The 137,028-nt window shown below is 44.2% G+C and overlaps 2 protein-coding genes across 2 annotated transcripts; one reads left to right on the top strand and one right to left on the bottom strand.

Annotated features, from left to right (window-relative positions):
- Positions 1-38,454: 38,454 nt before the first annotated feature.
- CYB5A (cytochrome b5 type A) lies at positions 38,455-72,202 on the bottom strand. Its single transcript, XM_065932299.1, has 5 exons — positions 71,952-72,202; positions 47,663-47,791; positions 45,548-45,577; positions 41,932-41,966; positions 38,455-40,105 (listed from the first exon to the last, which is right to left on the bottom strand). The coding sequence occupies exons 1-5, from the start codon at positions 72,078-72,080 to the stop codon at positions 40,024-40,026; spliced, it is 405 nt and encodes a 134-aa protein (XP_065788371.1). The 5' UTR covers positions 72,081-72,202; the 3' UTR covers positions 38,455-40,023.
- Positions 72,203-84,848: 12,646 nt separating this feature from the next.
- On the top strand, positions 84,849-121,804 carry C4H18orf63 (chromosome 4 C18orf63 homolog). The gene is made up of 15 exons (XM_065932902.1): positions 84,849-84,982; positions 86,885-86,963; positions 91,212-91,268; positions 93,209-93,320; positions 94,030-94,071; positions 95,712-95,788; positions 98,307-98,416; positions 99,343-99,439; positions 99,553-99,638; positions 100,530-100,713; positions 106,562-107,575; positions 113,449-113,500; positions 117,018-117,093; positions 121,176-121,212; positions 121,712-121,804. Exons 1-15 carry the CDS (start codon positions 84,849-84,851, stop codon positions 121,802-121,804), a joined length of 2,250 nt encoding a protein of 749 aa, XP_065788974.1.
- Positions 121,805-137,028: the final 15,224 nt, after the last annotated feature.

The following is a 137,028-nucleotide window of genomic DNA, read 5'->3' as shown; positions in this document are numbered from 1 at the left end:
AGGGCCTGGGGACAGTCACCTAGATAAACATGCAGCTTTAGTGCTCAGTGGCTTCCCAGGTGCCTAAGACAGTAAAGAACCCTCCTGCCAATGCAGGAGACGCGGGTCCCATCCTTGGATGGGGAAGATCCCCCGGAGGCGGGCAGCGCAGCCCACTCCAGTGTTCTTGCCTGGAGAATCCCATGAACAGAGGAGCCTGGAGGGTTACAGTCCGCGGGGTCGCAAAGAGTCAGACATGACTGAGCACACACACAGCAGTGCTCAGATGACAGCGGTGACACAAAGAGCCACCGCCCCCAGCCCGCAGGGACCCCAGGACCCCAGTGCAGCCAGAGGCACACAGGTGGCCCAGGGGATCAGACAGAATGACTCAGTCTGGCAGGAAGCGGTTCCTCGGGGCCAGTGGACACCACGGGGGCTGGGAAAGGGCTGGGAAGGGACCCCTCCCACCCCCTCCCACCCCCGCCACGAGGTACCCCGGCCTGCCAGAGAGACCACTCACACCCTCTGGAGAGAGCTGGAGGGCCGAGGTGAGTGGGGGGTCGAGGGGGGCGGTGGGCAGAGGGGGCCAGGGAGGCCCAGGTGACCTATGTCCGGGGCATCTCTCTGGACACAATGCAGAAGATACGCTCCTTAAACTCGGACCCACGTGTTGTCCCTTTTCTGTCCCTTTGTCCCGTTATGCAATTGTGTGGAGGAGACAGGAAAGGAGGCTGCTTCTCGCGCGGGCGGGGTCTGGAGAGTCGGTGGGCGGGGCAGGAGGGGCGATGGACGGGTCGGGAGGGTCGGTGGGTGGGGCCACAGTGGAGACCCGCCCCCAAAGAGGAGGCGTTCAGCAGCTAAAGGAGCAGGATTTGGTTTCTGAGAGACCAAGAGAGTTGAAGGTTGATTTTAAAATGTCAGCAAGTTTTTTAATTTGGACAAGAAGGACAAGATTGTGAAAGAGGAGTCCGGTTTGGGAAACACAGAAGGCAAAGGAGTGGAGAAAAGGTGATATGAAGTAGTAAAAAGTCGGAGAATGATAGTGACATATGTCAAGCTCACATCCAGGGTGATCACTATCATTTATGTCTATCTGCTCAGTCACTTCAGTCGTGTCCACCTCTGTGACCCCGTGGACCTTAGCCCATCAGGCTCCTCTGTCCATGGGATTATCCAGGCAAGAATACTGGAGTGGGTTGCCATGTCCTCCTCCAGGGAATCTTCCCGACCCAGGGATGGAAACCAGGTCTCTTGAATCTCCTGCATTGCAGGCAGATTCTTTACCTGCCGAGTTGTTGGGAAGCCCCAACAATTATCTGTAATAACTAAAATCAAGGTATGCCTACCAGTAGAGCTGCAGGAGACTGGAGCTGATGAATACACAAGGACTGGCAAGTGGCACCCCATGATAAACTATGCTCTGACACCCTTGCAAACATTCTGTTAATCTCTTCAGTGTTAGAAACACCTTTGAAATTGTATTTACACCATTAGTCTATTCCGTTGATGCTGACACTCTCCTAAAGGAAGCTCAGCTTAGCTCATCCCATGAACAAGTTCATGATGGTTGAGTGTGACTGTCTAATATTCGACAGGCATCTTGATAAGGAAGGTTCCAGGACCGCCAGAGGTAAACTTTGGTGATGGAGCTAGATGCCGAAGAGAGAAAATGGAGATTGCTAGAAGCTACATTCCAAGGTTTAAAATAGCATCCTTATCCCTCTAAAGATGGGCTCTTTGTTCCTGGGATTAGTTTTTAATATTTCATCTATTTCTACTCCACTTTGGGGCAATCAAGTTCTAAAAAGAGAGACTTCCCTCGCAGCCCAGTGGTTAAGACTCTGAGTTTCCAATGCAGGGGGGCATCAGTTTGATTCCTGGTCAGGGAACTAAGATCCCACATGCCTCGCAGTGCAGCTAAAAAAAAAAAAAAAAAAATGTTCGAAGAAGGGAACCTCCTAATATTTGAATTAGAAAGTGCAGAGCAGAGCTGGAAAAGCCTCATGCCCACCTGGGGCACCCTTCAGAAGCGTTTCCAGTCCATTGCTGTGTGGCTTCCCAGGTGACATTAGTGGTAAAGAACCTGTCTACCAATGCAGGTGACATAAGAGATGCGGATTCAATCGCTGGATGGGGAAGATCTCCTGGAGGAGGAAATGGCAACCCACTGCAGTATTCTTGCCTGGAGAATCCCATGGACAGAGGAGCCTGGTGGGCCACAGTCCCCGGGGTCACAAAGAGTCAGACACGGCTGAAGGATAGGAGCAAGCCCTGAGGTGAAGGTTACAGAGCAGCTAAGGGGACCAGAGCCCTCACTTTTAAGTGTCTGTCTTGCCCGCTTCCCACAAAGCTGACATGCATGCCGCTGATTTGAGAGCTCTGGACCCACTGACCACTGTCTTCTCTCAAATCCAAATGTCCTGGGTGGGGGGGTGGAGGCGGGAAATGTCGGCTCTTCCTCTAGATTGCTCCCTTCAGAGCTCTGAGCAGGGATTTTTATTGTCTGGATGGAGAACCAGAAGGCAGAAATGAGTGCAGGAAAAGGCAAGCTCGACTGGCGTGCCATTCTGGAAAACTCCAGACAACGAACTCTACACATCCCCTCATAATTATTTTACTGGAGTGAGGAGGAGAACGAAGTAGATATCACCTCAGAGGCTGGGAAGATGTCACCTTCCTGCACAAGGAGACTTGTACTGATAAAAGCATGGAGCCTGGAGGTCTTATGACCCTAGAAGCTTGGAACAAGCTCCTCAGTCTCTGTTTCTTCATCTCTGAGCCAGGATATTCGCAATCCCTTCAAATCTTTCAGGGAGGAGGACCAGGAGGGAGCAGGTATGCCATAGTCAGAGGACGCCCAGCTCAGCAAGTGCCAGCAATCACTGTTATTGTTACTTTCTCCTTGGAGAGAGAAGTAAAAGTCATCTCAGTCATGTGTGCTGAGTGACAGTCAGCAGAAGGAGACAGGAAAAACGTGTCTTGGTGTAATAATCTTATTTCACAACAACCAGATTCTGTGCCAGTACTGCTCAGGCATCTCAGACAGGTTGTAAAGGAGATAAGACCCTGAAACTGGGGAGAAGTGCTGAGAAAGAATGTCCTACCCCGTGGCCCAGGAGCGGGGGTTGGGGGGGGTGCCCCATAAAACAGCAGAGGCTGGGTGGATGGGATGGAGTCCCACCTTCTGCTCTGGGTCAGAGGGAAGCAGGATGCTAGCAGGTCTTCCCTGGGGCCGGGGGTCTGGGGGGAGGCAGTAGGTACCACTTCTATCTTTGTTCACGAAACTCAAATGCATAGATCTTCTGATTTTCTTCCTAAGTATCTAATGTAAGTGAAGTGAAAGTGTTAGTCATTCAGTCGTGTCTGACTCTTTGTGACCCCGTGGACTGTAGCCCGCCAGGCTCATCTGCCCTTGAAATTCTCCAGGCAAGGATACTGGAGTGAGTAGCCATTCCCTTCTCCAGGGGATCTTCCCAACCCAGTGGCTGAACGTGGATTTCCTGCATTGCAGGTGGATTCTTTACCACTGAGTGAGCAGGGGAGCCCTCAGAGGCTTACTCACCTGTAAAATGATGGTAATTGTGGAGGTTAATTGTGTCTCCCAAAAGGATATATGAATGTAGCTTTATATAGAAATAGAGTCTCTGCAGATGTAATTAACATGTAATGTAAGATAGATCAGGCTGGATCAGGGAGGGCCCTGAATCCAACGACTGGTGTCTTTATGACAAGAGAAGACAGAGAGACACGGGGAGGAGGAGGCAGAGACCAGAGTGATGAGTCTACAAGCCTAGGATCACCCAGGATTTGCCACCAGAAGTGGAGGAGGCAGAAAGCATCCTCCCCAGAGCCTTTGGGGGAGCCCGGCCCCAAGACACCCTGATTCAGGACTTTAGCCTCCAGAGCTGTGAAAGAGTGAGCCTCCCTGAGACACTTTGTTAGGGCAGCCGTGAGAAACTCATGTAGTGACCTCGTTCACAGGCTGGGTGTGAGGATTAACAGCGACTGCGTAATTAAATGTTTACTGAGTGTCAACTTCCCTTTTCTTGCCTGTTTCCCCAGGAACTGAGGCTCTAAATGCTTTCAGGGAGGACTTTGATAGCCTTGCTGTCACCTGAGAACTCAAAGGCGAGAGCTCTGGGCTTGGAGCAGTCTCATCCAAAATGCACAAGTTACATATAGCTGCCAGCTGCTTCTCCCATGCCACTTTCCCTACAGGAGAGAGTCCAGGTTGGAGCTGGTGGCCTGGTGCTTCTACGGGCCCAAGTCCTGGCCAGCTTGACGGGGAGTTTGGAGAGGAGCTGAAGAAAGCTGCTGAGCTGACTATCCTCTCCTGTGATGGCAGAGGGACTTGGGGCCTGTCCCCTCTGAGCTTCCAGTGACAGGTAAGACGAGGGATGCTGGCCCAATGATCTCCAAGTCCTCTTCAAGTGCTGGCTTCCACGGCAGCAGGAGTCTGAGACTTGGGGCTTCCCTGGTGGTTCACATGGTAAAGAATCTGCCTGCAATGCAGGAGACCCGGGTTCAATCCCTGGGTCAGGAAGATCCCCTGGAGAATGGAATGGCAACTCACTCCTATATTCATGTCTGGAGAATCCCATGGACAGAGGAGCCCGTCAGGCTACAGTCTACCGGGCTGCAAAGAGACAGACACAACTGAGAGATTAACATTTTCACACAGGAGCCCCAAAACACTACGGCTTCCACAAGTTGGTGGCAGTTAAATAGTTTGTAATTATGAAAGTTTTCCCCAAAGAAAGTTCTTTTATGAACAAAAGTCTTGAGACAAAAAGTCACAACTGTGAAGTTACTGAAATTCAGGCCACAGACAAATCTCTAAATGTGGCAGCTTAGCTTTGTGGATCTGGTGCACTGATGAGGGCAGAGTTCTTATATTGAGTTTCTATTAAAGAATACATCCAGATAAGTTGGAGTTTTAGATTCCTTTGAGTTTGGAAATGGTTTAACCACGAATCAGTCTGAGAAGAAAGTTAGCATGTAGCTACATTTCAGGAAAAAGTTCAAGTACCTTCTGAGAATATTTCTGAAAGCAAACTATCCAAGAAAGATAAGTTTAACATCTCCTTATATATCTTTAGGAAGCAATCATTTCACTTAAAATGCAATTTAAATAGTTGGATATAAAAATATATATTTTCACAAATTGCAGGATTTCCTTCTTTCTCATGCTTGAATAATATTACATTATATATGTATATAATATATATTATATATGTACTATATTTATTATATATCATGTATATGTTGCTGCTGCTGCTGCTAAGTCACTTCAGTCGTGTCCGACTCTGTGCGACCCCAAAGACGGCAGCCCATCAGGCTCCCCCATCCCTGGGATTCTCCAGGCAAGAACACTGGAGTGGGTTGCCATTTCCTTCTCCAGTGCATGAAAGTGAAAAGGGAAAGTGAAGTCGCTGAGTCGTGTCCGACTCTTCGCGACCCCATGGACTGCAGCCCACCAGGCTCCTTCCTTCGTCCATGGGATTTTCCAGGCGAGAGTACTGGAGTGGGGTGCCATTGCCTTCTCCATGTATATGTTATGTATACGTTATATATATAATATGTGTTATTATACCCCTTATGACTCAGATGGTAAAGAATCTGTCTGCAGTGCATGAGACCTGGGTTTGATCCCTGGGCCAAGAAGATCCCCTAGAGAAGGGAATGGCAACCCATTCCAGTATTCTTGCCTGGAGAATCCCATGGACAGAGGAGCCTTGTGGGTTACAGTCTATGTGGACACAAAGAGTCGGACAAGACTGAGCAACTAACACTTTCACTTCACTTTTCATGTTATATATTATATATGTTATACAATGTGTTTTATGTTATGTATATAGTCTACATTATGTATATGCTTATCGTGTCTACATACATGTGCTGTGTGCTTAGTTACTGAGTTGTGTCCGACCCATTGCAACTCCATGGATCGTAATGGAATATTGTATGTATATACGTGCCACATTTTCTTTATCCATTCATCCCCTGGAAAATAGGTTTCCATTTCTTGCCTGTTGTGCGTCACACAGCATGAACGTGGGGTGTGTTCTTCCATACCCTGTTTTCATTTCCTGTAGGTATATACCCGGAATTGGAATGGCAGCTCTATCCTTACGTTTTTGAGGAACCTCCACACTGTTTCCATAGTCGCTGCACCAATCCATTCTCACCCGCATTGCAGCAGAATTCCCTGTTCCCTACATTCACACTGTCACTTGTTACCTCTTTTCTCTCTGATAGCATTCATCCATACAGGTGTAAGGTGATATCTCCCTGGGGTTTGGATTGCATTTCCCTGATGGTTGGTGATGCTGAGCGCCTTTTCCTGTTGGTGACAACATGGATGGATTTTGAGGGCATTATGTTAAGTAAAGTCTAAGCCTAAATACCGCATGGTATCATGTATATGTGGAATCAAAAATAAAAAAGTCAAACTTACAGAAACAGTGCAGAAAAGTGGTTATCAGGGGCTGGAAGTTGGGGGAAATAAGAAGAGGTTGGTTTTTAAAGGGTACAAATTTTCAGCTAATAAGATGAATGAGATCTGAGGAGCAAGTGTACAACATGCTGACCACACTAAACAACACTGTTGTATAATTGAAATGTACTGAAAGAGTAGGGCTGGAATGGTCTCACACACACAAAAGATAAATACATGAGGTGGTGGTGAACTAACTAGATGAGGGACTCCTTTCACAGTATATATGGATATCAAGTCACTACTGTGTACACTTTAAATATCTAACAATTCTCTTCATCAACTACACTGCTATAAAGCTGAAAAAAATTTAAAATATGTTTTAAAAATATGTCTAAATTAAGAAGGCTGTTGTTACACTAGGAAATGTGTTTAGGAGGGTGGTGAGCAGCACAGATTCTAGAGAAAGGCATGCTGGAAGGTGGCAAGCGATGCAGGCCTGGGAACCAGGGTTCTCAGAGGCCTTGCGACTGGGGTGCCACACAGCTCAGAGCCCCCCACCCACCCCCCAATATCGGCTCAGACCTCCTGCCAGCCCCCCAATATCGGCTCACCTCCCAAGTACTAACTCGTTTCTTGAGTGTCTGGATGCATGCATGGGTGCTATTCAGGAATAAACTGACACTGTGTGTAACTAATCTTGTGCAAGTTAGGCTTTAGCTTCGAATGTCCGGAACCAGATCAGCAAGCTTAGGCACAAAAGAAACAGAAAAAGGCCTGGAATTCAGGCTTGAACAGCCAAATGTGAGGCAGGTCACGACCCCGCCCACAGGTGACCGGCTTCTCCTCAGCAGAACGTCCTAGGAGATGGCCTAGGCTTAGCTCGACATTCAAAAAACCAAGATCATGACATCTGGTTCCATCAGGGGAAAAAGTGGAGGCAGTGACAGATTTTCCCTTTTTGGTCTCCAAAATCACTGTGGATGGTGACTGCAGCCATGAAGTTAAAAGACGCTTGCTCCTTGGAAAGAAAGCTATGACAAACCTAGTCAGCGTATCAAAAACCAGAGACTTCACTTTGCCAACAAAGGTCCATGTAGTCAGAGCTATGCTTTTTCCAGTACTCACATACGGATGTGAGAGTTCGACCATAAAGAAGGCTGAGCAGTGCAGAATTGATGCTTTCAAAGTGTGGTGCTGGAGAAGACTTTTGAGAATCCCTTGGACTGCAAGGATATCAAACCAGTCAATACTAAAGGAAATCGGTCCTGAATATTCATTGGAAGGACTGATGCTGAAGCTGAAGCTCTAATACTATGGCCACCTGATATGAAGAGCTGACTCCTTGGAAAAGACCGTGATGTTGGGAAAGACTGAAGGCAGGAGGATAAGGGGATGACAGAGGACGAGATGGTCAGATAGCATCTTCAGCTCAATGGACATGAACTGAAGCAAACTCCGGGAGGTGGAGGGCAGGGGAGCCTGGTGTGCTGAAGTCCATGGGGTCGCAAAGAGTCAGATGTGACTTAGTGACTGAACAGCAGTAATAACAACAACAACAGCCACGTGTGGCCCTAATGGGAGCCCAACAATTCTGCCAGAGACATTTGGTTGGAATGGGAATGGCAGGGGGAGGGGACCACCCCCAAGTAAATGGCAAGTTGTTGGGTGAAGGTGGGAATGGTTCTCACCTGCAAGGCACAGACATCCATCATATGGGTAGCCAAGTGACAAGTAAGTAAGCTGATTTGGGGGCTTATTTTTTTAAGACAACTTCCGGGGGTCAGATCATACATAACTCTTTTTTTTTTTTTTTTTTTTTTGACCTTTTATTTGAGACTGTTCTATGTTGAAAGCAGCGATTCAAAAACATCTTTCCTTCAACAGTCATTCAAGGCATGCCTAGCTTATTTAAGGGCTTATGATTAGTGCTGGGGATCCATCGCTCAGATGACCTGGTCCTTTCTGGGAACCTTCTTATACTGCCATCAGGGGACTTTGCCTCCCAGAACTTCAGTTGCTTCATCAGCTTCTCCTTTTTAGCAAGGAGGCACATGGCATAGTACCCATACTCTGAAACATCCAAGATCAGTTATGTTCTATTAACTGGTGATATTAAACATGTATTGTGAAAGAGTGTTTTAGTTGCTCACCTATGTCCGGCTCTTTGTGATCCTGCCAGGCTCCTCTCTCTCTGCCCGTGGAATTCTCCAGACAAGAATACTGCAGTGGGTTAGCCATTCCCTTCTCCAGGGATCTTCCTGATTGTGGGATCAAACCCGGGTCTCCTGCATCTCTTGCATTGCAGGCAGATTCTTCTTCCCATCAGGGAAGGTCTAAGTCTTTGTAGGTGAAGTTAAAGAGAGTTTTTAAATCATATTTTAAGTATTTTCCAGTTTTTTAATGTGAGTAATGTCACTCAAGAAACTCTAGATGAGGTGCAGTGAGGTAGAGTTTGACCTTATTGATATGTTATTTTTCAGACGAAACTTATTAAGCAATAGTTGGTCACGGTTCTAAGCTTTAAGAGCACTTTTAAGTTTCCTATAGATTAAAAGCTCATATGCTTAAGTGAGTGAGCAACTCACTTTCCTGGGAGTGAGCAACTCACTTTTTCTCAGAGTTGTGAGACTAGTAAAAAATTTATCTTTCACTGGCTATGACTGAGTAGCTGGGAATCCATTCTATAAAATGCTTCCATGCAAAGGGCAGGAGGGTTGGGGGAATGGGAGAAGGAGGCAGAGGACAGTAGCAGATTCATTGACACCAGAGTGTTATCAGCAGGAGTTGACTTGTGGGACATTTAGTTTTGCTTTTCCAAAGAGCAATTATCTTAAGATCTTGAGTACTGTCAACCAAAAATAAATTGGTATGGAAGAGTGAGAAATGGCATCTATCAGAAAAACTATACCATTTGTGTGAAATGGGAATATTACTTCTAAGTTCATGACATATAATCAAAAGAGGGCACCATGTCATTGGAATGATAGAAATTAAAAAGCGTGGAAAAGATAAGACCCATTAGTTTGGTTCACTGAACTGTGAAATCGTTCCTATTCATGTCTGCTCAATTCCACTCAGTGCTAAAAGCAAAAGTAACTTAAGAAAATGAATACCCACATTTGATAATAAAAATGCTGAATATTTAATAATGATTTTACTTAGTTTCTTATAAACGTTCATCAGTAAGGTGATATAATTGTATTATGCTGTGTGTGTGCCAAGTTGCTTCAGTCGTGTCTAACTTGTATACGACCCCATGGACTGTAGCCCCCCAGGCTCCTCTCTCCATGGAATTTTCCAGGCAAGAATCCTGGAGTGGGTTGCCATTTCCTTCTCCAAGGGATCTTCCCAACCCAGGAATCGACCTAGCATCTCTTATGTCTCCTGTATTGGCAGGCAGGCTATTTATCACTCGCATCACCTGGGAAGCCCGATTATGCTGCAAGCACTCAGAAATAAAAGATCTTCATAGGAGAGATATAAAGGTGAATTATTACAAAATGTTTAATTCAACTAGTGCTTGCAGTGCAATTCATGTTACCTTTGAAAATGAAATTATATATCAAAATAACCAGCCATAGCTCTAACTGTGGGAAGTGATATAGAAAAGAAATTCTATTTTTAGATGTGCATGTCCAATAATGGTATTATTATTGCAATCTTAGCCAGGACTCCAGATTTAGAATATTTTCCACTCTCAAAATAGAGCATCCATTGGCCTATGAACTGTATCTCGATAAAGCTGTTAAAATAGGGTAGGTACCACGTTCAAAACACACATGAACAAAAATTGCAGGTAAATCATGTATACTTTCAAGGACTATTTTCTAAACTATGGTTCATTATTTAGATTTCATCAATCTGAACATGTGACAATTCTAGCCCACAATCTGTGCCTATATGAACATCAACTTACCACCAAAACATTTATTGAATACCCACTAAATGATGCTCCAAACACATTACATGAACTCCCTCATTGACTGCTCACAGCGACGTGAGGAAGTGGGAGCTGTTACCACCCTCTGTTCTATGAGAGAGGAAACTCAGACAGAGTCTGTACGAATCACCTGATGTCGCCTGCTGGCAAGGGACAGGGCCAACTTTGAAGCTCAGGCAGCCTGGCTCCAAGTTGTTAGTTAGTCGGTAAGTTGTGTCTGACTCTTTGCAACCCCATGGACTGTACCCTGCCAGGCTCCTCTGTCCATGGGATTTCCCAGGCAAGGATACTGCAGTGGGTTGCCATTCCCTTCTCCAGGGGTTCTTCCGGACCCAGGGATCAAACTCAGGTCTCCCACACTACAGGACGATTCAGTTCAGTTCAGTTCAGTCACTCAGTCATGTCTGACTCTTTGCGACCCCATGAATCACAGCACGCCAGGCCTCCCTGTCCGTTACCACCTCCTGGAGTCTATTCCAACCCCTGTCCATTGAGTCGGTGATGCCATCCAGCCATCTCATCCTCTGTCGTCCTCTTCTCCTCCTGCCCCCAATCCCTCCCAGCATCAGGGTCTTTTCCAATGAGTCAACTCTTCGCATGAGGTGCCCAAAGGATTGGAGTTTCAGCTTTAGCATCAGTCCTTCCAATGAACACCCAGGACTGATCTCCTTTAGGATAGACTGTTGGATCTCCTTGCAGTCCAAACGACTCTCAAGAGTCTTCTCCAACACCACAGTTCGAAAGCATCAGTTTTTCAGTGCTCAGCTTTCTTCACAGTCCAACTCTCACATCCATACATGACCACTGGAAAAACCATAGCCTTGACTAGGCAGACCTTTGTTGGCAAAGCAACGTCTCTACTTTTTAGTATGCTATCTAGGTTGATCATAACTTTCCTTCCAAGGAGTAAGCATCTTTTAATTTCATGGGTGTAATCACCATCTGCAGTGATTTTGGAGCCCCCCAAAATAAAGTCAGCCACTGTTTCCACCTTTTCCCCATCTATTGCCATGAAGTGATGGGACCAGATGCCATGATCTTAGTTTTCTGAATGTTGAGCTTTAAGCCAACTTTTTCACTCTCCTCTTTCACTTTCTTCAGGAGGCTTTTTATTTCCTCTTCACTCTCTGCCATAAAGGTGGTATTGTCTGCATATCTGAGGTTATTGATATTTCTCTTGGCAATCTTGATTCCAGCTTGTGCTTCCTCCAGTCCAGTATTTCTCATGATGTACTCTGCGTATAAGTTTGCCTCCCTCCAATCCCTAATGTACAAACATAAACCAATAGAAGTGCCCGCCTTCTCCCCATTTCTACTCTAAACACCTGCTGCTGCTAATTACTAGTTAACCTGCTTTCTCTTTTGCATTCAAGTATTTTCATGCTAAGACTTATTAATAGTTTTCCTAATTTCAACCCTCTTCCCCAGGTGATCAAAACATAGTATTAGTCCACTTTCAAACCCTCTACTGGTGAACGAGTAAATCAAGAAAGTTTATCTAGAATCTCTCCTGTAAGGCCAGATGCATGGGAGATGTGGCCTGAAGCTCTGAGTGGCACAGGGAATTCAAGACAGTCAGTGATTGAAGTAATGTCCAGTTTTATGCAGCCCCCCTTCCTTTAAAAAAAAAAATTGTACTGAAGTATAGTTGATAAGAATGTTATGCTAAACCCACAGTAAACATTATCCTCAATGGTAAAAAATTGAAAGCATTTCCCCTAAAGTCAGGAACAAGACAAGGGTGCCCACTCTCACCACTACTATTTAACATAGTTTTGGAAGTTTTAGCCACAGCAATCAGAGCAGAAAAAGAAAAAAGAAATTCAGATTGGAAAAGAAGAAGTAAAACTCTCACTGTTTGCAGATGACATGATCTTCTACATAGAAAACCCTAAAGACTCCACCAGAAAATTACTAGAGCTAATCAATGAATATAGTAAAGTTGTAGGATGTAAAATTAACACACAGAAATCCCTTGCATTCCTATACACTAACAATGAGAAAACAGAAAAAGAAATTAAGGAAACAATTCCATTCACCATTACAATGAAAAGAATAAAATACTTAGGAACAAATCTACCTAAAGAAACTAAGGAGCTATATATAAAAAACTATAAAACACTGATGAAAGGAATCAAAGATGACACAAATAGATGGAGAAATATACCATATTCATGGATTGGAAGAATCAATATAGTGAACATTAGTATATTACCCAAAGCAATCTATAGATTCAATGCAAACCCTAGCAAGCTACCAATGGTATTTTTCACTAAACTAGAACAAATAATTTCACAATTTGTATGGAAATACAAAAAACCTCGAATAGCCAAAGCAATTTTGAGAAAGAAGAATGGAACTGAAGGAATCAACCTGCCTGACTTCAGGCTATACTACAAATCTACAGTCATCAAGACAGTATGGTGGCATAAAGACGGAAATATAGATCAATGGAACAAAATAGAAAGCCCAGAAATAAATCTATGCACCTATGGACACCTTATCTTTGACAAAGGAGGCAAGAATATACAATGGAGAGAAGACAATCTCTTTAACAAGTGGTGCGGAGAAGGCAATGGCAACCCACTCCAGTACTCTTGCCTGGAGACTCCCATGGACGGAGGAGCCTGGTGGGCTGCAGTCCAAGGGGTCGTGAAGAGTCAGACACAACTGAGTAACTTCACTTTCACTTTTCACTTTCATACACTGGAGAAGGAAATGGCAACCCTTTCCAGTGTTCTTGCCTGGAGAATCCCAGGGACAGCGGAGCCTGGTGGGCTGCCATCTATAGGGTCACGCAGAATCAGACACAACTGAAGTGAGTTAGCAGCAGCAGCAGCAGCTGGGAAAATTGGTCAGCCTCTTGTAAAAGAATGAAACTAGAACACTTTCTAACACCATACACAAAAATAAACTCAAAATGGATTAAAAATCTAAATATAAGACCAGAAACTATAAAACTCTTAGAGGAAAACATAGGCAAAACACTCTCTGACATAAATCCCAGCAGGATCCTCTATGACCCACCTCTCAGAGTAATAGAAATAAAAGCAAAAATAAACAAATGGGACCTAATTAAATTTAAAAGCTTTTGCACAATGAAGGAAACTCTAAGCAAGGTGAAAAGGCAGCCTTCAGAATGGGAGAAAATAATAGCAAACAAAGCAACTGACAAAGAATTAATCTCAAAAATATGCAAGCAGCTCCTGCAGCTCAATTCCAGAAAAATAACTGACCCAATCAAAAAATGGGCCAAAGCATTGAAACATATATATTATCATATATGAAACAGATTGCCAGTCCAGGTTTGATGCATGAGACAGGGTGCTCAGGGCTGGTGCACTGTGATGACCCTGAGTGATGGGATGGGGAAGGAGGTGAGAGGGAGGTTCAGGATAGGGAACACATGTACACCCAAGGCTAATTCATGTCAATGCATGGCCAAAACCACTATAATATTGTAAAAGTAATTAACATCCAATTAAAATAAAAACAAACAAACAAAGAATGTTGTGCCAATTTCTACTGTACAGGAAAGTGACTCAGTTATACATATCTATGTACATTCTTTTTCATATTCTTTTCCATTATGATTTATCCCAGTTTATCACTTGTTGTTGGAAGTTTTCCTCTCTTGAAATGAGAACTGAAGCATCTAAACCAACAGATTTCAAAGCTGTGAGAATAGAAAGCAAGAACTCTTTTGTGGGTCATTAGGTCCCACCCTGTGGTTCCCAGACTGAGGGCCAAAGAGCATCATCAACCCATCTACTGGCTTAAGACATCTATCATGTCCTGTCAGATGGTACCCAGCTTCCCAAGGGGCTGCCTGCCAGGCTGCTCTGTTCTTTCAGGGCCACGTGATGATTGACTGGAGGGTGAGAAGAGAAGGGCCCAGGGCTACATGTCCTCACCGGGAGAAGGAAGGTCCCCATGCAGGGTTCCAGGACCTTGGTCAAGGGGGGTCTGAAGTTCACATAAGCAATTCAGTCAGGGAGGACAAACCCATACCCAGAAAGGATGCCTTTCCATTCGGGAAGAGCCAGTCATGATGAGCTGAGCACAACATCAGTAACTCACTGCTAGGTTTCCGGCAATGCCTCTCATCCCTGCCGCCAACAGTTACCAGGCAATAGCTTCCATTCATGGTTGTCCTGTTGGCAGACTGGGCCCTTGGCGGTGGTGGTACCCAGGTTGCCTTGAAAAAGAGAATGTCTGTGCTGAGCCGTCGAAAACCTCCATCCCTTGGCCCATTGAGCCTCCACGGCTCTGGAGGAAGATGCTGGTCCACAGCACAGATCATCTTGTCCACTGATTACTGAGTCTTCTCTGCAGTAGAGACCCTTTGACAAGCATTTACAGGGAACAAAGATCCTGGGAGCCACTGGAGTTATAAGTCTGGAGGCAAAGGCAGGTGGCAAGAACAGACCTCAGCACACAGTCCTTATGCAGGAAAGCCTACTTTCCTCAGACAGGGAGAAATCTAGTGAGACAGGCTGGAGGAATTGGAGTAGGGGTGGTCAGGGTTCTTGGTTGAGTCCACTCAGATGTCTCCCTCCCAAATCCCCGGGTCCCTCCTCTTCCCACTAATGCCCCGAATTTAACATAAGGGATTTACTGTGGCTATCATTTGGTTTTCTTTTCTAAATATATTATTCACTTATTTTTGACTGAGCTGGGTCTTCATTGCTGCTCACGGGCTTTCTCTGCTTGCAACGAGCAGGGCTGGCTGCTCTCTTGCTGAGGCTGGAGGGCTTCTCACCGCAGGGGCTTCTCTTGTTTAGTGCAGGCTCTGGCGCTCTGGCTCAGTAAGTTATGGCTCACTGTCTCAGTTGCCCCCCGGCATGTGGACCGGGGGGGGGGGCACATGCTAGACCAGGGATCGGACCCGTGTTCCCTGCATTGGCTGGCAGATTCTTAACCACTAAACCCTCAGGGAAGTCCTGGTTGTCATTTCTGCTGCCCACACAATTAGATACTGGGCCTGATCCGCAGCCAGTCTCTCCTTGTGGCTACAAGAAATGAACCGCTGTTTTGACGCTGACCTCTGAGTGACCTCTTGGATTTGTGCCTAACCCAAGACTTCCAGCTCAGAACTGGACAGTCATTTTGGAAGCTTTCCAGCACCATCTGCATGATCATTATGACTGCACATCAGTGGAATGTAGCCTCTAGTTAGTATCCCAAACCCTTAAACTCAACCAGCATCCCAACTCAAACAACAGGTGATGGTTTAGCCCAGAGAGGTGGGAACCATGGCAGGCCTGCCCAACAGGAAGCCAGGGCCATAAAGAAAGGGCAGCCACTGCCTGAGACACAAGGAAACATGGGGAGAGAAGTCCCTGTGGCTTGTCCCTTCCTCCTGCTCAGTCCGTCTCTGACCCTGGTCCTCTTTGACTGAATCACCTTTCTGCTGTTCTTATTCAGTTGCTTAGTTGAGTCTGACTCTGCAACCCCATGGAATGCTGCACGCCAGCCTTCCCTGTTCTTCACTATCTCCCGGAGTTTGCTCAAACTCATGTTCATAGAGTTGGTGATGCCATCCAACCATCTCATCCTCTGTCATCCCCTTCTCCTACTGCCCTCAATCTTTCACAGCATCAGGGTCTTTTCCAATGAGTTGGCTCCTTGCATCAGGTGGCCAAAATATTGGAACTTCAGCTTCAGCATCAGTCCTTCCAATGAATATTTAGTGTTGATTTCCCTTAGGATTGACTGACTAGTTTGAGAGTCTGAGAAATGGAGTCGGGGTCAGCCCCAAGTGACACAGAGTTGAACAGGGAACATATGAGAAAGAAATCTGAGAGCAAAAACTGCCAAGGACCCGTACCCCGCATGGCAGGCTTAGGGTGAGTAGAACCCAGGTACGTAATGCAGATCGTGCTCACAAAGCAGGCTCTGACGGGCAACCACCCCAAGGACTTGCCATGATGCATCTAAATGAACTCTTGTGACTTGTAAATAGAACTACTGAATGTGAATAAATGTCAAGGGCAAAGAAAACACAGCAAAGGTAAAATCGAACAAGCAAATACCCATGTCAGATAAGGAGGTCACCACTCCCGATGTGAGGTTCTGGGTCCGCCGGATCCCTGTAGTCCAGCTGGGAGGGGAGTGTGGACTTGCTCCAGGCAGAGCTAGAATGAGCCAGCCCCCTCACCCACACACCTTCCAGTTTACAGGTGCATCCAGAACTTTGCCCTGGCAAGCAGATCCCAAGCACCTCTTTTGCAACCCTCTACATACCTTTTCAAGACATACCAAGTATCTCAAGTAAAAACCGTTGCTACTACCAGAGGTTAGACTGGGGAGGTGAGGGGAGGTCAAACTTATCAAGCTGCAAGAGGTCTTAGGGTGACTTCGTCTAATAAGGAGCCACCTACAAGTGACATACTATCTATCTTCAGGAGAAAGAAGTCTCAAATGTTACATTCAAAGGCACACAGAGAGTTGCGATTCCTGGTTTTAGGTTGCCATTTCTTGCCTTTTACAGAGGAGACCTGTCAGCCATGTTTTCCCCACACAGGCCCTTCTGCAGCAAGGGGCACTCATCATCACCCAGGGCTCTGCCACTGAGGAAATCTGCACCCAAACAGGGGCGTGGCTTGCTGCCCAGGGCCACACAGTCAAGGGCAAAGCCCACACTGAAAACCCATCTCTCCTGGCTCCTAAGTCCAGCACTCTTTCCTGTTTCAACCCTTGCCGGTTGCCAAGAAAAAGATGTGTGCTCCCACCTGAAGCCCAGGAGATTACAATGAGGCAACAGCCCTCTAGTCCTGCCCGATGCCCCCTGAGGCTAGGCCGCCCTGTGAACGATCGATTGCGCCAGCCCAAGCTGTGTCACAAGAGGGCTTGAAATGTTAATCCCAACTGCAACAGATGGGACTTCAAATGAAAAATTTGAGAAGCCAGACTTGGGACAACCCAGGCTCGTGCTTGGGAAGAAAGCACACAGTATTTCTAATCCTACGTGTCACACGCATTTATTGATCTATCTGCCTCTCATCCTGGGCTCTCTTGGAACACGGGGCAAACGTCTGTGATGGCAGGGGTCCCACGCCACTGCCCTCCCTTCCTGCACCCGCCCACCACCTGCGCGAGGTGCTTACAGCTCCAGGTCTCTAGAAACGAAAGGTTCAAATACACAGCAGCACTTGAAAAATACATGCTCAATAGATGAAAGCGCCAAGGAGTAGAAGGTGCTGGTCAGTCACCATGCTTTCTAGAGACTGATGCTTCCTATAGTTCCAAAAGTGATGTGTCACGTGGTCAAGTTCTGCTGGCATCTTCCATCAACCAGGCAATATATGTGAGGCAGTCACAAATTAATAGTCCTTGAAATCAATTTCTAATAACCCAACAGCTGAGAAGAATAGCTCCTAAAATATTTGTTGGAAGAATATTTTCAGATGGCTTGTCATTGTCGTAAAATAATATTACATAGCATTATGCCTTGGCACTGTATAAAGGGCTCATATGAACATTCTGGCTTTATTTATTTATTTTTGGCTGTGCTGGGCCTTCGTTGCTCTGCGGGCTTTTCTCTAGTTGCAGTGAGTTGGGGCTGCTCTCCAGCTGCAGTGAGCGGGCTTCTCACTGAGTTGGCTTCCCTTGATGCTGGGTGTGGGTTCGAGGGCCAGGACTTCAGTAGTTGTGGCTCATGGGCTCAGTGGTGGTGGTTCCCGGGCTCTAGAGCTCAGGCTCAGTGGTGGTGGCTCCCAGGTGCCCTGAGGCATTTGGAATCTTCCCAGACTAGGGATCAAACTCACGTCTCCTGCGTTGGCAGGTGGTTTCTTCACTCCTGGGCCACCAGGGAAGCTCCCATCCTTGCTTTCAACTCAGAAATGTTTCTTAAGTAGCTTGATGTGTCCTGTGATATCTTTTTTTTTTTAATATGAATTAAGATTTTATTGAACGGTTTGTTTAGAAGATTATTTCTTAAAAGGAAAATGAGAAGATCAACTCGGTGAACACTGGCACAGACACAGATTGGATGGAACTTGAGTTCGTGAGCTTGGGTTTTTGCCATCAAAGCCTATGATCTGAAACTGGGCTAGGAGGTCCCAGGAGGTCGATCCTGGGACGAGCCCATGAGAACAAGCAGTGAATGTGGGGGGGTGAGCCAGGGAATGGCAGGCAGACAGCCAAGGTTGTGACAGTGAAGCGGGGACATGGTGCGGACGTCAGGGTTCAGCGAGGACACACGTCACACTTTAGCACTGTCCCATGCCGAGAGGAGGTGGTGGAGGTGCTGGGCCCCACTCCGATCCTCACTGATGGAGCCGCTCCTAGGAGATCGCCTCCCAGGCCCTACGAGCCTGCCCAGCAGCTGGCCAGCCGTGGTCCAAGGCAGAGCCAGAGAACATCCCAGAGGCAGAGAATGCAGGAAGCCGACAGCTTCAAGGAGAAGCAGCCAGGGAGGCTAGGAGGACATGGCCAGATACTTGCCCTCTGCCCTCTGTTCCTAGGCTTGGGAGCCCCAGGCCTCTACAAAGATTTGGGTATCATGGAGGCCTCCTCACCAGTGAATATCTGCTGTGATGCCCAGTCATTCTCCAGAAAGTATAGGCCCCAGCTTCCCTGGACGGGTGTGGCCACCCTAAGTGAGGGGTGCTGTAGCCTGGTCCTGTGATGACAACGTGACTGAAAGACAACCCTTTTATTAATGAAAACCACACACTCTGATTATATACACTTTCTGCATCAGAAATGCCATTTCAGAAACAAATACGTTGAGAACCCAGGACACCGAAAGAAAAAACTCAATCATAAAAAACAAAGCCAGGGAAGCAAATCATTAACTACTCACTAAAGAAATGTCAAATGTGTTAGAAGAAAATATCCTTTAGCTCACCAACTGGTAAGAGTGAGCAGTTTGCACCTTTTGGCAGTTCATGGGGACCTGGAGAAGCAGAGCGGCCTAGCCGGGCTTGGCTGGGAAGGACAGAGACACGAGGTGGGGGTCAGAGGAGAGAGCATGGGGTGCGGACCCATGCTGGGCAGGGCTGTCTCCCTCCTGGCAGCAGCTCCGGCAAGCATGCAGCAGACCCAGGCCCACCGTGACATCCCGCAGCCACCGGGAGACACACTGCATTCTCTGCCACCACCTTGCCTGATGACAAGGGCGCCATCCATGTTCTGATTTTGCCAACAGACCCCTGACACCCTTTATGGCACTTTTCCCTCCAGCAGAGCAAGCACCCAGCATCTGGTACTTCATCCATCCGCCGTGTCTTCTTAGTCACCTTTACCCTGGAGCATTCCACTAGATTAAAAAAAAAAAATCTTTTACGGTATTGTGTTTCTGAAGAATAATTTCCTCCTCCCTTTTGAATAGAATTGCTCTCATTTGAGGCTGGCCACCTTTCTGGCCGGTGAGCCACACGAGCAGTGCTATGTTCACTGCAGACGTGCGGTGGCCACTGGCCCCTCTCTGACAACACCCATCAGGCGTCACCCAGCTCCCCATAGCAGGGTTCCCCTGCGGGCTTCCCAGGTGGCTCAGTGGTAAAGAACCTGCCTTCCAGTGCAGGAGACTCAGGAGACCCAGGTTTGATCCCTGGGTCAGGAAGATCCCCTGAAGGAGAGAATGGTAACCCACTCCAGTACTCTTGCCTGGAGAATCCCACGGACAGAGGAGCCTGGGGACTTTGGTCCATGGGATCACAGAGAGTCGGACACGGCTGAGTGACTTAGCACACACACATGGTCCCACTGGTTCCCCTGCAATGGGTGCACGTGTACCGATCCTCACGAACCTCCCCTTACACTCAGCATCCAGCAGGAATTCTTGCCTGAGTCCGTCTTTACTGTGACGGCTGCACACAATGGCCCATGGCTGACACTCCTCACACGTCACCGGCCAGCACTGGGCATTCCTGCAACCCTCCTTTCTCTCCCATTTTTTTATCCTTTAATTATCATTATGGCCTGAAGGTTGCTATTTTTAAAATAGTTAATAAGTCACTACTGTGCTTAATTGGCTGCTGAAACCGAGCTAGATTTGGCCAATGAAATCCCATCAAGTAGGCTCCCAAGTCCTTCCGACATGCCCCATCTTGATTTTTAATCGCTCCTTATTCTGTGGCATAAGTTACCCCATGCTCATGCAATCTACGCTGTCACAGCTCTGAAATCAGCCATTTCTACAAGGAGTCCGGCCGGCTCCTCTTGGTGGGAAATAGTACTCGACACCAAGGTCTGGGTGCAGGTGTGTTCATTGCTCTGAGGCGTACTTGCTTCTAGGTCTTTCAGTGGACATAGTTCAATGTCTTGAACAACTGGACAAATTCGTGCATCTCTATCTTGGGGATGTCCTTTCCAAGGGTCAGCTTTTATCAGAACCGGCATGATAAAACACAGTTCTCTCCCAGGAACACAGAGTCCTAGAGTTCAGGCGAAGAGGAGAAAATCAATACAGACCCTGTGATAAAGGACTGGGTTTCTGGTGCAAAGAGCGAGGTTCTGTGCAGGTATCGCCAGGATCAAACATCCCTCCAGGATGGAGCTGTCAATATCTGAACCCCCGTACGGGTCACTAGGGTTTGAATCTTTCCTGTGACCTCGGACAGCAAGCCACCAGCATCTTTTAAATAAAACACAGAGCAGTGAACCTTCTGGGACACTCGTGGAAACCGTAGGGAGCACTCTGCCATCGTCGAGGGGATGAGTTCAAGGATGCCCATACACGCTCTGCGGCAGCCTGGCACCAAAGAGCATGTGGCCCTTGTCCGCAATAAACATAGGCACTTTACAAAAATGCACGTACAGACCTATGGTTGCAGCCTTAAACTGTCTTCTAGATGCTGGAATATCAGCCAAGAGCCCTTCCCCTCGCCTTCCTCTTACCTCCCCTCCAGCATTTCAGAGAGTAAGGACTGGACCTAGCTCCAAGAGTACTCTTGGTTATCAGGATACTCACAGCTTTGGGGCTTTGGGATGGTAAATATTCATTGCCGGGGTCCAGCCCCAGCAGGATCCAGGGGAACCCTCAGGATGAACGGCGTCGGCGAATGAGAGAGAGAGTGAGACAAAGCTCGAGGCTGAGTCTGAAGTTTATTTTTGCGCGGCTCCTTTATACCCTTAACAACATCTTTGGGGGAAGTGCACATTGCTTACACACAGGTCATCTCAAAACATTACAACAACTTGACCTTTAACAGAAACTGGATGTCACCCACATACTTTTTCGTTCACAAGAGTCTTTCTTATCATTTGGCCTTCAGGTCTGCTAACATTTTATGGCTTGCACCTGGTGTGACTTAAGCAACTTCAGTAGCCGACCCTGTTTTTCTTATAATTAATCTATTTTCTTTCTAATAAGTGTCATCTCTATGGGAACTAGATAGGATTAAATTTTTACAGAACAGAAATGCGAAGGACTGCAGAAATAGCAGATATGGCACAAAACAGGCTCTTAGTCTAAAAGTTAACTACTTGCAAGAAGTCGCCAGCTAATCTCTATCTAAAGTATTTTTTATTAGGCACATTTGTGGCTATCATATTTGTGGAGCTTTTCTCACCCCGCAAAGGGGCCTATGCTTAATAGTTTCTTTTGTTAGCGTACTGTGCTTAGGATGTTTAGAACAATCATGAGCATTTTGTGCAATGAGATCACATATTTATCAAACAAGCCAGAATGCCAGCAAAATGTTTGAATGGAAGCATTTTCTTCATCCCTGGCCCCTTCATAGGGTACCAGCATCCAGGAGATTTATTAATTAGGGTTTTAAGTTGGTCCTCATTCAGTGAAAGAGGAGCAGGGGAGCTCTCGGCAGGCAACACAAGAACCTGCAACAGGGCAAACAAGAACAACAGCAGAAAAGGGAGGAGGATACGGGGTGGGGTAGAGGCCGAGGCCAACCTGGAGGGTCCCTTATCCTAGACGGCCTTGCCTGTCAGGTATTTTCCTCATGACCTCGTTATGGATGGGGTCCCGGACGGCCTTGCCTGCCCGGTATTTTCTTCATGACCTCGTCACGGGCGGGACCCCCCATAACGGCTCCCGGCAATTCATGATACGTGAAACAGCATGACCCATAACTGCATGGTCTTAATTACATAAAAATGGATGCTTAGTTGTGAAAATACACACGTGAGCTCTAAACGGACACACCAGACGGCAAACTGCTGTGCTTATGAATGAGTTTGCTGTTTGCTTCTTGTGGTTTTGGTTTCTTATTGTGCACATGTTAACTTCTAAGAAATAAATATTATTTTGAAAACTTAAAAAAAAAATCACATGGTTCATGTGTGCTTTTATAAACCACTGTCTTTTGAAAAATTTCAAGCACACACAACCACGCAAGAACCTGTGTGGCCTTATCCACCGTTCTTAGTTTGTCCACACGCCTTGCTCCCCTATACTTTCTAGCAAGAAAATTTTCAAGCAAACTTTAGACATATTTTCATATGCATCTCCAAAATTAAGGACGACACCATTATCATCTCCAACAAAACAAAAAGCAATAATCTGATTACCTAATAGTACCCAGTCAATGGGAAGCTCCCTTGGAGGAGGGCTTAGCAACCCACTCTAAAGGAAGGACACAGGAGCCTGGCGGGCTACAGTCCATAGGGGTCGGACATGGCTGAAGCAACTTAACATAGCACACACACACACAGTCTATGCTTAATCTTCTCCAGTTATCCCAAAAGTGTCTTTTCATAGTTGATATAAATTAAGATCTAAGCGAACATGGTGAGTCTATCTCTTAAGAGTGTTTTAACCCATGATAATTCTCCTTCCTTTTTAGTCCCATTTACTTGTTGAAGAAACTGGGTTCTTATAGAAATTCCCACATCTTGGATATGGCTGATTGCCAAATTAGCTCTTAATATACAAGAAATATTTAGTCCAGGAGAGATTACCCAGCAACCCGATGCGTGATTAACCCAGTGGGTGACATGGTGGTGAGAAGTATGCTCACAGGGCATGTGGGGGCCATTCAGCAGGTGAGAAAGGCCCAGACAAAGGGGCAGGAAGAAAGAGGCATTCCTAACTCTAGGAATTTGATGTGGGTTCAGCTGAAAGAAGGCGGTCCCAGCAGGTAGTTGACAGGTGGGCACCAAGGAACCGGTGCACGTTGATCACAGGAAAACCCAAGTCCTCTTTTCCAAAGCTACCAGGGAGGGCCTTTCCATGAGCATCTACCGTGTGGCTGCCAGCCTGCATTTCTGATCCTCTGCCCTCTCTGTGGTGCTTCATATTACAGAAAGCATCACATTACCACCATTCTTATCGTCAACAAACAAAAACACACCTCAGTTCATTTTACAACCTTTCAAACAAACCTGAATGCTCTTTCAAATCGCCTTTCAATGTGCATTCTTATTTAATTAACAGGCTTACTCGAATCTTTCCTACTGTGTAAATATCTGGGTATGCTATGAGGCCAAGGTCCGTGGGCACACAGGCATGCATGACCGGTTACCCTGCTGGAGAACCAGGGCGGGTCGGCCTCTCTTAACCCGGCGTCTCAAACGGGACACCGCCCCATTTCTCCCCGATCTAGTTTCCTGGAGATGCTCATCACAAGAAGCCACACACCAAAGGGGCTTAAAACAACAGACACGGATGGCCTGGAGCACTGGGGGCCGAAAGTCCAAAATTGAGGTGTGGGCAGGGCTGTGTTTCATCTGAGCCCAGCCGGGCAGGACCCCCCTCCCAGCCCGGGAGAGTGCAACAGCCTTTGTCTTCCTTGGCTTATGGTTGCATCACTTTCTCTCTCCCTTCATCAGCACAAGACGTTCTCCCTCGGTCTGTCTCCACGAGAACATCTTACAGGGACACTGATCGTACTGGATTAGGGCCCACCCTGCTCCAGTAGACCACATCTTAACAATGGCACCTGCGACCACCCTATTTCCGAATAAAGTCACATCCTCAGGTGCTGGGGCTTTGGACTCCAACATGTCTTTTCCGGGGGACATAGTTTTTAACCCATCACATTCTTCTCTCACATATAATTTCAATATAAATAAGCACAGAGTTGTAGCTAAAACAAAGTACAGACTATCAAGCTCCCCACAATGTAAAATCATACATCTGCCCTATCCAGACCGACCTATGAAACTCTCCAGGCCACCAGTGTCTGGAGATCTTCTGTTGTTGTTGTTGTTTAGTCGCTAAGTCGTGTCCGACTCTTTTGTGATCCCTTGGACTGTAGCTCTGGAGGTCTTTATGATACCACTATTCTAGATAGCAGCTCATCACAGTTCCTTTACCAGTAAAGAATAAATGTATGAGCTCCTATGAGCCAGGCCAGGGTGGAAGGAGCACAGAGATGCTGGGAACCGGAGGGGGCAGGGTGCCGAGAGCAGAGCCGGGTCCAGAAGCCTGAACGCAGCCAGAGCGATGACATTAGACACACACGCGTGGGTCCTCTGAGCTGAGCGACCTTCTGCAAGTCACTGAGCTTTGCTGAATCTCCATTTCCTTCTCTGTGAGATGCTAACTGGGCTTGCAGGGTTGCTGTGAGGCTGGAGTGAAAGGGTGGAGGCGTGATGCTTAGCAGGCAGCAGTCAGGAAACAGTAGGTATGGCCACCTCCTTCCGCCAGGCACAGAGGGCACAGAAGAAATGCTGGAACCCACTCCAAGGACTTGCACTCCCTGGGGACTGTCTGGGCTCCTGCTTCCTTGCAGGCTTGTCAGGGTGACTCGTGCACTTCAGAGGCAGGCTCTGGGGGGGCAGAGGGGCCACCCCGCAGGGCTGCCCCATCAGGGTTGCTTGGGGCTTAGAGAATCGTCATGGGTGGTTTGACCCTCAGACTAACAAGAAGGAAGCTTGTGGCTCACATAAGTAGCACCTCGACCTCGGTGTGCATGGGTAAACTTTGACACAAACTCTCTGTGGAGAGATGTGGAGAAAGCAAATGTTACCCAAGGGTACCCTGTGGCATTCCCAGGGAGGTGAGATGACCAGCAGTGATATTTCTGCCTGCCAAGAGTCTCATCTCTGGGGCAAGAAGGGGAGGAAGCAAGCACTGTCTTCGAGCGGCTGAGGACCGGGGATGCAGGTGTTCACTGGGGCGCACAGATGGGGGTCGTCACAAAGGGAAGGGGTGCTCAGCTCAGGGACTGACGCATGTTGCTCCATAGAATCATTACCCCAAACACGCAGAAATGAGCGAGAAGGCTCTGGGAATGCAAGTGTAAGAATGCCATGTAGCAGAGGGACTGAATTCTGCACCAGATGCTTCCACGACTCTTCCCCAGTCCAGCAAATCACACCCACTCTGAGCCAGAGGTCATGATAATTCATGATCAAGGATTCTATCCAAGGTCTACATGACAGAGCAGAAATCCAGAGCAAATAAACACCCAGCAGATAAGATAAAATCAAACGGGCATGCAGTCTCTGCCAAAGGCTTTGGCTCACCCAGCTCCTCTTTAATGCCCCGGGTGTACGCTTCCCCACTTGAGCTCAGCAGAGTGGCTGCAAGGAGCTCGTCTCACATCCCACACCTGAACCTTTCACCCGCACCCACTGTACATGAACACAGGCTCACTACTTCCGTGTCGATTCTGGTGGAAGAGTCTCCCTAAAACTTGACAGGCATCTCAAAGTTAGGGTCAACGCCTGAAACGTGAGGAAAGATGCAGTTGCTCTTTGGAATGAAATGATTTACATTTATATGTTAGGAGACACGGGAGTTACAGGTTCTCAATGCTATCAGATCCCAAGTTGTGGTTTTAGTTGCTATATCATGTCCAACTCTGTAACTTAACAGACTGTAGCGGCCAGGCTCCTCTGTCCATGGGACTTCCCAGGCAAGGATACTGGAGTGGGTCACTATTTCCTTCTCCAATCAGACCCTTTGCACCTATGCACCCTTTTAAAACTAAGATTTTGTGATGCTATCTTAGTCCGAAGTAATCCCTAGATGATAGCACTTACACACTCTCGGAAAGAATCATCATAAAAACCTCAATCTAATATGAAGGGAAAATAAAATGGAAGCAGTTCATAATTAAACAGTAATATTTATTTCAATACATGAAATGCTTGAGGACAGTTTTGCCAGAAGACGAAAAGGGCCCGCTCACACGGCCGAAGTACCCGCGAGGCGGCAGTGCATCACCACCAAGAAGCACTAGGGCTGTGCTCCGCAACCAGGGCCATGGTTTGGACAGAGATCCCCCGACCCGGGAGGGCTCATCCATGATCTGCAGAGACGGTAGCCGACAGTTAGCAGAGGCACACAGATCCTCCCAGCATCTGTACTGGAGAACGCAAAGCAGACCGTCCAGAAGTCAAGACAAGGGCTGCGGACAAACTCACTGAGCAAATAATGGCCCCAAAAGAGACAACAGGACAGTATTATCCAGGGAGCCATGGTCCCCTAGAGACGTCTCCGATCCTGCTCCAGGCTCTCAGCCCGGGCCCCATCCCATGCACTCACTCCCCGGCCCTCTCTTTGAGGTGCCCTGACTCAGCTCCTGCCCTGCACAGTCAGCCTGGAGAGGAAAGGAAGTTTTGGTGAGGCCTGTTTGTTTGAGCCTGCTGCAGTTCTGGCCTGAGAAGCGATTGTGAGGAGGTATGGCTTCTAAGTCATTGTTCATCACAGACTCAACTTAGAGCTTGAGGTTCTATTTACAGCACATCGCATCCATTGCAAACGCCCCTTCTTCCCAGGTAAAGACTGAAAATTAGGTTCACTAGACTCGTGACCTGGGGATTGGAGCTGGCACCCACATGTACTGGGCTTGCACAGAGCAGGCGTGCCCATAGGCCTGCCTGACTCTGCCCACAAGTCTCACAGCACCTTTGGCCGCGCTCCCTTCCCAGGATGTGCTGAGTCATGTGCCCTGGGAAGGCAGGGAAGGCCACCATCAAGCTGGGAGGAGGTTTTCAACTGAGAAGGAAGAGCAGACACTGACGAAACCACCTGAGGCTCACACCATCCCTGATGGGCTCAGGGTTTCATGCTGGGCTCCTGTCTGCTGGTAACCAACATTTCAGAAACCGAGACCTTATTGAAATAAAAAGGTGTTTGCTTTTGGAGTTTGTTAGGACCACAGCCATGGATACACAAGTTCAAGAAGCACCTGGATCGCGTTCTGCCAGACTGAAAAAAGCGGGGTCGTCTATAAAGGCAAAAACCATAAGATTTCAGTATTAAGGATTATCATTGGATCTGGCAAGAAGTGAGGGTGCTTGTTAAGTCGGGGCCCGTGGGGGGCTGCAGTGGTTGTGGAGTTACCAGAGGGGACTTTGAGACTGCCAGGTGGCAGCTGGCAGGTGTGACTGGGGGTGTCCTTGGTACCGTTCACAGAAAACAGCTGAGGTTCTCAGCGGTGCAGAGATGTTTCTGAGTCCAGATCCTCAGGGGCGGTCTGACTCCATTTTTGCACGCCTGAGCTGTGATAACTCTGGCATAATTTCACTTCGACATCACTGCCAAGTCCTTGCGCTTTACCACGTGCAAAACACACAGTGCTCTACTCTCCTGGGAGCCGTTTCCCCATCACAGCTCACACCAGGGTCCTGTGCTTCTCCTGGCCTTGCTCTCGGCCCCCCTGGCTTTCGTGAGGACATGTAGGAGCAGAGGCAGCCCAAGGAGTGGGATGACCTCCGAACTGCCCACATTAAAGAGCTTTATACCCGCCCCTCCCCAGACGACGTCCAGACTGGCTGTCTCCGGCCCTGCCCGGGCACGAGCTGGTTCTGGGCACTGCCCCAGGGCCACTTTCCCAGGACAGACGAGCCCATCTGGACCTAGTAGCCATTTCATTTTCATTGCTTTTCTTCCCTCAAAGAGAGGTAAAACCAATTTCTGGCACATTACTTTTCTGCTCTAAAAAGTTAAAAACATGGGCCCTGGGTCACATTTTCCCTGAAATTCTGGCCCAATATTAACTTTACCAATGGCTCAGGGTGCAGTGATTTCTCCCCAACTTCATATATTGAAGTCCTAACCCCCAGTGTGAACTTGTTTGGAAATGAAACAATTAGTCAAGGCAAGGTCAAGCTGGAGCAGGCTGGCACCCCATCTGGTGTGGCTGGCATCCTCACCAGATGGCCTGGGAGGACACGTGCACGGAAAACAGTGTGAAGATAAGGGCAGAAACAGGGGATGACTCTGCAGACCAAGACCATCAGAGCCGGCGAGCCACTGGAAGCTGGGAGAAAGACACGCACACACACATGTATACATGACATTAATATATGTTTATATATATGATCTCTCCTGGTGGCTTAGTTGGTAAAGAATCTGCCTGCAATGCAAGAGACCTGGCTTTGATTCCTGGATCAGGAAGATCCCATGGAGAAGGAAATGGCAACCCACTCCAGTATCCTTGCCTGGAGAAGGAAATGGCAACCCACTCCAGTATCCTTGCCTGGAGAATTCCATGGACAGAGGAGCCAGGCAGACTACAGTTTGCGGGGTCGCTTTATTATTTTCTCATTTGGTTATACTTAAGGCCAACTGTTAAAGCAGGTGCACTGGGTATTAAATACACCATTGTCTTCTCTTCTGCTCACACAAGAATCAAAGGCAGCTTAAGCAGTGCAAGGGAAGGAGTTGGTTCTGCCTTTAAGGAGAAAAGGTTACAATGAGAAGACTCGCCTCATGTGAGTATCAAACACTGCTGAATTCTGGGAACTTCAGAAAGGGGAACACGGAGAGATGTTTGGCATCTGACTCTCATTTTAATAGTATAATTCTCTGCAATTTTTTGTTTTGACTCCTTAGGAATAAACTAGGCTTCCCAGGTGGCACTACTGGTTAAAAAAAAACCCGCTTGCCAAAGCAGGAGACATAGGAGACACAGGTTCGATCCCTGGGTTGTGACGATCCCCTGGAGAAGGAAATGGCAACCCACTCAAGTACTCTTGCCTGGAGAATTCCATGGACAGAGGAGCCTGGTGGGCTACAGTCCATGGGGTCGCAAAGAGTCAGACACGACTGAGCAACTTAGTACGATGCACAGAAGTAGGTGGTTAAGGACTATAATAGTCCCCTGGTCGTCGGCCCTGGCAATGCAAGAGATTGCCTAACAGAAGGTGCACCGACAAGCTGAGTTGTCTCCTGTGTCCTTTGGCTCAGTAAGGAGCATGGGCAAATTTTTTTGGAGACAGAGTGTAGAAACAGACAAACTGATGTCATCGAGAACAAGGGGACCATCTTCGACTAATAAACAAGTTTAATTCAGTCTCCCTGCCTTGAGAGAAAGAACCATGAAACCGTGAAACCAAAGAACCCTTGATTTGAAATGTTTGGGCTTGGTGGCTTTGTCACCAATGCGTTTCACCCTGTGGTTGGGTTCAAGCCACCCTGTGATGACTGGGAGAGCAAGAAGTGCTAGAGCCTTCACGGGCCTTGACTGGACTGAGAAAAGCCCAGGACTTGCCTTCTTTGGCTTATGGAGCAGGCATCGTCCCTCCTGAACACCAGCTCCTACCCCGGCGAGGGGCAGGAGTGAAGAGGCCCGGGGTGCAGCACCCCTCAGGGTATCCCACCTGCCCGGGGCCCCGTCAGCTCGGCCAGGATCAGAGGAGGCGCCGTCGGAAGAAATGGGTAAAACAGACCCTCGCGATGGAGGAGCAGCAGGTGTGCAGACTCTGGCTTAACAATTCCTCTTCCCCCAGTTAAGCAAATACCTGCTCCCTGAGGAAACACCACGGGTTAATAACACTGATAAACTATGGTCTCAAGTTACTGAGCAATATGAGGAGGAACGATCAACTGTCTGAAGTACGCACGTTCTAACTCACAAAAACCTTCCCTCAGCCAGCAAGCTTGGCGTTGCTCCGACTCACCTCACTGCATCCAAATCCCTTCTGGCTTCTCCCAAATATTCTCTTAGAGTTAAAAATCCAAACAGCGGCAGGCACCTGCAGGCCCCGCCATCCATCCTAATACATGTCCAGAAGGCACTTGTTTTCAACTGGGCTTCCCAGGTGGTGCTAGTGGTAAAGAACAAGTCTGCCAATGCAGGAGAAGCAAGTTCGATCCCTGGGTCAGGAAGATCCCCTGGAGGAGGTCATGGCTCCCCACTCCAGTACTCTTGCCTGGAGAATCTCATGGACAGAGGAGCCTGGTGGGCTACAGTCCATGGGGTCATGGAGTTGGACATGACTGAAGTGACTTAGCATGCATACATGCTTGTTTTCAGCCACATAGATGTTTAAGAGGAGGCAACATTCATGGCAGAGACAACTCTTCTCGAAGATAGCTGTTGTCCCCCTCGTCCTCTGAGTCTGAGGATTTTCCCCAGATGGAGGAGGACCCCTGCCGGTGAATTCATTCTGACTTGCTGAGCTGGGCTGAGGTCTGCTCTGAATCAAATTCTCCCGGGCAGAGGCTCTCGGAAACCTGGGGTCGGTTAGTGCGAGCCTGCCCCTCATCTACCCGCCTTGGGCGTCAGCCAGGCAGCCCGTGGCCATTGCCACTGCAGTCCATCTCTGTGTCACCTGGGCATCAGCAGTAGGGGGCCCGGTGGCAGCAACAGCCCCACAGAGGTGTCCTGGGGTGGTCAGCGCCCGGCTTCTCCTCGCTGTGAGGTTCTCAGTTCCAGCCTGTCTTAGCTACAGCTCACCTCAGACTGACTTAGACATTCAAAGGGATTTACGAATGTCAACTCTCAGGCTGAACCAAAAGAAACTACCATTCTAATAGGTCAACATCTGTCAATTTATCAGCAGTATCATAGGCTTCCAACCTCAAGAAAAGCCCCATGATAGATCTGAAAGAGAGGCATGATCCAGCAACTCAGCCAGTGTCTCCGAGAATGGAGATTTTCTCAGTCCTTTCAGTCTCTCTTCCGTGGCAACAGGCTCAATTCCAGACCTCATGAGTCTCCACCCTAGTAGGAACCAAGATACCTCATGATGCCAAAATGGCTACAGCAGCCCATGACATATACTTTTGCATCTATCATTCAGGAGAAGAGAAGTGGTCACACAGAAGTGTGTGCTCACACAGAGGAGGGAAGGAGTTTCGCTTTCCCATTATCACTGGCAAACAGCTCTTCTGCCTCTTTGGTTCTGATAGTGCAAAATATTTTCCCACTATGGCCAAGAGACAGGATTTTTTTTTTTTTTTTTTTAGCTCAAGAAAATTAACCATCCTGGATTTAGGAGTTGGGTTAATCCTACCCATATCATATCATGGAGAAAGATGAGGCTGGTCTCCTAAGAGACAGATCTAGGTTTTGTTACTAGAAGCTCTTGATTTGTGTTTCCCAGGGTTATAGTTGAAAGCATATTAAAAGACATTTGCTTCTTAGAAGAAAAGCTATGACAAAGCTAGGAAGTGTATTAAAAAGCAGAGATGTCACTTTGCAACAAATGTCTGAATAGTCAAAGCTATGGTTTTTCCAGCCATCATGTACAAATATGAGAGTTGGGCCATTAAGAAAGTTGAATGCCCAAGAAATTATGCTTTCTAACTGTGGTGCTGGAGAAGACTCTTGAGAGTCCCTTGGACAACAAGGAGATCAAACCACCTAATCCTAAAGGAAATCAGTCCTGAATATTCATTGGAAGCACTGATGCTGAAGATGAAAGTCCAGTACTTTGGCCACCTGATGTGAAGAACCAACTCACTGGAAAAGACCCTGATGCTGGGAAAGACTGAGGGAAGGAGGAGAAAGGGATGGCAGAGGATGAGATGGTTGGATAGCATCACCAACTCAACGGACGTGAGTCTGAGCAAACTCTGGAAGATGGTGTCACAGTCCAAGGGGTCACAAAGACTTGGACACAACTCAGCTTTAAACAGAAGAGGGACCTAAGTGAAGAGGGCCACACACTGATTCTGATGGGAACAGGTTCATGAGAAGATAAATGAAAGTGTTGTAGAATCCAGTTTGAACTTGAAAAGTAGAGAACAAATCAAGAATGGGCATAATGAGCAGAAGAGATGATTCTGAAAAATAATGAGCAGTCACAGCATTGGAGATAAAGGCAATGATTTCCCTTAAAGCGTTTTGTTCTAATTTATAAAAAGTGAAAGTGCTAGTTGCGTCCAACTCTTTGTGACCTCATGGACTGTAGCCCACCACTCTCCTCTGTCTGTGGGATTCTCCAGGCAAAAATACTGCAGTAGGTAGCCATTCCCTTCTCCCCTTCTCCAGGGGATCTTCCTGACCCAGGGATCAAACCTGGGTCTCCTGCATTGCAGGCAGATTCTTTACTCTCTTCAGGGACTTTAGCCAAAAACATTGAGCTGTTCCCAGTTGTATCTGTTGGGAATTCTCCTATGAGATATCCAATGTTTCAGTGTCTAGGAGTAAATCAGTGACCAATCTCACACCAAGAGGAAAGAAAAATATGCTTTCTCTAGTTATCGTTGGCCTCAGTGGTAAGTCTTGAATACTAAAATAATCACGATTTTCCCAGAAGGAGAGTGTCACTCAGGGCCCTTAAGACCTATAGGTTTTTGTTAAAAGGAAAGCTTTTAGGGAGGGCTTACTGCCAAGTAAATTTTACCAGCTTGGAAGAGCCTACAGGCTCAGGTCTGGGGTGGCTTTGCTGAAGTCACGAGATACTGCAGCTCGGCATAGATAAAGAGTAACTAGCAGAAGTTAATCAAACTCAGCTCCAAGAGCACAGAACTTCCCTGACCTCTGGGTGTGTAAGCAGCCTTGCCCTCATGTTTGCAACTGATAACCTTCCAGCCTCTCTCGTCTTCCATCTTTTGGACAGGCTCCAAGGTCTAGGTACTAACCTAGTCTCACTGGCCAACTGGTTCTGACTCGCTAAGAATATCAGTGCTTTGTCAGATAACACCTTTCTCCATCTCTTGTCATTGCTGAGAAACTGCTAGAGCCTAAACATACCTGGGCTTCCCTTGGTGGCTTAGTGGTAAAGAATCTGCCTACTGATGCAGGAGATGCGGGTTCGATCCCTGGGTCAGGAAGATGCCCTGGAGGAGGAAATGGCAACCCACACCAGTATTCTTGCTGGGAAATCCATTGGACAGAGGAGCCTGGCGGGCTACAAGTCCCTGGAGTCACAGAGTCGGACATGACTGCACACCTGAGCACAAATGTACCTGGGCTCCAGTATGCAAAACTGGGAGCCAGCCTTCTGGCTGCAGTTCTTAAAGTTAATATCCTTATAGGCTGAGGAGCAGCCCTACCAAGAGCCTTCAGCACTGCCTCAGACTTATGCCATCACTAAAGCTTTCGTGCAAGGGTGATATCAAAGTGGTATTTTAGAACAATACAATAGAACACACAAAAGACTAGAAACAGAGATGTGAGGTGGGAGACCAGCTAAGGGACTTCAGTCATTTCTTAGTTTAGTTAATCCGTCAACAAACAGACACCTCCTCTGTCCCATGAATTGGACAAGGCTTAAAGGATACACCATGGAACAGAACTAGTAGCAGGAAAAGACAGGGAGCATTTGCAGCAGACATTCAGAAGAGAAGAGCTGAAGGCCTGCACTAAGGTGGGGACACTGGAGGTAGAGAAGGGAGGTGGCTTTGAGTAGAGAACAGACAGACCAATAGAGGTGTTTCTTAGTCTTAAATGCACAAGTTATACATTTTCATTCAAAAAACATATCAGAGAACAAAATATCAAGTAAAAAGAAAGAGTCCTTTCTCTGTCTTCACACCCCACAGCCTGAAAGAGGCCACTTCTACCAGAGTGCTGATTCCAGGAAGTGATGCAGTGCATGAGTGGGATGCGGCTGACTCCCAAAGCTGGCATGACCGGCTGGATGCTTCCAAGATGACAGACACGGGAAAGGACCAGTGTCTTGGAGGTAGAAGATGTCTGAGCTTCCCTGGTGGCCCAGTAGTAATGAATCTGCCTGCCAGTGCAGGAGATGCAGGTAGATGTGAGTTCAATCCCTGGGTGGGGAATATTCTCTGGAGGAAGAAATGGCAACCCACTTCAGTATTCTTGCCTGGAGAATCCCAAGGACAGAGGAGCCTGGGGGGCTACAGTCCATGAAGTAGTAAAGAGTGGGACAGGACCTAGTAACTGAACAACAACAGGGGCTGTTTGTGCTGACTTTTTTTTATGATTTTATTTTTTTGGCTGTACTGGGTCCTCGTTGCTGTGTGGGCCTTCTCTAGCTGTGGAGAGTGGGGTCTACTCTCCAGCTGCAGCACGTGGACTTCTCACTGCAGTGGCTTTTCTTGGGCAGCACGGGCGCAGCAGTTGTGGCTCACGGCCTGAGTTGCTCCACAGCATGTGGGATCTTCCCAAATCAGGGGTCAAATCCATGTCTCCTGCGTTACCCATGTCCACAGGATTCCTTCCCATGGAGCCAACAGGGATACCCTGTGCTGAATTTTTTATAACAGTTTTATTGAACTATATTATAATCCCACACCATACAATTCACCCATTTTAAACTGCATAATTCAATGTTTTTTGGTACTGATACACTCACAGATATGTGTAGCTATCACCTTAATCAATTTTAGAACATTTTCATCACCCCCAAAAGAAACCCTGTATGCACTAGCAGTCACTCCCCACTTCTCCACAACCCTAGGCAACCCCTTTCTGTCTCTATAGATGTGCCTGTTCTGAGCACTTCATATAAATGGAGTCATACACAGTATGGCCTTTTGTGACCACTTTCACTCAGCGTACTGTTTCAGGATTCAGCCATGTTGTAACAGACATAGTACTTTTTATCATCCAATAATCCTCCATTGCATGGATATAAAACATCTTTTATCCATTCATCTGTTGATGAACAAATACTTGGGTTGTTTGGACTTTCTGACTATTATGAATAACGCTGCTATGAGCATTTATGTACAGGTTTTTGTATGAGTTTTCTGTTGTTTCCGTCGCTAAGTTGTGTCCAACTTTCTTGCAACCCCCTGGACTGTAGCCCACCAGGCTCTTCTGTCCATGGGATTTCCCAGGTAAGAATACTGGAGTGGGTTGCCATTTCCTTCTCCAGGGATCTTCCTGACCCAGGGATCAAACTCATGTCTCCTGTTTAGTAGGTGGATTCCTTATCACTGTGCCACTTGGGAAGTCCTTTAGTATGAGTATGTTTTCAATTTTATTGAACATATTGAATTTTGGGGTCACAGTAATTCTATGTTTAATTTCTTTTCAACTGAAGTATAGGGTGGTATGGTGGTAAAGAGCCTGCCTGCCAGTGTAGGAGATGCAGGAGATACATGTTCTGTCCCTGGGTCAGGAAGATCCTCTGGAGTGGAAATGGCAACCCACCCCAGTATTCTTGCCTGAAAAATTCCACGGTGAAAGGAGCCTGGCAGGCTCCATGGAGTCCCAAAGAGTCGGGCATGACTGAGCACACACACACATAACTGATTTACAATGTGTTAATTTCTGTCATACAGCAAAGGTACTCAGTTATATATACACTCCCTTTTTAATATGCTTTTCCAATGACTTATCATAGGAATGTGTTAACTTTTTAAGCAGCGGCCGTCATGTCTTCATCAGTGGCTGTACCATTTTACGTTCCCACCAGCAAGGCACAGGGTTCCAATCTCTCCATATCTTTGTCAACACTTGCCACCATCAGATTTTTTTATGATGGCCTTCCTAGTGGGTGTGTGGTATCTCATTGTGGCTTTGACTTCCATTTCCTAATGACTAATGCTGGTTGAAATCAACTCATTTATGTGCTCATTGGCTTTGTACATCTTCTTTGGAGAAATGTACAGTCAGATCCTTTGCTTGTTTTTCAATTGTTATCTTTTATTGCATTGTAAGAGTTCTTTAGAAGTCCTTATTAAATATACGATATGCAAATATTCTCCCCCATTTTGTGTGTAGTCTTTTCACTTGCTTGATGGGGTCCTTTAAAACACAGGGTTGTTAATTCTGAAGAAATTCAGTGTATTTCTTCTTTTGTGGTTTGTGCTTTTGGTATCAGTATCTAAGAAAAGATCACCTACTACAAAATCATCAAGAACTATGCCTGTGTTTTCTTCCAAGATAATTATGAATCTTGTACTGTGTTCTTGAACTGGTTAACTGAGAAAGTGATTGTGAGAGCAATGCTGTGACTTGTATTAAATATGTCCATCTGACAATTCTCAGATGACTTCTTCCTGAAGAGCTATCACATGACAAGCATAATCATAAAGGTGAAATAAATTCAGTTAGGAATAAAATATTAGGGCAATGAAACAAGAGTTTCCAAAGTGATTGAATATTCGCCACAGGATCAATGTTACTTAGACGTATCATGTGAATTTTAAATTCTTTCTACCAGACCTTCTTTTTTTTTTTTTTTTTTCCCTACCAGACCTTTTAATTGTTCAGTTATTACCAGAATTTCTCCATGGCTCCAAGAATATCAAAACAAATAGAATTTTCTTATCTAAAATGTCATTTTAATGGTTTCTTAAATTATTTGGATTGAAGGTAAACAATTTTTGCAGTTGTTCCTTTTGTATCATTTCTTTTTGGAGGATGTTAGCTGCAGATATAAGCAAGTTTATTTCACTTGGGGACTTCTCTGGTGACCCAGGGGCTAGGACTCTGAGCTCCCAATATAGGGGGCCTGGGTTCAATCCCTGGTCAGGGAAATATATCCCACAAACTGCAACTAAGATTTGTTGCAGCCAAATAAATAAATATAAATAAGTGTTTTAAAATTTTGTCTCATTTGTTTCTTTCTTTAAGGGAGTGGTGGAGTCCACCTACAGCCCCACCCCAGAAGTGTAACTGTTTCAAGGCCAACCTGAAACCTTGAGTCAACTTCAGTTGGAAAAGCCAAATATCAGAGGTGCAGAGACTGACTAACCATGGAATCAGAAAGACCTGCTGCCTGTTCACCCTCCCTAACAGCTAGTCTTTATTTAAGAAATTCTGCTTCCAAAGTTCAGAGGGCTGATTTTCATGACTTAGGGGTTCTTTGCATCATCAACCTCACTAGGAAAGTGGAATAACTAGGAAGATACTGAGGCCTGAGACAACAGTGGACAGAAGCAGAATGCAAGGTTACCTATTTCTCCATTTTTTAGGACTTTCCTTGAGAGATGCATCATTCCCACCAACAACTTGGGATTCGTTTTCTATCTTGATGTTTGATGTTCATGTTTGACTTTCAAAAAAACAAATTAAGACTGTGATTTATGTTTTAGAATTTAGAGAATGACTGTGAGATCTTTCAGGTTCTCAAACAACTGATTACAAAACACGCCTCCAGGTGAACCCCCCGCCCCTCCTCCAGTCACCATGGGAATCCCTTGCATGGCTTTCTACAGTTTCTAGAGATCGAGGCCAGGCTTCCTGCATAAAACGGCTTCCTCTCCGGTTGCCCTCCCCTGAGTCTGCCCACCCTTCGGGCAGCTGGACACAGCAGACAGGTCAGTCCAGCCCGATGCCCACTGTCACGTCTTCTCTTCCATGCCCACTCCTCCCAGGGCCGTGATCAGGCTCGCAGAGGACAGAGGTGATATGAAAGCTTGTCTTTGCTAATGCTGATGGCACAGGAGTGGACCCTGATTTCTAAGGGCGACTGTGGACCACCCCCAGTCCCAGAGCTCCTCACCCTGATACGAAGCCAAACCAAACTGGGCTTCCAGATAAGGTGACAGCGAAGACATGCAGTCAGGGCAGAGCAGAAAGAGACGCCTGGAGGCTGGGGCAACCCAGCTTCACAGATTCTGCACACGGGCAGGACACGGCTTTTAACTGTAAATATTGCAATCACAGTCACTTTGCCCAAATTTTCCATGCCAAGTATCTCATCCTCATTCTAATTTAAAGCAAGCTTATAAGAGATCCAGATGAGAGACATATAAATAATTCACTGGAGTGTGAGTTTGGTGGTCATTTCAAGCTTCACAGGAACCAGCTATGGGGCCGGGGGTGGGGGTGAGGGACCTGCCTCAATAGCTTTGGTTGTACTGTTTATTTCCAGACACACCATTCATGCTGATGCTGAAAATCACATCTGGAGCTGTGAACCAACTGCTCCGCTATCCCAGAGGAAGAACTGGGGAACTCGACATGGAAACCCTTGACAGGTAGCCTCAAAAGGCAGGGTGAAGGTCCACGGTTTTTATTTAGCTGACCTATCCATGACTAACAGTCATGACGGCACGTTACAGCAGAGTCTGTGGATGTACCAACATGCAGAGGGAGGGCGGGCGCTTCAAGTCCATCACGAGAGGCTTGAGTTTTGTTCCAGGAATATGTTTATTAAAATCTGGACAAAGCCAGGCATTTTCCCACGTGATACAGACACCTCCCCCACCGCTCTCCAACATTCTCTCCAACCTCCAGTCACAAAAGAGGCAGAGGGTGGTACATGTCATTGATTATAAAAATCTATGTATGCTCTGAAATTTAAACAACTTCTTCAATGTGCTTTAGATATTTCTGATGAATGCCATGGCTCGTCAGTCGGCTAGTACGCCAATGGACAATCATACCTAACTATGATGTACTTCGAGTCTATAAATTCATCCCTCAAGTTTCTTGAGAGGAAAAAAAAAAAAGCACAGGGTAGAGAATAAACAATAGGATGGTTGAATCAGAGTCACACCAGAGTTCCCTGTGGCCTGTCACCAGAGCTAAATTTCTTCAAAAATCAAGACTCCGAATGTCCCATAATCTCAAGTGTGTGCTTGTACAAATTAGTGAATCACTAGTTCAAGACATTTTAAAATTATCTGGGACCTCTTTGACCCACGTGTTATTTGGCAGTGTGTTGTTCCACCTGCAAGTATTTTTATATTTCCGGCTTTTTTCATTACTGCCTAGTTTCATTGATTCACAGTCTGAATAAATGCTTTGTACGATTCTCTTAAATTTGAATTGTGACCCACAATGTTGTCTACTCAATCAACTTTCGTCTGAGCTTAAAAGTGTGTATTTTGATGTAGTAGAAGAAAATATTCTATAAATGCTGGTTAGATCCCTCCCCCAAAAAAGAAAAGCCAGATTAGGGAATCAAGATTTCCTTATGGGGGTGCAAAAGCAGTTTTCACTTCTGAAAGAGAGTCTATAGAACCTGAGAAACTGTCAGCTGAAGATCTCTGTGCAATCAGAAGCTTTGTGCAAACTGTTTAAGCTCAGAGATGGGACAGCGGCAATGTTGTCTCATGGTTCTCAGGCTTCTTGTTGACACTGCTGGTGTTTTTAATCAAAGATGAGATAGAGTATCTTTTCTAGGTCAAGCAGGCCAATTTCTCTTTTTATTATCTATTCGGTTGTTTTTTGTAGAACAATTATTAGAAATCTTTAAGCTATTGTTTCTGGGCCTTCCTTAATTTCCTTAAAAAAAAAAAAACCTACACTAGAAACATGCAAAATCTGATCATTCAATTGGATGAAGCAGCATAAGAAACGACCCAAGGACACCCCTCCTCACCTTGGACAACTTGGGTCTGAAAGACGAGCACATTAAATGACCGCCAAGTAATCAGATTCTAAACATGAAAGACAATTATATACCCAACATACAGCTCAGCATGGTGGTATGTTTTAAAAGATCTTGTCCACAATAAGCAAATGATGTAGTGATGGAACATCAGAACAAAGGTGACGAATAAGAAGGCACGCTCTAGAAGTTCAGCAGTTGAAAGAATGGAAGTTTTGGTTTGTGTCTAATGTAGGAGGAAAGGAAAACAGGTGTATTCAGATTATTTTCAGGTGAAGGGTTCTGTCAGTCAAAGTTAAGAGTGGTGGCTTCTTTCTCCCCGGACCAAAGCAGTCTTTTCTTCCATTGGCTTCTGAGAATGCGTTTAGTTTTCCGAAGTGTAGAGGTGATACATCAGGGCTACAACCAGTGCCGAGATAGCTGGGATCAGCCAGTTGGTCCACCAGCTGGAAAGAAAGAGCAACGATGCTTGCATGATGTTCCATGCAGGAGACTCAAAACTCTGCTCCGTCTCCTTACCAGGACAGTCACCGTGGAAATGTTCTGTTACCCCTCTAACCTTTCTAGACGAAAAGCTCACTCTAAATTGCTAAAAGGGAAGTGAGTACAACACATGTCCTGGTATAACGGCAACTGTTCCACTCTTCCAGACTTACAAGAAAATGAATGCCCTCCCAGTCCCACTTAGATCTATTTCTATGAATTCATACAAACAGCTGTGTATCACTCCCTCAACAGATGCCACCAAGCACCAGTGACTTATTGAAAGGACATCAATTCTGGGTTTCATATCACAAGTTCAGAAAAGTAAACAGGTATTGATCTAGGTACGTCCATAAGTTAACAATGGCACTGAACTGCGAAGCAGAAGACCAGGTTTCTCATTTAGCGAAAGCCATCAGCAGGCTTCACAGCCAAGGGCAAATCACGTGCCCCGAGCTGCAAAGCTAAGGGATGTGAAGCACACGGTTACTGAGGTTGCCACCAGCACCACAGCGCAACATGCTGTGATTCTAGCTAGAAAATCTAATCACTACTGTGTGCAGTAGGTTTAACGTGTTAAGAAAAAGCATGCCCAAATGATTGAATCTGCGGTCCATAGTTGTGAATTCACAAAAATCCCTAATTTATATACTGTTCAGTCCCGATATACTGATCTACTATAAATGACAGATTAATCAGGGGCAGGGCTGGAAAGATCATGAATACAGATGTGAACTTATAATTTCTTAGAAAACAGAAATAATGTATGGGTTTTAGAATCTGGAGAAAGAGCAGATAACAGCTGACACACACGCGATGGTTTTTGTCATAAACTTCCTGTCCTTTAATACTCCTCACGAAGAGCAAGTTCAAAATCAAGATTTAAATTGCAAAAGGATTATGAGTGTAATTTGGTAGGTTTTCAGTTTCCATTTAGGAGGAGACGGACATTTCAGGGTAAAGCAAGAGGAAATACTGCGGGGAATGCACCAGAATATGATAGCCTGGGGACAGCAGACTTCAACAGGGTGGAATATAACAGGCAGGAGTGTGTGGCTTCGAGCTTGGGTCCAAAAAATTATATTTGATGGCAGTCTAAGGATGGTAGAACTGCCAAAAATGTCAGGATGATCTTGTGCGTGCTAGGTCGCACCTGACTCAGCAATCCCGTAGACTGCAGTGGGTTACAATTTCCTCCTCCAGGGAATCTTACCAATCCAGGGATTGAACTTGAATCTTCTGCTTTGGGAGGCAGATTCTTTGCCACTGGGCCACCTGGGAGCTATCAATATGATCTTAAACTATGAAGAAATCAAGTGCCTAGAACAAGTGACTCAAGATATACTTGGATCACTGAGTTCAATTTCAGGACAGACTAGAAAAGGGACAAGGGAAAACCAAACCATGCTTAGGGAGATATAATCATGACAATTTAAGAAACTGGCCACATATCAAATGAGGAAGGAGATGGAATATTCGCCTCAAGATAAAAAGTTGTCCAGCCCACAGTGGGGAGGAGGAGCCTCCATTTGCTCTGTTCCCCCAGGTAGGGGCGGCAGCAGCGTGAGACAGGGGGTTGTCTGAAATGTCTGAGCCATCTGAGTTTAGGAAGGCAGGCCCTGGGTAGTCTGGGTGCTAAATGGAGAGGACCCCGACCTGTCCACGGAGAGGAGCATGGTGGGAGCCCGAGCAACAGAGATGCCTCGGATATGGGGAGAGAGCCCCCAGTCCAACTCTGATTCTAGGAGCCTTGTGATCAGTCATACTTTTAAAGAAAACTACCACATACCTGGAATTAGAATCAACGGTAGTAATAATACTTTCCTGAAACACAAGAAAAGGTAAGTTAAAGGGAACATCTGAACATTCATTCAATTGACTGCTTTATTTCAACTGACTGTTCATTTCAATTGACAAATGAACTGACTGTTCATTCAATTCAATCTGCTTTAAAACAAGACCACAACAGTTTATTCAATTCATTCTTCTTATTCAATGCATTCTTCAAAAAAAAAAAAAAAAGAAGTCTGAAGGAAAAATGACATCATAAGCTTCACTTATATACCCAAACTCACCATTTTTTCAGAAGAAAAAATTTTTAACAAGGGTCTCTATTTAAATTACTTACGAACATAACCTAAAAATTTGCAAGAAAATGTTAAAAATTAATAGGATACCTAATTCTGTACATGACAGACATTTATGCTTAATGCATAAATAATAAATTTATGACAGACATAAATGCTTAATGTAGAAACTGAACACAGGTATCATTTATAAATACAAAAAATGTATCATCATCTTTAAGGAGACCAGTTTCATTCTTCAAAAGTAGGAATGAAATGTTCAATAAAACATCAGTTATTTCATCAAATCTCATAGAAGTAAAAGTATACCCAGATTATATTAAAAAAAATGTGTCAAACAAAAAAAAAAAAACAAAAAAAGAAGTGGCATTTAAATTGTAACAGTCTGGACCACCTTTCCTGGTCTTCTTTAACTCTGGCAGGGTTTTTTTTTTTTAACAAAAACTGGCGGCCTCACAGGCTGACATCACACCGTCACCCACCAAGAAATCCTCAAATGCCAGGGGCTTTCACGGCTATCTCCTGGTTTACCATCCAACACCTTCTGAGAGAGGTCCTTCTTATCAGTATCATGAAAATGAACTGCAGATGGCTCTGGGAAGACAGTCTGCCCCAAACAGTGGGGTAACCAAGGCCAAGTAGGATGTAAGCTTTTTCGGGATTGAAAATTGTTAAGAAACACTCTCGAAGCTCCACACCAGCAAAAGCATTAGTGCCTCACAGGAAAGTAGACAGAAATAATGCAGCTATAGTTTCCCAAAGCACAAAATAAAAAAGCATTAGCAAATGCTCAATGATCTGCAGCAAGGTAATGCTACACACAGCAAAGCACGTTAAAGACATTCCCGTAAAAAGGCTGAAACCTTCCAGGGGAAAATCAGGCAAAGCAGTTATGACACCCACCAACCTGGAGACATGGCCTTTAAGATTCCTGACACAGGAGGAGGGAAAAACACAGTCATTCAAAGAGAAAACTTCACAGTCATTACCTTTTGGAGCAACATTAAATCTCAGAGACTACAAAAGTATTTATAACTACTGCACGATTAGTTTTCACATTTTGTATAGGCAAATAAAATGAACAAGGATTACAAGAGGTAACTGGACAGTGTGAAAATATTATTTGGCTATTAGAGACATTTAAAGACATAATCAGTTCCGAAACAAATGCAACAGTCCATTTAAGGTGAAGTGTTATCGGCACACTAGCAAGCTAAGCCTGAAACAGTGAACAGAGGTTATTTTGTCACACCCCGAACATGCATCACACCAAACGTGCTAACAACTCTGCATGGAAACTCGCTGGCCTGCCTTCCTCCACCTTCGTTTGTACCGTGAGTGGAATGCACTACTAGGGTGTGGTCACCACCAGCAACAACAAAGATCCTCTAAAGAGGTGCACTGTAAAAGACAATACGCATTTTTTGATTGCTTATTATCTGTTAGATAATAACCCAGAGATGCTTCAGCGTTAAGACAAGTTTGAATTACCACTCAGCACTGGGCCCCAGTTGGGTTTTGGTATGCAACTGACAAATCTATCAAGGAAGACGGGGGAAAGACTTCGGTCTTTATTACAACTGTGCCTCCTGTTCACACAGTGAACTTGAGGGGTTCAGCTTCAGGCAGGAAAAGGTGAGCAGTGAAATCAACACGTGATAAGCTCTCATGCAAAGCCCATGCAAATCACTTATAAGTTCATCTGACTAAGCCCATTCCTTCACTGGAAGGCTTCCCTAAAAATACTGCTGATGGAGCGATGCTGTTATGCAAAGGTCAGAGCTTACAGAGGCCTGAGAGACTCGCAAGCACTACACCTTAAACGGGTGGTTAAACCACCACAGTGGTCCTGCTGTGTGTGACCTTGACAAAGTCAAAGCTTGGAACTAGGTTGACTTTCATTCTTTACACTTTCTCTGGTAGGTCCAGGAGCTCCCCTATGATACCTTGAGAATCAAATCAGCTCACTTATGTAGCAAAGCTTCTAAGATAGCAACCGCAGAAACCTATCAGTAGGTACTGCCATTACTGATATCCTCCATGTCAAATTGATAGATCTGGATTTGCTCACTTAAAACTGCACTGTCTCTGTATTTATTAATACAAATACCTTAACATGGCAACTCAATCTGTTTCCCTTTGGCAGGTTCAAGCTAACACTCTTTGGTGCATCTTGTTTCACAATTCAAACAGTTTAAGCAAGCAACATTTCAAAAATTCAGACCACAGTGTACATTTATCAGCCTGGAAACAGATGGATAGTTATACAGACGCAACAAGGAACTCTCTTCTTCTGGTAAGCTAGAAGCACAAGAAAGATAAATCCAGAAAAGTGTCCATGTGTTTGCTTCTGGCCTTGAAAACCAGCAAGTTCCAGCCCCGCATTCCCCCAGTTCTGCTCTGTAGTAAGCAAAGTCATGTATGTTCTACAGGAGGAAAGAGTGTGTCTCTCGGGAGTAAAGTGATTATGTAGGAGACCTTAGCTCCGACTGGTGCTTTCTGCCGGCAGGAATCACGGTTCAGGACACAGTTAGATCTATGTCAGTTCTAAGTTCAGGTGATGAGCCTTATCAAATCCTCATTTTACTATAGCTGAACAATATGTGCCAAGATAACATACGGAACACCTAAGGAGAAACTACACTTCTTCCCTTGAAGAAAAAGCAAAAGACTTCAAGCCCCACAGAATTTCAGCAATCCAAAAGGGAGCCTCAAAAGAAGGTACTAGGTCATACAAATGAGCTGATCAGTTCAGAGAGAAGGGCGGGTGAACCTGGGCATAAAATGAACATTACTGGAATTATTTTCTTTTCCTAAGGAAAAATACATCAAAATGTTATTTAATTAGCATTAAATTCAACCAGTAAATACTTATTGAACACCTACTATGTCCCAGAGATGTGGAGATGAAGAAGACATCGACAGACACCATAAAGGTTTAAGTATGAAGACTCTACTGAGATTTTAAGTTCTCCGAAAAAAAGACTTATGTCAAATGTTTCAGTTCAGAAGCATAAGGCTACTTATGTAAATAAAAAGCAGAAGCAGCCCTTCAAAAGGTATCTGCTGCTGATTATGATGGAAATGTTATTTTAAGTATTGACAATCTTACGAGAATATAAAGTTATCCTAATAAAATATACTGATGGATCTACACAGATAAAAAATTTTTTGAGCCAACAGGGTACATATTCATCTAACCTAGAAAGACCTGTGCTGGTCTCAGGTAAGTAAATGACCTTTGTCCTTCAGTTTGACAGGTATGAAATACAGCGAAGATAATGTAGCCACCGATATACCACAGATGGTCACACGTACCGCAGGCTTGGTTATCTTTGATCTGTCATCCTGCAATAAAAAAATAAAGCCCATTATGAAAGGAAAAACATCTACAAAACTACCATTTCTGAAGTGTTCGCTTTTACTGACATTTAAAAAACTGTTATTCAATAATTAGCATTTTAGGTTCTACCCGTTATTAAATACCCAGTTTGATCCATCCGAGTGCAACAATTTTTTTTTTTTTTCGAGTGCAACAATTTAAAGTGCTGAGACGTATTGTAATCTAGAGTTCCAAAATTTAAAATAGCATTTGTGATAGTCATATTTATATGCTGATCTGTATATACATTTATTAGATTCTGATCTGTAATTCAGGGAGCAGCTGAGATCTAATTAGATTTTTCCTTTCTGTCCTCTGAAACTCCCTTTCAGATGTGTGCATATACATGTGTGTGAGTGTGCAATATGTGCAGTGAATTCCTGCAGTTTCTCAATTGTAGGGTCATAATCTACTCAAACCTCCATCTAAAATAAAGTGCATTAAAAGGGTGATTGGCTCAGTGGTAAAGAACCCGCCTGCCAATGCAGGAGATAAAGATTTGATCCCCGGGTCGGGAAGACGCCTTGGGAAGGAAATTGCAGCCTGCTCCAGTATTCCTGCCTGGAAATCCCATGGACAGAAGAACCTGGAGGGCTGCAAGTCCACAGGGTCACAAAGGGTTGGACATCACTTAGCGACTCAACAACAAAGGCTGATCACAGGTGAGGCAAACATGCTACAGCCACAGCCTGAAAACTCACCTGCTCCAACCCCACAAGAAGGGAAAGAATAAGGACAGGAGGGAAGATTTAAAGGGCAGTCCTCTCCGATTACCATCAAACAACATCACTTCGGGAAAATATGAAGATAAAGATGAAAATATGTGGGTGAATAAACTTTCCGGGGAAATGAAGCTGCCTTTTCTCAAAGTACCATCTCCTCCCACCCAAAACCCCACCTCCTCATTCAATGGAAACTGCTCTAAAACAGCTCCAGGCCCTCCCCAGAGAGCCTGCTTCAACCCTTCCTCACCCACGGCCATTACGAGAAACAACAACCAGACACAACACACATTCTCACGGGGTGTTTTTTATAGGGTTTCTCGGCATGCTCACTGGGGTCGGGGCTCTGTGCTTTGTTATTTCCTCGTTGGCGCCCACTTCCAGCAGCACCTCCAGCCCTTCGGGTGGGCCACTGGTAACATGTCCTGAGACGGAGGAGGAGACAGGCAGGCACTGGCTCGGAGGGGAGATCCACGCCCTCTCACAGGGGCGGAGTCCCCGCCTGCCTGTTCCACACTCCAAGTCTGCACATTTCTAAAGTTCCTGGCAATGCTGGTTGACGGATGAGTGCAGTCACACGTGCACATTTCAAAATGCTGCACAAGGGCCTCAACTCCTATTACACCCCTGGGTTTACAGAAAAGCTGAAACAAGCCTCTGTTTTCCCAAAGTCAGTCCATGGACTAGCACCAAGGGAGATGTTCTCAAAGGTCTCAGGTAGAGTCAGAAGGATGAGGACTGCGTGTGGGTTTTACAGAAGGCAGGGTTTATTCATTTAACAGCTGATCTTTCAAAAAATTTCTAAATCACATTTTAGAATTAAAATATCCTCAAACTAACAAAAGTAGAAAGGAGTTTCTTTTTATATATTTATTTATTTTTCAAATTTTAATTTTAATTTTTCATTTTAAAAACTTTTATTTATTAAAAAATTTTTAAAAATAAATATAAAGAAAGAAAAAAAAAAGAAACACGCTTCTTAAGAAAGTTATTTTGGTCAAAAAAGAAAAAAATTAAAAATAACACTACTCTGGGTCAATACCCCACCTTCTAAAATCTGCTGCTCAGGGGACTTCAGAGCCTGGGGTGCACCGTCCCCAGGACCTGACACTGGATGAGAGGGTTCTGAGTGCTCGTGAAAAATGTAACCAGGGAGTGCAAAGAAATTTCTGGTCAGTTTATTTTTTGATGAAATGGTGTTCTACAGTCAGGAGGAACTGCTTTTTTGTTTTATTCCTTTTTACATTTTGCAATATGCAAGGCTATAGGTTTGAGTAAGGTCAAGCCATAGCCTTAAAGAGAAACAAGGCCCCCCAGGAAGGAACTTACTGGGTGCAGCTCTCCAATGATAAATGTTTTGGACAACTCTCGAGCATCTGTAGAGTGTCCAACATCCTCAAAGTTTTCAGTGGCATCACCTCCAGCTTGTTCCCTTAAGACTTCCTCCCCACCAGGATGCTGTATGAAGAAGAGAGAGAAAAATGAATATTTTTCTCCAGGCAAATGAGCTAAAAGGAAGTGGTTGGTTTACTTAACCAAAAAGGTTATTCTGGCAGTCATAGGTGACAGTGTGAGAGTGTTAACTTGTTCCTAAATGAAACAATTCCTTTGTATTCAATTTCCTACTTAACTTTCTCCAACAGTAAGATGTTCATTTCCCAGTTATTCATACAGCAATCAAAGCATTAGGCACACATTTTTATCCTTCCAGAAGGTCCCCTTTGCTTTGCCATAAAACTCTTCTCAATCTTCAAAAGTGAAAGTGTTAGTTGCTCAGTTGTGTCTGACTCTTTGTGACCCCATGAACTGTAGCCCGCCGGGTTCCTCTGTCCACAGCTTTCTCCAGGCAAGAATGCTGGCGTGGGTTGCCATTTCCTACTCGTGGGTATCTTCCCAACCCAGGGATCGAACCCAGGTCTCCTGTATTGCAGGCAGACTCTCAATACTTACCCAATCTATTTTTAACTTATTTATATACCTTCACCTTTGACTTCTTTTGTCTAATCGTGGACTTACTACATCCAAGACAATTCATCTCTGAAAAGTGCTCTGTATGCCTGGCAGGTACAGCAACGTCCAGTCAAGCAGATGACTCCCTGCCTCTGGACAGACTCACTTTCCAGAAGGAAGAAAAAGCAGTGCAAACACGTGTAGGAGAGACCTGCTCCAGATGGTGCCAGGGGGACATGACTGAGAGGGAACAACAGGGGCAAAGAAGAAAGAGCCCAGTTCCACAGGGGGCAGGGTGGAGAGAGCCTTCTGTGGCATCTCAGCAGCCCGGCTGCTTTCCCTGGTGCAGCCCAGGACGGCCACCACGCAGGGACCCGGGACTGGCGGGGCAGCCGGGCACCGATACAGCTGAAGACGTCCAGAGACTCTCGGGCTGGGGAAGAGGGCGCTCAGACAAAGACAAGGAGGTGCTTGCGTACGTCATCCTAAACACTTCTGCAGGGGGAAAAAGCTTCTGAGATCAAATGCACCCTGCCCTGAGCCCGTCACTCACAAGTGCCCAGTTAGAGAACAGAGTGTTCTCCCCTACCTGACTGACTATAGGTTGTTCTTCGTCTCTCCCACTAAGGGTGGGCACAGAGGCAGAAACACTGGACAAGGGTGGGCAGTCACTGTGTTGTGAAACCTATGTCTCCTCCTACCGGTTAGACATATCTGGTGCTAAAGAAATTTACTTAATTTTTTCTCTACTACTTGGAAAAGCTATCCATCTACAGTATAGAAATACTGGAAAGCACAAGAAAGAAAAAGTCACCTAAATCACCCATAATCTCACTATCCAGAGAAGACTGGATATACATATACATGTGCATGCATGCATGCTAAGCCCATTCAGCCGTGTCCAACTCTGTGCAACGCCATGGACTGTAGCCTGCCAGGCTCCTCTGACCATGGGATTCTCCAGGCAAGAATACTGGAGTGGGTTGCCATGCCCTCCTCCAGACATATACGTATATGTATGAATAATTTTTAAAAGAAAATCATGATCATCACCTAAGGCATACAGATTCATTAGATAAAAAAAGGAGACTATAATATATACAGAGACAGTACTGCCTAGCGTTACTATGTGAACTTGGGAAAACAGTGTACTTATCTCATATAATTTTTGAAAAATAAGTGTGTTAATGTACGTGTTAATATAACCAATAGATATTATTCAGCATTTTTATTAAATACTTTGCAATGTCATTGACTATCTTTCCTTAATATGATTTTTTAAATGACTAATAACATTACATCTTGTACACATTTCCACATTTATATAAGTCTTCCACTGGGACACAGGATACTAGAATCCACTCAGATGTGGGAAGCTGCCCTGGAGGGACAGGCTAGCTCAGTCTGAAGCCAACCTGAAGCTCCCTCACGCAACTCCAAGGTTGTGACAGCAACAAACGCGGTTTGTTAATCATCAGTCTGTTTGTTCTTGGGCACAGCCTGAGAGGTACAGAAGCGACACTGTGGGAGACACAAAATGACTATTCCCAGAAATTATGCAAATTCACAGACTGCTGTTTCCTCTGTGTAGGTGGCTTCACTCATGAGTTCCTTAACTTTTGGGTCCTGTTAAGGATATGGGAAGAACTGATACTTTCAAACTGTGGTGCTGGAGAAGACTCTTGAGAGCCCCTTGGACAGCAAGAAAATCAAACCATTCGATCCTAAAGGAAATAAACCCTGAATATTCACTGGAAGGACTGATGTTGAAGCTGAAGCTCCAATCCTTTGGCCATATGATACAAAGAGCTGACTCACTGGAAAAGATCCTGATGCTGGGAAAGATTGAAGGCAGGAGAAGGGGACAAGAGAGGATGAGATGGTTGGATGGCATCACCAACTCGATGGACATGAGTTTGAGCAAGCCCTGGGAGATAGTGAAGGACAGGGAAGCCTGGCATGCTGCAGTCCACGGGGTTGCAAACAGCTGGACACAACTTAATGACTGAACAAACGAAAATTAATTCAGGTGGTGCAGTGGTAAAGAATCTGCCTGCTAATGCAAGTGACATGGGTTTAATCCCTGGGTTGGGACGATCCCCTGGAGAAGGAAATGATGGCCCACTTCAGTTCTCTTGCCTTGGAAATCCCACGGACAGAGTAGCCTGGCAGGCTACAGCCCATGGGGTCACAAGGAGTTGGACATGACTGAGCATACGTAAACAAAGTTAAGTGACTCCACACACATACTGAGTGTCTCCATGTGACAGACACCAAGGTATGCCAGACACCACAGTGAGCAAAGGAGACCAGGTTTAGGGGGTGGACCGTTTCCTGAGGCACCTCCCCCCACCCCCGCACTCACTGTATCCACACATCTGGAAGCCAGTAACTCCGTATCTCCTTCTGTGAAATCACTACTTATTATCAGGTCACCAGGTACCACCGTGCACCGATAACATAGGAGAATCTCCAGATACAAACCAGGCAATATCAGTAAAATAACCAGAACAGCTTTCGTTTTTGGCACCCTTTTTGTCTTTAAGAACTGTTTTCCGGGAAATAAATACAAAATAGACTTTAAAAGATGAAAGACCAGCATAGTCCATAATTCAGAAAACATCAATCATCACATTGGGCTTCTCTGGTGGCTCAGAGGTTAAAGTGTCTGCCTGCAATGCGAGAGACATGGGTTCGATCCCTGGGTCAGCAAGATCCCCTGGAGAAGGAAATGGCAACCCACTCCAGTATTCTGGCCTGGAGAATCCCATGGAGGAGCCTGGCGGGCTATAGTCCACAGGGTCACAAAGAGTTGGACATGACTGAGCAACTTCACTTTCACTTTCAATCATCACAACCATTACCCATTCCTAAGGACACTTTCACAGAGACAAGGTGAATTCTTGTGGGATAAACAGAATGGTGGCTACCAGGCACTGAAATCACAACCGGCCTCCTACCACTCACAGCAACAATGCTTCTGGGAACGCTGGCAGTGGATCTCTGCTCCTTGAAATGCTTTCTTAACATGGCTTCCAGTACAAGAGGCTCTTCCAGTTTCCCTCCAACCCCGCAGGCCACTCCTGACCTTCTCGGAGTCTCAGCCCCAGCACTCGGGTCCTTGGCGCTCTCCCATCCTACCTGGACCTGCTCCCCTGTGATCATACCTGGTCTCCCACGCAGAACATCACCTGTTCTCTAGTTACATGCAGTTCATCAGGCTGCTCCTGAGCCCAGACTCCTCCCACCTGCAACAGCCTATTTGCCCACGCACGCAATATCTAGGGAGCATCCTGAATATAACATAACCCAAGCTTAACGCTGTCCTTTGCCCCCAGTAAACAGTCTTTATTCTCAGCGATGGCTGCCACCATGCATCAGTTGCTCAGACATGTCTGACTCTCTGTGACCCCATGAATGGCAGCTCGCCAAGCTCCTCTATCCATGGGATTTCTCAGGCAAGAATATTGGAGTGGGTTACCATTTCCTCCTCCAGGGGATGTTCCTGACTCAGGGATCAAACCCAGGTCTCCTGCATTTGCAGGAGGGTTGTTTACCATTGAGCCACTTGGGAAGCCCTTGTATTTGGTGGTTGCGGGCAAAAACTAGAAATCAAACTTCATTCCTCTTTCCTTTTCATCCCCATCATCAGCAAATTTGGCTGGCTACCTTCAAAACATATTGAAAATCTAACCTCCCCTCCCCACTTCCACCGCTACCACCGCAGATCAAAGCAGCAGCACCCCCTGAACAGACGACCACACTGTGCCTGCCTGGCCCGCTGCGTCTCGATCCTCCCCTCAGGCCACTCTCCTGACGCCCTCACGCCATGCGGATGCTCAGATGTCAGCTAAGTCCAGGGGAGCTGGCCAGAGTGGAAGCAAGAGAGGCAACAGGTAAAGTAGAAGAGGCAGGCAGACACCTTAGTGATGAACTGAGGATGCCCCCCGCCACTGCACACACAGAGCCACGTCTCCCCTCACCCTCCGAGGGCCACACCTGAGTCCCAGCCACACGGCCTGAGGGCTGGCTCACAGACTTGCTTCACTCCATCTCAGAAACTCAAAGCCGCCTCCTGTGGAATGCTCATCTCCCTGACCTTGATGAGATTCCTTTATCTCTGCTCACGTCAGCCTTCCACAGACCTTCACCGAGCTGTGCATCCAAAGAGTCTGCCCTGTCCCCCCAACAAAAAGGGCTCCCAGGCCCTCCCTGTCCACACCGTGACCCCCACCCTCCCTGCCCCCACACCGTGGCCCCCACCCCTCCCTGTCCTCCCAACAGAGGGCTCCCAGCCCCTCCCTGCCCCCACACCGTGGCCCCCAGCGCCTCCCTGCCCCCACACCTGGCCCCCAGGCCCTCCCTGGCACCCCCACACCGTGGCCCCTCTCCCCCTCTCCCCCCACAGATGGCCCCCAGCCCCTCCCTGCATTTTAAGTCCTATTTTATCAGTCACTTGCAGGATGCAGGATGGAGGCTTTTGTCTGCTTCACTCATCACCGTTGCCCATACCTAGTTCAGTCCCTGACACCTGGCAGATACACAGAAATATCTGTAAGTAATTTTGAAGGAAGACAACATGCACAGCTGACTACACACTGGTCTTAGAACTAATATACACAACTGCTTAAGTGACCACAACTTTCCCATTGCAGCTATTCTCGTTCACACCCCTTTCCTTTCCCTGAACTATACAACAGTTAATACCATCCAGAAAACATATAATTTCATGTTCAGTTGCTGTTTAATTCACTTTTAAAATTTTATTTGCAGGATAACTGCTTTCCAATGCTGTGCTGGTCTCTGCCATACAGCGTCGTCCCCTCCCTCCCGACCCTCCGCTCCACGCCCCATCCCATCCCACCCCTCCAGATGACCACAGAGCAGTGGGCTGCGCTCCTGTGTTACACGGCAGCTTCCCGCTAGCTGTCTAGTTCACACGTGGCGATGTGTGACTCCACGCTACCCTCTCAGTGTGGCCCACCCTCTCCTTCCCCCGCCGTTTCTATTCTCTTATTTGTGCCTCTGTTCTTGCCCTGCCAATAGATTCATCCATCTAATCAAAATATTTCCCACTACTATGTGCAAAGCATTGTGTGGGACACCCAAAAGTACACGAAAAATCGACATGATTGAATTCTGAAAATGAATTGGAGGCTGAAGGAAAAAACACAGGAAAGACCCTGGCCTTCACTGATAAAGCCTCAGAGTTTTGACTGTTCCTGAGTGACCCGAGCGCCCCGACGGGGCCTCAGCACGCAGTAACAAGCATCACAGCTGGAGCAGGAGTCTAGCCCCTGTCCCTGAGAGGCGGCCGTGGACCGGCCTTCGCTGCGGCCAGTGCGTCCCCAGCTGCCCCTCATTCACGCCACGGAGCAGCGAGCTAACGCTCAACTGACCTCTGAGGCAGTGTCTTCTGTTACAACTGTGATAAAAGCTTCGTTTTTGTGTGTGTGACAGATGGCTTTTTAAAGTCACATTTGGTGAAGAAAAAATCAAGAAGTACAGTAGAGCAGGGCTTCCCTGGTGGCTTAGTGGTAAAGAAACTGCCTGCAGTACAGGAGACCTGGGTTCGATCCCTGGGTCGGGAAGATCGCCTGGAGAGGGGAACTGTTACCCACTCCAGTACTCTTGCCTGGAGAACCCCATGGACAGAGGAGCCTGGCAAGCTTCAGTCCATGGGGTGGCAAAGAATCAGACATGACTGAGCGACTAAACAACATAATAAAGCATGATTTTGTTGCCAGACATTAGAAATTTGGTTTCCAGTAAGATGTGAATTCAGAAGTGGCTTGGAATTATGAGGTAAACAATCCCACCCAACATCATAGCTGTATGGAAACAAGCCAACAAAAATGCAACTCTTCACAAAAGCTGCTTCAGTGAGTGCTCCAGTGTGTGCTGCCCTAGAACTTTCTGCAGTGATGCAATATTCTATGTCTAAACTGTCCATATGGTAGCCACTACTCACAAGTGGCTACTGAACACTTGAAATAGAGCTGAAAAACAACATAAATTGTATTTAATTCATTTAAACTTAAGTAGAGCTTCTCTTGAGACTTCCCTCATAGCTCAGTTGGTAAAAAATCTGCCCACAATATGGGAGGCCCAGGTTTGATTCCTGGGTCAGGAAGATCTCCTAGAGAAGGAAATGGCAAGCCCTCCAGTATTCTTGCCTGGAAAATCCCATGGACAGAGGAGCCTGGCAGGCTACAGCCCATGCGGTCACAAGAGTCAGACATGACTTAGCGACTAAACCAACCAGGGCTTCTCTGGTGCCTCAGACAGAAAACAATCTGCCTGCAATGCGGGAGACCAGGGTTAGATCCCTGGGTTAGGAAGATCCCCTGGAGGGGGACATGGCACCCCACTCCAGTACTCTTGCCTGGAGAACCCCATGGACAGAGGTGCCTGGTGGGCTACAGTTCATGGGGTCATAAAGAGTCGGACATGACTGAGCCGACTGAGCGACTAATGCAAACTTAAGTAGCCACTTTTTGTCTACTAGCTACCATATCGGAAAGTGTAGCTACGGACAAGGCAAATATTTTTCAAGAGACAGGGACAACCTAGGTGAAAACTGAAAAGGATTTCATTTGCAGTGAAAGACATGAGCACTTATTCATTGTGTGTGTGTGTATGTGTGTGTGCGCGTATGAGAGACAGTAAAGATGAGCTCTGAACGTCAAGAAGCATGCTCCTCTGCATGGTGATGATAAAGAAGTGATGGCATGAGGGGAGCCCACAGTCATGGCAGTGCCTGGTTTCAAGGTGGGGGGCCCATAGCTACGGGTCATTGGATAGAGGAGGAGCTCAACACAAACCAAACTGTCTTGGAAGAAAAAGCTTTTGTCAACAGGCTCGTTCAAGGAGAGGCCACCACAAAAGCTGAAGATGGTCACGGACCAAACCACTCTTCTTCTCTGTGGCAGGTTTCCGGATCAAGTATGACCTGTTTGACCATTTTACCAACCTTGGGCATTACAGGGCGAGAGCAGGAAGTTCTTGTCTATATGAGGATAGTGCAATAAAAACTGGCATCTCATACAGAACTTTGGTTTGTATTAATCTAACATAAATCTTTACAACTTTAGCCTTCCAATTACAATCACTAAAGGTCGGAAGTGGTCTCTTAGGCTTTGCAGTTACACTTTATCTAATAATATAGTTGTAACTGTACTTTTGAATTTTAGGATGTATCAAAGTCAATGGTTTGCCAAATGTACAAAAATGAGAGGAATGCAAATAAGGCAGAAAACAAAAAGTGTTAAATGAATACCAAGGAAAAGACAGCTCATTCCAGTTGGAGGACAGGTGACAAGGAACCCTCAATATGCTAATATGACAGACGACCAACGGAAAGGAGAGGTCACCCTTCCCCACTACCTGGTCATGTGAATTAATGACCCTGGCAGAGTTTGTATGGTACTCAACGATCTAAAAGGGGCATGCCTTGATTTCTAAAGAATGAACTCAAAAGAGAAGAAAATACTAGGAATTTGGTAAACTTTTCTTCACAGGACTGCAAATATCCATGATGAATTAAGCCTTATTTATAGTCCTTTGCACAATGCAAAGAGAAACAAGCTCAGATTCTCACTTCATTTTTTAAAAAATTGAAATATAGTTGATTTACAATGTTGTGCTACTTTCACTTCACCTTTAATTAACAGTGCCACACCAGTGTTTTCAGGTAAACACCACTGAGTTACCTGCTGTGAAAAATCCATACACTTAAACCTGATAACCAGCTTGTCACTCTTCACTTACAAAGCCAGACTAGCCATGATCCCATGCACCCTACCTCTTTCCAAATACTTCCACTGGTAAGAATTTGTTTTGATCTGAAAAAAGTGCTCACTGCAGGTGGAGCTCAAGTGTTCATGGGACTGCTTCTTTTAGGAGAGATAGCAAGGCTACCAGGGTTAACTCCACACTGACAGAAACTACATGACCAGCTTTATTCACAACCAAAGTTCCAAGAATCTCACCAAGAAGACACGTGGCCCATTTAAAGCTGCGGAACTCCACGGCTTATCCAGAGTGTGTGATCAGTCGTGTGTGCTTTGCCCACAGGCTGTAGCCTACTGTAGCCCATCAGGCTCCTCTCCATGGGATTTCCCAGGCAAGAATACTGCAGTGGGTAACCATTTCCTTCCTTCCTTACCCAGGCATCAAACCCACATCTCCTGTGTCTCCTGCATTGGCAGGGGGTTCTTTACCCGCTGAGCTATCAAGGAACCCACCTTCCTCGGCCTCACTAACTAAGGAAGATTACAAAGACAGACCTGTTTCTATCTCAGGGCTCCATCTGGCTGCGAGGTTTTCCCAGTAAGAAACCCCACAGGGTATGTAGACCGGCAATGCAGTACCTGTCGGGTCAAAGTCATTCCCTTTGAGGACGTGCTTAACTGAGCACAAACAAACACAACAGCAGCAAAATCCTTTCCATGTAAATGTAATGTTATGTGGATCCAAAGTCCACCAGTTTTGGAGTTTTAAACAGGATCTTTCAATTCAAACACTCAACACTGCCAGAAAAGGCAGCACAAACAGACCATCTATAAACAATGACCAGGCAAAAAAAAAAAAAACTATTTAAAGAGATTATCTTCAATAGTTAAGCCAAAAATGAAAACAATCCTTTGGAGTGCAATCAATTTACATAAGATTTAGGAAGAACAACAACAAGATAGCTGAATGGTCCCTATCATTTCTAGACGTTGTTTTTCTGAGAAGGCAGAGGGTGAAGGCCGTGAAGCTAGTGGGACCCTCAGACCTCTGTGCAGCTCGGCTCCCTGCAGACTGGGGAGGGAGCGGGCCCTCGGGTCCACACCGCGCCGGGGCCTCCATGCAGCTTCTCAATGGGCCCTCAAAGCCCCGGGCCAGAGGCTCACAGGCATCATCTGAATTCAGTTCCATTCAGTTGCTCAGTCGTGTCCGACTCTTTGTGTACCCATGGACTGCAGCATGCCAGGCCTCCCTGTGAGTCACCAACTCCCGGAGTTTACACAAACTCATGTCCATTGAGTCAGTGATGCCATCCAACCATCTCATCCTGTCGTCCCCTTCTCCTCCTGCCTTCAATCTTTCCCAGCATCAGGGGCTTTTCCAATGAGTCAGCTCTTCGCATCAGGCGGCCAAAGTATTGGAGTTTTAGCTTCAACATCAGTCCTTCCAATGAATACCCAGGACTGATCTCCTTTAGAATGGACTGGTTGGATCTCCTTGCAGTCCAAGGGGCTTTCAAGAGTCTTCCCCAATGCCACAGTTCAAAAGCATCAGTTCTTCGGCACTCAGCTTTCTTTATGGTCCAACTCTCACATCCATATATGACTACTGGAAAAACCATAGCCTTGACTAGACAGACTTTGTTAGCAAAGTAATGTCTCTGCTTTTTAATATGCTATCTAGGTGGGTCATAGCTTTTCTTCCAAGGAGTAATTCTCCTCATTTCACTCTGAAGATGAGAGATGAAATGTAATACAAACCCATCTTTGCATTCACCTGGCTGGCTTATGAGATGCGCCTGCTCACTCAAACATCTGCCAAGCGCCATGCCAGGCTCTGTGCTTGGCCACGGCCCCTGCCCTCAGGGAGTCACACCGCGGCGATGTGCAGCCCAGGAGGGCCAACACCGCCAGCGCAGGTGCCGAGCCAGAACACAGGGCAGAAGGACGGTGCGCTCCTGGAGCTGAGGCAAGAAGCCGGCCCCTGGGGGCCGCCTGGACTGTGGAGTGGAAGGTTCTCAGGTGGTTCGCGAGGGGAAATGGGGATGGTCAATGCAAAGAAAACAGAACACAAAGGCCCAGAGACACACGGCACTTGGAGGAACTGCAGGTACTGTAAACAACTGGATCCTGCCTGAATAAAGACACCTGTGTGACCACCTTCTCATTTGTTTTTGTTATTGGATGCGGGGTGGAGGCAATGAGAAAGGAACTCAGGCACGTCACCTCCCAATCACTTTATAGGTAACACTTGCCCAAGTCACTCGTCAAAACGTTAAGTCAGACCCTCTAGTCTGTCCACAAGCCCCAGCACTGTGGCTGTGGTTTGGTCTTCAGCTGCCCAAGTCCAGACAGGCGGTACATGCTATGGAAGGACGCCTGGGCTGGACGCAGAGGAAGCCACATTCAAGGTCCAGCCCCGCCACGTCTTGGCAGAGCAACCTAGGAAAGGACCAGTTCTTCCTGACCTGCCTTGCCTCCATTATGAAATACCTCTCCCACTTAAATTTCAGAGATTAAATGACATAACTAGCAGAATGCCTGGTGTGCAATAGGTGTTCCAGTAATATCAGCTTAGTTCCCTTTCTTCACCACGCCATTCAATAATGCCAGAAAGAGCCTTGCACAGATCTCACACAGCACCTAGACCCTGCAAACTCAACTCCAGCAACAAACCCCCAAAAGACCCCTTCTTTCCATCCTGCCCTTCATCGTCAAGAGATTTCTGCAGAATAATTAACTGACTTGATCCTACTGAGCCACAGAATCAATGACAAGAGTTCACGGAAACAACATATTGTAAGGACAAAGAACACTTTCTGCGTGAAATAATTCTTAAAGGTCACCAGGATGGAAAGAGATAAGCAATGCAGCTGTGAGCTGCTAATATAATGCTATTAGTTTCTCTCCTTGAAAAAACAAAAAGCAGAATCATTACTTTTAGTGATGAGACAGTAAACGTGTGGCTCCGAATTTACCATGCATCAGAGATAACTTGGCATTTAGTCAGTGTGCCTGGATCGATATTTTTAATTCTACCATCACTAAACATGTCTCAGTAGGTAAAACAAGCAAGTTCACTGGAGACACAGCAACTCCTCTGGCCCCTGAAGGGAACGTTAAGTCCCTGATGGAGAGGTCATGACCTTGGAGGAGAGGACGGGGCAGGGCCATGTCTGCCTCTGAAGGACAAGAGCAGGGGACACTGAGGCCTGGAGAGGAGCTGGAACACACCACACACTGCGTGACCTGAATCAACTCGACGATCCTCCTAAGAACAAGCAAAGCCGCCGAGGCTGAGAGCCCAGAGGAGGATGGGTCACGCTCTAGAAGGGACTGGTCCTCTTGTCTCCTCTGGGATCCACCTGGACTTGGAACAGCCAGAAGATGAGAGCTGAGACCCAAGAGGGACGGAGAGGGCGCCTGAGGGCGGAACCGTGTCCTCAACACCAAATCGTCACGCCTGTCTTTCCTTTTACGGCTAACATAAAAAATAAAAAAATAAAAAACCGGCTACAACAGGCAACCAGAGGTAAGAGAGAAATGAAACAAGCTGTCAGGAAATTACTCAAGCTAGAACAACAGCCATTCTGCATTGATTTTCTAATATTTTGCACTTATAAACTTGTACTTATTCATTCAATAAATATTTATTGAGCCTTCTCTATGTGCCAGCATTATTCCAGTTGCTAGGATATAACCAGGGAATAAAGCAGAAAGAAACTCCTGCACTCACGGAGTATACATTCCAGTGGAGAGAGGAAGATAAGCCACAAACATGATAGATAAATTATACAGTATGTTAGAAGGTGATAGGGAAAAGAGGAATCAGAGCAGGGTGGTGGGGTCAGGAATGCAGGGGCCTGGGGAGATGGCCGGTGGGAAACGGGGGTCAGGAGAGGCCTTGTGGAACAGGTGAAGGAGGAAGCCTGCTGGGATCTAGAGGATAACCTTCCATACAGGGGGAGGAGTCCTGACAAGTTCGCAGAAGAGCAAGGGCATCAGCGTGTGTGATGCAGGATGTGATGTGATCCAGGCCAGCAGCCAGAGAGGATGAGATACCTGAGACAGAACCAGGTGCAACTAGGTAGCAGGTGATGCAGGGCCTTGGAGATGCCTTGGTGGTGGTGGTTTATTCACTCAGTCGTGTCTGACTCTTCGCGACTCCATGGAGTATAGCTGGCCAGGCTCCTCTGTGCATGGGATTTCCCAGGCAAGAATCCTGGAGTGGGTTGTCATTTCCTTCTCCAGGGGATCATCCCAACCCAGGGATCGAACTCGCATCTCTTACATCTCCTGCAGCAGCAGGTAGAGTCTATAGCACTGAGCCACTGGCTGCTTTGTTCCCTTTTGATTGCTGAGTGGTATTCCCTCCACGCGTCAACCAGTCTAACCAGGAACCCACCGAGGAACATGTGAGCTGTTTCCAGTTTGGGATATTCCCTCCACAATCTACCAGTCTAATCAGGAACCCAGTGAGGAACATGTGAGCTGTTTCCAGTTTGGGGCTTGACAAGTAAAGCTGCCAGCCCAACAGCCATTCTGTTGTATGACATTGTCAGACATCTATTGTCTGACATTGTTTATACTTATCGACTTTTAATTATTTGTTCAATTAATCAGTGTCAAGTCCTCTTTCTGTGCCAGCATTGTTCCAGTTGCTGGGATCTGTATATAGGCTTTTACGTGGACATAAGTTTTCCTTTCTCTAGGACTAATGTCAAGAAGGGCTACTACTGGGTCTCATAGTAAGTCTACGTTTAGCATAGATTTTAAAATTTGTACACTGATTTCAATGTGTGTGTACCACTGTATCTCACCAGCAATGCACGACCAGTTCAGGATTTCCATGTCCTCACCAGCATCTGGGTTACCTGGAGTTTTTTTTTTTTTTACTGTAGCCAATCTAACAGCTATGTTGTAGTAACTGTGGTTTTAATTTGCATTTCCCTAACAGCCAGTGATGTTGGACATCTTTTCACATTCACATTTGCTATTCACATATCTTCTTGGAGGAAAAGTCTGTTCAAGTCTTTTCCCCCATTCTTCTATTTGCATTATTTGTTTCCTTATCGTTGAGGTTAGAAAATTCTTTATATATTCTAAATATGTCTTCTGTCAGATATGAGATTAGAAAAAGATTTCTCTTGGTTCATGGCTCTGTCATGTCATTCCCTTAACAGTGTCTTTTAAAGAACAGAAGTTTTTTTCATTTTTATGAAGTCCAATTTATCCACTTTTTCTTTTATGGATCATGCTTTCCCTGTTATGTCTAAGAACTCTTTGCCTAATCTTAAGTCTCTTGAAAGTTTTAAAAATTTTATATTTACATCTATGATCTACCTGGGATTAATTTTTGTACAAAGTGTGATGTTTGGGTCAAGATTTATATTCTTGACTACTGATGTCCAATTGTTCCAGCACCATTTGTTAAAAAGGCTGTCCTTCCTGCATCAGATTGCTTTTTCATTTCTGTCAAAAGTCAGAAGCATTTGTGTGCATCTATTTCTGGTATTTAACTTACATGCAGAGTACATCATGAGAAACGCTGGGCTGGAGGAAGTACAAGCTGGAATCAAGATTGCTGGGAGAAATATCAATAACCTCAGATATGCAGATGACACCACCCTTATGGCAGAAAGTGAAGAAGAACTAAAGAGTCTCTTGATGAAAGTGAAAGAGGAGAGTGAAAAAGTTGGCTTAAAGCTCAACATTCAGCAAACTAAGATCATGGCATCTGGTCCCATCACTTCATAGCAAATAGATGGGGAAATAGTGTCAGACTTTATTTTTCTGGGCTCCAAAATCACTGCAGATGGTGACTGCAGCCATGAAATTAAAAGACGCTTACTCCTTGGAAGAAAAGTTATGACCAACCTAGACAGCATATTAAAAAGCAGAGACATTAGTTTGCCAACAAAGATCCGTCTAGTCAAGGCTATGGTTTTTCCAGTGGTCATATACGGATGTGAGACTTGGACTGTGAAGAAAGCTGAGCGCTGAAAAATTGATGCTTTTGAACTGTGGAGTTGAAGAAGACTCTTGAGAGTCCCTTGGACTGCAAGGAGATCCAACCAGTCCATCCTAAAGGAGATCAGTCCTGGGTGTTCACTGGAAGGACCGATGTTAAAGCTGAAACTCCAATACTTTGGCCACCTGATGCAAAGAGCTTACTCATTTGAAAAGCTCCTGATGCTGGGAGGGATTGGGGGCAGAAGGAGAAGGGGACGACAGAGGATGAGATGGTTGGATGGCATCACTGACTCAATGGACATGAGCTTGAGTAAACTCTGGGAGTTGGTGATGGACAGGGAGGACTGGTATGCTGCGGTTCATGGGGTCGCAAAGAGTTGGACAGGACTGAATGACTGAGCTGAACGGAACTGATTTCTGGTTTCTCTACTCTGCTCCACGGATGTATGTACATTCTCTCGGGCCAGCACCACACTTTCTTGATTATTGCAGCTATATCCAAAGTCTTAAACTGAGTGGTGTCATTAGCCCCTGAAGATGTTTAAACAGGAAAGTGACATGATCTGACATCTTTAAATAGCACTTGACTATAAGAGAGTAAAAGTCAGAGGCGAAGGCCACCAAGCAGGAGGTGATGGTGCTCAGAGCAGGGAGGCCGCGTAGAGAAGACAGACCAGTCAGATTCTGGTTTCATTATAAAAGCTGAGCCCACAGAATGTTCTGGGGGACACAGTGTGGGTATGAGAGAGAAAGAAGGTCAGACAGGACGCCAGGGTTTCTGCCCTGAGCAAACAGATGGGCCTGTCCTCGCTGAGACGGGGAAGGTGCCCGTGGAGCATACCGTGAGAGGGAGGGTTGGCTCAGTCCAACACGCTGGGTCTGAGAAGCGTGCCAGAGATCTGTGTGGAGACGTGAAGTGGGTTTCAGATGCAAGAATCCAGAGTGTAGGAGGGAGGGAGGTCTCTGTAAGCTGGAGGTAGAAATCCAGCAGCTGTCAGCATAGCTGAAGTCGTGACCCTGGCTGAGTCAGCCGAGGCAAAGTGGGAAACAGAGCCCGGGACTCTCCGACACGGCAGGAGAGGCAGGAAATCCCCGTGCCGGGAAGAGACCCTGGGCAGCGAGCTGAAGTGCGTGATGAAAGAAGGGAACCCAGGCAGAGGGAAGCCGTACCAAGTCTTTGGGCAGAAACAAGCCCTGCGTGTGAGGGACACGGAAAGGCATGGGGCAAGGTGGTGGTGAAGCAACAGCTGAGGTTCCGGCACCAGGACAGGGCGGCACTTTATTCCAGACGCACGGGGAACAGAAACAACAGTCTGTTTCCGGAAAATGCAGCTCTTTATGTCCTTCCAGAAATTACATCCTTTCGTATAATAACAGCTTAATAACGACCTGAACTGAAAACTCATAAAGCAACAGCCAATGTGATGAAAGTGAAAGTGTTAGTCACTCAGTCATGTCTGAATCTTTGCGACCCCATGGACTGTAGCCCGCCAGGCTCCTCTGTCCATGGGATTCTCCAGGCAAGAACACTGGAGTGGGCGGCCATTCCCTTCTCCGGGGGATCTTCCTGATCTAGGGATCGAACCTGGGTCTCCCACACTGCAGGCGGATTCTTTACCGTCTGTCACCAGGGCTGCAGGACACGTGCTCTGAAGGGAAGAGAGTCTAAGAACTAGAGTCACAAGAAAGGAGGATGAAGACGGGAAACGGCGTGAAGGAAGGAGGGAGAGGCCTGCCCGAGGCCCCCAGGAGCCACATGTGAGTTATTGGGAGGGGGATGGATGCTGGCAGTCAAGGAAACACGGCTCCACCCACAGCGCAGAGGACAGGATTGAAATCAGCAAGGGGTGGGGAGGGGCGGGCAGGGGTCAACTGAACCCACAGAAGCGCTTTATCAGAGCAGAAGCCGCATCCGATTTCCATGCAGGACAAGCCCTTCCAGGCCAGTTATTTAAGAGGGCCTCCAGAGAACAATAAGCCTCTGCACCCATGCCCAACAACCTCCTTCCTGACTGAAATAATACGGATTCTTAAGATCATCCTGAAGAACAAATCCTAACACGAGGAGTCATCCTTGAAGACTCCCCCAGAATCTACTCGAAAACTCCCCTGAGTAAACGGGCAATGGCTGGTTTCGCCACCTTCTAGAAGGCGACACAGTAAAATGACAGCGAGGGGTGGAGAGAAAAGCACGTTTTTGCCTTTTGACTTACAAAGGTTTTCTTCTCATTCTTTCACCACTTTCCTTCGCTTTCTCCCTGGTTCCTACGGAGAACCCCAGGATGGCAGTTGCTGGGGAGGAAATCCCAAAGCAAGTAACATCGACTGTGGACCCACTGGATGACTGTTTTCTTTTAAAGCTGTACTAGTTCCCTTAGTTCTCACACCCTAATCACAGAATTAGCAAAATCACTGGAGTCACAGTCCCAGATTTAAACCCTGGCTTATCGTCACTAATGGAATGTCTTGAGCAGGTTACTGAATGTTCCAAGCCACCTTTTTTATCCTTTAAAAAGGTGAATACCACGACCACCACCACCACCAACCTGCAAGGATGGTTTCGAGGAGTAAAAGCATCAGTGTGAACACAAAGGGCATTTAGAGTTCCGTCAGGCACACGCTGAGGGTCAGCCAGCGTTCGGGAAGTGTCTACTCTGTCACTGTCAACCCACTGAGGACTCCCACCAGGGGAAGGCGTGTGCCCAGCATGCCTTAACACTTTCTGAAAGCAGGCTGGATCTGTTTAGTGTCCTGGCCAATTTGTGACAGAGCTGCATGAAGCTCAGGGAACAGCCTGCCCACGGTTAGCAAGAGCAGGCAGACACTGGCAGGCCAGGGCCTTCAGCACAGAAGGGCCAGCAGCTGCCGCCCTGCACACTGGCCCAGGGCCGCCTGACACCTTAGGCGGTCAGGATGCCCACGCCCTGAACCAGGCAGCTTCCAGGTCTTCCCCACGTCAGCACAGGCCACCTGCTCCCTGCCCACCTCTCCAACTCATCCTCCTGCGTTCACGACGCAGTGCAAGACGCAAGCAGCCCGCCAATAAACACAGGGAAGCAAATGTTCCTAAGAAAACCGACTTCAGAACTGTGGCTTTGAGCTGCTACATCTTAAATCCTGAGCTAGTTTGCTGTTACCTCAGGCCAATACTTTGCTCTAGTACTCTGGCCACCTGCTGTGAAGAGCTGACTCACTGGAAAAGCCCCTGATGCTGGGAAAGATTGAAGGCAGAAGAAGGGGGCGACAGAGGATGAGATGGTTGGATGGCATCACCGACTCGATGGACATGAGTTTGAGCAAGCTCTGGGAGATGGTGATGGACAGGGAAGGCTGGCGTGCTGCAGTCCATGGTGTCCCTAAGAGTTGGACATGACTGAGTGACTGAACACATACTTCTAGTGAATTTGTATTTTGAACCATTCCTATTTACTGGCTAACACTGCAATTTCTGTGTATGTGCTGCTGAAGTGACCACATCATTGTAAATTCTGAGATGTGTTCCTACTAAGAAAATATTGGTCCTACCGCAGGACAAAAAGTAATTATGGCACTTATTTCATAAGAAAACCCTAAGTGAAATATTAACATACTTTTCCAAGCATTTTCACACACATTCTTCTTTCAGTGTTCACAAATCTGAAGTATAGGCAGGTACAGGATATTCCCCACAGAGGAATGAAGAAAATGATTTAAAGTATTTACCTGCCTTGCCTGAGGTCACCTCAAAAATAATACTAGGACTAGATCTGGCTTTTTTCACCCGCAACCCCCCCGCAATACCTTCCCATGAATGTCTAATGCGACAGGGGCTGTTCTGACTCCATGATATTAACTGGTACTTACTGGCTGTCTTTTGTGGCTTTGGAGGATTTTTAATAGACATCTGCACTGAGTAGAAATGAGCATTATCTATTCTTTGACTTATCAAAACTGGCTGGCATAAGCTGTTCTCCCTTAGTCATAACTTCTATCCACCTTAAGGATAAACAAAAACCAGAAGTCAACAATGTCAAGTGTTTGATTTTTTTTTACTGTTCCAAAACAAAGTAGCCTCACAAGCACTCTTGGGCCTTCTTCTCAAAAGCACCAGAAAGTTCCACAGACACAAGCAGAAACTATACAGGAGGCCCTGCCCTCAGACTCACAACGCCATGTGAGCTGAGGCTCTGATGCCCGTTTACCAAGAAGCCTGCACTACCTTTACCACCAGGGCCCCCTTTATCTTTTCCTCCTATAGATTTCCCATTTTCTGAGTTCTATTTACTAAACTACATATGCTGAAAAATAATAACCTTTCTGTCTCATACTCAAAGACATATTTGCAACTGTAGCTTTTTAATAGTATAAGATTCAGAGTATTATCCAACTTCCTTGAAAAAAAGGCAAAGGCACTTTGGATTTTAGTACTAAATATGACAGTCCTACCAAGGGTAAAGATGTAGGGTCTTTTGTGTTTTTCAAAATTAAAGACACTGAGTTATAGGCACCCGCACCCACACTCTGTTCCTGGACCCCCAGGCTTGGAACCATTTGTGTCTGCAAAGTGTGTAGCTGTATTGAAGGAAAACCACAGAAAGTAAGTCCCTAAAACAAAACCTGCTATAGACAGCACTGCCTAAGACTCCAAAATCAGAAGTGAGTCAGGGGCCGACAGCTCCGTGAGGCAGAAAGCTGTGAAGGAACATCTAAGGTGCAGAAACAGAGCACCAGAGCCCCAAGCTCACCAGAAAATATTCTGTAGAAACATTTCCATTTTGATCATATAAAGGAAGGGGAGCAACTTGACACGAAGTACTATGCTTCTTAATACTTTTCAAGATGTCTGTTTCACAAATGAAACATGTAATGACTTGAACTGAAAGCAATATTACTGCCATCTATTAAGTCATACTTTCTTCTCCTATTCCACAGTACTGATAAGACCTGGATAAATGCTATTGCCTCAGTTGCAGAAAGGGAAAAGCAAATCATTTCTGTTCCCGGCCCCAAAGTTCTAGAATCACTAACCTCACTAACAACACAGTCAGAAATGACAAGACTCAACTTCACAAATATGATTTCATAGACTAGAAATCAGAATTGAAAAAACACAAACCACGTTTTTCAAAATACGTAGGCAACGAGGCTCATAATGTGGTAGCCAGTGTCAGACAGTAACCAAACACCTGCTGCTATTCAGATTGCCAGCAAATGCGGACCAGTCTTCCCTCTCAGGTGTCTCCTCTTCTCTGGAAAACAAAACAGCTTTATAAGACTATTATTCCAGGAGATGGAGCTCAATGCACAACTCAGAAGCTTCACTGGTATTCTCAACCAGAGGATATAATTTTCATAACACTCTCTTGTTTCAATTCAACATCACGTGCCAAATTTACCCCTTCACCTACAATCTCATATTCGCACTCAGCTACATACAACACTGCAAAAGCCACACCCATCCGTGACCTGTGCAGGTACAGAGGTTTCCATTTACTGTGCAGACCACACGCTTGCCGGCGTACTGTTTGTTTAACCAGCATTATTTTGTTTAATTCTTATCTCAACCCTTTGAAGTTGGTACCATTGTCATCCTGCTATTTTACGTTAAATAAGGCACATGAGGGGCAGAGAGCACAGGCACAGACTAGGACTCCCTTCCACACACCGCAGTACACACTTTCTCAACTTGCATGCACACGTGCATATAAAGCTATGATATGTAAGGAAATCTAGGCCATAAAGACTGAAAGTCCACTTTAGAGGTAGGAAGGCAAAAAACAAAAAACAAACTTCTTTCATATTTGGGTAAATTAGGGAAAGCAAAATATTCTCTGATGGAGCTAAGTGGTAAAGAATCTGCCTGCCAGTGCAGGAAACGCAGGAAATGCATTTTTAATCCCTGGATCAGGAAGATCCCCTGGAGGAGGAAATGGCAACCCACTCCAGTATTCTTGCCTGGACAATTCCACGGACAGAGGAGCCTGGTGGGCTACAGTCCATGGGGTTACAAAAGAGTTGGACTGAAGAGACTTAGCAACTGAACACACACACAGAATATTCGCTAGTTAGCATGCGAAAGCTTAATAAATTTCTGGAGTTTAAATGATGAAAGAAAGGAAGCAGTGCAAGCAGGGAGAAACAGATCTTCCAGGTTCTTTGTTTCAGAAGAAGGGATGGAATTAAACAGCACTGGAATAATAAAGTGATGGAATAGGAGGAGTCTAGGAAGACGTGAAATACTGGCAGAGCCCCCTGCAGGTCTCTGAATGAGATGTGTGTTTAAGATGCAGGAAGTCACGGGGAATCTTAGGATGGCTGGGTTAGGGGGCCAGAAGCCAGAGACTGTGACACGGCATTAATCAGAGATGGTCCCAGAAAGGAAAACCAGTGATAACAGCAAATAGAACAGCTGGCCCCTCCGAAGTAAAATCAGATGTTCTGGGAAGGTCGGCACTGCCGATGACCAGCTAGAGAGCTGGCTGGTGAGCCTCTCTCCTCGCTGCATGCCTTCACCTCTGAGAGGCCCCACTGCACAGCCACTGTTCTGGTGCTTACCCTAACCCAGACCAGCTCTGGAAGCCCGTCTGTTAGCGCTGACATTAGGTCTTACTCACCAGAGCCCAAGCCTGACGCCTCACACAGCCTTTCTGGGTCCACACCCCATCAGTGAACTAGACTCTGGCTGGTAGAGCGCAGCTTTAGGTGCTTAAATCCCTGCCCACTGCACTGTTTACTGTGTTACTCCTGCTTCCTCAAACGGAAGCTTTGGAGAATAGAAATGGTATCTCTTTCCTCTCAAGTTCCACAGTCTCCATGATAAGAACTCAGCAGATTCTGGACCACTGATCAAAAGGAACGGTGTTAGTACCAGAGGGTAGTGGTGTTCCAAACTCAAGTCAAGGTAGACTATTTTTCTTTTTTAATTGGCGGATAACTGCTTTTTGATGTTGCGTTGGTTTCTGCCATACAGTAACGTGAATCAGTCATAGGTACACCTATGTCCCCTCCTTCTTGAACCTCCCTATCACCTCCCACCTCATCCTCTAGGTTATCACAGAGCACAGGATTTGAGCTCCCTGTGTCAAAGAGCAAACTCCCACTGGCTATCTGTTTTACACATGGTGATGTGCATGTTTCAAAGCGGCTCTCCCAACCTGTCCCACTCTCTCCCATTCCCGAGTGTCCACAAGTCTGCTGTCTATGTCTCTGTTCCTTCCCTGAAAATAGGTTCATCAATACCATGTTTCAAGATTCCATATATACATATATATATGCATTAATATACAATGTTTGTTTTTCTCTCTGACTTACTTTGCTCTATATAACAGGCCCTAGGTTCATCCATCTCACTAGAACTGACTCAAATGCGTTACAGGTAGATAATATGCTCTGAAGGAGCACTTTGTTACTCGCTCAGTCGTGCCCGACTCTTTGCGACCCCATGGACTGCAGCCCACTAGGCTCCTCTGTCCATGGGATTTTCCAGGCAAGGATACTGGAGTGGGTAGCCATTTCCTTCTCCAGGGGATCGTCCCAACCCAGGGATTGAACGCGGGTCTCCTGCACTGCAGGCAGATTCTTGGCCGGCTGAGCTACAAGGGAAGCCTAAAGAAAAGTTTGGTATACAGGAACCACTACAAATTTGTTTTTATTTATCTTACTACAAACAGTAGTTTTGAGTTACCTAGCTCCAAGTATTAGTTATCAAATATTAGTGATAAATGCAATTCATCACATTTTTTCTTGAGAGACGTTCTCCCCAAGCGCCTTTTAAACAGAGAGTTGAAAACTGAGTGAGAAATAAACAGCATTTGCTGGCAGCTAATTGACCCACAGCTGGTTTGCATCTCTTCCGGTTTTGTTTAGAAAGTTTGTGCAATTCTTTTTCTGCCTCATAAGAATGAAATATAAAAGTAAATGGTTTATAGTACAATTTAATAATCTCTTATCTTCTGAGAAATGTATCCATTAAAAAAGTCATGCAAGATATACCTTAGGGCAGTGATTCTCGACTAGGAGTGACTTTGTTCTCCCCAAGGGGACATTTGACAAGAGTTGGAGACATGTTTGGTTGTCTTGGGGTAGGGGTGAGGGGGTGGGGACGATACTGACGGCAGGTGACCGAGGCAACAAGGAACACGACAGACCCTACAAAAGAGAAAAAGTGGCAAGTGCTTCATTATATAAAACATCCTGGGGGCTCAGACGGTAAAGCACCTGCCTGCACTGTGGGAGACCTGGGTTCGATCCCTGTGTCGGGAAGATTCCCTGGAGAAGGAAATGGAAACCCACTCCAGTACTCTTGCCTGGACAGAGGAGCCTGGCTGGCTACAGTCCATGGGGTCGCAGAGTTGGAAATGACTGAGCGACTTCACTTTCACTTTTTCATACTATTCTTTTTTATAGACACCAATAAAGTACATACACACTGGATTTTAAAATCCCACAATTATACACACCCTGGGAATGGGGAAGGAACAGTTGTAAGTAGACATCTGGTATCAATTAGGCCTGATGTTATGATGCAAGATTGTTCAAGAAAGTCTATAGCAAATAAGCTCTGTCGCTCAGCAGAAGGGATAGGACAGATTTGACCCTCTGCTATAAACCACTCTTAACCACATCAAGACACTATTTTATCTTCTGGCACATCACCTGGTGACAGTTTAACAGTAAAATATGTTGCTAATAAACAACTTCAAACTTTAAAAAAATTAAACATTCTCTGCAAAACAAACGTCTTCTGATACAAATTGTGATCCAGCTCAGACCAGGCCTCTACCTTCATTTTTCTCACAAGCTATGTAAAGAATTCCCATCACTAAACGTTCCTGTTTATTGTCTGGGGGAATGAAGGAGAGTGTTACATGTTGACAGAAAACAACAAAATTCTGTAATGCAATTATCCTTCAATTAAAAAATATATTTAGGGAGGGGATGTATGTATACATACAGCTGATTCACTTGGTTGTATAGCGGAGACTAACACAACATTGTAAAGCAATTATACTCCAATAAAAAATTGTTTAAAAAAAAATGTATGACTGAACCCCCCCTCCCACACACACACAGTGAGAAAACAGCCAGAGGCAGCAAACAAAAACCCCTTAGAATTTATTGCAAAAAACTATAATCAATGCAAAGAATCAAGGCAAAGGATTGCTTTCCTCTAAGTTACCCAGCTATTTTACAATTCTCAAAGCTGCCTAAGGGTGAAGTCGCACTGGTTCTTTTCACTTATCTGTCCCTCTCTCCTTCCTCAGCCACTCGCCCCCCGACTCCCAACTCCCACCCCAGCCGCTCGCTGGAGTCCAGTACTGCGCCTTAAACTGAAGTCAGCACTGGATAGCTTAAATGTCACTGGGCGCCTTCTAGGTGAACAGCGGGTGACTGGGCGTGGATGGTGGAGTGGCACCGGCTCCAATTAGGAATACACTCCAGGAATAAGTGGCACGACCCTGGTCCTAGATGAAGAACTGGCCTATGCAAACTCAAGATAAACAGGACCTTCAAAAATCCTCCCGTGGTTGCGCCCTCAATTTCACGTGAGACTTTGCTCCCCACTAAGTGCGTAGCGGGGATCTCCCACCTGCCCGCGCACGGTCCTGGGAGGCGGCTCCTGCCCTACGAGGGCGCGCCGCGGGCTGGGAAACTGGCTCACCTGGCACCTCCGGTCGCCCCCAGGTGTTCACACCCGGAGGTGCAGCCTCCGGGGACAAATACGCGGGCCCGCAAACTCAGGGGTACAAACTCGGAGTCCGCTCCCAGTCGTGCACTCAGGGAGCGCGCACACAGAGGGAGGCAGAGACACAGGTGTGTGCATGAGGGGAGAGCCTCCCAGGTGTGCAGAGCCTGGTGCTCCCGCGAGGGTGACCACACTCAGGTGTGCACGCGGAGTCGTGCGCAGATCAATCCCGCCCCCCCGAGGCAAGTCTCGGCAGGGAGCCCCCCAAGCCCCGGTCGGCATCCTGCCTCCATCAACTCACCTCCTCCAAAAATTTGGTCAAATCGTACACTTTGTAGTGTATGATCAGCCAGGTGCTCTTGCTGTGGTTGTGCTTCTGGATTTCCTCCAGGGTGTAGTACTTAACGGCTTTGCTGGACTCCTCGGCCATTTCTTAACGCAGAGAGCCTAAGGCCCTAAAGGCAGCAGGAGAGCGGGACGGAGAAGAGCGGCAGTCTCTGCGAACTCGCCCTGGGACATTCCCCGCTGCCGGGCTCGGCTCCCAGGCAGGGCTGCCCGTACGGAGGAGGGGAGGGGCCGAAGCATGGCCTCCGATGATTGGTCAGAATTCCTGTCGCTCAAGGGCCCCGCCCCCGACTGACGCTCTCCACCAACCAGGCGGGCCCCGCCCAGTGAACGGGTGTTGATTGGCTGCAAAAGGTGCCCTTCACAATCACAGTATAGGAGAGCGCGGGGGGCGGGGTTCCCCCCGTCTCTGCGCCAGAAGGCGGTGGCGCCGGGGTCAGCGTCTGGGATTGCGTGGACCTGGCCGGGGTGAACCGCGCAGAGTCCACCTTGTGCAGGGCAGCGACCCCACATCAAAATCGCCGCGGTTTCCCAATCCGGTCAGACCTGAACGTTCGTTAATTTGTAACAGAGTCCTTCCGCAGCGAGCGTAGGCGTGGATTGCGAGGCTGAGAGATGCAGAGCAACCTGGTGGACGTGGACTCACGCAGTTCCCCGCTTCGCCTCGGCCGGACAAGTGTGCTGCCCGGAGCACGGCTCTGTGACTGCTTGACCCATCCCCTCCCGCCCCAGAACTGCCCCATTCTCTCAGGAGAAAAAAAGAAAAAGAACAACCCGGGAACTGTTCCGTAAAAGCAAAAGCGGCCTCAAGTGTAGGTTCTGAGGACGCCGGTCGCTCTGAAGTGATTATTTCTTGACGCCTGAGTAGGCGAGTACTTCTATGAGTGTCTTCTGTCTTTTCTCACTGCTATATTGTTTAAGGTAAATTCTAAATGATTGATAGCTCTTGGAATAGAGCCTGGAGCAGTACCTCCCCAGCTGAGCATCCATTGGAAGATTTATAAATGTTTCATTTTTAAAAGGTGGGGGAGAGAATTCCCTCACGGTAAAAATAAAAAAAAAAAAAAAGATAGTAGTCTGATTTTTGTTAAGGCCTTTTTCAGCAACCGTATTTACTTCCAAAAAGAAGGACACGGTGGATTACACGTGTAGGTCATCCCCCAGGAAACCGGAACCGGCACAGCTCTTTCCACTCGCTGCTGCTGCTGGTGGTGTCCTGCCCCCTTGCTTGCCTCCTCCGTAGGAACGCAAGGCCAAGAAGACAAGTCCCCAAACATTCCAAATACTCTTTATCCATTTCACATGATGCAATGGGGCAGGTTTTCAAATACTGCACCAACCTTGCATCTCTAGAATAAGCCCTACCTGCTTATGATATGTAATTCTTTTCTTTTTTTCAATGTGCTTTTCAAAAAAATTACAAAGGAGGCAAAAATATACAATGGAGAAAAGACAATCTGTTTATAACAAGTGGTGCTGGGAAAACTGGCCAACCACCTGTAAAAGAATGAAACTAGAATACTTCCTAACACCATACACAAAAATAAACTCAAAATAGATTAAAGATCTAAATGTAAGATGAGAAACTATGAAATTGTTAGAGGAAAACATAGGCAGAACACTCTCTGACATAGATCACAGCAAGATCCTCTATGATCTACCTCCCAGAATAATGGAAATAAAAACAAAAATAAATAAATGGGACCTAATTAAACTTAAAAGCTTTTGCACAGCAAAGGAAACTACAAGCAAGGTGAAAAGGCAGCCTTCAGAATGGGAGAAAATAGCAAACAAAACAGCTGACAAAGAATTAATCTCCAAAATATACAAGCAACTCATGCAGCTCAATACCGGAAAAATAAACGACCCAATCAAAAAATGGGCCAAAGAACTAAACAGACATTTCTCCAAAGAAGACATACAGATGGCTAACAAACACATGAAAAGATGCTCAACATCACTCATTATCAGAGAAATGCAAATCAAAACCACAATGAGGTACCATCTCACGTCTTTCAGAATGACTGCCATCAAAGAGTCTACAAACAATAAATGCTGGAGAGGGTGTGGAGAAAAGGGAACACTCTTACATTGTTGGTGGGAATGCAAACTAGTACAGCCACTATGGAGAAGAGTGTGGAGATTACTTTAAAAAAAAAAAAAGAATAGAACTGCCATATGACCCAGCAATACCACTGCTGGGCGTACACACTGAGGAAACCAGAATTGAAAGAGACACGTGCACCCCAATGTTCACTGCAGCACTTACAATAGCTAGGACACAGACACAACCTAGATGTCCATTGGCAGACAAATGGATAAGGAAGTTGTGGTACATATACATAATGGAATATTACTCATCTATAAAAATGCATTTGAGTCAGTTCTAATGAGGTGAATGAAACTGGAGCCTTATTATACAGAGTAAGTCAGAAAGAGAAACAGCAATACAGTATATTAGTGCATATATATGGAATTTAGAAAGTAACAATGACCCTATATGCAAGACAGCAAAAGAGACACACATGTAAAGAACAGACTTTTGGACTATGTGGGAGAAGGCAAAGGTGGGATGATAAGAGAGAATGGTATTGAAACATGTATATTACCATGTATAAAATAGATGACCAGTACAAATTTGATGCATGGTGCAGAGCACCCAAATCCAGTGCTCTGGGACAACCCAGATGGATGGGGTGGGGAGGGGTGTGGAAGGGGTTTCAGGATGGTGGGACACATGTACACCCATGGTTGATTCATGTCGATGTATGTCAAAAACCACCATATATTGCAAAGTAATTAGCCTCTAATTAAATAATTTAAAATAATAAATTTTAAAAAGTATAGTTAATTTACAAGGTTGTTGGTTTACTGATTTGTTTCGAAGAGCTTGATTCTGGCCTCTAATTTTCTCCAGTGTTTTTCTTTTATCTTTTTTTGGTCGCTGATTTCTGCTCCTTATTGAGTCTTTCCTTCTGCTTGCTTTGGGTCCCTTTTTTTCCCCTAGTTTCTTGAGGTGAGAGTTTAGATTATTGAATTGGGATTTTTCCTCTTTTCAAATACATGTATTTAGTGTTATAACTGTCCTAAATGCTTTAAAAACAGTAAATCAGGTTATGTATACCATTTGCCTAACAGTTCCCAGGTCTGCTGAATCTCCCCACGACTCTGGCAGAGCAGTGTGTCAGTGACAACTGCCTCTATAATCCAATGTCAAGACTGTTTCAGATTTCAGTGCCAGTTCTGAGTAACTCCAGAAGTGGTTAAAACAAAACTTTGATACCAGTAACCTGGATCCTATTCCTGGTTTAGTAACTTATCAGATGCATGACTATGACCTAATCAGTTAACTCTCTAAGTCATTGCTTATAAAATGTTTAGCCAGGGTCTGGCACAAAGAAAGAAATCAACAGATTTTAGCAAATGCTATTATCAAACAAGACTTCCTTACTTTAAAACGCAGGTATAAGGAAACATCCTACATGGCAAGTGCTCCAAGGTGAAGTGTGTCACTTCAGTCCTGTCCAACTCTGGGTGACCCCATGGACCGCAACCCCCCTGGTTCCTCTGTTCATGGGATTCTGCAGGCAAGAATATTGGAGTGGGATGCCATTTCCATCTCCACCAAGGTGAAGTAAATTTAGGCAAACTTAGAAACAAATCTAAGAAATTAAAAGGAATACAGATATTTACAAACTTCCTGATGTTCCCTCCAGCAAAGAAATTTTAATAAACATTTAGAAAACCAACTCTACTCCTGAAGTTCCTCAGGTGAAATATACTGTAGAAAGCACTCACTCTTCTACTAAAAAGCAAAAATAAGGAAACATCATTACAGTTTTTATTCCTTTTCTAATTCCTCCTGCCACTCATGCACAAGACACACTTCAGCAGCTCTTTACTTCCCATTGACAAATCATTATATTTGCTATAACCATAGAAAGCAGATTCCCTTGACAAATGGGCACTCTACAAAGATGGACTCCAATTCAGATTATCTACATGGATAATTTGCATTTAACCCGTGTCTTTTAAATACATTAGCAAAGGTTAACTGTTCCCTTCTAAAAATATCTGTTTCTCTAGTATATATACCCTATGTAGTTGATTTCCAAACAATTCCCCATCTATTAGCAATAATTTCCAAAGCTTACTAAATTTTTTAAAGTTTCATTCACTGTAAAATAGACTTGAAGTTGTTTTTACCCATGTATATTTATAACACACCAGAATGTCAGCTGATAATCTCTAATCAATTGAATATCAGAGGCAGAAATGAGGAGCAGAGAGCAACAGATATCATCTGATCACAAAGAATACAAATGTCATAAGTTCACTGCTGAGGTAGGGCAACTTTCCTCAGTAACTTCAGACAAGGCAAGCTAATTATATGTAGGAAATCTTATTGTAAATACATTTTTAGGCATATTTCCTTGTATGTATTCCTACATATTTCCTTGTATTTAATATGTCCATCTTTAAGTAGGAACAGGTAAATAAAAAGATTAAATGGTTGATTGTACATGATTGCAATATTAAATTTACTTTTAAAAATCTTTTGTCTCCAGCACAAGTAAATAGAACAGAGTAAGATCATATAGATAAGGAAAATTCCAGATACACTATTTAACTTTGTAGAGTTCAGGGTTCTAGACAGCTCTATGAAATACAGCTGATGGTGTTATCATCATCAGGCCGGCCAAGTCAGAAGACTGGGAATCATACAGGTCAGTCTCCTCTTTATCCCTACTAGCACTGCCCCAGATTTGCCTTTCATGATTAGCTGCCTGTCTGTTTACAATAACTCCCTTACAGTTTCTTCCAGCCTCTAGTCTTGAAATTCTGAGACCCATCTTCCATCAGTAATGAACCCCAAACTAAAATCTGATCACGTCATTATTTGTCTGTGTTAGTATCAGTTGCTCAGTTGTTTCTGACTTCTTGCAACCCCAAGGACTGTTTCTTGCCAGGCTTCTCTGCCCATGGGATTTTTCAGGCAAGAATACTGGAGTGGGTTGCCATTCCCATCTCCAGGGGGATCTTTCCAACCTAGGGATGGAACTCAGGTCTCCTGCATTGCAGGCAGACTCTTTACCATCTGAGACTACTTGTCTAATACCTTCCAGTGTCTCCCAACAACTAAAGTTCAAATTCCTTACCGAGAATTTGAAGATCATCCAAGATCATTCAATATCTGCTTCCTCTCTCTAGCTTCATCCTTTGTCATTTCCCCCTCAAGCCTCATAGCCTAGCAACAGTGAGCTATTTTTAGATTTCCCACATGTAGCATTCTTTCTTCACTTTCATATCCTTGCTCATGCCCTTTACTCTGCCACTTACCAAAAGTTTACCTCTTACCCCTTATTCTTCTTACCCCCTTTATCCTGGCCAAAGACTCAGGGCCCTTTTTGACTCAGTTTAGGAGTCAATTGTGGTTGAGGCATGTGCTGACCACACCCTTCCCCTCCAAATAATGCTCTCTCTGATCCTTTATTCTCCAGTCATGACTATCACGCACTCACTACATCACCAGTCTATGTGTCTGTCTTTCTCACTGGACCAAAAGTTCCTCAAGGACAGGAATGGTTAGTCACATCTGTATCTTCAGAGCCTCGCACAGTGCCCGGCACTCAGCACATGCTCAACAAATATTTTTGAATGAATAAGGGTATAAATGTGATACAGAAGAGGGCAAGTAAGTACTTGGAAAAACCATAATTATACAATAATCATACTGAGAAATATGGATTAATTTATCTGTCACTAGCAAGAACATCAGCCAAGTTTTTAATGTTTCCGTGGACATCTACTGAAACGGGATAATCATCAGTTAGTTCTATTACACCTGTAACCTGCTATCACTGATCAAGTTTGCTTTGTTTTTACAAAATCTTGTGTGTCTCTAAGTGTCACATGGCCTAAATAATAAGAGATGTTTGCCCAAGTTGTTTATTAGGAACTTGGAGTCAGCTGTGTCCAGTTCAATCTCCAGCCGGTTTAGACTGGTTAAGATGATAAAAGTGTCCACTTGGTGACCTTTAATATCAGAAGGCCAAAACCTCCACCCTAAAAACATACTAATGCCACTATTTTCTGAGCACGTGTCCCGTGAAGAAGTCTGGGGCTTAGCTGGACAATGATGATTACCTCATCTTTCTTGCCTCCAATTTCCCCATGCTCCTGCCACCTCAGATTTATCCCATAACTATCCCAAGTGCCTTGCCTTTGGGGAAGTGGATATGAGATTTGTTCTCCCATCTCCTCACTTGGTGGCCTTGAGAATAAACCCTTTCTCTGCCAAACCTCACTTGCCTTGCTGCATGTCAGACAAACCTGATTTGGTAACACTATTACAAGTAAAACTTTTATTTCTTTCTAGGTCTAGGAAATTAGGGGAAAGAAGCTAAAAGCAAACAGCAGAATGTAAATAATTTAAAATGCATGAGTGGATCTAACACTAGTCCAAGGTGCTCAATGCAGCCACCTAAGCGTACAAGTAACATGGATGATGGAGAGGGCAGTAGAGTTCTCAAAAGCTGGGGGCCCAATATCAGAAACTCAGTTTCCTACCAGAATAAAATTGCCATCTAGGACCTCTAGGGCTTCCCAGGTGGCGCTGGTGGTGAAGAACCCGCCTGCCAATGCAGGAGACGTAATGAGACACAAATTTGATCCCTGGTTGGGAAGATCCCCTGGAGGAGGGCATGGCAACCCACGTCAGTATTCTTACCTGGAGAATTCCTCAGATAGAGGAGCCTGGAGGGCCCAGTTCATAGGGTTGCAAAGAGTGAGACATGACTGAAGCCACTTAGCACGCATGCACACACAGGACCTCTGAGGCTGATGCTAGAAGGAAGTAAAACATTTGTTTCCAGGTACACAACTGCATCCCTCCATATCCTTCTGTCCCCGATTCTCTCTCTGATTGCTGATACCACTCCCCAGCACCTCCTGTGAATACTACGTTGTCTCCTTGACTCACGGGCATCCGTGTGGACAAAACCCTTTCTTTGCTTTTTACAGCAGGGCCAGAATATTCAAATGAACTTTACTAAAGGATAGCATAAAAGAATTTTCCACTATGAGAACCTGACATAGTTCATTCACCTTTAATAAAACGAAGCAGTGATGCCAACTCAAAAAGTCTGTCTGAATGTCAAACCTCAAGTGATTGTGAGGTTCACACCCAGTGAGGACCCTTTTGAGGGACCCACCCTACCAAGTCCACCTCTCCCTCTGTGTGTTTGAGGGCAGCGGATTATATTCTGCCCATAAATACAATCCTAGACATCCAAATTCTTCAAACTCCAGACATGCTGAACCCAGCCCTAAAACCATCAAGATTTTGTCATCTTAGTTCCAGTTTCCTGTCTAAACAGCTGACTCTTCCCCAGGTAATTTTTTTAGAAGTGACCTTCATCTTCATGTGGTACTTGGCTACTCACAAAATATGGCCTTATCTTTGCATGTCCTGACAATTTAAACATGATCTAAACCAATACAATGATCTTAATCTTCATAAAAGAGATATATACAGTCAAACTATTAGGCAGAATTCTTAGGATTCTGTCCCATCTTGAAGACCTGTGAGTGAGATAAAGGAAAACTTAAGTAACTCATATCTGGAAAACTGAATAGGCTTGCCAACAAGCTTGTCATCAAAATATATCCTGTGAGGAAAGTTTTTCCCTGAATGAAAATTCTTGCCATGCTAAATCACTTCAGTTATGTCTGACTCTTTGCAACCCTATGGACTGTAGCCCATCAGGTTCCTCTGTTCATGGGATTCTCCAGCTAAGAATATTGGAGTGGGTTACCATGCTTTCCTCCAGGGGCTATTCCCAACCCAGGGATCGAACCTGTGTCTCACGTCTCCTGCATTGTCAGGGGGATCCTTTACCACTAGCGCCACCTGGGAGCCCAGGTGGCCACTATTACGTATGAAACATTACATCATTATGTATAAAACATTATATCATTACTTATGGATCTAAGTGGATGTGCATATATATTTTGAAGCCATCTCAAAAATGACAGAATGATCTAAGTTCATTTCCAAGGCAAACCATTCAATATCACAGTAATCAAAGTCTATGCTCCAACCACTAATGCTGAAGAAGATGAAGTCGAACAGTTCTATGAAGACCTACAAGACCTTCTGGAACTAACATAAAAAAAAGATGTCCTTTTCTTCATAAGGGACTGGAATGCAAAAGTAGGAAGTCAAGATATTCCTGGAGTAACAGGCAAGTTTGGCCTTGGAGTACAAAATGAAGCAGGGCAAAGGCTAACAGAGTTCTGCCAAGTAATATAAGTAAATACCAATGAACACTTTACTTGACTTGGGGACTGTGGGCTCTTCCCATATCCCATTCTTCTGCCTCCCCCAAATCATTGTTATCCTGAATTCTGTTCATGTCCTTGCTTAGTAAAAAAAACAAACAGTTTTTCACATATGGATATATCAACAAACAATTTATTCAGCTTTCTTGGAGAATGATTGAGCTTTATAAAAATGGGATTATACTGTATGTAGTCTTCTGGGACTTTCCTCCCCATTCAAAATCATGTTTTTAAAAATTCATCCATATTGAATAGAAGGTGAACATAACAAGTGAACAAGAATGGTCTTAGCAGCATTCTTCATAATAATTCTAAACTAGAAGCAATCTAATTGTCCTTAAACCTCAGAAAGGATAAATATATACACACAATGGAATCCTATCCAGCAATGAAAATGAATAAAATACTGCCACCCTCAACAATATGGATGAATCTTATGAACATATTTACAAAAGAAGTTAGACACAGGAGAGTTTGTGTTGTATGATTCCATTAATATAAGGCTTCAAAACAAGCAAAATTAATGTATGATGTTAGCAGCTGGGACACTATTTACCTTGAACGAGGTGGGTAAGTGACTAGAATAGGGCACCAGGAGCCCTTCCTAGATACAGATAATGTTCTACTGTTAGATCTGGGTGGTAGGTATATAAGGATGGTCATCTTTGAAAAACTATCCAAGTGTATACTTATGATACATTCATATTATAAATTTTGAAAGGTTTACCCATGTTGTTGCACAAAAAAATAATGATTTTTTGTTTGTCATATAATATATAATTATGTAAATATAATTCAGTTTATCTATCAATTCCCTTGTCCCTGAACATTTGGGATTTTGTTTGCTTGTTGTAGCTACTTACTTTATTCAACAAACAATGCTGCTACAAACATATTTCTTGGTGCACATATGTAAGAATCTCTTTAGGGGAAGTGTATAGAAGGAATTTCTAAGTCTAAGGGTATGTTACAGTATTCAACTTCAGAAGATTACATCACATTATTTTCAAATTTTCATTCCTGCCTTCCAACAGTGTATGGGAGATCTAATCCTGAATGCTTACTATTTTGTCAATTCTATGGTATCTCATTGTGGTCTTATTTAGATTTTATAATTAACAATGTTGAGTACTTTTCCATAGGCTTATAAGCCATCCTTCTTTTTTCTGCAAAATACCTCTTCATGACTACTGCTTTTTTCTATGACACAGTCTTACCCTAACTGATCTGTGAGAGTTCTTTATATAGTCTGTAAACTAACCACTCATGGATTACTTTCATGAAAATATCTTCTCCCCATTTGTGACCTGTATCTTCAATCTATTTTACTTCTGAAAAACATAATTTTTCAAAGCTTTTTATTATGGACAAGTTCAAACAAACACAACAAAAGTGGGAAGGAGGCCAGACAGCCCGTCTTTTAGTCAGCGCAGGGCTCAGTCACTGGCCCTCCCCAGAGGCCATATCCTGAGGATGCATCCTACCCCTGTTTGGGAGACGGCAACGGCCTCGCGCCGGGCCACACCAACGCCAAAGCCAGCTCTCTCTCAGAGAACCGTGGGTGCAGGATGAACGGCTCATGCCAGCAAAAGCTATGGCGGGAAAAACGGGTACACAGCGGCATGCTGGGAACGCTCAGAGCATGCTGGGAGCACGCAGAGTATGCTGGGAGCCCTCCGGGTATGCTGAGAGAGCTGGGGTACGCTGGGATTAAGTTGGGGTAAGTTGGGGGCGCTAGGTGTGGTGAGGGGAGGTCTGCGGTGCCCAGGCATGCTGGACACAGTACCCCTGAGCCACGGGGAGGGCGCTGAGGAGGGAGGACACGCAGGCCAGGAGACTGAGGTGGGCTGGGCGTGACCCGGACGACAACTGCTTGACGAGCCCGAGAGGGAGACGGGGAGCTGCGGAGGTTGCTCCAGGCCGGCCGCCCAGCCTGCCGCTGCTTCACCGCGAGGCTCAGGCGTCGCCTCCTGAGTAGTTTTGATGGCCTTGCTTTGACAGGAGGAGCCTGCTGAAGAGATAGTTGTAGCTTTTGAAAGGGAAAGGAACCAAGATTCGTTCTTTCACGAAGGCCCACGGGTTCCAATATTAGGGCATCTAATTTAATCAGTAACTTATAGAATCGCCTTTTAAATAAGGCACTTACGCTAGGTAAAGACCTTGGAGATATTTCCACCAATTCCATGCGGTGCGTAAGAAAATGAGGCCCCAGGGGAGGAAACTTGCCTGTTGACCTTGGAAGCGGTGTGTAGGGCAGGTGGGAATCCGACCCCCAGTCAGGCCTCTTCCCACCAAGGCTCCATAGAGGGAGGAGCAGTGAAGCTCCGGCAGGGCTGGACGCTGCTTAACCAGCAGGTCGCTGACTTCACAGACTGGGCGCTCACGATGACCTTGGGTCTCTTGGGGTTTTGAGTCATCAAATGGACAATTTTGTAGGTACCTGTTCCTTACTGTAATACTTACCACCAGGGCAAAAATGTGGTCAAAATGTTATTTTGTAGCCGGCAAGTTTTCCAGTTAATCAGCTTGGATGTGAAAGGTAAGTGAAGTTAGTGAAGTCGCTCAGTCGTGTCCAACTCTTTGCGACTCCATGGACTGTAGCCCACCAGGTTCCTTGGTCCATGGAATTCTCCAGACAAGAATATTGGAGTGGCTTCAAAGGTGCTGCTCTCTAAACAATCTGTTAACAGATCATCCGAATTTTGAGCCTTCCAACGCAGTCCTTACACAATCTAGGGCAAGAAATTTGTACGTTTTAATTTGTAAGTTCTGCCAGTTATGAATTGAAAAAAAAATTGTTTTCGTGTAATGCTAAATAATAAAATTAAATAAATTCCTGCCTATTCCTGAACAGGTCAGAGTTGTTTACACACAGTTTTCTGATCAGTCTTTGAAGTTGACAAGAGAAGGAGAGGACCACTCACAGGAATTTTTTGGTGACTTTGCTGTAAGATATTTAAAGGAAAACTGAGGCAGAAAGTAGTTTTAGTAGGAAATGTGTTTCAGAAATGAAAGCAACAAATCTCTGCATTTTAACTGTCTAACTATTTTCACTAACGTGCACTTTTGTACTTCTAGGCCCAAGCCGTAATCGGTTCTTTGTTTTTTATTTTACTTCATTCGTTATTGATGCTCTTTACCTTGGTGAAGTAGATTGTGTTGGCCTTGGAACTTTGTACTTCATTAAAAAAATTTTTTTCCACAACAGTAAGCATTTAGCATAGAGAGACAGAGTAGAAAAGCAGAGAGAAGGAAGGAAGATTTCTATTTTTACTATCAGAAATCTTCTTAATTAGGTACACCAAATTAATTAACACCTTGTGTGACTTTGTTTTAATCTTTATAAGAGTACACGCAGTTTTAAAAGAATTCCATGATCTTTAATGAAGAAAATTTCAAGCACTGTGGTACTTGAGTAAGAAGATGTGTGGGAGCCAGAAGGGCAATGCTGCCATTGATCAAATGGCACCACAAGGGTATTTGGTTACTGAGATCAGACCTAAGGCTGGTCACACTTCAGATTCCAGGACTGTGTTACTGCTTCTTTTCTTAAAGAGAGAAAATATGTGGATGCTTAAAAGTTTGAAGTACCAGAATACCAGTTACCTTCCCTGGATATGTTTGTGTATCCTAGAGAAACTGAGCTTAAATCATTTCACATTGCAGTTTTCTTTTCTTTTATATGTAAGACAGACCCCAAAGGTATGCCCTGTGAATTATCAACTGTAAAATGTGTCCCACAGAGAAGTTGGAAAGCCAGAGAATTTGTGGAAAAGAAAACTAGATAACAATTTAAAGATCTCAGTGAACAATTTTGTTTAGTGTAAAATGGTGAAAAATATATTCAGCTTTGAAATGCTTTATAAAGATAACTGAAAATAGCAGAAGGTTTTGCTATACATTTTGATTTTTTTAAGTATTGTTGTCATAGGAAAGTTTTTGTCTTCCTGAAAACAAAGAGAAACTTAATAACCAAAAATTTTAGAAAGAATTTGTTAAATAAAAACAATGTAGCAGAAACATATCTAGTACCCAGAACAGAGTAGGCATTTAATACACATTGCTCGTGGTTCTTTGTGATATTTGTACTCAAATTATTCTATTTGTTGTATAGAACTGCAGGTTTAAAATTATAGATTTTATTTTTGGAGTAGCAGAGTGTTCTAAAGTGTATTGTGATGGTTGCAACTCTGTGAATGTAGTAAAAGCCATTTAATTATACATGTTAAATAGGCGAATTGTATGTGATATAAATTACATCCTAATAAAACTTGTACCCCCCCAAGTTCTAGGTTATCATTAGAAAACCTTAAAGGTAAAGTGTAAGTGGTATTTAACTGCTAATATTTGCTAAACTTGTTTTTGCCCTTGTATACCAATGCAATATCAAATATTCTGTGATGGATTAAAATGCTTTACCCTATTAGTAAAATAAATACAAGTTTACTATGTTTTTATTGTTGTTTGTTTTAAAGGCCTGATTACTGAGGCATTCAGTCAACAGGAAAATATGAATGATTCTAAGCAGCAGTCACTGTTCTTCATCACACTTCCAGATTTACACAAACTCTGTGCTGTCAGGATAATATTGAATAATGGAGTGGCAGACACTGAGATTAGGAGCAGACAAATGAAGATATGCAGGTGAAAAACAACACAATCTTGTAACTAATACTTCCTAAACTTTTTACATCTGTAAGAACTGTTTTAATAGTATCACCTTTAAAGCAAGATACTCATTTGCTAAATCTGTTTATACAATTTTAGAATAAAGGAATTCAGTATTGTTCTGACCAAGTATATTGAATTACATTTAAGGGAGGACTTAAAGTACTTCATATAGAATATCTCACTGTTGAGTCTTTGTATTTGTGGCTTCTTGTGTGTTATTTTAATTAAAAAATTTTATAGACATTGATGAGTTAAATCAATGGATTAAGTCAAAACTTAGTCTTAAGTTTTGGGAGATAATCATCAATAACTGTTTATGAAGTACCTACTATTTATGAAGCACTTCAGGAGATACCATAAACATTTTAGATTAATATAATTTTTAGATTTTCAGATTGATGTAAGAATATTTCTCCAAGAATTATCTTGAAATATCTAACCTAAGATAGTCTTTGGAAAACACTTCCAGAAGTTGACGCCTAAAGTATAACACTGAAGACCCACCTTAAATTGTTTGAGACACTCAAGGAAGAACTCTTAGAATACATAACAAGATTATATCTCTAATTGAATTTCTTAGAGAGGAGCAAACACTTATAAGATAGCTAGGAGTCAGAAGTAAAATACTCTTGGGTATCCTCCATTTTGCTCTTATTTATAAAACTTGTCTTCTGACCACTGTGTATTTTCCCACTCAAGTACATCCAGGAGTCTGTACCCTTCCTGCTAAGGTATAATTTGGTACCCACTGAGCATTTAATTGTGACCCCTTAGGGAAGCAAGTAAGTAGAAAACCTTAAGAGAGATTTTCTGCCATTCACTCTCATATTGAAGGTGGTCTTGCCCATAGAGAGGGGTGCTTTGACTCATTGTCCCAATAACTGACAAAGAGGCTAGAACAGAAAGACAAAGATGTGGTTGTGTCAGACAAAGGCACATCTTGTACAAGCACGTACTGGGGACATCCCTGGTGATCCAGTGGCTAAGACTCCATGCTCTGTGAGCAGGGGGCCCGGTTCGATCCCCCATTGGGGAACTAGCTCTTGCATGCTACAACTAAGTTCACACACTGCAACTAAAAGATCCTGTGTGCCCCAATTAAGACCCAGCACGGTCAAATACATAAACATTAAAAAAAAAAATCGTAAGCCTGCTGCACCACAGTGCCAGCAAAGATGAGCCTAGCAGAAACACGTTGACCCATCTCACGTTTTGACGTAACCCCCCACACACATGCACTCCTAGCCTTTAAAATTTGTTTCCTTAATGATTAATAATTTTGAAAATTTTTGTATTCCTACCTCTGTTCCCTTTTGTGTTTTTCCCATCTTTTCTAATAAAATTATTGATGGTAATTTGAAGTGTAATGATTGTTGCTGTAAGTTCACTTGTCTTTTGAATACTTAACTAAAACCACTACCCACTTCATTTTCCTTCAAAAAATTTCCTTTTTCTCCAGTGCTTCTGACCACCACTTTAAAAAAAAAGGAAAATGGAAGAAATAGGAGTTTAGAAGAGCTGAAGTCTTCATAGTGCTTAGACTTTTTCGAGTCTATACTTAAAATAGAAATGGAGTTTTAAAAGAGAAATTTTAGTTCACAGATGAAAGGGTTAAGAAACAGATGTGCAGACAAGTTTTTATATTAATATCATATCTAAAACTTTATAGTTCTCTCAATTCAAATCTTGGCTGATTGCTTACAATATTCAAGGTACCATGCTAAGTGTGGAGAATCATATGGAAATCCATAATACAATCCCTGCCTAGAAGAAGCTTAAACTTTTCATTGGAACTAACAATTTTTAAATGTTCTGATAAAATGAAAACAGAGGGTGGGCAGTCCAGTTTAAAATGAATGCATTTCATCTCCACAGGCAATTGCTGTTTTTGCACCAAGATATCCTTACATCACCTGTACCTGGAATATTTACCCAAATTTGGGTGGTGATGGCGGTTAGTATTGTAACATTTTATAAACTATCATTTATAATTATTTAGAGCAACATTGATAAGCATTAATTTGGGTATTAATTATAGCTCAAATTGAAGATAGCTTATGAAGACTAATTACATTGTGTTGCAGGTTGATCAAAACATTAACAGACTTTAACTTCGATATACCTCATGTTTAAGATCCATTTTTGTGGCTCTGAATTCGTATTTAGTTTTCTCTGTTGTTGATGTTAAAATAAAGATTATCAATGAATAAAATATGTTAACAGCATAGTTTTTAAGATAGCACAGACTTAATCCTTTTTTATATTTTATTCTTTAGAATTACATTTAATATAAAAGAAGTTCCTTGTTCCAACAGATCTCCAGTTATGTTTAAAGAACTTGAGCCAACATGTTTTTTTATTTTGGAAATTTCATTAAAATGTTTTTCTTACTTAGTAAAATTAGAACAAGAAATATATTTTCTGGTGCTGTATATAGCTCTTATGCTGAGATTTTAATTTCCCAGAAATTAATATTTATTAATAATGCTGACAGTTCAAAATCTTTAGTTTATTTATTTTTCTTTAGGTTTTAGGTTTATATCCATTTTTTATCTTCTCATTCTTAATATTTTTAAGAAAGACAAGATGTTAGTGAACAAGTAGACAGTAATGTCTCTATATTCTTTTCTACCTGAAAAAATTAGGAAATGAGTATCCTAATCTTAGCAAGAAGAAGAAGAAAGTCACCATATAAAAATATGTTTTGAATTTTCTCTTGATCTTCCACTTGTGTCCATTTTCCTTATTCATGTCTAAGAAATTATTGCTTAATAAGAAAGGTATTAAATATTTATTACATGAAATTTACTGGCCTTTTACTTTATATGGTTTCTGGATTCAGTTCATTTCCAGAAAGGCTTTCTTCACTAAGGAATATACCCATAGATTCTACTGGGTTTCCCAGAAAGTTCATTTGGTTTTTTCTGTAAAATGACACTTGTAGTGCTTCATTGTCTTTCACTTCATTTGAAACAGTTGTTAAACTGTATTGTGACAGCTGTCATATCAGCATGCATTTTTTAAAAAATCAAACTTGATACATTTTTGTGTAGCCATTTTAATATTGAAGATGGAAGAAAAAAGAACACTTTCAGTAAATTATACTTTATTATACGAGAAAGGTGGGCTTCCCTGGTGGCTCAGATGGTAAAGAATCTTCCTGCAATGCAGGAGACACAGGTTCAGTCCCTGGGTTGGGAAGATCCCCTGGAGAAGGAAGATAACCCTCTCCAGTATTCTTGCCTGGAGAATCCCATGGAAAGAGGAGCCTGGCTGGCCACAGTTCACAGGGTCATAAAGAGTCAGACGTGACTGAGCGACTAACACTATACCAGAAAGGTAAAAAGCAGCTGAAACAGCAAAAAGATCTATGCAGTGTATGGAGAAGGTGCTGTGATTGATTGAACATATCGAAAGTGGTTTACAAAGTTTCATGCTGGGATTTCTTGCTGGACAGTGCTCCATGGCCAGATAGATCAGTTGAAGTTCAGTTCAGTTCAGTTCAGTCACTGAGTACTGTCTGTCTCTTTGCAACCCCATGAACTGCAGCACGCCAGACCTCCCTGTCCATCACCAACTCCCGGAGTCCACCCAAAACCATGTCCATCGAGTTGGTGATGCCATCCAACCATCTCATCCTCTGTCGTCCCCTTCTCCTGCCCTTAAGCTTTCCCAGCATCAGGGTCTTTTCAAATGAGTCAGGTTTTCGCATCAGGTGGCCAAAGTGTTGGAGTTTCAGTTTCCACATCAGTCCTTCCAATGAACACCCAGGACTGATCTCCTTTAGGATGGACTGGTTGCCTTTTCTAAAACCAGCTTGAACATCTGGAAGTTCATGGTTCATGTGTTGCTGAAGCCTGGCTTGAAGAATTTTAAGCATTACTTTACTAGCATGTGAGATGAGAACAATTGTGTGGTAGTTTGAGCATTCTTTGGCATTGCCTTTCTTAGGGATTGGAATGAAAACTGACCTTTTCCAGTCCTGTGGCCACTGCTGAGTTTTCCAAATTTGCTGGCATATTGAGTGCAGCACTTTCACAGCATCGTCTTTCAGGATTTGAAATAGCTCAACTGGAATTCCATCACCTCCACTAGCTTTGTTCGTAGTGATGCTTTCTAAGGCCCACTTAACTTCACATTCCAGGATGTCTGGCTCTAGGTGAGTGATCACACCATTGTGATTATCTGGGTCATGATCTTTTTTGTACAGTTCTTCTGTGTATTCTTGCCACCTCTTCTTAATATCTTCTGCTTCTGTTAGGTCCATATCATTTCTGTCCTTTATTGAGCCCATCTTTGCATGAAATGTTTCCTTGGTATCTCTACTTTTCTTGACGGGATCTCTAGTCTTTCCCATTCTTGTTTTCCTCTATTTCTTTGCATTGATTGCTGAGGAAGGCTTTCTTATCTCTCCTTGCTATTCTTTGGAACTCTGCATTCAAATGAGTATATCTTTCCTTTTCTCCTTTGCTTTTCACTTCTCTTCTTTTCACAGCTATTTGTAAGGCCTCCTCAGACAGCCATTTTGCTTTTTTGCATTTCTTTTTCTTGGGGATGGTCTTGATTCCTGTCTCCTGTACAATGTCATGAACCTCCATCCATAGTTCATCAGGCACTCTGTCTATCAAATCTAGTCCCTTAAATCTGTTTCTCACTTCTACTGTATAGTCATAAGGGATTTGATTTAGATCATACCTGAATGTTCTAGTGGTTTTCTCCACTTTCTTGAATTTCAGTCTGAATTTGGCAATAAGAAGTTCATGATCCAAGCCACAGTCAGCTCCCGGTCTTGTTTTTACTGTATAGAGCTTCTCCATCTTTGGCTGCAAAGAACATAATCAATCTGATTTCAGTGTCAACCATCTGGTGGTGTCCATGTATAGAGTCTTCTCTTATGTTGTTAGAAGAGGATGTTTGCTATGACCAGTGCGTTCTCTTGTCAGAACTCTATTAGCCTTTGCCCTGCTTCATTCTGTACTCTAAGGCCAAATTTGCCTGTTACTCCAGGTGTTTCTTGACTTGCTACTTTTGCATTCCAGTCCCCTATAATGAAAAGGACATCTTTTTCGGGTGTTAGTTATAGAAGGTCTTGTAGGTCTTCATAGAACTGTTCAACTTCACCTTCTTCGGTGTTACCAGTTTGAAGTTGATAGTGATCAAATCGAGACATTAATTGAGAACAATCAACGTTATATCACGTGGGAGATAGCTGACATACTCAAAATTTCCAAATCAAGCATTGAAAATCAGTTGCACCAGCTTGGTTATGTTAATCACTTTGGTGTTTATGTTCCATGTAAGTTAAGCAAGAAAAACCTTGACCATATTTCTACGTGCAATTCTCTACTTAAACATAAAAAAAAGCTTCCATTTTTAAAACAAATTGTTATGAGTGATGAAAAATGGATACTATAAAATAAGGTGGGACTGAAAAGACTGTGGAACAAATGAAATGAACCACCACCAACCACAACTAAGCCTGGTCTTTATTCAAAGAAGGTGATGTTGTGTATATGGGGGGGATTGGAAGGGAGTTCTCCATTATGAGCCCCTTTCAGAAAACCAAATGATTCACTCCAACAAGCCGCTCCCAGTTAGACTAACTAAAAGCAGCACTTGACAAAAAGTGTCTGAAATTAGTCAACAGAAAAGGTATATTCTTCATCAGGATAATACAAGATCTCATGTTCCTTTGATGTCCAGGCAAAAGCTGCTACAGCTTGGCTGGGAAATTCTGACTCATCTGCCATACTCACCAGAAACTGGATTTTAAGATTTCCTTTTGTTTACAAAATTCTCTTAATGGAAAAAAATGTCAGTTTCCTGGAAGACTGTAAAAGGTACCTGGAGTAGTTCTTTGCTCAAAAAGATAAAAATGTTTTTGGAGGATGGAATTATGAAGTTGCCTGGAAAATGGCAGAAGGTAGCAGAACAAAATGATGAATACATTGTTCAATAAAGTTCTTGGTGAAAATGAAAAATGTGTCTTTTATTTTTGCTTAAAACCAAAGGAGCTTTTTGGTCAATCCAATATTTCAGGAAGAGAATGATTATCACTTGCTTCTTTCTCCAGAGCATAGAAACTGTTAGGATGATGGTCCTCTGCTGTGTTCTGCTGTATAAATGTTTAAATTCTTTATGTAGTACATTATTTAATAATATATTTAAGTCATTTTTATAAATATGGATTTTTTTTTAATAGATAACATTTTATAAAGCTGGAAAACTTCATGCCTACATGGAAAAATACAGAGCTAAGGTAAGTTTTTAAAAGGATAATAATTCCAGATGTAGTTTTATTGATTTTGTATATTCAGCTTATTTTGTCAGTAAACGAAAATTAGAATAGCTTTCTCATAAGTTGTTTCTGTGCATGTGAGAAAACTGATATTTTCTCTCAGGACAATTTATTTGTGCACATTTAATAGAGAAAGGGGGAAGAGGCTTAATTTTATTGGGTACTTTCTTGCAGGCATTTTATGTGACATAATTTCATTTGTCATCTCTGTTTTCCAAGAAGTGAATATCCCATGTTAACAGATAAACTGAAACCCGGAGAGGTGAAAAAATTGTCCACAGTCATATAGCTAATTAGTAAGGGAACAAAAAAATATAGATTTTATTCCCCATGGTGATGAGTGTCTGGATCTTAGCAAAGAAAAAAGAAATGAATACTTGAAGTAGAGCACCTATCGTGTCTCAGTACTCAGGCTGTTGAGACTTTGCTAGAGCTCCCATCATGTCTCTGCATGGGTGTCTGAGGCACTGTATCCTTGGTTATTCTAGCAGCCTGTCCAGGCATCATTGTTGGCCTCTGTTCCTAGATCTAGTGGAGTTTGGAATGATGAGGTTTTCGGTCATCTTCAAGATGAAATGCTTTAAGTTATAGGAGAATGATGAAGTCTCAATAATACCCAGAGATGCTTCGCAGTTCCCTGAGAAATACTTGAATAACCTGAAAGCTGATTTTAGCCATCATTTACCATCCGTGGAAAAGCAGTGTTCTTCTCACCTGTGTTGAGCCTTCACGATTATGCTCAATTTGTCTTTATCTGGATACTTTGTACATGAGTAATAATCACAGCAGATAGTCATTGAACATCTATGATATACTGAGCACTTTGCTTGATTCTGGAGATAAAGCTGGGAACCTGATAAACTTCTTGCCCTTGGGAATCTTAACATAGAAAAATAATTTCCTCCTTTTTATTTATTGGGTGACAGTTCTTGGCTGTCTCACTTTTGTCTTGCTAACAAAGGCCCTGGCAGTGTTTTCTCTGGGCTGCATTTGCAAGAATGTTTGTATAGCAAACAGCCCTGAGTGTTTCCTCATATGAATATGCTATTCCATATGCAACTGAATACTCAAGGAGGGACTCTGCTGATCTCAGAGTTTTCTCTCTGTGAAGCTCTCTTCTCTCAATACTTTGCCCTCCAAACTGTAGCTCCCGTGGCCTCCCTGGACTCTCAGTTCTGTCCATTCAACCCAGGGAGCCGGCTGCCTCTTCCAGGATTCCCCTTCCCTGCACTGCAGCCTGGAAAGCCTCTTTAATCAATATGCTGGGGTGTCATGAGTTTCCCAACTCCTAGGGGTTTGTCTTTTTTTGTTGCTTGATGGCCTGTGTCTTGTGAAACATTGTTTCATTTAACTTACCCAGTGTTTTAGTTATTTCAAGTGGGACAATGTGTCTGGATCCCATTGTTCTTAAGTGAATATTCTGACCTTTGAAAATTGTGTGCAAGTAGAGATACTTGTTGCATTGTATCTGGTGCAAACACATGCATACTGCTGGTTCCATGTGTGCCCATGTAAACATTTAACTTTTCTGATATTGGACTAGAGTGAACAATAATGAAACAAGTTACAGTGTAGTTTGGGTAGGCTTCCTCTGTGCAGAGCAGAATACAAAGTAAAGTGTAAGATTCTAGCACATGAGCTCCAAAGATTTAGGCTTATTGGGGCAGGATAAACTGGTAGAATTTGGCCATTACAGTCATAGTATCAAAGTGAATATATTTTAACACTTCTTTAACTTCAGAACCAGATAGGATTATCTGGAGTGATGGCTGTAACTTCTACCCAGAATAGCCCCGTTTTGTTGGGAGGTGATCTAAGCACACAGACATTTTCTCTGAGTTTATAGTATAGCATAACAATTACTGTGAACTTGCCCATATTTTGTGCTTTAATATTTTTAGGTGGAGGCTCCACAACAAGTGATTCCTATAATTCTTCAAAACTGCCTTTCATATTCACTCACAGCTAGACTTGCTCCAGGCTGGAATAAAGCTGGCCATCTCTTGGTACAAGGTGACTTTATCTCTTTCAATCATTAGGGCCTTCTGAACCAGATTACTTCTATTATGTACGTCTGTTTTTAATTTCAAAATACATTATTTTAGGGAATTTTTTTTCAAAAAAATCTTTTTGTTTTGTGTTAGGGCATAACTGATTAACAATGTTGTGATAGTTCAAGGTGAACAGCAAAAGCATTCAGCCACACATATACTATACATGTATCCACAGGGAATGGTTAAAGCATAGCCCCAACCAAGCATTCTTAAGCAAGCCCCCATCTACAAAAGTGTCCTCTCCTTCCTTTGTGATTATATTCAGAGGAGATTTCCTAGTGTTTCTATGGAAAAAAGTGGCTTTATTATAGAATACTTGATGTTTAAAAAGGAATAAACATAAGTTATGGAGCACTATAATAAAATGAACACAAATTATTAGTGTTGTTGGAACCAAGTCTATTCTGAATTTTGTGTTGTGATCTGTTTTCTAACTATTTTATACCAGGAAAAAATATGTGCGGGAAGAATTGAGTATTTCTGTCTTTTTAATATAAGAGATATTTTTGAGTGTTATATTTTTTTTTCTGAACTATCATCAGATATTCATTTGTATAAAACTGCATTGTAAAGCATTTTCTGCAGCTTTGATAACTTTGCATAAGGAAGTTATATTAAGCATGATTTATGAGTTTTAATATTATGGTGTATTCTATGAATTTTTTAAGGAAGAGAATTTCTTTCTCAGATGGGAAAGCAAAGTGCTGTTGGTAAGTAAAAATATAAAAGTTAATAGATAAAACATAAATAAAATAGTTGTTTAAAAAGTGTTATAGATTGTTGGGTTAAAATCTTGATGATTAGGTTGTATCAAAAGTTAATCAGAATCTGTTATAATCAGTTTCACTCAGGAAACCACTTCTGATTCAAAAATATATATTCTACTTCATGAGAAAAAAAATTCACTTTTCTTAATTGATATAAAAGCTACATTTTTAATTTCTCTAGTTAAAATTATAACTAAAACAGTTTAATTTTGCAGGTATTTATAATGTATAGTCTCTAGAACTATATTATAAGAATTCTTTAGTACTGTTGTAAGTAAAAGCTTTGGGTTTTTTTATGAGTACATGATTCTTGTTTTCAAAAAAAGATTGCCTAAAGAGACACAGATTAGTCTAATCTAACTCTTTCGTTGATGTGCGTGGTTCTATTGCAGATAGACACATTCCTATCAGTAGTCCAGAGATGGCAGATAGATGGAAATCCTAAGCCAAGTAGACATTGTCAGTCATGGTGGTTTTACCAGCATTTGACCGTAGCCTTAAATCTACATGTCATCCACGGACTATTCTATCTGAGTTGGCTTCAGGCTGAAGCCCGTTTGCCCCTCTTGCTCTGGGTTCGTGTGTAAGTTGGGCAGTGACAGTCTCTGTGCTCCAGCTCTGGATGAATGACTTCTTTGCCTGTCCCCAGACACCATCAGGAGACTAAGCTGTCAGAGGGTAAAGAGAACAGTTTAGGACAGCAACACTCCTCACTCATGTGTTAGAATTTTTTCTTTTAGTTTTACTGAATGTAATATTCTGCAGCAAAACTTACAAGCTGTAGATGTATAGCTCATTGGATTTTCACAAACTAATAATACCCTTAGAACCAGTTCTTAGATCAAGAAATGAACATTACCAGTACACCAGAAACCCCCACATGCTTTATTTCAGGTAGCCCTATCTGACTTAGATGTTGTTGTGGAGTCACTAAATCAGGTCCGACTCTTTGAGACCCCGTGGACTGCAGCACACCAGCCTTCCCTGTCCTTCACTATCTCCCGGAGTTTGCTCAGATTCATGTCCGTTAGTCGATGATGCTATCTAACTATCTCATGCTCTGCAGCCCTCTTCTCCTTTTGCCTTCAATATTTTAATTATGAGAAAGCAAGATAGATGCCTTGGGACTCTGAAAGATTTGAAATATATCTGCCAGTATATTTGAGGACATTAGTTAGTAAGTCAAAAACATGGGATGGTACCTATTCTGATTTAAGAAGAGTTTTCATTTTTCACATATAATAAATGTCAGGCTTCTAGGAGGTGTCTGCTAAGTTTTCCTCTCAATTGTGGGATGTCTCATTTTTCTCATTGTAACTGTGCCCTACACATTATACCCACATATGTACTGTTCTGTGCATTTGTCTTCTTTTAGATGTCTCATCTGTAGACCGTCAAAAAATATAAATATATTGACCATATAAGGTGACTATTTGAATTTTACCATGTGTGAAAAAAATCAATTCTTAACTGAATTTCTAACTTGAATAAATTGAGTTAATTTCTTATGTTACTAGAATACTTAATTTGTTAGGCTGGAGTAATAATTCCAGAAAGTTCATGGTTAATAATTTTATTTTCAGAGTTAGATATCAATGTAACAGCAACTCAAGTTTGTCTAAGCATAGAAGCTCACACAATCAGACTGCCACCACCTCAGGTACCACATATTTTTATTTCTTAATATATAATTAATGTATTTTTATTACTATATAATTAATATATTTATTATCATTACTGATATGCTAGGAGGTTTTAATTTTTAATAAGAGTGATGAGAAATTTATTATCAAAATTCATATTATTAAATACTTGACATATTGATATTGTCTTAAATCTGTTTACCAAAGAAAACATCATTCTGTCCGTTTAATACAGATCTGATTATGTTATTCCTTTACTCAAAAATCTCTTTAGGTAGCATTCAAGACTCCACAATGCTGCGTTGCCTCAGCACCTGCTCTTTGCCTTTTCTTTCACCTCCAAATATTAAAAGTGCTATTTCAGCTCATACTAAATATATTAATAATAAACCCACATTGGCATTGTTATGGTTTTTTTCATCTTTTTTTTTTTTACACCTAACACGTTTTGCCTTCTTAGTAAAAGGATCTATCTTCTATTTTGCTTATTCTCATAGCACCCAGTATAGAAACTTTCACATTAATGGTAACTCAGTGACTGTTATTTTCCTTCTTCTGTGACAGAGTTTCTCAACAGAGAGGGGTAGAGGGTGAAATGAGTGGTTTCTTCCCCGTGAGACATCTGTGACTTCTAGAGAAAGCTGGGCTGTCACTCAGTGGGAGGGTGTGTTGCTACGGCGTTAAGTGGGTAGAGGCCAGGATGCCGCTGAGTCTTCTAGCGCACACCGGAGCACCTCCACTCCATCCCCACCAAGAGTCTTCTGGGCCAGATGACCCACAATGGCCACACTGAGGAAGCCCAGGCACAGGACTGAAGACTCTTCTTTGCTTAGCGTGCCCCTTGATGTGCCATGTACTCTGCTTGTTCTTCAAGGACCGGCACAAATGCCGCTCCACTCATTTCTCCATTCATTCATTGTTTGATTACTTGTTATGTTAAGGCAGTAGACAAGTCAAAAATGAATGGGAGCTGTGTTCTGGCCCTCAACAGTTATGTAAGCCAATAGGAAAGCTGACCTGAGTATAAGTGATTGGAGTTACTACTGAGTCCACGCTCTTACTGCTCGCTGCATGGCAGGCCAGTAGATTGAAACACGAGGTGTTTGGGCAAAGACCTGTCAGCAGATGGAGAGGATGGTGGACTAGTGTTCCAGAGAGCCATCTTCCCAAGTTCCGGTTCAGGCTGTTTTTACACTAAAGAGGGAGTGGGTGTGCCTGGTTGTTACAAACTTCTTGGTGCCTGAATCCTTTGTTACTGCAGCTGTCCATGGCAGTCAAGTCATGATCTTCCTGTAAACCTCCAGCAAGACAAAGGTTCCACAGTTTCCTATCTCTATATGAATGGAAAGTGTTACACCTTTCAAGGTCAGGCCTGGGAGACAGGGCTTGAGAATGGGCTATCACATATATTTCAGGTTGGTTCTTCTCTGTCACAGAGTCAGTGGCATAATGTGAATATCTTGTACTGACAAGGAACCTTCCTAAGGCTCCAAACCGCTGTGATCTTTCACCCACTAAAACCTCCACACTATGCCTCACCACATATATTTGGAGTATCTCCATTAATCTCAGAAACACAATGGAAATTCAGAGCAGGATTAGTCATTGAATGTGGAGGAAAAGGGTCTAAATCTAGGCCTGTAAGGTTTGTATTGGCAGAATGCAGATAAATCAGTGTGGGGGCAGTGCTTTAAGCCAGGGCCTTGTTATAATGCTGATGGCTTGTCCAAGAATTGGAAAATTGGCTGGGTCAGCTGGAGTTCATTGAGAAGCAGCAGGCAGTAGACTTAGAATGTTGTTTCCCCGAAGATGAATGAATAAGAGCGAGGGATGTGAAACGGTCTCTCTAAACACAGTGTCCTCGACCCATTAATATTTTATTTTGCACCTCACTTGAGGTCTCTCCAACCTCTGCCTTGCTGTAAGAAAATGGCCCACACTACCCAGAGTGAGGAAACTGTAAGTGGCAAGTAGTTGCCACAGACAGGGCACCTGAGCACCAAAGAAAAAAGCATTCCAGATCTTGGAGAAGGGATACAAAAAGAGAGTGCAGTTGTTGGTTCTGTCCTCTTGCTTCCAGAAGACCAGAGGAAGGTGTAACTTCCTAACACATCCTTGTCCTCTACTTTAAAAAATTTGTTTAAAATTTAATTAAGAAGCTATTCTGACAGAATGTAAATATCTTCCTTTGGACAGAGATTCAACTCCCACTTAACATAATTAAAGAAACTGAAAGCCAGTTCAAATAAGTACAAAATAGGAGTTTGGCTTTGGACAATAAGAGGGAAAGTATGAAATATTTGATAAACTGTGTAGAGGAGGAAAAGGGGTGAGATGAAACACTGATTACCTTGTGTAAAGTGGTTATACATGATTCAATGTAACAGACTTTGAAACTGTTTCTTAACTGATGGTGTATGTGTGATAAATCTTTCTTTTTTTTTATTTTAATGAAATCTGTGTTTTTAAATGTTTCCTTTTGTTTGCCAAATTCTTTGGAGGACTTATGCATTAAATTCTTATTTCTATCAAAAGCTAAGAGAATTTGATATTTCTCAGAGTATTATAAAGAATTTTGAAACTAACCAGAGTGCTATTATTGAGGAACAGTCCATTTTAAGCAACTGGTGCTACGTTCTGCCAAGGTGAGATTTCAGTTTGTATTATCTGGGGTGAGTTTGGGATATAGTAGTTTTCTCCTATTTTGCTTCAACATTATTATGTGCAAAGTATAAACCATTTTTGTGAATTTTGGAAACTGAACTATAACTTTAAAAAGATATTGAAACAATATTGTCATACTTGCAGAAACCATCTAATTACTAAAATAATTTTATTACACATTTGTATCTTTATTAGACCTCATTTTAAAACAGTAAAATTTCTAGATATCTCATTATGAAATTACAACTATCTATAACATCAATAAAACCTTATAAACGTGTACATATAATTAATGATTCATTATCATTTGATTTGAGCTAAGTTATAAGTTTGCACTATCTTCAAGGGAAAAAAATGACTTGTTACTAACATAAATATGACTATTAGCATGAAATTTTAACCAGATTAGGAAGAACTTTAAGTAGTGGAATCTGCATTATAACTTGGTCATTGAAGCAGAGAAGCAGAGAAGAGGTAGATAGGGAACATAGATTTGCTTCCGATTCATTCAACTCTTAACAAACTTTTCCCTAAAGTCTAAAATTACCAGGCCTACCTCTGTGTGGCAACACTGTATAGTTGCCACACAGAGTTTGGTGTTTGTAACTGGCGTATTGTTTGCATCAGTTCAACTTTGTTTTTCCTAACAGTTCTTTATTAAGAATTTAATACAATGTTAATTTAGGACTGGGAGCAAATGAGTAGCTTATTACTTATATGTTGATAGTTGCTAAAATTTTTGAATGCTTTCCAAATCACATAGTTGACTTAAACCAACCCAGGAATCGAAACCAGTTCCCTTATATCTCTTGCATTGGCAGGCGGTTTCTTTACACTATAGTGCCACCTGGGAAGCTCCCTGTCTAAGCACCGGCTCATAATATTTTACCAACTGTGTTTTTCATAGTATGAAAATGGGACGAATGATAAATATTCTTCACTCCATACCCCCTGACTGTCCTTTCCACTCATATGAAGATTTCCGGATGCACTGGGATGGCCTGGTAAGGAATAGAAATATATATTACATTAGTAGCTATTTAATTTTGCTTCTTGTAATTTAACCTTAACTTTAGCTTTAACTCAAAAGAATTTCAACTTTGTTCTTAATTTTTAGTACGGCTATAAGCTTCCAGAAGACCTTGGAACTATTAAAATATACTGTAGCATCTACTTCAAAATGATAGGAGAAAGGATCTTCACATATCCTTTACAGATGCTCTCTGCCCACCCTAGGATCAAGGCATGACTCCTAGTGGAAAGGAACAAAATAATTATATAGGATTCTCCTTAGCCAAGGACTCCCTCTGGTGGCCTACTGAAAGGGTGGAATTGAAAGAATGAAAATTTCTTTTTTGGAGAATAATTTCACAGGCAAAGTTTAGAGGATTTAAATAGCACTTAATGCACCTCATTGATTTGAGAAAATATTTTTCTTGATGTTATTTTTAAAAATCTACACACAGAGAGAGCACAAGTACTCAGGCGAAACTCTCCCATGTTAATTAATACTGGTTTCATTGTATTTGTTTCTTTGTATTCTGACCAGCTGGTCTCTAAAAGGAAGAGGGAGGATCCTAGTGTTCTCCTTCTGTATTCTATATTTCCTAACCCAAATCTTAATATAAAGTTGAAGTTAACAGCTATCAATTATTACCCTTCATTAAATGCCAAGTGATTATTCCAAGTCTTCAGAATGTTTTATATCTGAAAAAGCTAACTGCTTTGCTCAAAGAACCACATTCAGAGCTTGAATGCAATTCATATGTGGTGTTTCTCTGTGCTGAATTTTTACTGTTCCTAGAAATGCTACCTGTTTATTGTTTACTGTGAATATTTACATTTATAATCTATGAAGATCATAATGTCTTTTCTATAAATCATTAATTTGCCAGTCTGTGGCGAGAGCCATATAGTAATAAGGGTACTACTGTGAGTTGTTTCTATTGTGAAAGTTAAAATTTAAAGTAGCTAGGATTTAGTTATTTGTGCCTTTTTAGCAGTTACAATTTTAAGACCTTTTTACATCAGTTAAAAAAAAATGCTGTCTCCTATCTGCAAAAAAATACTCCATTGTTCTTTAACAATGTTCAGGTACCCTCTCAGTTGCATCAGAAGTCAACCCATACAGTTCTTTCCAAGGGTAGATATGGAAGGTGTGTTGAAAAGCTTTCTTTCAGATTTAAAATCTAAACTGCCCCATATATGTGGATTTCCCATAAAGATGACAACTAAACCGTGCTACTACACACAAGAACTAACCACACTGCATTTGCAGGTGAGTAGTTTTCCATGTCCTACCGAGTTCTCTAGGACACGCTCTGCACGTGTGTTGCTTGGATCGTTGCTGTCAGCGATGGACAGCCTAACCCACTGTGCTGGGTCTCTTCCCTCCATTCAGTGTTTCCCTGATACTCTTTGTTTTTTTTGTACTGTCGTTCCTTTTATTATTGTATTTACCTTGGTATTATGGTAGTTGTTGGTCTATTTCTTCTAATTAATGTAATGTGACTTCTTAGAAGGCAGAGAACATATCCTAAGTTCCTGGTACTTAATATATGTTCATTATGTGTTTTTTCAAAGAATCAAAGAATAAATGATCTTACAAGATAATTTGGAAATATCTGCCTCATACAAGGAGAAGGCAATGGCACCCCACTCCAGTATTCTTGCCTGGAAAATCCCATGGACAGAGGAGCCTGGTAGGCTGCAGTCCATGAGGTCACTAAGAGTCGGACACATCTGAGCGACTTCACTTTTACTTTTCACTTTCATGCACTGGAGAAGGAAATGGCAGCCCACTCCAGTGTTCTTGCCTGGAGAATCCCAGGGACGGGAGAACCTGGTGGGCTGCTGTCTATGGGGTCGCACAGAGTTGGACATGACTGAAGTGACTTAGCTTCAGCAGCAGCCTCATATAAATCCAAGTTTTCTTTGAGGTTCTTTTGAGAAAGCCTTTAAATAATTGATAGAAATCGAAACAACTTGAGAACATTTTTATTGTAAGATGATATGCTAAGTGAAATCTTATTTATAAAAAAAATAATAAGTAGCAGTTGAAGCAGTACTGATGAAGAAAATAAGATGACGTATCTTCATACACAATAGGATACAATATTTTTGTCAAAAGGCAACAAAATCAAAAGGGAAGCTTTGGAAGAACAAATGGATATTTAATTTAAGTTTTTCAACAAGAATCTTTCTTTTAAATGACAGATATAATATGTTTTCATCAGAAGGAAAGACAAAGGTTTGAATAATTTGAGCAGTTTGAGATATAATATGGATTACTGGAATATTGCTGAGTCTCCTTTCTTGACTTACTAGCGCCTTGTTTTATTGTAGCCTCCACTGTGCAAATGACTTAGACTTTCATGTATGTTGACTTACTATGGCTCCAACACTATGCCTGATGGCATTTTTTGCTCTATGTTTTCAAGCCAGGTCACATCATCTGTCACTAGCCAGCATGGGGGTCTAGTGTCCTTGGGTTAAGGGTCAACACCTCATATAAATGCTATAAGAGCATGACAGCCAAGATACCAGGTACTGTGGGTAAGGCCATTTTGCTGGAAGGGCGTGTAGGTGGATGAATACCAGCTGATGTCTTTTTGAACTTCATGAATCTTAAAATTTTGACCAGACATAACATTTTAAAGAGTTTAGTTGTTGGCCAAGTCTAAATCTGAAGAATTTCCAAGACGTGTCATTACATCATGTACTTTTATCAAATATGTTTATATATTTATTGACTACCTAATATTTCTAGCCCATGTCTGTTTTGGAAATGGTGAATGCAGACAATGTATTTGTGAAAATTTGCTTCTCAAATGCAAAATAACACTTATGTGGAATTTCTGGTCTTTATATTGCCTCTGACAATTGGAATGCTGATGATAAGAATTTCTCCTACCCAGTTTTATTGAGCGCCTTCTGTATGCCTTCTCATTTAATTACCAAAATAGACTCTTGGGGTAAAAAATTGTTTCCTCAGTTTTGCAGAAAGGGAAACTGAAGCTCACAGCATTCAAGTTATTCAACCAAAGCCACACAGTTAAACTCATTGTAAAATTAAAACTGAAACCTGAAGAATCAGATTCTTAGTTCTAAAATTGGAAAGTTTAGATTTGTGGTTAAGATCTCAAGCTCTGGAGACAGGCTGCCTGGGTTTGAACCCCTTATTACTTATTTAATCTTGAAAGTGAAAGTTGCTCGGTCATGTCCAACTCTTTGCGACCCCATGACCTATACAGTCCATGGAATTCTCTAGGCCAGAATACTTAAGTGGGTAACCTTTCCCTTCTCCAAAGGATCTTCCCAACCCAGGGGTTGAAACCAGGTCTCCCGCATTGCAGGTGGATTCTTTACTAGCTGAACCACAAGGGAAGCCTGTGTATAATCTTGGACAAGTTATTTGATCTCTCTGTGCCTCCGTTCCCCCAACTGTAAAATGGGGCATCGCAGTAGTGGTAATGCTAGTGCTCATCACAAATTGGGCTCTTCGGGAAGCCTGCTCTGAAACAGAGTCCAGTGTGTGTGATGATTGTTGAGAACTACCCTTGGAATCAACACCCATGAGAGGCAGGGAAGGAAGATTGGGTGAAGGGAGAAGTCAAAACCAAAGCAGGTACTAAAATGGCCAATCACGGTGGTTCTGCATTGGCCAAAATAGCAGGGCTTTATGCCTCCTTCCAATCTGTTGTTAGATTTGGGCCACCTCGAGACAGGCAAATTCTTGAGTGAGATGGGCGTCCATAACCAAGGCCATCTCTGCAGGGACTGACTGCCAAAGGAAGTTTGCTGATAGCACCCAGCAGCGGGGATCCCCCTTTCTGGAAGGAGCTCTACGCAGCATATCACCGTTTCCTTCCCAGAGCCAGACTACACAGGGTTTTGTGGGTTTTATTTTTAGATTAGATAATCCTTCTTGGAACAGATGCTTGTATTTAAACCTTCAATAAATGTTAGTTTCTGTTATTGCTACCACCTTGTTAGCTCTAAGAGTCATGCAGTACTAAAAAAGAATAAATTTAAAAAATGAAAAATAAATGGATCAAACTGTTTGACAAAACTCAACTGACTTAAAAAAGGGTTTCATAAATTAGCAGCAGTGCCTAGCCCAATTAGCTTTAAAAAAAAAATTTTAATGAGAATTCTCCAAGATACATAAAAGAAGTTGCTATAGTATAATGAACTCTTGTATGCCTACCATCTGGTTACTCCTTGACATTTTTGGAATGCGGGGTAAACTGTAATATTTTAAAACAAATCCAGGATGTACTATTATTTAATCTGTAAAGACTTTAGTATTAATATGTGTCTTTTCTGATAAGAGCTTTTTAAAAAATTATTTACAGCAATTCCTCTGTGTGTGTGTACTTAGTTGCTCAGACATGTCCAACTCTTTGCAACCCCATGGACTCCTCTGTCGTGGGATTCTCCAGGCAAGAATACTGGAGTGAGTAGCTGTTCCTTTCTCCAGGGGATCTGCCCCACCCAGGGATTGAAAACGGGTCTCCTGCATTGCAGGCAGATTTATTACCATCTGAGCCTAGTTCATACTAACTCCCTATCTATCTCAAAGATTTATTTTCCAGGTTTTGTTTAAATCAGAATCCAAGCAAGATTCACTTAATTTGGTTGTTATATCTTTTAGATATCTTATTATATAACATCCCAAATTCTTTTCCCTTTTATTTATGCCAGTTATTTGCTGGAAAAAATGGATCATTTATCCTGAAAAATGTTCCATTTTTTTTCATTTGAATGATGGTTTCCCTGTTGTCATATCTTTGAAACGTAACACTTTCTTCCAAGACCCATATTTCCCACAAACCTCTAGCTAAATCTGAGCTTAACTGAATCCTGGTTCGACTTTAATTAAAGAAGCACTCAGGTGGTGCAAGGCACAGAACCAAATTTTAATAGATAAAGCACATATGATCCATCATTTTGGTTAGTCTTCAAGCTTTATTTAAATATTTCCTTAATTCTGGACCTCTATTTGATATCTATTTAAATATAGGTTAAAGCTTTTTATTTCCCTCTGTAATTTTACATTAATGTACAAAGTTATATAAATTGTATGCAGTTCTAGAAATTAAAAGTCACCTAAGCCACAGTGACACCTGGCAGAATAGTGGTCATAATGTGGTAAAGCATATGTTTTCTCTCAGGTTATTATTTCACAAATCTTTGGTTAGTTGACAATTTATGTATTTTAAGTTCTGTGAATTATTTATGATTTCATCTGCTGTTTGCATAAGCCCTTTTTGTAGCCTTTAAAGATTTTTTTAATATAAACCTAGAGGTTTCCCCCTTTGAGCTATTTACTATATTTTAAAAATTGAAAGAATGCATAAATAATATATTGGCAGGCTCGGGGGCAAAAAAAAGCCCCTGGAAATTATTTCCATCAGAGGTATATTCCTGGAAAATATTCAGGTATATTTAGGTGTATTCCTGAAGACAAAACTGGACATGAATGTAAACGTTTCAGATACATATTCTAGATGAGTTTTATATCAGAATACAAGTAACCTATTATATAAATCTGCCTAGATTGAGTTTTTCTTTTTGTATCTCAAGTAATATGGATGCTGTTTAACAGTTATTACAGTTTATAAAAACCAAGAGTCTAAAAATGTTCTTGGATTTTCTGTAGTTGCTTTCAACTTAATTCTTGAACCATATTTTTGTCAAACAGAAAATATTCAGTCTAGGCACTTTAAGATGATTTAGTCACTTCTGACAAAGCATCTTTTTGAGATAGAATTTTATGCAAATTTAGAAATCATCCTCCCCGTGGTAGCACCTGTGTACAGAGGAAAGCCTCGTAGGGTGAGGTGGGTGGTGTGTGGTAAAGCGCATGTGGTGTGTTTACCGAATGTGATCCATGCCAGGAAAGTGACTGTCCTAAGCTCTGTTTCCAGACATCTACAAAGCTGGTGAGTGGACACTTGGACTTCTGCTCACTCTGCCACCCAAATTCCAAAGTCATCCATAAGTAGACCTTTCAGCAGAAACTACAGAAGCATGACTTTACCTCACTCCTTTCTTCCAAATATTCTATGAGTGCATCTGATTGGTTGATCTTAAGTCACATCCTGAATCCTAGCTGCAAAGGAGAAAATGTTCATTTTAGGTTTCTAGGCTCTAGAAAGAGTGCTAAGAGAAGGAAACAGAGTTATTGCTTAAAGCCTCCAAAGTTCCCGTTTGGCATAAAGTTTTATAAATAGATAGTAGTGATGATTACACAGCAGAAGTACAGTGGGGGATATACTTAATGCCACTGAATTGTATGCTTAAAAATGGTTAAAATGGTATTATTTGATGTTTTATATTTTTTTAACCACAATTTGTTTAAGAAGACTATGAACGCTTGTTTCTCCTTGATATATCTGACAAGTCAGTTTGACAAATCAGTTTGTCAAGTCAGTTTCCAAAACGTTCCCAGGTACCAGCACTCTAGTAGGCAATGAGAAGACAGAATGATTAAGACAGTCAGTGCCCTATCGTCAATATCGCACTTACCCTGAAAGGCCCAGTGTAAATGCCTCTCCCATTACTTTAATTTCTTTGGATAAGTGTTTTGTTAGTAACTGTGTGGAGGATTTAAGAATATGAAGGATGTACGAGTAAGTAACTCATGGTTTTCCTGCCCTCAAAGAGTCTAGTATTTACTTAGGGAGAGTGAACATGCACACTAAAAGATAAGAGCGCTACATTGTCCTCTTTTTTTTTTTTTTTTTTTTTTTTTTGGTGACAAATACTGATAAATGATCTTTGGGAAACTGAAAGGGAAAAAAACGGAGAGAAGAGAGAAAGACGCATGAGCACGTTTGAAGCACAACAGTAGTAGCTAAGTGTATGGGTTTTACAGTTCATTTACTACAGTTTAGAACATAACTTCATCTGAAAACATTAACCTTTATGGATAGTATCGAAAGTAGGATAAAAAGTCATAAGAAACACACATGTCCTCAATAAGGCCCATTTGTTTTTTGCTTTTCTTTAGCTGTTCTATACACTGTAGTGTTACTTTTTATTCTATCTTGATGATATTTTATAAATTATTTCTTTTCCTTTAAGGACAGTTTTACATTTCCTAATGTTTATCCTTTCAGGAAAACAAAGTCAAGCTGCCAAATCTAACGGCTGAACAGAGGTTCAGGTCGGCTCCAGCTCCAGCCCCTTCCGCAGGACCCGCCCGGGCTCCGAGCTTCCCGCCGTGCTCAGCAGCTGCGGGCCACAAGGGGGCGCCGTCGGCCAGCCGGCCGAAGCCCGCGGGGTCCTCGGCTCTGCGCCTCCACCCCGAGTCTGTGCAGAGCAGCAAGAAACCGCTGTCCGACCAGGCCGCACTAGTACCGGGAGTACACACGCCCAACAGAGGAAGTGCTCAAGCTCAAGACACAGACTTTAGCCCCCAACGGAATATTGCCCCTAAATTCATACCAGTTTTCAAAAGTCGATCATTACAGATGAACAAAAGTATCTTACCACCTGAGAACCTGAGAAGAAAACGTGTTGATACAGAATCTAAGTTGTTTTCCCTTAAATCCAGTGAGATCCAGGACGATAAACCGAATTTAGATCCAACTACTAAAAAACGTAATCATAGCATTCAGATGAAGGCTAAAAATCTAAATCTCAAGAGTTGTAGATCTCGGCAAGAAAAAAACACTGAGTCCCATGGAAATATGACAAAAAATCCCCTTTCTAGTAGAAGATCATTGATCATGAGTTCAAGTGAAAGTAAACAACTGTCTAATAGTTCAGTATTTCAGATGCCAACTAGCAATTTAGGTGTAATAAAAAGTGCTGTTGGCTCCCAAGTGAATGGAAAAGAGAATTTGACAAGCAAATATATAACACAGATTCTAGGGAAAAGCCATGAGTCACTAAAAGTGAAAAGTCAGCCACATATTTTTGAATCAGACACAGATCCGGAAGATTCCCAACTGCTAGAGCCGCAGTCAATTGACCAGACTAAAGAATCGGATGTAACTGACCACCAATTAACAGTCAGCAGAACAGTCCCCAGGTCTAAAAAGAAGTTATGTCAGGACTTTCCAAAAACGTCAAAGAAGCCTCACTCCAATACTGTCCTTTGTGGACAATCCCGTGCTTCTAGGAAGCAGGTAAAAAACCAAAACGCAATTTTAATCTGGGGCCCCTCATCATGTGATACACTTCTAAACCCCCCAAATAAAGATATAAATGATTTGCCAAAGATCTTCTAGATACACACTGAAAATCAGAGTATCTAACACACCTGAAAGTATATACAATTAATTTATAATAAAATGTGATTCTTCAATCTGGTTACAGATATATCACTTGGACGAATCAAAACCCAAGAAGTCTCTCATTCCTAAAGCTTAGGACATGGATGTGAAAGAAGGAAATATCCAGCAGGTAACTTCGCTGATATCTTCTGAGTTGTTTTTTGTGACATCACCCAAATTGGAATCACCAAGATTAGGGGTCCCCAATCTCATGTACCAAAGGAGCTACCTTTAATCCTTGAAGCCTTAAAATCTAGGAAATAGTAAATGGTGGGGACAGTACAGCCCTTGACGAAGGACTGTGCGCAGCAGCTGTGGTGTGTTTTAAGAGGTCCTTAAAGAGGGGTGAGGTAGAGGGGTCCCATCGCTGGCTCCCACCCACTGTCCTGGGGTCTCGGCAGACTAAGAGGAGGGTACTGCAGCAACAGACTGCCTAAAGATGTAAGATTTCACAGCCGTTAGAACACCTACTTTTTGGACTCTCCCCCGAGATAACTAACCTCAAATGATGTTTCCAAAGTTAATCATTAAGTTCAAGTTTACTCCAAAGAATTTTACAGTGCTGACTAGAGTTAAACGTGAGATTTAGCTGAAAATGCTAGTCCACAGCTCTGAAATCACAAAATCATGCATCTGGAAAAAGCATTTTATTTTGTCCTGCCATCCGTTTAAGAACAGACATGTTACTAAAATATACAAAAATATTTTTCTGCATAGAATTGTTGGAATATTTTCAGTTCAAGTTTATTATGAACAAGTTAGAAAGCATTTTCTTATTTTCTCTTCCAAATGCTATTTCTTTCCATAATTAATAGAATTTTAGCCTGATTTGAATTAACCAAAAGATAATTAAGTATATTTTCATTTATTTTATAATTTTATGTTTCATGTAGTTTTTTTTTTCTTTCTTTAAACAACCAGTAGGTGGTTGAGGAAAATTTTTTTATTTCCATTGTTTAAGATAATGAAATCTACTCTGATTTTCATATTGTTTTAGAAGTATAGCACTTTGCCACTTTGAATTTTTTGTTATTTAGTCTCTTAGTCCTATCCAACTCTTTTGTGACTCCATGGAATATAGCCCTCCATGCCCTGTCCATGGAATTTCCCAGGCAGGAATACTGGAGTAGGTTGCCATTTCTTTCTCAAGGGAGTCTTCCCAACCCAGGTATCAAACCCATATCTCTTGAGTTTCCTGCATTGGCAGACAGGTTCTTCATCACTAGAGTCACTTGGGAAGCCCTCTTTGAATCACATAAGACCTAACACAATTTTTAACAATTAAAAAAATAATTCCATCAGCTAGGAAGAATAACATGATGAGAAAAATCATAGGATATCATTATAGAAAACAATATCCCCCAAATATAAAATTAATATATATGCCTGCAAGGTTTTTGAATAATACAGAACAGGCCCAAGAAAAGGTTAGACGTAAAGAACCATCTGCAATTCCTCTTTGCAGAGATGACCGCTCTGAAAATGGATGGACATGCACACCCTCCTGTGAACATGGAATCAGGCTCCCTGTGCTGCTGTGGAAACACTTTTTCACTCAACAGGCTTTTTCATCGCTGGATAGTATTCCATTGCTACCAAATACATTGCTACTGTATTTGACTGTTCCTAATGATTGACATTTAAGTTGTTCCCAACTTTTCACTGTAACAACACACATTACATAATTAGTCTGGTACAGATCTTTGCAAAATGTCCAGTTATACACTAGTTTTGTTCATTGGAAATGTCTTTATTTTACCTTTACTATTTTTACTATTGAAACTTCCTTGGATTCTTTATTTTTACTATTAAAATTTTCAACCACAGAACATATGGATAATAGTATAAAAAACCTCTGAGTACCTATCACCCTGCTTCAAGAATTGTTAATATTTTGCCACTCTGTTTCATCTGTTTATCACTGACACACTTTTTTACTATACTAATTTAAAGCGAATTCAGCCCATCATTTGGTTTTACCCTAAATATGTTTTCTCTTACAGATAAACCATAGAATATTTTTAAAGAAAAAGAAAAGAATGTGTTTATATACATTACATTTTGAAGGTCTACCATATCTTTGTTGAATCACTACATTTCATTTTAGTTTAATAAGCAAACTAACAGGAAGCCTTCCATAAAAATAAAATCGATTTCACAGGAGAACTAGAGCCTTCAATCATATAATCAGGATACTGGAGGGAGATTTTATTCGTTCAGTCTTGCAATGATAAGACTGCAATTGACTGGGTGGTCTAGTGTCCAGCAGTCCCATTCCATTCTGGGTTCCTGGCCAAGATGCAGAAGTATAAATATATCGAAGCAAATGTCAATAATGAAATTTGGTTTAATATTTTAAAAAGAGGGAAACCGAAATGGAGCTTCTGTTCTAACAAGTATTATTCTGGCTTTCAAACATTTTAGATATTTAATTTACAAAATGTGATATAATTGTTGTGGTAAGATATTTAAAGAAACCAAAAATCCTTATTGATGTCCCACTGAAATAGTCCTTCATTAAAAAAGAGCTAGTAGAGAGTCAAATATAAGTTGAACTTAGATTTTTTTAGTGTGACTTGTTGCTTTTACTACTTCACTAAACCATTGCTATTAAAGGCAAAAATGAACACAAATTTTATTTCAAAACTGTAAATATAATTAATGCTCTTGAAATTGTACCTTGTTAGTTTACTGTATACCTTTGCTGTAAAAATTTCTATTTTCCAGAATTATCTCTATAATTATTTTACCATTTTCATAGGGAAGTACATCTGCTTTAAACCCTGTTTTGAATATGTCTTTCTCATTCTAAAACTAGTATGATGAACAACTAGTAGACTGCAGTAAAAAACAGTATGTCACTTTGTGAGGCTATGGTGAAAATATTTGTTTATGGCAGTGCTGTTAATAAGGATAAATATTTGGTGACTTGATCAGTCATTCACAACACATACTCATTCCTGAAACCAGTGTTCCTGCTGTCCCATGTATCTCTAGACTGCCTTCCTGTCGCTGTTCCGTTAGCATGCCTCAGGAGTTAAAACTTATTTTACTATTAGACTTAGCAAAATAATTTAAAAAGATAAATCCACTTGACCAAGTAGTGTATTGTATCCTCCTGTTCATTATATACAAAATCTTGATAGCCCTTCCTTCATTCCATTAGTGTCTAAAACTTAGAATTTATAGGAAAGTGTTTCTTTAGATAAATATTAGCCTACATGGCAAAAGCCTGCTTATGTTAGGATCAGTCTATTTTCTGGTATAGAATAGGTTTATTTTTCATCTTGTAATATTTATAATATCTAAATGAAAATTTACCATATATATATACATATATAACATATAAATGCATATACATATATGTGTATGTATATATGATTTACTATAAAGATAAATTGATTGATAATTTACTAGTCCATATTCAGGCCACATTGTGCTCAAATTCAGTGGAGAAATCAATGAAGTTTTTGTTTCATTTTAAAGATTATAATTTTGAAAGCCAGAATAATTCCAAGTCTAATTAAGGTAAATTTAATTATTTTCTTGTTTAAATTTTTGGTAATCTATATGCATTGTGGGATACCCCTAACTCTGCCCCCAAATCATTTTTCTTTGGTACCATTACAACTTTAAAACCATAAATAAATGATTTTGTTTGCCTAAATGCAGAATCTGAAAAGAACAGCCATTGCATTTAAAAACGAAGTATGCTGAAATTGATGTTAAAACTCACCTTCATAGACATTTAAAATTTTTTTCCACCTTTTATATTTTAAATTTCACAATTTTGCTTACTATATCACTATTTTATTTGTGTTTTATTATATATTACTATAATTTTTATATCATTTTATTTATATTTTATTTATTGCTTACATAGCAAGTAAGTAAGAAATATGAGTTAGTCAATGATTAACTTTTATCTGACTAGCCAGTTTACTAACCAGTTTTTGCTGTTTTTCAAATTTCACATCATCTGCTGCTATGCTGAAACTGACAATGTATTGAGTATTTGCTGATACTTACTAACGGTCAGTATTGATAAGTGCTTAAAGATGTCATGGTCTTTATTTGTTGATGATTAAAATACTTATGTTGTATCCTACATTGTGTCATAGTGTCTTATTTTTAATGAAAGAAATATTTTTCAAATAGATATATTTCCCTCTGTCAGAGTGACTGTAAGTAGGACTGGAAAGGCTTGGATCAATAATAAATTCTTTTACCTCTGTGATTCCATTTCTTCACATGCATTTACTGCTGGACCCATGTAAACAATTTTAAGTTCTCACCCCTTAACAAAACCTTTGTTCTCAAAGTTGCACATGCCTTTTTCTAATATAATTTCATTTATTTATTTATTCAGCTGTGCTGGGTCTTGGCTGGCGTGTGGGCTTTTCTCTCGTTGCAGAGTGGGGAGCTCCTCTCTAGCTGCAGAATGTGGGCTTCTCGTTGCAGGGGCTTCTCGGTGTGGAGCACCAGCCCTGGGGTGTGTGGGCTCAGCGTGGCAGCTCCGGGGCTCACGAGCACAGGCTAAGCAGTTGTGGCCCACGGGCTTAGTTGCTCCGTGGTATGTGGGTTCTTCCCAGATCAGGGATCAAACTCATGTCTTCCGCGTTGGCAAGTGGATTCTTTACCCCTGAGCCACTAGGGAAGCCCAAAGTCTCACATTCTTTCATTCAACAAACATTTATTTAGTATTTGCTGTGTTCCAAGAGCTATTGCAGATGCTTGGGATACACCAGTGAACACTGGCAGAAAGACAAACAGTAAACATAACAAATAAATTATATCATGTTTTAGAAGGTGACAAATGTAGGAAAAAAGAAATATATATTCCTTTATAAAATTGAAACCTGCAATCATATTCAAGGAGAAATCCGGGAAAAAAATAATTGGCTTTGTGGTTTATTAAATATCTACTTATCTCACCATTAAAATAGTTTGGGAATAAAATATTTAAATCTCTGAAGAACATGAGTTAAGCGGCTTTTAAAATAAAATCCTGGGTCTGCACATAGAGGGAACATATGTCAGTATAATTGTTTAGCTAAGATGAATAACATAATGGAATTTTTTAAACATGCTATTTAAATCATTATAAGATTTTATTTCTAAGAGTAAGGATTTTATATAAATTGCCTTTTCCAAATCCAGTTCTAGCTCTGCCCCTTACCATTACTACCAAAAAGAAAGAAATATGGGACTTTTATGAGGAAAATACAGCCTCACTGCCCTCATTTCCCTTTGGTTCTCAGCTTGGTCAATGCTTGTTCTCGTCTGGATTAGAATTTGAAAACTAACTACCTTTTTGGAGTTCCTGTTTTTGATAATGGCATGCTAGGTTGTTCAAGCTAACCCCCTCATGGAAAGCAACTAAAAATGCTGGACGAATTTTCTTAAAGTTCATAGAAACATCCAAGAACCAAAATGACATAAGGAATTACAGTAAAAAACACTAAGAAAAAAGCCAGAAAGGTAAACAGAGAATTCAAAATCACTTTTGTTCCTAAGATATGGGATAATCCACACTTGAAATGGAGCTGTGTTTTCATGACGTTGAAGAGTGAGGGGAGACAAATGCAGAAGTCCAGAGCCTGCAGAGACAGAGCCTAGAGGAGGAGCGCACTCACTGCGGCACGTGCGCTTTGCTGGGACCCTGAAGGCTGTGCCCACAGTCAAGCGAAGCCCTCAGTAACCAGCTCCATGCGCTCTTCCCCCAGGGACCTATAAAGGGCCCCCTGGTGGATTTCTGCTCCAACGTGTATCACCAAGGTGATCTGAGAAACCTCAAGCCAAAACTTAGCTTAAGATAGTATCAGATACATAAAACTATCGGAAATACCAAAACCTTTGGGAAGAAATGGAACTTTATTGAATTACATTAAAGAATACTATCCAAGTAAATGGAAAACTATGTCACGTTCATAGATTAGAACTCGATGGGAAAATCGAAAGAGGTTTCGATCCAAATTTCAGCATGTTTGTTTTAGAACTTGATAAGCTTCTTATAAAATTGATATAGGAATGTAAAAGTCAAGAATAAACAAAGACTCTTAGAGGAAAAAAGAAGGGAGAACTTGCTCTCCAGATAGCAAGATTTATACAAAGCTGTAATAGTTAAAACAATATGGTATTGGTATGCAGATTAACAAACCACTTGAACAGAGTCCAGAAAGGCACCGATACATATAAGATTTCATACTATCCCTGTTCATAATAGCTCAAACACAATCTAAATGACTGTTAGGAATTTTACAAACATAAAGAAGCAAGATAACAAAAGAGCTTCCATTCACGGGTAGTCCAAAGAGAGGACAAGATCAACCGTGTTGTTTAAGGATGAATGCATGCATGTGTGCTAAGTTAGTTGTGTCTGACTCTGCAACCCCACGGACTGTAGCCCGCCAGCCTTCTCTGTGCATTGGATTCTCCAGGCAAGAACACTGGAGTGGGTTACCTTGCCCTCCTCCAGGGGATATTCCTGACTCAGGGAGCGAACCCAAGTATCCTGCATCTCCTGCATGGCAGGCAGATTCTTACCACTGAGCCACCGGGGAAGCCCTCGGGGATGAAATTTAAAAAGGAAAATAAAATTATAAAAATTATAAAGGAAAACAAAGAAATTGTTTAAAAATCCAGTACAGTGGTGCCTCCCAAGGAAGAAGAGGAATGTAACCTGGGCAGATAGATGGTAGGGAAGTCCTTTTGGAACAGTGGTAATTTCCGTTTCATTTCTTCTCCTGGGTGATATTATGCAAACATTGACTTTATAATTGTCCATTAAACTCTATCTATATGTTTATGCACTTTTTAATGTGTAGGTTATATTTCATGGGGTATGTGTGTGTGTTATTTTGAGAAAAATAATACCAAAAAATAGAAAACCCTCACACAGCATAGAAGCCAGAAAGGTCTTACTTGGGGGACTCTAAGGTGGTAAAATGGGGCTGCAGTTCATAACGGTTGCATTCTGACAGTTCTCTGAAGGATGGTGGGTGCCCAGGGCTCCTAGAGTGTAACAGCAGCTTGAAAGCAGAGAGCTGCCTTTGGGGGCGAGCAGCAAGGGCAAAGGGCAGCGGCAGTACCCCCTGAGGTGTGGGGTTCACGAGGCAGCCCTGTGAGGCTCAGCTCGTCCTGCCCAGAGTGATGCCCTGCTTCATGCTTCTCCACCCAGCAGTTCAGTGTCTAGAGGTTCATCCTGACAGTCACTGGATAAGAAACCAACTATGTGTATACACACTTGCTAACATTGTTAGCTCTGCAGACGCTAACACTTCAGACACTCCTCAAAGCAGAATCGTGTCCTTCTAGTGGGTCCCTACACACTGTTACGGGGAAGGAAACGGCAGCCCGCTCCAGCATTCCTGCCTGGAAAATCCCATGGACAGAGGGACCTGGCGGGCTACAGTCAGACGGGACTGAGTACCTGAGCGCACACACACATGCACACATGCACACACATGCACATGTGCACACACACCCACAGACACCCACACACGTGCGCATGTGCACACACACACCCCACACACATGCACATGTGCACACACACGCACCCCCACACGCATGTGCACACACACTCCCACACACATAAAAGGCAGTTAATGATTATGACCTAGACTTTTACGGTGTATCTATAAAACAAAGAACTCTTAGATATTATAACATTAAGCAAGTTATGTTTCCCAGAGCAATAAATCCAAGCCTGCCTTTTCTCTCCTAAGAACTAGTTTTAATACTTCATAAACTAAAGAAAGCCACGCTATATATGGGGCTGCTGAGATGAAACAAAGGAAAGTATTTTTAGTCATATTTCTCTTTAACCAGATTTACCACATTTCATTACTTTGCTGCCTACTATTGCTCTGCAGTCCCTGAGGAAATAACTAGATGAAATTGAGAATAAAAACAACATAAAGTAGGACATTCGATACCCCAGGTTGTATACACCCAATCCGGTTGCACAATGATTAAATTTAGCTCTAGTTAACCTGATTTCAAGTGCAGTTCAAATCTGGGGGCTATGAGAACCAGAATGCTTGCTCTACCTGATCAGAAAATATTTATATTGAAACATAAGGTTTTGAGTTTCCCTCGCATATAGGAACATTAACACACAACAGGCGGGTTCTCCTTTGAGAGATCACCAAGTTGTATTTGTACTGCCAACGTGACAAAGATTTTGTTGGGCCAAGAAGAGCATCCATCACCCAGCAGTCCTTGCTGCTCCCTCTCTGCACGCGCGTCTCCCAGGTCGCGTCTCCACCTTGCGATGCTGGAGGAATGGGTAGGCGGCTTCCTCTGGATGTTGGGGACCGTTTCCAACAGGCAGCTCCCCTTAGACTCAGTCTCCCGAAGCTTTCTGACTTCGAATGCATCATCTCACTGTTTGAAAAGAGACCGCAAAGCATAGAGCATCTGAGTAACTCAGAAGGAAGCATTTTCAGACATTTAAAGTTGATTACATAACAAGGCTGTGTAATCTCTTCCTGGAGAAGGGGAGAGTGGAATTTCCAAGTCAAACTGGGTCACTTTTGCCTGGACTGGCTTTAATTAACTGGCAAATCTTCTGGGACGTATAGAAATAGACCAAATGTCCCCTCAAGTTTCCTTCAAACCTGCCTGCACTTTGCTGAATGACGGAACATTAGACCAAAAAGAGATCATGGCACAGGAGTCCGAGTCCTTCACAGAACAGTGAGGACTGAGGTACAGAGTAAACACTGTTTACGTTACCATTATAATGACGAGGATGGGATAATTGTTTCTTTCTAGTCCCATCTTGCCCTTTAAAAAAAAATCTCCTCATTGTGAAAGATATCATGAATTCAAAAGAGTTTATAAAGCATACATGGGAGGTTCAGTACCTCAGAAGCGTCTCTTCTTTTTTAAAAAAATTAATTAATTTTAATTAGAGGCTAATTACTTTACAATATTGTAGTGGTTTTTGCCATACATTGATATGAATCAGCCGTGGGTGTGCATGTGGCTTCTCCTCTTTGATATTCATTTACCTATTTCTTTGGCTGCACTGGCTCTTAGTTGCAACATGTGGAATCTTCCATCTTTGTTGCTGCACTCAGGTCATAGTTTTTAGCTGTAGCATGGAGGATCTTTACTTGTGGCATGCAAACTCTTAGTTGCGTCATGTGGGGTCTAGTTCCCCAACCAGGGATTGAGCCCAGGCCCCCTACATTGAGGGTACGGTGTCTCAGACACCAGACCACTGGAGAAGACCCCTTCAGAGCGTCTTCAGTGTCTCTGCCTGACCTCACGCCTTTCCTGCCCCCAGAGAAGCAGCACGGGGAACTCTCCTTGGTCGTCTGTAATGGCCTGTGTGGACTGGAAATCCGAAAAGGAGGGGATACGTGTGGCTTCCCTGGTGGCTCAGATGGTAAAGAATCCGCCTGCAATGCGGGAGACCTGGATTCGACCCCTGGGTTGGGAAGATCCCTGGAGAAGGGAAAGGCTACCCACTCCAGTATTCTGGCCTGGAGAATCCTATGGACTGCACAGTTGCAAAGAGTTGGACAGGACTGAGCGACTTTCACTTCCGTAGCTGATTCACTTTACTGTAACCTGAAACTAACGCAACATCGTGCATCAGCTACACCCCGATACAATTTCTTTAAACAACTAGACGGGGCAAGACACGTTTTTTTTTCTCTTGGCCAGACAGCCGTTTCCTTTTGTGTTACAACCACAAAATTGTCATGGGAGTGACGCTGTTAGGTTAATTCCCTTTGATTTTCCTCTTTTATTCTTATCTGTTTCATCTTCTTCATGACATCAGGCATGCTTCCCTCGGATGTGTGCCGAGTTTCTGCTTTTGCTCTTCCGAGGGCACTGGGTCCCAGGCCCTCCCAAACCCTCCTCCCAGGGAAGCATGAGAGGGGTACTGCTGGACAACATCACACACCAGCTCTCACCACGGGAAGACGAGGAAGTGGGAGGGCCCTGGAGCCTCAGAGGGAGTCCCACTAACTCAGAATTGAGAAACTGTGGTTTCAAGCAGTTAAAACCACAAGAGCTGATGAGCTTTCTCAAAGGTGAATATTTAAGTAACTACTGGAGCCACGGTAAGCATACGCTTCCTGGGAACCACGTGGATCCTCAAACGGAATTCAGGGCCCTTGTTAAGCTGCAGCAGCAAGTGGGTGCTGGGAAATAACCAATGTTGGCCGCAAGCTGTAACCCCAAAATCCTGACCTCGTCGACTGTAACCAAAAACTTAGTGGCCATATTCCCACTAAAAATAGGCTTTCATTCATTCATTTGTCAAATATTTAGAAAGCACCTACTATGTGCCAGGACCCTGGAGAAGGAAATGGCGGCCCACTCCAGTATTGTTGCCTGGAGAATCCCATGGACAGAGGAGCCTGGCAGGCTACAGTCCATGGGCTCGCAAGAGTTGGACACAATTTAGCAGCTAAAAACACAACACACATCTGCCAGGAACTGTTCTATGGGCCAGATATGTATCAGATGTAAAAGACCCAGTCAATCCTCCCCAAATCCAGCAGGGAAGAGAGGCAGTCAGGCCGCTAAGAAATGTTAAATGCTGCCAGAAAAGAGGTGTTGGGTTAGCCTAAGAGTTCTTTCTGCAACAGTATACAGAAAAAACTGAACGAATTTTTGGCCGACCCTATACAATGAGCTATTATGGAAGCTATCTAGAGCAGCAGCAAGTCTTCCAGAAAGAAGAGACTTTTAAGGATATTTCTGTGGGTGAGAATTTGTAGTGCACCCTGGAGGTAAAAGAGTGGTCTGCATGCGTGCTAAATTGCTCCACTCATGTCTGACTCTTTGTGACCCCATGGACCATAGCCCGCCAGGCTCCTCTGTCCATGGGATTCTCCAGGCAAGAATACTGGAGTGGGTTGCCATGCCCTCCTCTGGGGGATCTCCCCGACCCGGGGACTGAACCCTCGTCTCTTACACTTCCTGCACTGTCAGATGTGTTCTTTACTGCTAGCTCCACCCGGGAAGCCCAGAAAGAGTGGTCTAGACAGAGGAAAACCTGTGTGTGAGAAAACCAGAGAAAGGCATGGTGAGTCTAACTAAAGAAGGTCTGTGAGGCTAGGAGGAGGCAAGGAGGAAGGAGCAGTGAGAGATGCTGCTGGACAGAAGGGACGGGGGACTTGGGGTTAGAGGAACACAGGCTGGATACAAGGGCTTCTGTGAAGAGGCTGTGGTCGCATGATGCAGAGAGTGAACTGACTTAGAACACTGATGTTAGAGCTTTCCTTTTCCAACACAAGCACTTTTAGCATTTATAAATGTCCCTCTAGGCAATGCTTTAAGCACATCTCATAATTTTAACATGTGCTTTCATCTCAATTCAGTTTAAATTGAGTTTTTCTAAATTTCTCCTTAGAAGCTTGATTAATTTTCAAATATTTATGACTTTTCCAGATGTTTTTTTTTTTTCTGTTTTTGCTTTCTAGGAAGTCTACTGTGGTCATTTATTTTAAACTTACTGAGACTTGTCTCATATAAGACTTGTTACAGCCCGTGTATAGCGTATATATGGGCCACCCCAAGTCCAGTTGATTCTTTCCCCTTCTTATCCGGCCTTGCCATCCAGACTTCTTCTTTCTCTTTCTTTTCCAGTGGCCTCTCCTCCAGTGCAGAGAAGTGAAGGTCAGACCTGCTTAGATTTCCTACAGTCTGGGGACTTTTCTCAACACTGCCTTTGAGGAACAATGTAGCGACTTCACAAAGACAAATAAAATATTGGCCTGGATGTGAGAGTTGAACCATAAAGAAATTTGAGCAGGGAAGAATTGATGCTTTTGAACTGTGGTGAAAGTTCAAAGACTCTTGAGCTAGAGAAGATTCTTGAGAGTCCCTTGGACAGCAAGGAGATCCAACCAGTCAGTCCTAAAGGAAATCAACCCTGAATATTCATCGGAAGGACTGTCGCTGAACTGAAGCTCCAATACTTTGGCCACCTGATGCGAAGAACTGACTCACTGGGAAAGACCCTGATGTTGGGAAAGACTGAAGGCAGGAGGAGAGGGGACGACAGGATGAGATGGCTGGATGGCATTATTGACACAATGGACATGAGATGGAGCAAACTCTGGGAAACTGGAGGACAGGGAAGCCTGGCGTGCTGCAGTCCATGGGCTCACAAAGAGTAAAACACGACTTAGCAGCTGAACAACACGCTGCAGTATAAATCCATATTTGGGAAAGAAAATTACTCTAAAGGATCACCATCTGCAGAAATGTGACTGGCCACAATAATTACAACCTTCATATTACTATGCAGAGGGGTTGGAGCCAGAGCCACATGGCTTCAAATATCTCCTTTCCCAGAAGAGGGTCTTTCCCCATTGCGGTGGCTTCCCAGAAGAAAAAGATGTTCAGCCTCAAGGACAAATTCAAACTCTCATCTCTTACGAGGGAGGAAATCGTTGCATTTTTCTGTTCTCTCTCCATTCATCTCTCTTTACAAATCTGGTCTCACGCACAGTCATTGTGTTTTATTGCTCTTGTTCAGTGAGGAAGAGTATCATGAATTGGGAATTACAGATTCTGCCTTGCTTTCCATAAGTGGTTAGAACATAAAAATAGCCTCCAAACTCATGTGGGTGCCTACTGATATCTAATGCCAACTCCTAACCCCACTACCTTCTCGCTTTCATAATTGTAATAGTGTCTTGGAAGTTCAGCTAAGAATTTATTCAACTTAGTTCTCACGACATTGGAATTCTAGTAAGTTTTAAGACACTGGTCAGTTCTCTTGTTGCAGAAGACGAAGCCCCTTGAGTTGGATCATAGATATTCTTGTTCAGGTCTCTACCTTGTAAATTAACAAAGGAGCAGCTGATGAAAGTGGGTGAAGACACTGTCGCAGAGGTAGTTTGAATTATTTTAAGTCCTTAAAGTCACAAATTCTGAGGAATCTAGTGATATTTAAAGGGAAGAAAACAAGGGACGTGTTTTTTTTTTTTTCCATCATTCAGAATTTTGTGCTTTGAAAGAGGAAGTGGGCTACAGAAGGAGCTGTGAAGTGGGTTACGGAGTCATGTGGGAGCCTGCATCAACTTTAAATAGAACAACTTGAGGGCTCTTTTAATTCTCTTTTGATGGTTATTTCTTCTTGGGGTACATAAAAGTGTATCTCTCCACACAGCTTAACTGGAAATGGTCAGCCGCCTCCACCCCACCTCTGAGGTCCCACCGTGCCTCTGTTGGCACACCAAGTCCCACTCTAGCCATCGCCCTCACATTTGACTTTCATTTCTTCTCCAGGCTCTGGTTTGAGTTCCACAAGTCCTGACTTAACCACAGCCTAACGAGAGGAGATGTCATGCATTCCTCTAGTCTCTGTAGTGAACACTGGAAACCTCTGCTTCCTACAGGCTGAGGAGCCAGGGCCACAACCCAGCTTCTCTCCAGATGAGTGTCTTTCACTGCCTTTAAGCTGCTGGCCCCGCAGTTACCAGCTGCTCACGGCTTCCTGGGTGGCTCAGGCGGTAAGGAATCTGCCTGCAGTGTAGGAGACCCATGTGTGATCCCTGGTTGGGGAAGATCCCCTGGAGAAGGAAATGGCAACGCACTCTAGTGTTCCTGCCTGGAGAATCCTGTGGACAGAGGAGCCTGGCAGGTTACAGTCCAGGGGTCAGATCACAGGGCTGCTCAATTTCATGATGCAGTTCCTCATAATAAACCTCCATGTGTGTGTGTGTACGTGTGTGTTTAACAGGAGAAGTACATATACCCGATGGGTTTTATTTCACTGGAGAGAGTTGACTAATACAACACCCTTCTTCAAAAGAGTTCTGAGTTCTTCCATGAACATTTTGCGTTTATTTATCTCCGCCCTATCCTGTAATAGTAATTGCGAACCAATGAACTGTGTGAACCTTTCTAACCCCTCGGGTGGGCGGAGAACCCTGACCTACAGGGAGGGGAGGCGGGACAAGGGGAGTGACCCCAGGCCGTGCGACATTCACAGCCCTCTTGGCCTCACAGTGGCTGCCTCTGCCCCCGACAGCATTCACTCCTCCCCACGGCCTGGCCCCCATCGGGCTCTCCCTGCCAGGCCCCAAGCGAGGACGTTCCTAATCCAAGCTGAGAACATTGCACTTTCCTATTTACGTGGAGCTTAAGGTCAGAGGCTGCTGGTTCTCATAATTTCAGGAACTCACACACACAGTCCTCGGATGTGAAGCACTGTCAGTGGAGAAGAGTGGGGGGTACTGGCCAGGCCGGCGGCCGTCAGCGCCCTCCTGTCATCAGCACCGCTCACTGCCCACAGAGAACAGCTGTGCTGTTCTGTTCTTTTTCGTGTCCACCTTGAACTTGGACACGGCCATCCCAAAGACGCCAAGCTAAAACAAGAGGGGAAACTAGGACTGGCCTATTGATGAAGGGTTTCCCTGGTGGCTCAGAGGGTGAAGAATCTGCCTGCAGCGCAGGAGAGCCAGGTTCAATCACTTGGGTTGGGAGGATGCCCGGGAGAAGGGAAAGGCCACCCACTCCAGTGTTCTTACCTGGAGAATCCCAGGGACAGAGGAACCTGGCGGGCCACAGTCCATGAGATCGCAAAGAGTCGGACACAACTAAGCGACTATCACTTTCACTTTTCATATTGATGAAATGCCTATACTTTATGGACTATCTTATAGGGCTTAGTTTTTACTCAATTTGATTCACCTTGAAGCTTTACCATTGTGTGTTTTCAAGCATTATTCCTCATGCATTATTTTTTTAATTTATTTTTTATTGAAGGAAATAAAAGCAAAAGTAAACAAGTGGGACCTGATTAAACTTAAAGGCTTTTGTGCAGCAAAGGAAACTATGAGCAAGGTGAAAAGACAACCCCTGGAATGGGAGAAAATAATAGCAAATTAAACAACTGACAAAGGATTAATTTCCAAAATATACAAGCAGCTCATACAACTCAATACCAGGAAGACAAACAACCCAATCAAAAAGTGGGGAAAAGACCTAAATAGACATTTCTCCAAGAAAAACAAACAGATGGCTAACAAACACATGAAAAGATGCTCATGCATTAATGAGACCCAGAGACGGCAGACAGCACTGGGGTCTTCTGCGGGCGGACGGCGGGGCAGGGGGAACTCAGCGGCACCGCCTCCGGCTGGCTGTCCGCCCCGGGGCTCTCAGCCGCTGGCCGGGGGCTTCTCGCCCCTCCCTGAGGCTCCCGGCACTTGGCTTCTCCGTACTGCCTCGTCTCCCACCCCTGCCTCACCGTTCAGCTTGCACTGGGGACTGCTCGAGCACACAGCTCACACGAGCATCATGTCCTTGCTCCTGGACCAGCTGGGGCTCTCCAGGGGCATGCCAGAAAGCACAGGGGGCAGAGTCCAACACCGCGAGACACGAGGGGATGAGACATGCTTCAGGACCGTAACCCATGACATCGTCCTGTTTCTCAGGCTTGCAAGCGTTTGCCCAGCTCCAGATCTCTGGGCATATTCTCAAGAAACGCTGTTACTTCCCTCTCTTATAAATAAGAGCTCCAAAGGGAGAGCGGGGGGCAGCACAGAGGATTCCAGTTTATGTTTTACCGCCTCAGATTTCCCAACTTGAAATACCACAGTTAATTATCCACATTACAAATGCAGCACTCAAGGTATTTACTAAGGTTTCATTTAATCTCACAGGTCTCTGGCACCTGGAGAAATTAGGAACCTGGGGAAAACAGTGAATAGCAACCATTCAAGACTTAAAGGGCCTTGCAATTGCAAAAAGCACTTTTAAATACTTTTCAAATATGTATTTCTCAGCACCTCTCCCCTGAGAAGGTAGCTCCACTCCAGAAAAGTTAACCTGGATAACTTTTACAGATGAGGGAGATTAGAACTCTCCAAGTTTTCAGTCCAGGTTCGCTTCCTTGTGTAAAATGTAGGGGACACTTCCTTAGCCCAAAGGTGGGGATAAACCTGGAATCCAGAGGCCGCTCTCTGCTCTGTGAGCAATAGAGGAAGGAAACCCCTCACCCAGGGAGATGTTTGTATGCAGAAAATACAGAGTACTTGTGTTAGTTTTCTGACGTGGTCAGTCCCAACCTCCTCATACTTTTTCATCTCATTCTATGACATTAAAAGAATTCAGAGGGCCTGAGTCTTTGAAATGACACAAGATGTCCTTGCAGGAACTGTGACTATCTTTGGTTGTACAGTCAAAATAGCCCTGGGTCTGAGGAGGCCCTGGCAGCCACAGAAAGAACCCAGTATAGGTAAAAGTGTTTCTCAGTGTCCTTTTTTAAAAAGGGGGCAGTAATGCCTAGCCTCAAAGTGCTGCAGTCCATGGGGTCGCAAAGAGTCGGACACGACTGGGCAACTGAATAACAAAAGGACTGCATCGCTAATCGTGGAACTGCATGTACCTGCAGGGGTTATGGAGGCTGGGAGAGGGATCCTGCCGGTGAACGTCTCAATTCAGACAGTGGAAGCTGGACCTAGGGATGACAACGGTTCCTGCAGACTAGACTCCTTGACTGTCCCAGAGGAGGATGATTCTCGAATGTACTGCTCTGGGCTGGGAACCTGCATCTCCCACAAGCTCCCAGGTGATGCTCCTCTGAGAACCACGGGGCTGGCACACCTTCCTTAGGTAAGCTCGTATGCTTGTTAAAGCATCTAAACCTGCCTTCACTCTTCACTCACTGTTGTGTTGACAAGCACCGTATTTGAGTCATAGAGAGTGCTACAGTGCCTGCTGGCAATATTGTGCTTTATAGCAAAAATATGGGCTTCCCAGGTGGTGTGGTGGTAAAGACCCACAATGCAGGAAACACAAGAAATGCAGGTTTGATCCCTGGAAAAGTGTATTTGGCCATTCAGATGAGAAATAGCATGAGACATGTATACTTGGTCACTCAGCCACAGTTCCTGACTCACAGCTCCCCAAGCCCTTGCAGTTCCCTGAGCAAGGAGGGCAATGAGATAATACATGGTCTCTTGTCTTCAGTTCCTGGAAACACATTAGGGAATCCCATGCAGGGGTAGAGGCAGGTTGCCATGAGAACCATGTGATTAGAGAATGGAACCCTCAGTCCCGCCCCCTGATTTCTGGGAAGGGAGGGTGCTGGCTGTTGAATCAACCACCAGTGGCCAATGATGTAAGCCATCATGCCTGTGTAGGGTTCAGTTCAGTCACTCAGTCATGTCCAACTCTTTGCAACCCCATGGACTGCAGCACGCCAGGCCTCCCTGTCCATCTCCAACTCCCAGAACTTGCTCAAACTCATGTCCATTGATGCCATCCAACCATCTCATCCTCCATCGTCCCCTTCTCCAGCCTTCAATCTTTCCTAGTATCAGTATCTTTTCCAATGAGTCAGTTCTTTGCTTCAGGTGCCCAAAGTACTGGAGCTTCAGCTTCAGCATCAGTCCTTTCAAAGAATTTTCAGGACTGATCTCCTTTAGAATGGACTGGTTGGATCTCCTTGCAGTCCAAGGGACTCTCAAGAATCTTCTCCAACACCACAGTTCAAAAGCATCAATTCTTTACCACTCAGCTTTCTTTATAGTCCAACTCTCACATCCTGGAAAAACCATGGCTTTGACTAGATGGACCTTTGTCAGTAAAGTAATGCCTCTGCTTTTTAATATGCTGTCTAAGTAGGTCATAGATTTCTTTCAAGGAGCAAGCATCTTTTAATTTCATGCCTGTGCATTGTTGTGTAGCAACTAAACAATGAGTAAATCGATGGTCTAGTGAGAAAACAGGTGTCCCAAGTTCTGGGAACCTGTACTGGGGGTGGTGGGAGCCTCTGATTTATAGCCGGTGGGTCAGAAGTGCAGGCAACAACCTGGACTTTAGTTTGATATCTGATGTGGAGGTCACATCACCCCTTCTGGGGCTGAGGTCTTGGCCTGTGCAATTGGAGTCTGTCTCGGGGTAGAGGGCCTCAGAGTTGAGTTGAATTCATCAACATCTGAGATGGTGTGCTGGTATGAGGAAGCCTGCACACGCGTCCTGGAATTGGGCCTGGGGACCCAAAGGCCATCCGCACCCCCACCCCACCCCCATCTCTTCTGTTTAGTGTATTAAAACTGATAGAAGTCAAACAATTCAAGGGAAGGGGAAAAAAAGCTTTTAAGGTTAAACAGAGAGACTATGAATTACTTTGGGTTCTGGTTTTAAAGAAAATTCCTAGGCTTTGGCACGGTCACCTTGAAAATGGAAGCGTGCCCATCTATTCCTGTTGAGAGTCTCGAGTTTCCCGAGCAACGTGTTCCTTTTCTGCTTCCTAATCTTAAAATTCACACTTCCGAAACAACTAACTGCTGAGCTTATCTTGTCTGTCCAGCCACCAGATTATGTAAGGGCTGTTATTGTTTTAAGGAAGGGGCAGAGGGATATTAAAACGCCACATCTAACAGAGGAAGATGATGCAGGAATGATGTGAAGTTCTAGCAAGTTTCTGTGCTTACAAAAACTCAGTTCCAGGCTGCCCGACTTGTTCCAAAATCCTCTCCTGACTCTACTCACAGCTGCGTTTGGAGAAGAAAAGAAACATTGCCTCGCCATTAGTGGTCTTTCTCCTCCCTTTCCTCTGCTAATTCCTGGAGGCTTCTCATGCAATAAAAAAATATGAAAATGAGGTAGAAATTGATAATAAAGAATAAAGAAATTGTTAGTAAGAGAAAAACCAAAGGAGATGGAGAGAGAGGGCTGGGCCCTCTGAAGACAGGGCTGTCATCCTCCTGTGGAGCAAAGTCAATGACCAAGAGAAGCCTTGTATTAGACCATCGGTTAACACTCAGCAAGCATCCAGCCGGTGGAGGCGGCGCCACCTGTGTTGGACTCGAGGGCGAGAAAGGTGGGAATGAGAAGAACCAGCACAGGCCTTACCTCAGGGTCCCAAACTGCACAAGGCGGGGCTGGAAGGGAGGCCTGGCAAGATGCACTGACCCAGTTCACAGAGACTCTGAGTGGCACCTTGTACACCCGCATGCGTGTGTGTGTGTGTGTGCTCAATTGTGTCGGATTCTGCAACTACATAGACTATAGCCCGCCAGGCTCCTCTGTGCATGGGATTCTCCAGGCAAGAGTACTGGAGTGGGTTGCCATTTCCTTCTCCAGGGGATCTTCCTGACCCAGGGGTCGAACCCAGGTCTCCTGTGTCGCCTGTATCAGCAAGTGGGGTCTTTACCGCTGAGCCACCTGCATGTCACCTTGTGTGTGTGTAAGCTGCTCCGTCGTGTCCGACTCTGTGTGACCCCAAGGACTGTAGCCCGCCAGGCTCCTCTGTCCATGGGACTCTCCAGGCAAGAATACGGGAATTGTTTGCCATGCCTTTCTCCAGGGGATCTTCCCAACTCAGGGACTGAACCCAGGTCTCCCACATTGCAGGTGGATTCTTTACCATCTGAGCCACCAGGGAAGACTTATGTCACCTTATGCACCATAAAGTGCTTTGCAGGCATGATTAAGTTAAGGATCTTAAGAGTGGGGTATCATCTCGGAATATTCGGGTGGATCCAGTGTAATCACAAGGGTTGTTCTAAGGGCAAGAGGGAGACAGGGGAGTCAGAGAAGGAGGCGTCATGATGGTTATGTTTCTGGCTTTGAAGATGAAGAAGGAGCCAAGGAATATGGGGCTGGAAAGAGCAGGGCTCCCAGAGCCTCTAAAAAGAACGTGATCTTGCCGACACCTTGATGTAGCCCACAGGACCATTTCAGACTTCTCCAGAGCTGTCAGATGGCTAATACATGTTGCTTCACAGAATAAGTGGGTGGCGATTTGCTACAGAGGCAACAAGAAACCGATCAGAGGGAAAGGGAACTAGGAAACCCCAAGCAGCCGGGTGCCCCACACCCAGCCCTGGTCAGGGCCTGGACACAGGAGTCTGTTCCCACGCAGGTCAGGGGGCACCACCCTGGGTTTCCAACTGTGGGGCGAGCAGCCCTGCCCAAGGGGTTCTTCACCCCAAAACATGTAGGTGGCTCCTTCGCCTCCATTGTTGACGAAAAAATTGTAGAGACTTAAAAGGCCTTGTGCAATCAGTTCAGTTCAGTCGCTCAGTCGTGTCCAACTCTTTGCGACCCCATGAACCGCAGCACACCAGGCCTCCCTGTCCATCTCCAAGACCCAGAGTTTACTCAAACTCATATCCATCGAGTCGGTGATGCCATCCAACCATCTCATCCTCTGTCATCCCCTTCTCTTCTTGCCTTCAGTCTTTCCCAGCATCAGGGTTTTTTCCGATGAGTCAGTTCTTCCCATCAGGTGGCCAAAGTATTGGAGTTTCAGCTTCAGCATCAGTCCTTCCAATGAACACCCAGGACTGATCTCCTTTAGGATGGACTGGTTGGATCTCCTTGCAGTCCAAGGGACTCTCAAGAGTCTTCTCCAACACCACAGATCAAAAGCATCAATTCTTCAGCACTCAGTTTTCTTTATAGTCCAACTCTCGCATCCATACATGACCACTGGAAAAAATCATAGCCTTGACTAGACGGACCTTTGTTGGCAAAGTAACATCTCTGCTTTTTAATATGCTGTCTAGGTTGGTCATAACTTTCTTCCAAGGAGTAAGTGTCTTTTAATTTCATGGCTGCAATCACCATCTGCAGTGATTTTGGAGCCCAGAAAAATAGAGTCAGCCACTGTTTCCACTGCTTCCCCATCTATTTGCCATGAAGTGATGGGACCCAATGCCATGATCTTAGATTTCTGAATGTTGAGCTTTAAGCCAACTTTTTCACTCTCCTCTTTCACTTTCATCAAGAGGCTCTTTAGTTCTTCTTCACTTTCTGCCATAAGGGTTGTGTCATCTGCATATCTGAGGTTATTGATATTTCTCCTGGCAATCTTGATTCCAGCTTGTGCTTCCTCCAGCCCAGCATTTCTCATGATGTACTCTGCATATAAGTTAAATAAGCAGGGTGACAATATACAGTCTTGACGTACTCCTTTTCCTATTTGGAACCAGTCTGTTGTTCCATGTCCACTTCTAATTGTTGTTTCCTGACCTGCATACAGGTTTCTCAAGAGGCAGGTGAGGTGGTCTGGTATGCCCATCTCTTTCAGAATTTTCCACAGTTTATTGTGATCCACACAGTCAAAGGCTTTGGTGGAGTCAATAAAGCAGAAATAGATGTTTTTCTGGAACTCTCCTGCTTTTTCGATGATCCAACAGATGTTGGTGATTTGATCTCTGGTTCCTCTGCCTTTTCTAAAACCAGCCTGCACATCTGGAAGTTCACGGTTCACATGTTGTTGAAGCCTGGTTTGGAGACTTTTGAGCATTACTTTACTAGCGTGTGAGATGAGTGCAACTGTTCTGTAGTTTGAGCATTCTTTGGGATTGCCTTTCTTTGGGATTGGAATGAAAACTGACCTTTCCCAGTCCTGTGACCACTGCTGAGTTTTCCAAATTTGCTGGCATATTAAATGTAGCACTTTCACAGCATCATCTTTCAGGATTTGAAATAGCTCAACTGGAATGCCATCACCTCCACTAGCTTTGTTCATAGTAATGCTTTCTAAGACCCATTTGACTTCACATTCCAGGATGTCTGGCTCTAGGTGAGTGATCACACCATCATGATTATCTGTGTCGTGAAGATCTTCTTGCCACCTCTTCTTAATATCTTCTGCTTCTGTTAGGTCCATACCATTTCTGTCCTTTACTGAGCCCATCTTTGAATGAAATATTTCCTTGATATCTCTAATTTTCTAATTAGAAAATTATGCTAATCAGGAGCAATTAAATATTGTGGATATCCTAGTACCGTATTTTTCAGATCATCCCCCCAACACCCCAGGAAATGGAATCTGAGAAACAGTTCCCCCAGGGGAGAACCACTCAGGATTCTCCATCAGCCTAGGCAAACAGGCTGGACAGCACCCACAAGGAGGGGGCGAACTGAGGGACAGAAAGATTCATTAACAAGGGACACTTTCCAGGAGTACTCTGAATACAACATGCAGAGAAGCACTAAATTAAACGCTCGGGACAGAAGAAGTTTATTTAAAGCCATTCACTGAATGAGCCAAAAACCACTGCCCAAGAGGCTTGGGATAAAGCCAACAAAAGCAGGGAGCAAAGCCCACAGAAACATACAAAGCCCTGACATACATTTGCTTCAAAATTGGTAGCTTACCAACCATTTGAAGTTGGTCCTCCCTGTCCTGCTTCCTAGTAAAAGGAGACCAAAAGGAGGGAATATATGACCCCCCAAGTGCAGGTCAAGAGGAATGAGGAACTCCCAGTGGCTAGGAACATAACCTTGGTTCAGCCAATTTCTTTACGTGGCAAAGAGATCAGCAGCTGCCATAGAAGTGCGGCCACAGGGAAGAGGACCAGGTGTTACTGAGTTGAATTCCTCAAGCATTCGTGCCACCAGCCGCCCGATGCCTGGGCAACGGGGACCACAGAGGCAGGTGGAGCTCTGTGCCCTCTAGAATCCTGCCAGTGGGGAGGGGTTGGAAGTGGTGCGACTGGAGATGTAAGCAATTAACTAAGATCTGAAATGTGGAAAAATGACGTGGGGCCCTACAGGGACGGACTGGATGGTCTTGTCTTGCTCTGGCCGGGCCAGAGTGTGCAGGTTGACAAAACTTTGAGGCAGAGTGGGAGAAAAGAATGGTTGGCCAAGCTTAAGAGGAGATAAGAGGGAGAAAAGAGGAGATAAGAGATAAGGGATAAGGAGATAAGGAGAGAAAGAGCAGGAATGAAACAGCTGCTACAGGAAAAAGGATCTTGGAGAAAGAATATTTTAAAGAGGATTTTTATGAATTTGTGTGATTTGCAAGGGCTTCCCAGGTGGTTCAGTGGTAAAGAATCTGCCTGTCAATGCAGGAGATGTGGATTTGATCCCTGGGTTGGGAAGATACCCTGGAGAAGGAAATGGCAACCCACTCCAGTATTCTTGTCTGCAAACTTCGTGGACAGAGGAGCCTGGTGAGCTACATGTTTCCATCGAGTCGGTGATGCCATCCAACCATCTCATCCTCTGTTGCCCGCTTCTCCTTTTGTCCTCATTCTTTCCCAGCATCAGAGTCTTTTCCAACTAGCTGGCTCTTTACATCAGGTGGCCAAAGTATTGGAGCTTTAGCATCAGTCCTTTCAATGAATATTCAGGGTTGATTTCCTTTAGAATTGACTGGTTTGATCTCCTTGTTGTCCAACGGACTCTCAAGAGTCTTCTCCAGCACAATTCAAAAGCATCAATTCTTCAGTGCTCAGTGTGTTTTTAACCCCCACTTAACAAGGCAGAGACTGGGACCCAGTGAGATTAAATTACTTGCCCAAGGCCACTCAGGCAGAAATCAGCAAATTTCGTCTGAGAATTCTATCTGAGGTTTGTCCAAGCCCCTTGTTTCCCCTACTGCTCTCTGGGAACTTCTCAAATGTTTGCCAAACAAATGAGTGTAGAGGAGGAAAAAAATGTATTCTGCAGTCTCCGTGGTCAAATGAGGATAATGGGCAGAAGCTAAATGGAAACTGACTTTGACTCATATGAGAAATTTTTATACCAATTAAAATGACCAAATGAGCCTCTTAGGATGGTAATGAGCTCCGGGGCATTAGAAGAGCTGGGATGTTGACTGAACACCTGCTGGGATGTTGCCAGATGGAATTCCAGCAGTTGGCTGGGCTGAGGGGTCCTACAGCACTGGAAGGTTTTGTTTCAGGTCCCTTGCCACCCCTGGATTCTGGGACTCTGGGACTCTAGCAAAAGCTGTTTTCACATCTATTCAGAGCCGGCCATTCACTGGACTATAATGCCTCTTTGATCTAACTGATGACCCAAATCGCTCTGAGCAGCTCTTAGCGGGTGGCCTGGGTTGTGTGCAGGGTATCCAGTTCAGGGAGCATCAGACCGCATCGTGGGCACAGCCCGGCGCCCCCCAAGGTCAGGATGAAGGCGCCCTGGGGCTGGGAGGGCCCCAGCCTGCCCCCACGACCTCACCAGGGAGCCGCGAGGAATAGAATGAGAAGGAGGAGAAGAAAGAGAAGAGAAAGCGGGATAGGGGTGGGCTGGGAGCCTTTTTGAGTGTTTTCCAGCAACTGATTCTGATTACCTGCTACCCTCACCCCCGAGGAGAGAAGCTCATTGTATGTGCTGACTCAGGGGCTCGGGTGACAACACTGATGCCCAATTAGCGCCAGTCCAACGAGACAGGTCAGCTCCCGGCTCCAGGGTCCGCAAGGCAGGACGTGCTTGTCATCCAGGTGGAGGAGCCCCGAGCGTTACTGTCCTGCGGGTTTTGGATGCCCGGGGCTACTGGGCCCGGTGACAGCACTTCCTCTCGGCCACACGCAGAGCTCAGCACCCTGGGTCTGAGCCTCGATCAGGGATTGCCTTTGTGGGAGCAGGTAGGGTCCTCCCCCACGTCCTCCCGTGCTAGCTGTGCCTCGTGCGGCTCCACGAAGCACCTTCACCGTCGGCCTCCGGCGCCCTGGCCTCCAGCCCTCCTCTCCCCTCCAGGGTCCTTGACCTTGGCAATGCAAAAGGAAGGCGGTAGACGCTGTCATGGCTGTTGTCTTAGGAAGCCTCCCTTTCCTGGAAGCTGCACGTGGACAGAGGCTTCCAGGATGGCTGTTTGAAAGAGGATACTGAGGTCTGAGGTCCCCTGAAAATTCACACGTTGACACTTCACCTTCAAGGTGGTGGGGTGAGGAGGTAGGGCCTTTGGGAGGTGAGAGGGTATGAGGGCTTCCCAGGTGGTGATCGTTGCAAAGAATCCATGCCTGCCAATGCAAGAGATATGGGTTTGATCCCTGGGTTGGAAGATCCCCTGGAGAAGGAAATGGCAAGCCACTCCAGTGTTCTTGCCTGGAGAATCCCGTGGACAGAGGAGCCTGGTGGAGTACAGTCCATGGGGTTGAAAAGAGTTGGCCATGACTGAACACACGCACACACACACACACAAACACACGCACACACACAGGTCATGAGGCTGGAGCCCTTGCAGGTGAGATTAGCTCCTCATCAGAGACTCCAGAGAGCTCCCATCCCCCTCCAAGTCACGCGGACACAGTCAGAGGACGCCACCCAAGAACCAGCAGGAGGGTGCTCACCAGACCCCAGATATGCTGGGACTGTGAGCTTCCAGAACCGTGAGAAATAAATGTCTGCTGTTTATAACCCTTCACACGCACCCTGCCATTCAATCGAAATCTGCTACATTAGCTGGAATGGATGAAGACACGTGAAGTGCTGACCGATCTATCCTGAGCATTGCTCACGGGCAGGCCTGGGGCTTACTCTAGAAACCTGTCCACAACCACTGAAATATCGAACATTTCCTTCCGCTCATTGAGCCAAAGATCTCTGCACTATAATCAGCCTTCCCTGTCACCCTGGTCCGAGTGCTGGGACAGACGGGAGGAAAGAGCCCTGGAGGGAAGTAGACACCCCAGGTTCCAGAGACTGAGCCCCTCAACCCTCTGTCTTACAGCCACAGGGGTGCAGCTGCTTTGGGAACGAGGGAGAGTGAGAGTCGCTCAGTCCTCTCTGACTCTTTGCGGCCCCATGGACTGTAGCCTGCCAGGCTCCTCAGTCCGTGGAATTCTCCAGGCCAGAATACTGGAGTGGGTAGCCGTCCCCTCCTCCAGATCTTCCCCACCCAGGGATCAAACCCAGGTCTCCTGCATTGCAGGTGGATTCTTTACCAGCTGAGCTACCAGGCAATCCCTGGTTGCGGGGGAGGCGGGGCGGTATCGAAATCTTGACGGAAGTCGCTTCCGGGCACAGGTTTCCCGTAGAAAGGGGAGAGGTGGCCCAAGGCCACCGGCAGGCCCCCACAGTCAAGGTAGGTGAGGGTCCTTGTGGCCTTTGCTGCCCTCGGGCTGGCGGGCCTCCTGGCAGTGGCGCCCACAGAGCCCCTGAGGCCTCGGAAACTGCGAGGCCTCGGGGATGGGGGCTGGTTCATCTCTCAGGAGGAGGTCAGGTCGATGCTGAAGTCAGCGGAGGTTGAGCCCAGGGACGCGGCAGGCCTGGGAACCAGGGCCCACCGACAGCATGTGAAATGCCGCAGAGCTCGGGCCCTGGGGGCCTGCGGGGTGTGTTCCTGGCAAAACTTCTGTTCCTTTTGCTTCTTCCAAGCAGATGTGGTCTTGTGAAGCACTCACAAGCCTTTCGGGTTAGATTCCTCGGCAATCCGACCGGCGCTCCGGGCAGCAGCCGAGGGGCTGGCACTGACCTAAGTCCTTGCGATGCGGATGCAACCCGAGCCCCGGCAGCCTCTCGGCGGCCCCGAGCGGCCCCGTGGCTTCGCTCCTCCGGACCCCGAGGCCCCGGGTCCGCTTTCCCCCGTGTCGGGCGTTTGGCTTGGACGAGGGCCGGGCCCCAGGCCTCGCTCCCCTGTTGCTGTTGGTGTCCAGCCCCAGGGCGGCTCTCTGGCCGACAGCGGCCTGGGTGCGGGGCTTCGGGGCGCCAGCCACACGCGGGCGCGCGGCCTGTGAGGCGGGAGCGCAGGAGCCGGGAACCTCGGCCCCGCGGCCCGCCCCTGCCTCCTCCCTGAGGACGCAGACTCAGAGGGCGCCCCGAGGCCGCGCCCTGCTCCCCCGGGGCCGAGCTGCCATACCCTCCCGGCTTCTCCTCTGCGCCCCAGGCCTGCCCCACAGCTCACGGGCCTTTTGGGAGCCTCTGCAGAGAAGACCCGGTTGCCACACACTCGGGACGGGGGGCACGGACACCCACGTCCAAGTAGATTCCAAGCATTAGCAGCTCGAAGGATTCTTTCATCCTAAAAGGCTTTATTTGGTGTCCAAGACAAAAACAGTATTATTCACGTGTGGCTTTAAAGAAAAGAATGTCTCTTCTTAAAATACAGATGTTTGAGTTCCGTGACCTGCTATGCATAGTGTTGAGGTACTTTTAAAAAATACTCCCCTCGCTGCGACCTCCCCAGAAAGACTTGTGGACAGGCTCCCAGTGAGGTGTAAGCTGTCGGTCTCCATTTCAACAGTCACAGCTGCAACGCACAGAAACCGCCCCCTTTCCCCGTGTGTGCCTGAGTGAACTCTTGCTTCACATACGGAGAAATTTTCTCAGAGCTTTAGGTTAAAAGGACAAAATAAACCAAGTGAAAATCGAGTATTTCCTTTCGGGAACCTGATAGCTCAGGCCACAAACGATCTTCAGAGCGGGTTGAAGCAGTGATGGTGTGTGTGTGTGTGAGTGCATGCTTAGTTGCTCAGTCATCTTAGACTCTTTTCGACCCCATGGACTGTAGCCCCCCCAGGATCCTCTGTCTGTGGGATTTTCCAGGTTGGAATACTGCAGTGGGTTGCCATTTCCTCTTCCAAGGGATCTTCCTGACCCAGGGGTCGAACCCACATCTCCTGCATTGCAGGCGGATTCTTTACTCACTGAGCCTCAGGAAAACCCACTGATAACCATGTGACCCAAAAGGTTCACGGCCGTCCTGAGCAGAGCAGGCTCCTCAGACACATCCCTGCAGAAGCAAGGCCTTTGCTCTGCCCTTCTCCTCCCCGCTGCCTCCCCTGGGCTGGGCCTTCTCAGACCCGGGTCTGGACCCCACTCAACTCCCGCAGAGCCCGGCAGCCCCTGTTTCTGCATGCCCCGGCCAGGCCTCCCTCAGCTCCGTAATTCTCCTTCTCATCAAACAAAGTGTGCCTCTTTCTGTGCGGCTGACTGTGGCTACATTTAGGGAGGCAGTGAATTTGCTCCGTGCCTGCCTTTGGGTCTTCGCTCAGGCCGGTATTGCACAGCGCTGACCAGTGACCTCCCCGAGACGTCCACATCCTCTTTCCTGAAACCTGTGAATACCTCCTTAGGTGACAAAAGGCACTTTGCGGATGTGACCACATTAAGGACCTTTTGATGGAGAGATTATCTTGGCTTACCTGGTGGCCCTAAATAATACTAAGTGCCTCCCTAGGAGGAACGCAGAAAGCTATCAGACTCTGGAAGAGAAGGAGGCGATGATCGCAGGGTGTGGGAGGGGGGACTTGGCCTGGGGCTCAGGGGCAGAGCTGGACGAAGTGAGGAAATGGCTGCCCCAGGGGCTCAGGAGAGCCCGGCCCGTTCACACTGTGCATCCAGCCCCGGGAAACCAGTTCTGCACTTCTGGCCTCCAGAACTGTTAGGGAATCAGCTTTGGTTGCTATAAGCCACTGGATTTGTGGACATGTGTCACAGCAGCCGCAAGATAAAAGCACAGGTGTGTTATATGATAGTGTCCCAGGTGGAGCTAGTGGTAAAGAACCCGCCCGCCAATGCAGGAGACTCATGAGAGGCGGGTTCAATCCCTGAGACAGGAAGATCTCCTGGAGAAGGGATAGGCTACCCACTCCAGTATTCTTGGGCTTCCATGGTGGCTCAGACGGTTAAGAATCCGCCGCAATTCGGGAGACCTGGGTTTCATCCCTGGGTTGGGAAGATGCCCTAGAGAAGGGAAAGGCTACTCACTCAGCTATTCTGGCCTGGAGGATTTCATGGATAGAGGAGTCTGGTGGGCTCCAGTCCATGGAGTCACAGAGAGTCAGACAAAATGACTGAAGTGACTTAGCGCACACCATATGATAGTTCAAGCGATGTGAAAGTAGCTCAGTTGTGTGTCTGACTCTTTGCAACCCTGTGGACTATACAGTCCATGGGATTCTCCAGGCCAGAATACTGGAGTGGGTAGCATTTCCCTTGTCCAGGGGATATTCCCAACCTGGGGATTGAACCCAGGTCTCCTGCATTGCAGGTGGATTCTTCACCAGCTGAGCCACAAAGCAAGTCCCTAATAGGCACTTATTTTGGTGCCTCCTGGAGACTTCTTGGTCAAAGCTCTGCACACACCTCCTACTCTCTGTAGTCCCCGGGCCCATGATGGCAGGGGACCCTGCCAGGGTCTTTTGGTACAAAGTGTTGTCTGTTTCAACGTCACATGACAGGCCATGCGAGGAACAAATGCTGGATGCTTACTCAACCCTCTTGTGAAGGAAGGCTTTCACAGGACCTGAACCTGTGACACTCTGTACCCAGTTACCTTATTTCCTCGGTTACGAAAGCAACACCCGGTAAACTCAGTGTGACAGCAAGGCCTTGATAGTTTCCTCTCCCAGAAACTCAGCCTTTGTTTCTGTAGAGGCACGTCCTTGGAGTGGGGACTCCCCTGCTGATTGTGAAGTATTCTGCAGAATGAAGGGCAATTTTGTGAGGGGTGTCCTGACCGAACTGACCCTGCCTCAGCTCGCTGGCATAAGGCTGGCCCTCAGCCTCCACAAAGGACTGCAGTGAGACCACTCTGAAAGACCACTCAGTTTGTAAAGGCATCACACTGGGTTGGTTTTTTGCACCAACATTTGGCACACCAACCTAGTTGATCATCAGAATCACAC

The sequence above is a fragment of the Muntiacus reevesi genome, chromosome 4 (assembly GCF_963930625.1).
Source record: "Muntiacus reevesi chromosome 4, mMunRee1.1, whole genome shotgun sequence".
NCBI classification, from domain to species: Eukaryota; Metazoa; Chordata; class Mammalia; order Artiodactyla; family Cervidae; genus Muntiacus; species Muntiacus reevesi.
Note: the sequence above shows the minus strand (reverse complement) of the source record. Positions and strands in the feature narration are given on the sequence as shown.

Coding starts and splice junctions, on each gene's coding strand:
- CYB5A (XM_065932299.1), bottom strand. CDS start 72,080: ATGGCCGAGGAGTCCAGCAAAGCCGTTAAGTACTACACCCTGGAGGAA. Junction 47,792..71,951: donor TGACCAAATTTTTGGAGGAG/GTGAGTTGATGG, acceptor TTCTTCATACAG/CATCCTGGTGGGGAGGAAGT. Junction 45,578..47,662: donor TCATTGGAGAGCTGCACCCA/GTAAGTTCCTTC, acceptor TTTTTATTGCAG/GATGACAGATCAAAGATAAC.
- C4H18orf63 (XM_065932902.1), top strand. CDS start 84,849: ATGAATGATTCTAAGCAGCAGTCACTGTTCTTCATCACACTTCCAGAT. Junction 93,321..94,029: donor TGGCCATCTCTTGGTACAAG/GTGACTTTATCT, acceptor GAATTTTTTAAG/GAAGAGAATTTCTTTCTCAG. Junction 107,576..113,448: donor CCCGTGCTTCTAGGAAGCAG/GTAAAAAACCAA, acceptor CTCTTCCCCCAG/GGACCTATAAAGGGCCCCCT.